General features: G+C 42.6%; 2 protein-coding genes and 1 long non-coding RNA gene across 3 annotated transcripts; 2 read left to right on the top strand and 1 right to left on the bottom strand.

Annotated features, from left to right (window-relative positions):
• The first annotated feature begins 12,471 nt into the window (after nucleotides 1–12,471).
• On the top strand, nucleotides 12,472–16,115 carry LOC121276877. Its single transcript, XR_005942744.1, has 2 exons — nucleotides 12,472–12,543; nucleotides 15,847–16,115. It is a non-coding gene; the product is annotated as an uncharacterized LOC121276877 (long non-coding RNA).
• Nucleotides 16,116–30,845: 14,730 nt separating this feature from the next.
• On the top strand, nucleotides 30,846–93,505 carry LOC121276787 (protein limb expression 1 homolog). Its single transcript, XM_041185333.1, has 9 exons — nucleotides 30,846–30,927; nucleotides 39,352–39,515; nucleotides 64,831–64,971; nucleotides 70,926–71,021; nucleotides 75,841–75,918; nucleotides 76,676–76,932; nucleotides 90,564–90,736; nucleotides 92,744–92,823; nucleotides 93,296–93,505. Exons 1-9 carry the CDS (start codon nucleotides 30,846–30,848, stop codon nucleotides 93,503–93,505), a joined length of 1,281 nt encoding a protein of 426 aa, XP_041041267.1.
• Nucleotides 93,506–93,709: 204 nt separating this feature from the next.
• Nucleotides 93,710–120,270, bottom strand: LOC121276788 (2'-5'-oligoadenylate synthase 2-like). The gene is made up of 8 exons (XM_041185334.1): nucleotides 120,164–120,270; nucleotides 116,171–116,369; nucleotides 113,767–113,959; nucleotides 112,002–112,192; nucleotides 103,825–103,985; nucleotides 102,788–102,912; nucleotides 99,939–100,078; nucleotides 93,710–93,838 (listed from the first exon to the last, which is right to left on the bottom strand). The coding sequence occupies exons 2-8, from the start codon at nucleotides 116,327–116,329 to the stop codon at nucleotides 93,710–93,712; spliced, it is 1,098 nt and encodes a 365-aa protein (XP_041041268.1). The 5' UTR covers nucleotides 116,330–116,369; nucleotides 120,164–120,270.
• Nucleotides 120,271–125,905: the final 5,635 nt, after the last annotated feature.

A 125,905-nucleotide genomic window follows, 5' to 3' on the forward strand; every position in this document is an offset into this window, starting at 1 on the left:
ACATACTACAGCTGCAACACATCATTTGCTCTGCCTTTATTATATGTTCAGTAATTTATTTTTCTTAATTTATTTTAGTTAATAAGCACTATTACACCTAATATGATTTCCTACTGCTAGTAAATCTTACTACTAATAAAACCTTACAATTACTAATATAACCTTAAAATTACTAATAAATTATCTGAATTTTGAAAGATAAGCAAGAAGAATACTCACCAACCAATCAATTGCCTGTTTTCCTGTGGTGTCACACTTTGATTTTCTTACATGTCAGCCCAGTAGTCAGAGTTTTATATCCTCACTGCAGTGACAATGGTGGGAACCACAGCACTCTCATTGGAAGCATGTACCCTGCTGAATGTCAAATAAAAACAAAATATGCCTGGAAATACTCTGCAAATTAGGCAGTATTCTTGGAGAGAAACAGAGTTGATGGATGGAATGGTCCCAGAAATTAGAAAAGTCCGATACTGGGCGGGGAAAGGGACATTCAACCTGCCGATGCCAGTGGCCGCTTTCTCCACTCTATCGTGCAGCACTTTGTTTCAAAAATGCAGAGGCATGGATTTCACATCAGATCACTGGCTGGCTGGCTGCTGATTTGCCCACCCTGCCATCACCTCAGGTCTTCAGTAATCCGGGTGCCATATTTAAAGGGACCCCCTGCACAGATCTAGCTTTCTCTAAGGGATCAAAAGCTGCTGAAAAGTCATGGCTCCCAAAAGGAGGAAACATGCTGCCCCCAAATTTAGCGATGCCTTCCTTGCGTACCTACTGGATGCAGTGGAGGCCTGCCGCAAAATCCTCTACTCCTGCTCTGGGTGAAGACCAGCAAGCAAGGTCGCCAATCTAGCATGGGAGGTGGTGGTAGCAGTGGTCAGCGCCAATGCCCCGCAAAAGAGGACAGCCACCCAGTGCTGAAAGAAGATGAATGATCTCCTCCATCCCACCAGGGTAAGTCACAATTCTCATCACTCTCAACTCACACACTCACAAACCCATTGCACATTCACAGGGATCTCACTCACTGCCAGTTCAAGGGACATCACAAATCACTCTCTCACACACACCATCTGCCCTGCGGATCATGGCCTCATCATATCCATGGCACCACTCAGCACCCACACATGCCAGGCATCCTTCTCATCTGGCCTGGTGGGCATCCTGCTTACACTCTCTCCATCTGTATTTATGCAGGGCAAGCTGGCACACAATGGGAGGTTGCAGGCTAGTGGGGGAATGTCTGACATCAAGATCCTAACAGACTTTAAAAATAGAGTCATGCAGCTGGCCAGCGATGATCTGGACCGGTCCTGTGCTGACAGTGAGGTCAGCAGTACTGTACCAAGTGAGGATCTAGCAGTGCAACATCCATCAGACAACCATTCTGTGAGTGAGGTCCCCTGTGCCGCAGTCCTGTGCCATGCACTAATTATATCTTCTTGCTTTCGCAGGCACAACTGGAAAGCAGCCGAGGGGGTCCACGCCATGTCCTCAACTCCAGCCTCAAGGACACCACAGAAACTGACATTGAAGACCCATTACAGAGCTCACCCACCCCCTCCATCAGTGCAGGGACACACACCTCGATGGGACCTAGTTCTAGAATACCCTCAGAGTCACAATCTGGTGAGCACAGCGCACTGTCTGATCCACAGTAGACAGAGGCAGGGACTTCACAGGTTTCCGGCACTCAGAGGATTGCTGGAGGCCAGAAATCTGCTGAGTCCAAGTCAGATAAGAAGCTTTTGGACTCAGTCATTCCTCAGTTGCTGGAGCTCCAAAGGCAAGCTTGGGAATGTCAGGAAGTGATGTCCGCAGCGCTCCTCAGATTGCAAGGCATGATGGAGGAGTCTGTCTGCCTTCAGTCTGAGGTAATCACGCCAGCATGACAATGCACCAAAGGCAATACTGGTAGGATGGAGACCTTGGTCCAGGACATTGATCCTGCACTGCTGCTGGAGCTGCACTCCATCGCTGAACCACTTGTACTTAATGTTGACCATTGTAAACACACTGCCAAGAATGTCTCCTTGTCTATGGCTCCTTGTTATGATGAGCATCGTTCATGTCAATCAGATGTGAAGCCTTATTTTCTGCACAAAATGTAGGCTACTAACGCAGTCCAGAGCCTCTCCCCTGTGCAGAGTGTAACCTTTTGAGCATAGTGATTGTCCAGCTTCAAAGTCATTGTCCAGGTTAGTGATGCCTGCACCTCCACGTGGCCTGCATTTGCCACAAAAATCATGTACCCAAGCGTCTCTGGGTTCCGTGATGTTCCCTCTGTGCTTTCAGCACCTTTGAGCTGGGGCTGCTCCCCCATTTCGTCACCATTCCTGACAGGTGAAGGTGTGGTGCTGAAGGGAACATGTGCTGAAGCCTGCCTAAGGAGCAAGTTGTCTTGAAGTCCATGTGGCCGCAGTTTCTCAGCAGCATCTTGATGATATGAGCCTCTTCACAGAGCGTATATAAGCTGCCCTCAGCCAGACGGTTGTCAGACATTCCCAGATGCAATGTGAAGATCTCAGGAGTGTCATCACTGCATCTCATCATCATCCTCCTGAAATCTTGTGGCAATGAGGGCCTCATAACTATACCTGCCTTGTCTGGCCAATGCAAAAGCTTCATTGCTTGCATCCTCGCCTTCCAGGACCTCATCACCCTAATCCCATTCTGCATAGGAGGAGACGTGCAGCTCCTGCATCTCTTCATCATCCAGGCCCTTCCCCATTGTATCGGCAGGTTGTGTGGTGCGCAGCAAACCATGATGATGCAGGACACCCCCTTGGGAGTGTACTGCAGTGCTCCACCAGACCTGTCCAGGCACTGGAGCATCATTTTCAGGATTCCAATTGTGTGCTCATCCAAACTGCAGATTGTGGCATGATCCTTATTGTCCCTTCTCTCATCAGGAGTCTGAGACCACCGCATGGGCGTCATCAGCCCCGGTCTTTATGGATAGCCCTTGTCCTTGAGGAGCCAACCCTGCATCCTGTGTGGTCCCTGGAAGATGTTAGGCATCTGATACCTGCTGAGGATGTAGGGATCGTGGACGCGTCTGGGGTATCAGGCATACACCTGCATGATCCGTTTGTTATGATCACAGACCAGCTGAATATTGAGAGAGTGGAAGACTTTGCGGTTCACATACTGGACTGTTTGTTGCCAGGGAGATTTAAGAGTCATGTGGGTGCAGTCAATGGCACCCTGCATTTGTGTGAATCTGAGCAAATCCCAGCGATCATGCTGCCTGGCTTGCCTAATCCCTGTCGAAATTGAGAAAGCTGCGTGTCTTGGTAAAAAGGGTGTCCGTTACCTCCCGGATACATTTGTGGGTGGAGGCTTGTGAGATTCTGCAAAGGTCCCCAGCGGAGCCCTTGAATGAGCCACTGTTGTAGAAATTGAGCACGGCGGTAACTTTAACTGCCAATGGCAGTGGATGCCCTCCGAGTCCCTGCGGTGCCAAATCCTACAGAAGGTGGCATATGTGCATGACCAGTTCCCTTAACATGGGCAGGCATTGGCGACAGTGGTTCTTGATTATCTGCAGGTAGTACATGCACTGTCTATAGACCCTGGGTCTAGTGTTGCAACTACATACAACCATTCTGTGGGGTTTATCCTCTGCGTGTGGAGGAGGCCACGCTGCCCCTTGGTCATCAGGGTTCTGCTCCTCCCTTTGGCGAGCAAGGCATTCCATCGGATTCTTCTCCTTCCCTCCTGCCTATAAGCAATCAAGAAGACAGAGATCACCAGACTGCATGTTCCTGAAGATCTCCTCATAGCAGTATCAAAGAGAGAGATGAAAGGGTCAGCAATTGTCTCCTAAGGACCACTCTTGGTCAAGTCATCGCCTGTGGCTGCCTCTCAAGGCCTCTTAACGCATGCCAGAGAGTCTAGGCCACCACATTGATGCCCAGTGTTTAGTGCGCATTCTGACTTACCATGCCCACACCCAGCACCGCCCCAGACCACATGACTGAGTGGCAGCAACTTCAGCTACTCAACTGCATCCTGAACCCTCCTCAGGGGCAAGCATTTCCCTAACCTGGACTCTAAGGCTTTGGGGTTTGTTTGTACCAATGTCATTGTTTCAATGTCAACTGAAACATAATGCAAGGGACTAGGAGCGCACCCCTCCATCAATGTTTGATGGCCAATTTTCCCTACAGGATCCTCAGGCGTGGCCAGTCATGTAATGGTTCTGCAGCACTCATTCAAGTTTGAAGTGTGCACACAAGGAGTTCACAGTAGAGGAGCCCTTGTCACTGTGAGGACTTTGTGCTGCTTGAGTGGGCATAATTGCTTGACTAGGCTGACTCCAAGCATGTCAATTGCTCTCTTCTTAACACTATCAGCTGCAGTGGAGTGCTCATCTTTGACATGTTTTGCCATTAGCCCTTCCATTTTCTTCCCCCCCCCACCCCCTGCATGTGTTTGTGCTCAAGCTTCGGTTGGTGCTGCCGTGACTGCTCCCCACCCCCACCAGCACTGTCACCCTTGCCCCGACATTCCCTTGTCTCCCTTCTCCCCTGCACTGTCACCTGTGCCCCAAGGTTGCCTTCTCCCATTCTCCCCTTTGCACAGTCACCCTTGCCTGAAGGTTGCCTCCTCCCATTCTCCCCAGCATTGTCGACCTTGCACTGGCACCACAAGTCAGATATGAAGAAGCCACTGCAGAGACTTGTCTGTATCCCCCGAATCCGCAGAGCCACTGGGATCATTGCGAGCGCTGCCTAAAGTTGTGTCACTCACTTCCAAGTGCTCCTTGAAGCTGAGGTTGCCAGGTTCACGCCCTTTAAAGACAGTTGTAAATCACGCCATTGTGAAATCACTCCGACATGAGATTTAAATTTGACACGGGGGTGATTCTGGCGTGTGGCCACAATAATGAGTTGCAAATTTTTAAAAATTAAGTTCCTGAAGCTCGATGGCAGGAAATGTGGCCCATCGTTGATGCAGAAAGCAGACAATCTGCATCCTGGATTTACGTTGTCAGGAAACGCAACTAGGGCCTTTGTGTGAGATTCTCTGATCTCGCCACCAAACAACGCCCGTTGTGAATGGGGTGGAAAATCCTGGCCCATGTTTCAGGTTGATGACCTTTCATCAGAACCATTCTGATGAAAGGTCACCACCCTGAAACTTTAGCCCTGTTTCTCTCAACAGACGCTGCCTGATTTGCTGAGCATTTCCGGAATTTTTTTGTTTTTATTTCAGACTTCTAGCTTTGCTTTTGAATTATTGCTGCAACCTAGTTTTTCAAACTGTAACTTGTCCCCTCTCACCAGGGCTGTCTAAAAGGGGGCTTGAACATAAAACTTTTTTAAATCAGATGGGAATGCTAGCTTAGGAAATAGGTGGAGTATGTTTTAGTGGGTCTCCAATGGGAAGCAAAGTGAGAGGCATCAGAAATACTTCATGCTGTTAATAGCACTTAATAAAGTTTAAGCATTTTATTCCTTTTTTGTGTTGACAATTGGAAAGGGCCAAATTAAACTTACAATTTGTGGTGAGATTATAATGAAATGAACAGCATGGTGCTTTGGGATATGCTGAGGTTTTATTTATTTGCGATGTTTGTGCTGGGGGCCAGATCTGGAAATTACTGGAAGCAGTTTAGTGACTGTTACATTAATTTTCCAGAGTGTACATCTGCTTTTTCCATTTCCTTCTTCTTTTCCTCATCCTTCTTACTATTGCAGCACCTGGGCCTCTTTATTCTGCTGCATACTTATTGAACTTTGTACGTATTGGAACATGACACATTCTGTAACGATTTTGGACACCTTGTCTGGGCAGCAGACTTCTTGCTTTAGTATTTGTGTTTTCTATGGTAATTCTCATTAAGTATATGCTACATTGTATCACCATTCCATTACTATTCGAGGGTTTCTCAATGGAATTTGCCATATTTAAAAAATGGACTTTCTGCTGAACCAAAAAGATGGCTGCCACAAGTCGCATGACCACAGGACTGGCCCTTTGTTCTGGGAGCTACCATGAGGAGTTACAAGAGAAAAATAATTCCTCTCTCAGCCTGCAAAAGCTTATACTTCATTGTACAGCCCCATTGTAAACAACACAAGCAGAGGAAGCGCAGACTAACTGCTCCCCAGCCGGAACTAACACCGGAACTAACAAAAGAGAGAAATAAACCTGTCATGCCTGCAGAGCTGTTAACAATCTCATTTCACACTTGGGACTTTCCAGGTCCATTTCAAAAAGACCTTTGAGGGAACAGTGAAATTCAGCCCAGAAGCACAGAAACTGATTGTTAAGCTGCAATTAACCATTAATAGGCCATGTCATGTGACCTATGCCTCTGGTCTTTTGGGCAGTTTTAACATTACATCTTTGGGCTCACAGGCAGACTGCTGTTTTAAGATCAACTGGAAAGGGCTCTAGCAGCCCAGTTGATCAAGCAGTCGGTTACCATCCCTCACTTCCATAAATCCTGCTTGATTTTAAAAGGTCCCTGATCAACATCTGCCAAGCAGTCTAAGCACAGAAAGCCCATCATGTTGCAGCACCATTCATTTCAAAGATTTTTGTGTGGTTGTCTCCAACCAGAAATTCATCAGGAATGAACTCAGCCATGAAGGAAACATCCTATGGACTTTGACTTCTTGGACTCTGGAAATCACGTGAACTAATTTTCATTTCTGTGGTTCTTGTACTGTTACTGTCCATAGTTGTAAAACTCCTTTTTCTATCCCCCCTTATTATGTGTCTGTGTCAAGTTGTGAACAATCCTCCCCAGGTTTTGAATGTGGAATAAACTCACCTTCTGAGTAAATCATAATGCGAGTTTGCTGTGAGTTATTAGTAAATTGGATCACATAAACTGAGGGTTTGGGAAAACATGCACAGCATACTTTAAAAATAATTCAAACACCTTCCGCTTACGGACATTTGGTGAGAGGAAAGATGTACACTCTATCTGTCTCTCTTTTTCAAAGCTGCGCGTGCCCCCAGTTTCATTTTATTCTTAGACTCATCCGACGCCTCAACAAGAAACTTTTTCTCTTTCTCTCAAGTGCTAAGGAACGCAAGCTCCAACAACTCATCGACACCAACACCCATCTAGGACCCTCCACCCCTGCCTGTCCCTCCGTCCCCACCCCATCTTCCAATCCCAGCCCCAGCCGTATATTCACTATACTCCCTGACCTTCCCCTCTCCGATACTGAACGTTCAGTGCTCAGCAAAGGACTTAGTTTCATACCCTTACGCCCTCACCTCAATGAATTTCGGGCTCGGCATGATGCTGAACTCTTCTTCCGCCGTCTTCATCTCCGGGCTCACTTCTTTGGGCAGGAGTCCTCTCCCCATTCAACGGATCCTTTCACCCACCTCCAATATTCTCCCTACACCTGGACCCCTCCCTCTGGATTCTTACCTTCTCTTGATCTTTTCATTGAGAACTGTCGGCGCGACATTAGTCGTCTCAATTTCTCTGCTCCTCTCACCCATTCTAATCTCTCTCTCTCTAAACTTACTGCACTCCATTCTCTCAGGTCCAACCCTGACATTGTCATCAAACCCGCTGACAAGGGTGGTGCTGTTGTTGTCTGGCGCACTGACCTCTACCTCGCGGAGGCTGAGCGTCAACTCTCAGACACTTCCTCCTACCTCTCCCTGGACCATGACCCCACCACTGAACATCAAGCCATTGTTTCCAAGACTGCCACTGACCTCATCTCCTCTGGGGATCTTCCTCCCACAGCTTCCAACCTGATAGTCGCCCAACCTCGGACGGCCCGCTTCTACCTCCTACCCAAAATCCACAAACAGAACTGCCCCGGTAGACTGATCGTCTCAGCTTGCTCCTGCCCCACAGAACTCATTTCTCGTTATCTTGACTCCCTTCTCTCTCCCCTTGTCCAGTCCCTTCCCACCTACATCCGTGATTCCTCTGACACCTTACGTCACATCAACAATTTCCAGTTCCCTGGCCCCAACCGCTTCCTCTTCACCATGGACGTCCAATCCCTCTACACCTCCATCCCCCACCAGGATGGTCTGAGGGCCCTTAGCTTCTTCCTCGAACAGAGGCCCGAACAATCCCCATCCACCACTGCTCTACTCCATCTGGCAGAACTTGTTCTCACACTGAACAATTTCTCCTTCAACTCCTCTCACTTCCTCCAAATAAAAGGTGTGGCTATGGGTACCCGCATGGGCCCCAGCTATGCCTGTCTCTTTATGGGGTATGTGGAACATTCCTTGTTCCAGTCCTACTCCGGCCCCCTTCCACAACTCTTTCTCCGGTACATCGATGATTACTTCGGTGCTGCTTCATGCTCTCGTCGGGACTTGGAAAAATTTATTAATTTTGCTTCCAATCTCCACCCCTTCATCATTTTCACGTGGTCCATCTCTGACACTTCCCTTCCCTTCCTTGACCTCTCTGTCTCAATCTCTGGTAATAGACTGTCCACCAATATCCATTACAAACCCACCGACTCCCACAGCTACCTCGACCACAGCTCTTCACACCCCGCTTCCTGTAAGGACTCCATCCCATTCTCTCAGTTCCTTCGCCTCTGTCGCATCTGTTCCGATGATGCTACCTTCAAAAACAGTTCCTCTGACATGTCCTCCTTCTTCCTTAACCGAGGTTTTCCACCCGCGGTCATTGACAGGGCCCTCAACCATGTCCGGCCCATCTCCCGCGCATCCGCCCTCACCCTTCTCCTCCCTCCCAGAAACATGATAGGGTCCCCCTTGTCCTCACTTATCACCCCACCAGCCTCCGCATTCAAAGGATCATCCTCCGCCATTTCCGCCAACTCCAACATGATGCCACTACCAAACACATCTTCCCTTCACCCCCCCTATTGGCATTCCGTAGGGATCGCTCCCTCCGGGACACCCTGGTCCACTCCTCCATCACCCCCTACTCCTCAACCCCCTCCTATGGCACCACCCCATGCCCACGCAAAAGATGCAACACCTGCCCCTTCACTTCCTCTCTCCTCACTGTCCAAGGACCCAAACACTCCTTTCAAGTGAAGCAGCATTTCACTTGCATTTCCCCCAACTTAGTCTACTGCATTCGTTGCTCCCAATGTGGTCCCCTCTACATTGGAGAGACCAAACGTAAACTGGGCGACCACTTTGCAGAACACCAGCGGTCTGTCCGCAAGAATGACCCTAACCTCCCTGTCGCTTGCCATTTTAACACTCCACCCTGCTCTCTTGGCCCACATGTCTGTCCTTGGCTTGCTGCATTGTTCCAGTGAAGCCCAACGCAAACTGGAGGAACAACACCTCATCTTCCGACTAGGCACTTTACAGCCTTCCGGACTGAATATTGAATTCAACAAATTTAGGTCCTGAGCTCCCTCCTCCATTCCCACCCGCTTTCTGTTTCCCCCTTCCTTTTGTTTTTCTCCAATAAATTATATAGATTTTTCTTTTCCCACCTATTTCCATTATTTTTAAATATTTTTAAATCTTTTATGCTCTCCCCACCCCCACTAGAGCTATACCTTGAGTGCCCTACCATCCATTCTTAATTAGCACATTCGTTTAGATAATATCACCAATTTAACACCTATGTGTTCTTTTGTTCTGTTGTTTGTGACATATTTTGATGATCTGCTTCTATCACTGCTTGTTTGTCCCTACAACCACACCAACCCCCTCCTCTCCCCACCCCACCCACATACCTTAAACCAGCTTATATTTCAAATCTTTCTTGGACTGTGGAAGGGTCATGAGGACTCGAAACGTCAACTCTTTTCTTCTCCGCCGATGCTGCCAGACCTGCTGAGTTTTTCCAGGTAATTCTGTTTTTGTTTTGAATTTCCAGCATCCGCAGTTTTTTTGTTTTTATCTACCTGTCTCTCTCCTCTCTGTACCACTATTTACCTTAACTTTTCTTCATTACTTTCCCTGTAACAAAGCTGATCAATAAAATTTCCTGAGCTCACCACTCCTTCAAAGTCTGCATTTCTAAATTTGATTGATTCTATTGTATTCATTTTCTTTTCTATGATAAGAATAATTAATGATAATGAAAAGAATTCACAATAAACCATACCACATTCAGGTCACTGTTGCTAAGGTTAATTAACGTTTAATCACATAATATTGGCTACCAGCACTTAGCATTTTTAAAAAGTAAATTGGATAGGAACTTTTGGAAACTACACATGTGCAGTTTAACATGGAGATCACACTGTTACTTTCTGAGTTGCCCTGCTCGTCCTGAAGCTTCGCTTTACCAGTATCTTGCCCAAAGACTCAACATTGAAATAAATGCAATGGTGTGAAGTTGGATACTGTACTTAATTGATAGAAACCCACTTAACATGCCAGAAAAGGTTAGGGTGTGTCTATCCAGCCTAAGTGAATTTTTAACAGTCTTACATTTCTTAATTCTGGGAAACAACTTCTCTGTCATTGAAAGGTAACTTTTATAAGTATGGAGTCTCATTACATCAGATTTCAATTATTGTTAGAGATTTTCTTTTAAATAAATGAAATGTATTTTTTAACTGTCTTATTTCTCTCTCAATCTCATCTTTCTTTGATTCTCTATTTAACTTTCTATACATGATTTGAAATTGAATTAATTATTCTACCCTACACTTTATAACTCAGACTCTATGTGGCTCAGTAAGGATTCTTCAATCTGATAGTTTAAGACAATACACAGTGGCTTGCACATGCCCTTTAGGGAAGGAAATCTGCTGTCCTTGCCTGGTCTGGCATACATGTGACTCCAGACCCACAGCAATGTAGTTGACTCTTAACTGCCCTCTGAACAAGGGCAATTAGGGATAGGTAATAAATGCTGGCCTAGCCAGCATCGCCCACATCCCATGAATGAATTAAAAGAAGGTCCCAGATCTGCTGCAGATTGCTCTTGGTTTCTAATTAGCACAATTTTCAGTACAAAAACCCAGAGAAAGTTTGTGAGCCGCTACTAGGTATAGTAATTGGCTAGTGCTGTTCATTTGCCATTGACTGCAAAATGTGGGCCAGCATTATGTTTCACTCCTTTTGCATATCCTTTTTCATATTTTTTTAGGTGTCAACCATGATTCAGTTGGTAGAACTATTGCCTGAGTCACACAGCTCTGAGTTCAAGTCCACTCTAGGACTTGGGCACAAAAATAAAGGCTGGCATTCCAGTGCAGTACTGAGGGAGCGCTGCACTGTCAGAGGTTCCACCCTTCAGATGGAATGTTAAACCAATGCCCCAACCGCCCTCTTAGATGGATGTAAAAGATCCCATGACACCATTTCGAAGAAGAGCAGGGGAGTTACCCCGATGCCCTGGCCAATGTTTACCCTTCAACCAACACCTCAAAAACAGACTATCTGGTCAGTATCACATTGGTGTTTGTGGGAGTTTGCTGTGTATAAATTGGCTGCCACATTTCCTACACTACAATAGTGACTACACTCAAAAGGACTTCACTGGCCGTGAAACACTTTGTGGTTTCCAGTGGTTATAGCAATGAATGCAAAACATTTTTTCTTTTTTTATAAGTTGAGCAATGTGTTAAAACATAGACATTTTTATAATTATATAATACACTGCACAATACACTGTACAATTACTGTTCTGCTGTCTCAGATTCAATTACCCAGGATTCTAAGCTAAACGATTGCCATTCTCCTCCCTTCTTTATAATCCTGATCAGTTTGGAAAATGGAGTATCAGCAAATTAGAAGTACAACACCACTGACAAATGCCAACAGTGACAACATTGGACTTGGACAAAGGTTGGGATCGAAGTGGTTCTGAGTGCATCATATATCCAGTAGTTGAGAGCTGGGTCTTTGAAAACAGTCCATATCAAATTGTTGAGTTGGCTGGGATACTGGTATGGATAACAAGCCTCCCTAGTTGGGCCACACTAGACTTAGCTCCCTACTCAGACCAGATTGGTGTAATCCCATTTTAATAAGGTTGTCTCACATTAAATCTAATCTCCCTCTCACTTAATCTTTACAATCTCTACAAAGTAATCCATATCATCTCAGCAGACTATTCAACTCTAAAGAGAAGAAAAACACCACCAAGCACATTCCTGCCATTACCTGCATTTCCAGCTAGTGCCATTAGATAGAAACTTGGAATGAGGATGCTGGCAACTAACCCAGGGGAATGAAAAATAGTTGTAGTAATCCACTATTGAATGGAAATAACTTGATCCGCAAAATTCTAGCAGATTCACCTGTACGGATGCAACTCCCTAAACATGGGCACAAATGTTACAGCATAACTCACTGTGTGGGATTTTAGGGCTATGTTTTTTCACAGAGAGTAAGCTCTCTATCAAAGCTTTCAACAAATTTGAATAAAAGTGATTCTTTACATTTCCATCTTCCTATTTAGAAACAAAATGACACACATCAATATGGAGAAAAGAAACTTTTTAAATGCTTTGTTCTAATATTTTTACTCTTTACAGACCACCCAGAATCATGTATTTTTGAGTCAAAAAGTTTTAATTGTATGACAGTCATCACCATTCTGTAGTCAGCTGATAGAAAATATGACGTGGAATGAGCCAGGTAATGTCAATTAATATTTTTTATTTTTTATTGGTGTCGCTGGCTAGGTCAGCATTTATTGCACATCCCTAATTGTCCTTGAGAAGGTGTTGGTGAGCCACCTTCCTGAACTGTTGCAGTCTATGTGGTGTAGGTACACCTACAGTGCTGTTAGGAAGGAGTTCCAAGATTTTGACCCAAGCAAAGGAATGGCGATACATTTCCAAGTCAGGATGTTGTGTGGCTTGCGGGGGGTGGGGGGGTGGGGGGGGGGGGGGGTGGGGGGGGTGGTGGTGCTGATGGGGGGGCTGGTGGTACTTGCAGGTGATGATGTTCCCAGGTGTCTGCTGCCCTTATCCTTATAGGTGGTAGAGCTTGCAAGTTTGGAAGGTGCTGTTGAAGGAGTCTTGGTGAATTGCTGCAGTGCATCTTGTATATGGTACACATTGCTGCCACTGTTCGTCAGTGGTGGAGGGAGCGAATTTTTAAGGTAGTGGGTGGGGTGCTGATCAAACGGACTGCTTAGAAATGGATTAGTATCGAACTTCTAAAGTGTTATTGCAGCTACACTCATCCAGGCAAGTGGAGAGTATTCCTTCACACTCCTAACTTGTGCCTTTTAGATGTGGACAGGCTTGGGGGGGGGTGGTCAGGAGATGAGTTAATCGCTGCAGAATTCCTAGTTTCTGACCTGCTCTTGTAGCCACAGTATTTATATGGCTGGTCCATTTCAGTTTCTGGGTCAATGATAACTCCCCCAAGATGATAATGCCATTGAATATCAAGGGGAGGTGGTTGGCTTCAATCTTGTTGGAGATGGTCATTGCCTGGCACTGACATGGTGTTGAATGTTACTTGCCACTTATCAGCCCAAGCTTTTGTCGCTAAGGAAAAACTCACTTCCATTTGGTATTCCCTTCCAGCAGCTCTGGCAAGAATTATTTTTTTTTAATTCATTCATGGGATGTGGGCTTCACTGGCTGGGCCATCATTTATTGCCCATCCCTAGTGGTCCTTCAGAAGGTGATGGTGAGCTGTATTCTTGAACTGCTGCAGTCCATGTGGTGTAGGTACATCCACAGTGCTGTTAGGAAGGGAGTTCCAGGATTTTGACCCAGTGGCAGTGAAGGAACGGTGATACATGATGAAATTTACAGTTGAGGAAGGCAAGTCCACAACTCATAAGCCTCTAGCTGGTGGTTAGCACACTCCATTGCATCAACTCCCTGTCTATCCAAATAATATAGTTATATTTGTTAAGCCTGTATTAAGACATAAAATTGTTTTGTCACCTCTATATACAATTTCTTAAATGCCCTTCTGACTGGCCTCTCAATTTCCACAAACTCATCCAAAATACAGCCACCCGTTTCCTATACTGCACTATGTTCTGCAATGTCTTCATCTATAATCGCCATATCCATTAACCTATATTTAAAATCCTCACCCTCATCTTCAAATCCTTCCATGGCTTTCATTCCTCCTATTTCAATAACTTTCTCCAGCCTTATGTCCTCTGCCACAACATTTGTTCATCCAGTTATGGTCTTTTTTTATTTGCTCTTCCTTCATGTCACTACGAGTGAAAGACCCTTAAGCTACCTCAACCTTCTGCAAATTTCTGCTTATTGCTCTTTCTTTAAAAACCTCAAAATCAAAACTGCTCTTAACTGTCCCATGATGGTTCAGCAACTGTTACTTTATTCTATTTTATTTAACTGCAGCCCCACTTGCTACCTATGCCCGCAGAATCTTTGAATGTTTTCTGCCTTAAAGGCATTCTATAAATAAAAATTATTGTTGTATTAGCAGAGAAAGGTCAGCAAAAGCAGGAAAAATGAGCCCACAAAAAAAGGTAGCATGCATATCATAACATCAAGTCCTGCTCCTCTGCAACACTGTGGGTGTCCCATATCAGGCACAGCTAACAGCTAGTGAAAATAGAGATGTGCTTAAGGAGACTGAAATTAAGCAGGAAAGCAGTGATAGAGATGTTCAATCTTTTTCAGGAAGATATCTGGATAACATCGATACAATCAGTATGGTTCTTAATTCTTATGTATTTGAATTTATTCCCTGATCAGTACACAAACTACACTTTAAGGGCTATAACAAAAACAGAATTACCTGGAAAAACTCAGCAGGTCTGGCAGCATCGGCGGAGAAGAAAAGAGTTGACGTTTCGAGTCCTCATGACCCTTCGACAGAACTTGAGTTCTGCTGCCAGACCTGCTGAGTTTTTCCAGGTAATTCTGTTTTTGTTTTGGATTTCCAGCATCCGCAGTTTTTTTGTTTTTAACTTTAAGGGCTATGTTTACTCTGACATAAGAAATCTCACAACTATTCATTCATTGTGCAAACATACTATCAGCAAATTCTTTTTTAGAGACTTTAGCTATTGAATGTAGGTAAATCAAAATAATCAAGCCTTGAACCACCATGTAACCTATTCAACAAATGTACTCTGTCTCACATACAAAACTATTTTAGATCTAAGCTGTATCGATGAGTTAATTTCATGTACATATAGTGCAATAATTGTTTCAAATAAAGTAAGATAGTGGTAGAATTGCTTTTAATAATACATCACATTTTTTGTTTTACTTCCACTATTGTATTATTATAAAGAATTATTTTAAAAGGCACAAAAAGACAGAAAAATAATGAGGAAAACAGAAAAGCAGCTTATAGATAATTGGGGATCTTCTGACCATCTAAAGAAAATGATGGATTAGAAATCTTTTACTTATATATGAAGTAGATAGAGCAAGAACAGATAGGTCATTCAAGGGATAAATTATGTAGAAATATGGTAGGGAATTAGGAAATAACAGATGTGCTAAATTAATTCTTCAGGTCAGTCTGTAGGAGTGAAGAATGTAAAATTCCAAACTCAGTTAAAATGGCTTGGGAATCTATAACAAATGCAGAATTCAATAAAGCATATGTTACAAAGAAGTTCAAAGCATTAAAGAGCTGACATGGCAACTGAATTACAGAACCCTCAACGAAAAGAGTGAGGAAATAAGCAAGGTTCTGTGGCTAATATTTTCAGCAGCTCCTAACCATGAAACGTGTTTACACAATCCTGATTTTACAGTAAAGGATGGGACATGAATCAGAAGATTACATACTTACATACTTTAACATGGACAGAAGAATAAATTGTGCCATTCTACTTTACAGGATTAATGCTCGTCTACATGGGATGGTGTATTAAGTGTGGCAAGCTTCAAAATCTAAGCACACTGGGCAACATGTTCCTGCTTGTTTAAAAACCAGAGTTTCAGATTGCTCGTTTCAACCTTTTGTTTCCATTTTCAGCAGAAACAGACATATAACAGGCAGCAGCACATGCAGACTGAAGGGGTTTCACTTCATCAAAGATCAATGACTCTATGAAGAGAAAGCACTGGAGAATCTGGACATAATGGAAATAGAGGGTGTTTAGGAATAGAAGGTCGGGGGCTCCCTGAAGGTCAAGGATAATATCATTCTTTGTTTTTAATGCTTTTTCTCTGTGCTCAGTGTCTCACACATAGGCCTTCACCTCAGCACTCCAGCAGAACAGAATAAAATACCTTGCCGTGTAAGCTCTGTTTAAAGGTCTGACTTACTGCCAGCATTGAAAAATATCTTCTTGTGCTTTTATAAGTGGACAACTGTCAGATGTAACAGAGCTCAATATCTGACTTCAACCCCTTAGCTTTCTAATTCACCGACTCCTACAGATACATCCACTTCAGAAGAGTCAGTTAATTGTGTTGCAGGAGAGAGAATCTAGTGAACCACTGAACTTAATTAAGGGGAATTAAGTGTAAGTGGCTGTGGAGGAGGTGCAACTTGCTGCCTGGAGGGTCAACTTGAGGCCACATTCAACTATCGAGCCAATTGAGACATCACCTGGCCTGCCTACAAATGCCGTTTCATATTTCATGATTAGTAGTTATTTGTGAATATGGGGAGTAAGCTGCAAAGTTTGGAGACTTTTGGGTGCGGAAGGATGGAGGAGCACAGACTTAAGGCTGTAACACAGTTCTTGAAATCACAATCTTGGAAGGAGACGTTCATAGAGTTGTTAAAAAAATGCTTATAGGATTCTTGAATTTATAAATAGGAGTTTTAGGGCATAAAAGCAAACAGGCAATGGTAAACTTTTGCGAATCATTGGTTAGGTGAAAGTTATTTTATGGTTTTGGCAATCAGATATTAGAAAGGGATCACAGGCTTTAGTTATAAGGACAGACGAGAGAAACTGAGGCTGATTTCATTAAGGTTGAGAGGCAATCCGATAGCAGTATTTAAAATTATGAGGGGTTTTAGCAAGATAAATCAACAAAAACTACTTCCACTGGTTATGAATCAGAAACTAGAGGACATAATTTTAAGATCATGTTCAAAAGAATGGGGGGAGGTGTTAAGGGAATCTCATTGAAATGAGCTTTGCTAAAGCTGTTTAACTCAGCGATGCCATTCACATATTCCACTTCTGGGTTCCTTCTCCAAAGACAGAGGGCAGACATGATCAAATGTCAAATCGGCCAAAGGAAGAATTTAAAGGAAGCAGGGGTCAGAATGGCTGAACTCTATATTGATTTCTGAGGCAGAAACAGAAAGTGCTAGAAATATTCAACAGGTCTGCAGGAGAGCAACAGAGTTAATGGGCAGAATCTTGTGCCCTCCCCTGGGGTGAGTTTGGTGGTGGGGGCATTTAATTGGGCACCTTCGCGCCACCACCCCAGTTAAGTCAGTGGTAGGAAGGCCCATGGACAGCATTCCCGTCCGCTGCCAATTGAAACCTAAGGGCCTCATCCCGCCGCTGTTGGTATCCTTGCATGGTTGCTGGCTGCCTCCTGGGGGGACTGGGGTTGTAGTGGGGGTGCAGGGGGAGGACCCTCATTCAAAGGCACTCAATGTCTGATCAAGGAACCCAGCATTGGGAAGGAGGAGCCACTGAGAACCATCCCTTTGCCCTCACTGCTGACCCCCTCCTTCCTAACCCTGACACCCTTCCTGCCATTGCTCACCTGTGCCTGCATCCCTCCTCAATTTGAGGTCTCATGTGGATGTAGTACCAGCAGCAGCCACCTCCTCCCTGATGGCACAGCTGAGTACAGAAGAGCTGCTGATCTCTGATTGGCTGGCAGCTCTTGGCAAGCGGGACTTCTTCTCACAAGGTCCTTGATCCTCTTTGTCTGTTAAGTGCCTGAGTGGCGCAAGGTGCAGTGGGGGTCTCGCAGGTTCTCTATAGCCAGTGCCAGAGACTCTGGTCACCTCCACAAGATTCCACACCAATGTTTCAGGTTGATGACCTTTCATCAGAACTCAGAACCCATTCCTGATGAAACATCATTGACCTAAAGTCACAAATCAAAAGGAGACCTGGGATAAAAGGTTACATCTGAAACGTTAACTCTGTTTCTCTCTCCACAGTGGTGCCTGATTTACTGAGTATTTCCACATTTTCTGTTTTTATCTCTGCCAATAGACACTGTGTTGGGGGGTCTTGCCTCCTCTAAGCTGGATCTTCATATCTATCCCATCTACCCTGCGGAGCAACATCTGGCTGAGGAGAAGGCAGCTGATGCTGCTGCAGCCCCTGATGCTGTTGGTATTGCTGCCTCTCTTGTTACGCATTAGATGTGCAAGTTGGTGCTGCATAAGCTCCCATACTACGATGAAGGCTGACAGCAGAGAAGCGCATATCCGAGTGAATAAAACCCAAGACAGGTAAAGTGACTTCCAAGAAGATGAAATCATCTGTCAAGCAGTGTGTTATAGATTTTTGTATTATCTGTAAATATTTGTAAATGGCTTGGAACTACTTAGCTAGGGACTAATGTGGCATGTGTAAGTGTTCCAGGGGGCCACATTTCACAACTTCACCAGAGTCTGGAGTGATGTGTTTGTAATCAGTTCAGTCTGGTTCCTCTTTTGAACCAGACAGCATGGCAAAAATTAAACATAAAGAGCAGAATTTTGCCATTGGCAAGCAGGGGGCGGGGCCCACTCGGCGACGAGTAAAATGATGTGGGATGACGTCTCCCATACCCCTGACGCCATCCCGCCCCATTTAAATTTTCAGCAAGGCGGCGCAGCAAAATCAGCTGCGGGCCCACCGACCTGTCAATGGCCAATTGAGGCCATTGACAGGCTCATTTAACGAATCGAAGGATCTGCCCATCCAACCTTAAGGTTGGCAGGCAGGCCAGGAGCCCGACGGCAAATAGAGAAAACAAGAAACCTCATCCAGCAGCGGGATGAGGTTTCATGCAGGGGTTTTAAAAATTTTAATAAAGTTATTCTGTAAATTATGAACATGTCCCAACTCATATGACATTGTCACATGAGGGGGATATGTGAGGGATTTTTTTTTTCTATTTTTAATATTTTTCAAAATCCAGGTGATCTTGCTGAGGCAGCACTTAGCCTCAGGGAGATGTGCGCTCTTTCGTGCGCATGCGCGAAAGTGCACACTCTCTCTTTTAGGGAATCACTCCCTGCCCACACAGGAAGCACGTAGCCCACCCACAAAAAGATGGCGGTGCGGCCCGCTTCCCTGGCAGGGATCGGCTCCACGCCCGCCAGAGATTGGGTTGGGCCCACCTGCCCGACAGGCAGAAAATTCTGCTCAAAGAGCTTCTGATCTTTACAAACTTAAAGTGTGATTATTAACAGCATCTGGGAACCAAAAGACAACAAGAACACCAAGCATGCTGGCAGTGTGCGTCTGTAATTCAACCTAAAGCATTTTAAGTTAATTTGGTGCTGATTTGGAAAATCAACCCACATTAGACCAGAAGAAAAACTTAGTGAATCATGCAAAGTTGAAAAACAAAATGTCGACTGGCACAGCAATGAGTATACAGCTATAGCCACAATGAATTGGAAAGCTAATAATGTCGTAGAAGTATTTGCAAAGTTTAAACAAATTGACATTCAGTAGTTTCCTCAAAGGCACTAGCAATGAAGAGAGGATCAGCTGCATACTTCTGTGGGCAGAGGATATAGGATTGAATTTATTTAACAGCTGGGAGTTTACTGAAGAGGACAGCAAAGACCTAGACAAATATTTTGTAAAATTCAGCACCCCTTTCCAGCCAAAACTGAATCATCAGAACTGCCAGTATGAATTTCAAGGCCTCAGACAGGATTTAGGCAAGTCTATTGATAACTTTGTAACACGATTTTAAAAATGCAACTAGAAAATGTAAATTTAATGACGCAGATGAAAGGCTGATAGATCAACTAATTTGGGGTTCTGCACATCCTGATTTGCAGAAAGTGCTAATCGGTAATGGCAAGCTCACAATATCACAGGCTGTAGACACTTCAGGGCACATGAAGCCACGAGCAGATAGTTGAAGACACTGACTACCCAAAAGGCTAGCCCATAGGTGAGTCAAGAGAAAGACAGCAGGTTTGAAGCAGTGCAGCAGCAACAAAAGAATGTACGCCAACCAGAGAGAAAGTTGTGCAGGGGATATGGACCACCACATGAATTCACAGACAGATGGAAATGTTCCACATATGGATCACCTGCAGAGCTTGTGGAAAGGCCAATCATTGCGAAAAGATATACAGAACAAAAGGAGAAGATGGTAAACGAGGCCCCAGAGCCAAAGCAACAGGATGAATGGACAGGAAAAGAAACAAAAACATCCAAACCTGGAAGATGACGGTGAGTATGAGAACACAATAGAGATGGGAACCATGCTACTAGATGAAATAGCTGGAGGTGACAGTTCCCACAGAAAAGAAGTTCACACTACCATTCAGATCAGGAAGAGGGTGAGACAAAAGCCTACAACAATAAACCTGAACGTGAAGATTGATATTGGAGCACAGAGTAACATCATCCTGCTCAGACTATACCAGAAGGTCTTTCCTGAAAATTTTGGAAGAAATTAGTTATCCAAAGAAAGGTGTTTTGAGACCGAGCAATGTCATGCAAATGGCATATGGCGGGGGGGGAACTGAGATTTGACAACTAGGAACAACCCAAATCAGAGGAACACATAAAGAAAAGATGTTAACTGTATGTTCTACATCACCAGAAAATGAGACGACATTAGCAACAGCAAACACAGTTCCTGCAACACCAGAGACATCATCTGTGCAGCTTGCCAACTCACCAATCAGATTAGCAAATGTCAGATCTACAATATGGAGGCACAACATCTTACTACCTAAGCGACACAGTAATTAGTATTTTTGGAAAAGAATACACACTATAAAATACTCTAAGAAGGGATTCAATTTATTTCTAAAAGTTGATTGATAATCTTTAGTTTATGAAAGTTAATGGCTGGAACGGCTGTATTGATAGGGGTATTACATGTATTATCTGTAAAAAGTTAGGAACTACTTAGCTAGGAGCTAATGTGTTATTTGTAAGTGTTCCGGGGGTCACATTTCACAGCTACACGAGAAACTGAAGTGATTTGTATATGACCAGTTCAATCTGGTTCTTCTTTTGAATCAGACAGCACAGCAAAATGAAACACACCGGGCAGAATTTTTCCCTTGTCGGGCAGGTGTGCATCTGATCCGAGCGAGAGTAAAATGGTGCACGATCACATCGGGCGAGCGTCCTGACGTCTTCATGCACTCTCGCGCTATTTTGCTTAGAAGGCACACATGATAGGTGACAGTGCACCCGCTGACAATTAAGAGGCCTGTTAAGGCCCTTAATCAATTAATTAAATCCGATTTTTCGTTGCCCGTCCAACCATTCGTCTGGTGGGCCTAGGTGGGCGAAAAGGCCAAGTGGCCTTTGGAATTTTTATGAAACCTCATCCACAGGTGGGATGAAGTTTCCAAACAGGAATTAAATATAAAATTAAAATGTTTAAATCTCATTTATAACATGTCCCTGCTCATGTGACAGGGTCACATGATGGGCCATGTTCAGCTTATTTTTGAAATCTTCAGTTGTACTGTTCTAAATCTTCAGCTCCCTGAGGCAGCTCTGTGCCTTCAGGGGGCATTCAGTGCGCACACCCATGAACATGCGCAAACTTCCACACTCACCCTCCTCCCGCCCCCAACTCAACAGCGCTCAGCGTTGCAACGCACAATTCACGCTGGCTAGCCGTTAGTTGGCCAGCCAGCATGAAATCGTGGCTGGGGCCTGATTATGGGCAGAGGTCGGTTTCAAGACCGCTCCCGGGCCTGCCTGACGAGGACAAAATTCAGCCTGAAAAGCTTCTGCATGATCTTTAGAAACTTAAAGTGTGGTTATTGGCAACATCTAGGAACCAAAACTCAATAACGACACATAGTACAGTGATAGCACTTTCTGAGAAGGAGTACTGTGGGTAGCAGCCTATCACCTAGGAATGGCTGTAGCTATTCAGTTTCATTGTTTGAAGGCTTCCCAGTCTCTCAGTCTCACAGAACAAGCACTCCCCACTGTCCACCCAGATAAGTTCCACTCAGCTTGGGAAATCTGTGTGCTTACTATTAAAACCAAAATTCAGTGTTTAATCCTGAATTAATTGAATATTTAAATACTTTAATTACTTATCCAATAATTCCACAGCAGTTTCCCACTCAGCTATGCAAACCCATCCAGGTTAAACACACAACAGGGTGGAATCATGATAGGTTTTCAACCCGAAGCCACTTTTTGGGGCTTAACCTCCAGTCTGCACACAAACCCCATGGCCACCCCAACCCCTCCCTGCCACACCACTACCCTGCCCCTTTACAATTAAAATTCTGTCCAATGATTCTACGGACTGGATTTTACGGGGTTCTACGGTTCCCACTCCCAGCTAAAAAGTCGGTGGGAAACCCATCCACAATCTTCACAGCTGCCCTGCAGGATATACTTGCCATAGAGGGAGTGCAGCGAAGGTTCACCAGGCTGATTCCTGAGATGACAGGGTTGTCTTATGAGGAGAATTTGGGCCGACTAGTCCTGTATTCACTGGGGTTTAGAAGAATGAGAGGGGATCTCATTGAAACGTATGAAATCCTGACAGGGATGGACAGACTGGATGCAGGAATGATGTTTCCTCTGGCTGGGGGGCCTAGAACGAGGGATCACAGTCTCAGGATATGGGGAAGGCCATTTAGGACTGAGATGAGGAGAAACTTCTTCACTCAGAGGGTGGTGAACCTCTGGAATTCTCTACCACAGAAGGCTGTGAAAGCCAAGTCACTGAATATATTTAAGAAGGAAATAGATAGGCTTCTAGACTCTAAAGGCATCAAGGGGGATGGGGAGAGAGTGGGAACATGGCTTTGAGATTGAAGAGCAGCCAATATCATATTGAATGGCGGAGCAGGCTCAAAGGGCCTAATGACCTACTCCTGCTACTATTTTTCTATGTTTCTATGTACTATGTTTCTAATTTAATGCTGGGAGCAGTGCCATTTGTTTTAAGGCAAGTCTTCCGTCCCTATCTTGGTTGGAAGTTCTGCTTTAGAGATCTGTAGTCCCAGTAGGGTCAGCCAGGAGTGGTGGCTACTGCTGGACTAAAGGCAATCCCACCAGGTCAAGAAGCCCTGATATGTCTGGGTAGGGGGTCTCAGTGAGGGGTAAGGGGAATAAGGAGGTAGGGGGGCTGAGTTCAAGATGACTGGGGTAGGGTTAAAAGGGGGGATGACCTTGGGGGTATTGCTTCTGGTAGGCATCTGCAAAGGAGGTCTCCCCTGCCCTTGACACCAACCTGAACAGCTAATGCTGCTGGGCTTCCTGCACGGCCTTGGCCCACCCCCACTATGAATAAATTATCAGCAGATGGGATGAAGCCCTTGTGGACATCAATTGGCTACTTAAGAGCCTCAATAGGCCCAAGAACATATGGCTCACCTGATGCCTCCCCAGTCTCTTGTAACATTTCAAACAGGTCAGGGGAGACAGGTAGGTGGTGGGAAGTCCACCCGCTGGATTTTACTTGCTCCCCACCTTGAAACCCACTGGCAGGGAGCATAAAATCTAGCCCTATGTATACACTGCTTTCATCAGGTGATGCAGGCAGGGAATCAAGAACTAGGATCTTGGCCAACCTTCCCCTCAATAACCCAGGAATAATGAACCAAATGAGATACATTATCTCAGCAGAAACCAAGGATTGAACATTCCTTTGCTTGTGTGACTCAGGTCCTATACCAAAGTAACTGACTAAGCTGTCAGAAAAGCCTCCAGAAAATCCATTCTGGCATTCTTAGAATTTTAGTGTTGTTTTGAAAGCAGTGATATATAGGGTGTAAGCTGATCTCCATCATTGGTGTCTGAGTGGGATAAATCTCTCCTATCAAAGCAGAGATATTAGAAAGATATCCAATTGTTCAGTTGTTTTTCTGCATGGATAATTTTAAACCAAGGACTTCACTCAGCACTGAGTGTAAAGTTCCTCCTGTTTGTTGGGCTTGTGATCTCTTGCTAGTGGGAACATGTGCAGTGCCAGTGAACTAAAAAACAATTCTATTACCTTTGTGTCACTACCAGTTGACTTAGCAAAATAGCAGATGGTGCTAATAAAATACGACGACAGCAGCAAAAATTGGTGATTCTGTATTCCTACTGTCAACCCACTTTTCTGTTGATATAGGAATTCAGTACCTGTAATCAGTGCATTGCTATTGGTGAAGGCTTTGGGACAAGAAAATCCACATAATAAAGCATGTTAAATGTTCAAATTCAACGCTGTCAACACCATCATTTTCATTTTCATGTTAACCATAGCTGTCTCTTGGCTGTTAAACATCACAACCATGTTGTAGGTTCACACCCAATTTCATGGGAAATCAGCTAACATGGATAAAATACTATAAAAATTTAACAGAAAAATATTAAATAAACTATTCCACTCCCCCAACTCCACATACACCCATGTTTTAGAAGAAAACCCATTTTTTGAGACAGGTTGAAATGAAGGTCAGGCACATTTTTGATGTAAGGCACAAGCCCTCAGAAAAGTCTATAAACTTTAGTGTTAAATAAGTTTTATACTTAGGAGCAAAAGCGTGTATTCTGGTCACATGTATGCTTTATCTCAGTCTTGTTTATATATATTAATGTTCATGTAGCATTCATATGTTCATATTTAATGCAGGGTAATCATCTTCAGTAGCTACAACTTAAAATAAAAAGGTAATCAGAAAGTTACTTCTTTAATACTAAGTCCATATTTGTCTTCCTTTCTTACATAATCGGTTAGCGAGTAACACTTTCCATAATAATTGTAAAATAAATATCAGCTGATTGAAAAAGCCTGTTAAAATAAAAAAGCTTCTTACATAGAGGTTCAAAGGTGAACCTTTGCTCATTTTTTGGCTCTATGTTTCAGCACAAACATAAACACATGCATGTTCAGGAAGGTATGTTTGTTTTAACTTTTGTGATATCGGCAATGGCAATGGACAATTTATTCTCAAATGCATCATTGACAGGATTCCAACCATATCTTGTGTCATCAGAGGTCATGAATGGGTTTATGTAGCAACTGCATTGGTAATTCCAAATTTACATTTTGAGTGCAGTCTTTTAAACATTCTACACTTTAACAGAATGTATACTTTAGATATTTGAAAGTTTATGTCAAGAAGGCCCACAACATCCCCAACCAAAGTGCCTTACTGGTATCAAATCTTATTAATTTGTTTATCAAATTGCACTTAAAAGTTTTTGCCAAAATTTAACGTTGATTTGTGCAAGAATTTGATGGCTTAAAATTACGTCAGTGCTCTTATGCATTATTAGTTTTCCACTGAGATTATAAGAAGTATTTGAGGGCCACTGCTCCAGGTGGTACTGCTTGGACTGCAGAGTTGCTGGCCATCTGATTAGCAGCTCTCTGAGTTGGGACTTCCTCCCAGATGGGACTGGTTGGCCAAGGGTCTCCTCATGACTGGGAAGCTGACTTGCCATGACCTTTCAGCCTGGCGTTTGGGGGAGTGGGTACACTGCCTCGTTGTAAAATTCCGGCCTATAGGAATTCTTTTTGTATATGGGGGCGTAGTTATGTGAAATGGACTCCCACAGAAAGTAATTAATACTGCATCAATGACTTTCAGTTTAAAAGGAGTTGGATAAAATCTGGTTAAACGTGGAATTGAAGATTATGGGGTATAATTTCCCCATTGTTACTGTACAAACACTAAGCACGTGCACAAATTTCATTTGTGTTTCTTTCAGCAGGTGTCAATTAATAGTATAGAAAAACATACAGAGAATTTTACTATGAGTTGGCTCTTTGTCCCTCCACTGCCTTTAAATTCTTAAAATCATTGAATAGTACAGTACAGAAGGAACCTATTCAACTCATCAGGTCTGCACCTGTTCTTTCGAAGAGCAATCCAGTTAGTTCCACTCCACCTGCTGTTTCCCCTATACCTACAATTCCTTTCTCCTTCGAGTATTTATCCAATTCCCTTTTGAAGGGAATTTTGTAAACACCACCCAATCAGGCAGCACATTCTAAATCATAACCATTCGTTGCTTAAAAAATGTTCTTCCTCATGACGCTTCTGGTTTTTTGCCTATCGTCTGTGCTCTCTGGTTAATGATCCTTCAGCCATTGGAAACAGTTTCACTTTATTTACTATAATTAAGGCATTCATGATTTTAAATATCTCTATCAAATCTCTTCTTAGCCTTCTCTGTAAGAAGGTAAACAAATCGAGCTTCTACACTCCATCCACATGAAAGTAACTACCTCATCCCTGTATCCTCTCCAAAGCCTACCTAAAATGTCATGTCCAGAATTGGACATGATTCTCCAGCTGGCGTCAAATTAAAGTGCCTCAACTTCCGACTAGGCATTTTACAGCCTGCCGGACTTAACATTGAGTTCAACAACTTCAGATCATGAACTCTCTCCTCCATCCTCACCCCCTTTCCGACCCCCCTTTTTCCAATAGTTTATATTTTTTAATCTATTTTTCTTTTCCCACCGATTTCCATTATTTTAAAATGTATTTTCATTCATTGTTTCATCTGCACCTTTTAGCCTATTTCAATCCATTCCCCCCACTCAACCCAACCAGGGCTATCTGTCACTTGCTCGTCCTGCTTTCTACCCTTAATGTCACCATTAGCACATTCCTTAGCTGATATCACCACCGTCAACACCCCTTTGTCCCTTTGGCAATCTCTTCTTTGCCTCAACCTATCATTGGCCCCCAATCCAGCTCCACCTGTCCCATCCCTCTCAACCAGCTTATATTTCACCTCATTTCTATATTTCCTCAGTTCTGATGAAGAGTCATAGGGACTCGAAACGTTAACTGTGTTCCTCTCTGCAGATGCTGTTAGACCTGCTGAGTTTTTCCAGCTATTTTTATTTTTGGTGCTAAATTAATGTCATGTACAAGTTTACCATAACTGCCTGACTTTTATACTATATGGGCTAAATTTTAACTTAGAAAAACGAATGGGTTTCAGTTGGGTGGAGAGTGGGGTGGGGTTGGGTCAAAGTCTCAAAATTCTGTTTCCCAACCTAAACCTGCTTCCAATCCTCCAATTTCCAGCTTTAAATGAGCAGTAGCCGGGTTTCCTGGTTGCCAGGTAACCCAGCTGCTTCCTCAATGAATCCTTCACATTTACTCCCTGGATCCATTTGCCTGCCCGTGAAGTTTCCATGATCGAGCTGCACACACCACCCCCCCAAACCTTCCAATCCCACCACTAGGACTCTAATTCAACCCCTCAGCCCACACATACTCTTGACCTCCCCCAATCCTCAGACACCAATCTCCCACCACCAGACCTCTGGATGCCCACCCCCAAGCCTCCAATGCCCCTCATCACCATGGGTCCTCTGCCCTCTCCTACCTTCAGACCCCGATTCCTCCCCACTCATCAGGCCTCCAAACCTGCCCCACTCATTCCACTCCTTCTGTCCTCCAATTTACAACCCCGGGGCTCCAAGCCCCCCCACATCAAGAGGTATCTGACCGCCATTCACCAGCTCCATTCTCCCCAATTACTAGGTCTCCAAACTCCACCACCCCCCAACAAGATCTCTAATCTCTCCCCTCAGCCTCCGATTACCCCTAACCCCCCTCCCCCAACGCCTCCAGTCCCTCAACATGGGGCCTCCAACTGGGTTCGGTAGCCTACCCAACTGAGTCCCCCTCCACTGATCAACCCCCCTATGCCCCCATTTGAACCCAGCCCTTCCAACCTTTCCCCTCTTCTAGTTGACATCGTCTCCCAATCATTCTCTTGTTTGATCAACCCCCCAGTTTGAACACACCCAGCCATTTCCCCCTGCTGATCAACCAACCCTCCCACTGTGTTCAACCCTTACCTTCGACCCCCTGCCCTCAGTGCAGATTTACCTGCTGAGGTGCCCAGCAATGTCTGGCTCCCCACCTGACTGAAGGTCCAGCTGTCAATCCAGCTGGTCTCTGACTGCGGAACTGATCAGTGACATTTTTTGGGGTTAGAGCTCCACAGTATATGGGGAATCCTGAATCGTGGGTTATCCGTGACCTTTTGACCTCTGTGGTTCTGGTCGTTTCAGTAAAAGTTCTGCCCTAAACCCCTGCAGAGCCCAGGATTCCATACACTTTATTAACTGCTTTGTGTTAAAAATAAAGAAAGTCACTGTAGTCCCAGAGAGATGGCTGGTGGTGAGTTTAACCTGAGGATCACCACACTTCAGGCAAGGGGCAAGGCTGCAAAGGCAGCACCTTCATGGATGACTTCAGCTGGTACAGGAATTGAACCTGCACTGTAAGCATCACAAACCAGCTGTCCAGCCAACTGAAATAACCAACACCACCCCCCCGCCTTTTCTATTAACCTGTCATGCCACCTTCAAAGGTCTGTGTCTCTTTGTTCTTGCATCTCTGTTAAAATTGGCAGATATCTTGTTTGATGCAGGGTTTCAGAAAAGCTGCACTTCTCTCTGTTAAATGCTTGGAGGACTGAAGCTATCATCTTTGGTCCTCACTACATTGTACCCTTGTTATTGATTGCATCCCTCACCCCAGCCATTGTCGAAGGCTGAACCAAACTGTTTTCAATCTTGCACCATATTCAATTCATAGACTCTCCATCTTAAAGACCACAGACTTTACCAAGGTTTTGGAGGATTGGAGGACTGCTAACGTTGTACCATTGGTTAAAAAGGGAGAAAGGAATAGTTCGAGTAATTGCAGGCCAGTCAGCCTAAACTCAGTGGTAAAAAATCCTGAGCGACTGTACCAATCATCATTTAGAAAGGCACAGATTAATCAAGGGCAGTCAGTATGAATTTTTTAAGGGAAGGTCATGTCTGATTAAGGATCTCAATTGGCCTTGATTGAGAACAAGTCCTCCACCCTTCCAAGCCTAGATTTAATTGAGGTGGGGGGGGGGAGTTGTGGGGGGTGCGCTAGTCAGGAAGAAGTTGAGGCCTCCATACCACACCTTCACGCCCAATTATACAGGGTCACCCCCGCCTCCACTCCACCTCCAGGGTGGGGGAAGCATTACATTTCACTCTCTGGCTCTATGGTCCTACAACAAGTAAGATGAGAATAAGTGGGCCTCACCAGAAAGATCCCAAAGGAGCAAATTTTCTTTGAAAAACCAGATCTAGGTAATTTCCCTCATACAGGGAACTGAAGGAACACACAGAGGCGCAGGGATGGATTTGAACAACCCCCTCAAAATGACAGCAGGCGCCTGTATTTCTGACAGTTTAGGGATTGTAGGCATTGGATATGCACCTGTACTGGTGTGGCTTTGCCAACCTCATTTAAATTAGATACCCTCCCACCCCAAGATCTCCAGTGAACATGATTTTGGTATAACCACCAGGACTGTGCTGATTTTTGGGGATATTGTTTTAATGGGAAGTAATTAGTCCCAATTTCCAGTGTCAGCATTGACAAGATCTTTGACTTCATGAATACCTATACTTTAGGTTCTTGAAAGTAAAAGGTAAGATTAAATCAAATAAATAAGGAAACCAAAGCACATCCTTACTAAAAAAGATAACATTAACTCAGACTTCATTTGCCTGTCACTGTTCTGCTCTGAAAGACTGGATTATAATCTTATCATGTTGTGCAACAGGGCATACTCTTTAGCGAGAGACAACTGCATTCCTACAGCAACATCAGTAATGCCTAATATTGCAAAGTTAATTCATGAGAGTAGTTATTGTAACTGCAGACATAAAATAAAAACAGAAAGTTCCGGAAACTTTCCAGTGGATCTAGTAGCATCTGCGGAGAATGAAACAGTTAAAGTTCAGGTTGAAGAATTCTCAAAGGAGAAGTATTATTTCATAATTAATCATCAACTTCAGCAACGCTAATTGCATTTTTACAATAAAGTAACTTGTATTTATGTGATCACTTGAGGATTGTCTGCAGTAGCATTTCTGCTTAGAATTTAAAAAAATAGATTATTGTAATTTATCTTATTCATACTAAACTATGAACTAAATATTGTGCTTTATTTCTATTTCTCTAAACTTGTTTCATACTGATCAATTTTAAAAATAGAGTAAGGCTTCTATGATTTAAAAAAATCCAACTATCTATTTAAAAATTACACAGAGCATATTTACTAATTTCAAAGTTTGATTCTGGCAATGATTGCGAGAATTCTAACTCCTCAGTCAGGCTGTGAAATTTCTAAGTTGATGTCTTGTTGTACTTTTGAGACATGGGTAGAAAGGCTTTAAAAACACCATTCATTCCAGACCTAGTGCAGGATGAAATGGAGGTGATCCATGCTGTCTTTGCTTTCATCCAGATCAGCAACAGCTTTCTCAAAAAGAAGACTCTATTGAAACAAAAGTCTTCCAAAGGATTCAACGTGTAGTTTTGATCTTACTGGTAGCTGAAAATTCACTGCACATTTATTGACTTAAAGTAACAGATCAGATTCAGTTATACTTCATACTTCTAGTAAACTCAGCTCATTTTCTTCCTGCAGACACAGAGGTTTGATGTTAACTTTCATGATAATTGTAATTAGGAGTTTGAGATGTTCGACTCCCACTAAGCAGACACATATCTGTGCTGCAGAACACCATAACAACTAAAGTATTTGACTGCTGGATCTGACAAGGATTTTTTTTTCACATGATTAGGTGGCTGTCAGTGTGTGTTTACATCAAATAGAAATGACGCTTGTCAGATAACCTTATAGCTAATCAGCTCACCATACTACAAGGTGAGCAAGCCAGGGGTAAGGACCCTGAGTGGGCTTTTCATACTACTCGATGTCTGATTGGCAGATGTATACAACAAGCCTTACTAGTCCATACTGCATCATTAGACTTCCACAGCACCTCAGTGCAAAGCAAAAGTAATTCAGGCATGAGGGAACTGTGTGTATGTAATCTGGAGAAGACAGACACAAGATGGATAATGAAATGAAATCTTTGCAAGATATAGTCTGTTCACTGCTGCCTGACAAAAATCCAGCATTTGTCTTTAAAGACTGTGAGTAAACTTTGTACAGAATTTGAAAAATCATTCTATTAATCTATTGTTGTATCTTCATATGCCACTAGAAAAATCTAAATTACTTCAGCAAGTCTACAGGCTCATGGTGTGCTTTAATGTGTCTGTTTGAAAATTGTATATTTACCATAATAATATTAAATATTTAAGAGAACTAGTAAATCAATTATGAGCTATCTCATAAAAAGATGTGATTATTATATATTTCTTGTCCCTTCTTGTTATTCCTTTTGCTATTTTGTAAACAAATTAATTCTTGTGAAATGGAGCTGTACACATTCCAGGAACAACATTTCACATTGATTTGTTTTACCTCTTAGATCTCATCAAAAGTGTTATTTCAATGGCTGACTCTGTGCGAGCAAGAAATAGACTTTTTGGAACCAAAAGTGCTTTGTTTCAAAGAAATCTGAATACTATTGTGTTGTATAAAGGTAGTTAGTTCTGCTGTGTGGCCTGGAGTGAATGTGTTCAATCAATTGAGGTGCAATTTCAAGCAATTTCTCATTTGAAGTGTAAAACGTATAACTGTCAGAGGCAAACAGGAGAAAATTATACTAATTTGTTAGTTTTATAATGACAGCTTCTGCCTCGTTGAAATGTTGTAGCTCTCTAGAATTCACAGAAATAATTGTTACATAATTATATGGATCTACACTTTGGCTAGCACCAAGGGGTACTCCATAAATTAAGTTAGTGGTATTTGACTGTGACTAGTCCTTATAGCACACACAATGAACTTCAGAAGTATGGCAGTTGTAATTTACTGAGTGCTGACAGATTTTTCCTAACTGCATTTTCATTGTAAGTGGCATCATGACTTGCAAATAATGCAGTGCTTTTTTAAAAGCCAAAATAAATTGAGCATTATAAATCAAACTTTTTATGTTAAACTGTATAGTTATCATTAATATTAAGTAGATATTAATATATATGCGATTTCAAAATATAAAACAGAATGAACAATTCTACCCTTATTTTTAATAAATAAATTATTGACGTTAAACAAAAACAACAGAATGCAGGCAAATACAGTCACAGAGAATGATGGTAAACAGGATGAAAGAGGCAAATAAAGATCATGAAGACTAGAACTTCTTCAAGGCCAACATGCCTGGAAGAAAAGTGTTAAATCAAACAGCACAAAAAAAGGAATAAAACTGCAAACTCAAGATCAGTAACAAACCAGAAAGTGTTAGAAATACATAGTAGGTCAGTCAGCAGTTTGTAAAGGGAAAGGGTAGCTTGGCATTTCAAGTATAAAATTCCTCTTCTTAACTAAGTATATTTAGACCTGCACAGTATTTCCAACTTTTTGTGCTTGTGTATCACTTTGCAATATCTGCATTTCTTTTCTTGTACAGATTAAAAATGTTTACATCTCATTTAGCTTTTGGAATCACTGCCATATTTAATATCTGATGGAAATATTTTTTAATAAATTACAGCAGAGAAAGGCTCAAATTGGATTTGTTTCATATTTTGTGATATTATTGTTTGGGTGGTACTTGATAAGATAAAAGATAGCAGATTTCTGATGTTGAAAAGCCTGTCATGTTGACGCAATCCATTCCCAAGATGTGTAAAGCTGTTTTGTAATCTCCAAGCATCAGTTCCAATCAGCACAGAAATTAAACATTCAGCTGACTGCAGAGGACTTTAATAGGATTTAATTGAAAAAGTTATTTGTTTTTCTAATTTTTCATTTTCCACTCAGTCTCAATGTTATCAGCATAGAGTTACTACTATAAGAAGAATTATCCTGAGCAACAACCATTCTATTCACTTTGCTAAATACCAAGAACCAATTTTCCTTTGTAATTAGCTTCACATGGTTATGTCAAAAGGCAGAACTCATTGCAGTTATAATAGATTACTTTTCAAGTTTCTTATGATTCTTATGGTTCAGGCAGATTCTAAGCTGAAATGAAAGTTATAAGCGGAGGCTTTAAGAATAGCATATTGTCAGATTTTCTTTTCATTGTATATTTAAGTTTGCACATTATGTTGATATCTAGTAATGCTAAACTTCAAGACTGAAGTTGCAATTTTCAATTAAAATTATTAATTGAATATCTGGCATTGATATTGCAGAGAATTTTCTATGAACACGAGCATAGTGTTAGCTGAGATTTACAATCCTACTGTCATCTATAATACTTGGTTACTGATTGAATGGCAAGATAAATAATGCAGGATGTTATTCAGATTTGATCTCCCAAAAGCTCCAAACCTAGCACACAGAGATTGACAAAGAAGTCTGTATGAATGAATTCCATATTTTTGAAACAAAAGCTAATTGTATTTTTAAAAATGACTACCATCTTTTTTTAACTATGTAACTAATATTCAATGATGATGAAGCCCATGGACTAGTGGGGCACCAATTTTATTAATCACAGAACACTTAAGATTTAAAATATAGAGCCTGCAATGGGAAACATATGCTGTGTATGTATTTATGACTTTCCATACATCAAGCTTAGAGCCTGATATACATAAGTACTGCTTTTCCAGCTGCCAGTGTCCTGTCTTAGACCTGACCTTTGCATTCGATGCATTCATTGACATGAACTGTGAGGAATTGCTTTGAATGTTTGAACACCTTTTTATTTTCAGAAAACTTGAAACTGAGTACAAGAGAAACAGAATCTGAAGAAAACCATTAAAAATCAATATACTAATTTCCTTTAAAGCTAGGCTTTGGAGACAGTCTGCAAAAAAACCAACTCATTTGCAAACTGCCAGGAAATAAGTAGAAAGGCTTTAAAAAGGTTGCACAAATGTAGGAAACTAGTTAATTTCTTTCCCACTCTTTGGGCATTTGTAAAATATTAATGAAAAATATTCTTGTAATATTTTGTTTTTTTTTATTCCATCTCTTACTTTAATTCATTTTTATTACTCTAGACATTCTTCATTTGTTTTACCTGGAGAAAAGTAGTGTTTGAATAAAAACAAAAAACTGCGAATGCTGGAAATCCAGAACAAAAACAGAATTACCTGGAAAAACTCAGCAGGTCTGGCAGCAACGGTGGAGAAGAAAAGAGTTGACGTTTCGAGTCCTCATGCCCCTTCCACAGAAATTACCTGATTACTGACCTGGGCCAATTAACGGCCAGCCAGCATAAAACGTGCACTGAAAATCTCAGCGCTGCCAAAGTTGGGGCGGGAGGAGCGTGAGTACTGAAGTCTGAGCATGTGTGGGGGAGCATGCACTGAAAACTCCCTAAGGCACAGAGCTGCCCCAGTCTAGTAGCTATTTCCTTTAGAACTTGGCCAGCTCGGTCAGTGGTGGTGCTAGCTAGCCACTCTTGGTGATGGACATTGAAGTCCCCCACCCAGAGTACATTCTTTACACTTGCCACCCTCAGTGCTTCCTCCAAGTGGTGTTCCCCATGATTCATGAGCTAACAGAGGATGATATGTGGTAATCTGTGGGAGGTTTCCTTGCCCATGTTTGATCTGATGCCATGAGACTTCATGGGGCCCGGAGGCAATGTTGAGAACTCCCAGGGCGACTCCCTCCTGACTGCGTACCACTGTATTGCCACCTCCGCCCTGCCAGTGAGACAGGACATGCTCAGGGATGGTGATGGTGGTGGTGGTGTCTAGGACATTACCTGTAAGGTATAATTCCATGAGGATGACTATATCAGGCTGGGTAGTCTGTTCAGTTTCATTCTTTTTTGTAGCAGTTTGTTACAACTGAATGGCTTGCTAGGCCATTTAAGAGTCTGTGGGTCTGTGGTCACAAGTAGGCCCGACCAGGTAAGGATGACAAATTTCCTTCCCTTCCGGGCATTAGTGAACCAGATGGGTTTTTACAACAATTGACAATGGTTCCAGGTCATCATTAGACTTTTAATTCCAGATTTTTATTGAATTCAAATTCCACCATCTGCCATGGCAGGATTCGAACGCAGGCCCCCAGAGCATTACCCTGCATCTCTGGATTACTAGTCCAGCGACAATATCACCACACCATCGCCTCCCCCAAATAAGGGAAACATTTCCCCAGATGTGACTCAGTCAATGAACAGGGACATAATAAAAATGTTTCAAAATATTAATTTTTTTAAGTTACTAATGGAAACCTCATCCTGCCTGTGGATGAGGTTTCCTCAAAAATGCAAAGGCCGCCTGGCCTATTCACAGCCCTCCCACCCCCGTCAACCATAAGGTTGGACAGGCAGCAAAAAATAGGATTTGATTAATTAAAGGCCTTAATAGGCCTCTTAATTGTCGACGGGCGCGCTGCCGGCTCTCATGCATGCCTGCCATCTGAAATATCGCACAAGTGCACAATGACGTTGAGACGTTTGCCCGATGTCATCACGCACTATTTTACTCCCGACCGGGTCAGGCGCGCGCATGCCCACAGGACGTAAAATTCTGTCCCTGGAGATCAGGGACATAACTCTTACAAAGGACACATAGCACAGGAACAGGCCATTCAGCCGAATCAGTCCATGCCTGTGTTTATGCTTCACTTGGGCCTTCTCCTATCTTTCCTCATTTAAATGCACCATTGTAAGCCCCTATTCCCTTCTCCCTCATATTCTTGTCCAGTTTCCCCTTACATACATCTATACTATCCATCTCAGCCACTCCTTGTTGCTCTGAATTCTGCCTTCTCACCACTCTTTGGGTAAAGAAGTTTGATTCCCTATTGGATTTCTTGGGGAATATCTTATATTGATAGCTCTAGTTATGTTCTTCCTCACAAGGGGAAACATCATCTCTGTATCCAAGCTATCAAAACCTTTCATAATTTTAAATACCTCTATTAGGCACAGAGGTTTCCTCACTTACAATTAACGGGAAAATGAAATGGGACTTGTCATGAATGTTGAATACATTTCATGCCAGGGTCAAAAACAGAAAATACAGGAAAAACTCAGCAGGTCTCACAGCATCTGTGGAGAGAAGAAAACAAAGTTAACTTTTCGAGTCCATATGACCCTTCTTCAGAGCTGAAGAGAAGTGGAAATGTGATTAAATCTATACTGTTTAAGGGGGTAGGGCATGTGGAGCTGGATAGAAGACCAGCGATCACATTTCCACTTCTCTTCAGCTCCGAAGGGTCATACAGAATCAAAACATTAACTTTGTTTTACTCCCTTCACAGATGCTGTCAGACCTGCTGAGTTTTTCCACCATTTCCTGTTTTTGTTCCAGATTTCCAGCATTCGCATGTATTTTGCTTTTATTTCATGCCAGAGTGTTCTTTTGCCTAGGAAAGCAATAAGCAGCTATTGGAGATATTTCTTTGTTCCCAAACATGCGGGTGTTATTTTTAATTCATTCATGGGATATGAAAATCACTGTAAGGCCAGAATTTATTGCCCAATCCCTAATTTCCCTTGATAAAATAGTGGTAAATCTTGAACCACTGAAGCTCATGTAGAGGAGGTAGATCCCCAGTGCTGCTAAGGAAGGATGTTGATCCAATGACAGTGAAGGATGGGTGATATAGTTCCAAGTCAGGATGGTGTATGACTTGGAAGGAAAGTACGGGTGGAGGAGGTGTTTCCATGCATCTGCTGCCCTTGTTGTTCTAGGTGGTAAAGGTTGTGGGTTTGGAAGATGCTTAGTGAGGCTGTTGCAGTACATCTTGTAGATGGTATACACGTTATCATTATGCATTTGTGGTAGAGGGATTGAGATTTAGTATGGTGGATGGGGTGTTGATCAAACAGCACTAGTTGTCCTGGATGGTGTTGAGCTTCTTGAATGTTGTTGGAGCTGCACTCACCTAGGAAAGTGAAACGTACTCCATCATACTCCTGACTTATCCTTATAGATGCTAGACAGGTTTTGGTAAGTCAGGGGGTGAGTTACTCATCGCACAATTCCCAGCCTCTGACCTGCTTTTGTAGTCACAGTATTTATATGGCTGGTTCTGTTCGGTTTCTGAGCAAGGACGTTGATGGGGGAGATTCAGCAATAGTAATGTCATTGAATGTCAAAAGGGAGATGGTTAGATTTTCTCTTATTGGAGATGGTCAATGCCTGACACTTGTGTGGCATGAATATTACTTGTCACTTATCAGCCCAGTTATGGGGATTGAGTGTCATTTAAGCATTACTGGTCATTTAGATATAAATTGTTTTTGATCCAATTTTTAATTTATTTTTTAAAGCCTTTGGAATATTTGTTGTTAAGAAACATTTTGTATTCATAAGTGAAAGTTTTGAAAATTTACAATTCTAGGTTCAGGGCTAAGTTCCATCATGCAAGTCCATTAACAACTTGCATTTATATGCCTGTCCTTAACAAAGAAAAAGCTAAAGAGCACAACCTGAATAGAAGCACTGAGGGACTGGGAGATTAGAAGCATCAATGCGCAATTTCAGAAATGGTGTAGTAGGGAGATATCATATTTAAATAGGTTTTGTGTTTTATTATAAAGGCAGGACTCTATCATCTTTTGGTGCTGTGCTTCATTTGCTAGAAAGGACATTTTTTATTCGATCATGGGATGTGGCAAGGCAAGCATTTATTTCCTATCCCTAATTGCCCTTCAGAAGGTGGTGGTGATCTGCCTTCTTGAACCACTGCAGTCCATGTGGTGTCGGTGCTCCCACAGTGTTGTTAGGGAGGGAGATCTAGGATTTTGACTCAGAGATGGTGAAGGAATGGCAATATACTTCCAAGTCAGGATGGTGAGTGGCTTGAAGGAGAACTTGCAGGTGGTGGTGTTCCCATCCATCTGCTGTCCTTGTACTTCTAGATGGTATGGCGATGGGTTTGGAAGGTGCTGTTTAAGGAGCCTTGGGTGAGTTTCTGCAGTACATCTTGTAGATGGTACTCACTGCTGCTACTGTGCTTTGGTGGTGGAGGGAATGTATGTTGTAGATGGGGTGCCAATCAAGTGGGCTGCTTTGTCCTGGATGGTGTGAAGCTTCTTGAGTGTTGTTTGAGCTGCATTCATCCAAGTAAGCAGAGAGTATTCCATCACACTCCTGACTTGTGCCTTGTAGATGGTGGACAGGCTTTGGGGAGTCAGGAGGTGAGTTACTTGCTGCAGAATTCCTAGCCTCTGACCTACTCTTGTAGCCACAGTATTTATATGACTAATCCAGTTCAGTTTGTGGTCAATGGTAACCCCCAGGATGTTGATAGTGGGGGATTCAGCGATGGTAATGCCATTGAATGTCAAGGGGCAATGGTTAGATTCTCTCTTGGTGGGATGGTCATTGCCTGGCGCTTGTGTGACGCGAATGTTACTTGTCACTTGTCAGTCCATGACTGGGTGTTGTCCAGGTCTTGCTGAATTTGTACTTTGAGAGATCCCAGGTTTGTAACAGGCACTAAATACAAGCAAGTCTTTCTTTTTTGACATATTTCCCCCCAGTTCCTTTTGTTTCATAAATGTTCACATTTTATGCATGCCTGAGAGAGTGATCATATGAACTGTTCAAAGGCCAATACCTTTCAGACCAACTATGGGGAACACATCAGTGTGGCATGAAACTGGCTCTGACTCCTATTTACCTACTCTTTATGGAATGCCTAACCTTTGCTGTAATAACTATGTTTGGTAACTCAGTGGTGCAGAAATTGGATCCCATTGCATCTACTTTACAAGCATAAAATGGGCACACAATGAAGGTCAATTTTGGGAGCCATTTGTCTTACACTTCAGTAACACCTGAAAGACATTTCACCAGACATGTGAATGAGTGACCTAACATCTAATTTAGGCATGCTTGCAGAAATTGGATTGGATTGTGAGCCAGGCTGTCACCGCTCAGCTTTCTTCAATGGCAGATATATTCGAAGCATCAGATGCCAACAAGAGGTCATTAAAAAAAACCCAAAAGCTTTGCTGTAGAGCCGAGAAGAGCTTATTCATCAATTTGAAGCTGTTGCATTGCCTGTGGAAGTGGGACTGGCGCCCAGATAATATAATTGAAGTCAAAAGGTGAAGTTGGGTTGGCCTCGAGCCTCCTGGTTCAGTGTGTGCTGATGATGTGCCGTTGGTTATGTGCCCAAAATTGAGCCCAAATAATTTTTACCCCACTATGTGGAGGAATCACAGGAATGAACCTTTACCCCCCAACTCTATGATGAACCAGTACATGAATTAATGGCTCATGTGAAAGTGCAACGGTGTTCATTGTTTAAAACTGGCACTGGACCATGTACTGTAAATGTTTGTCACTATATCCAACAGTCATTTTAAGCAGTTTTTCACATTTGGAAAGCATACGTAACACAAACTTCATTGTGCATTACTACTTGTTAAAATGTTATAGTCTAACTAATTCATATTAGTTCCTATTTGTTCCTGTTTAACTGGTCTACCAAAGAAAAAAATAATTGAAAGGCAATAATAAATGTATTGGATGAACTTTTCAAAACATTTTAAGATGCTCTGTTTTGTTTTCACACAGTGAACATAGTAGAAACATTGCAGGAGTTTTGGGAGAAGAAGAGAAAGCAAGGAGCTATCTTTAAGAATGGAAGCCTTGTGGTGTATGAATCAGTGCCATCTCCTCTTGCCCCATATGTATGTTATGTGACTCTACCAGGAGGCAGTTGCTTTGGCAGCTTCCAGGTAACACTCATTTACATTATATTTTGCATTGCACATGTACGTTGTATGTTATAGTTTCCACTTTAATAATGATACTGTTCTTTTTTTACAAAGTATTCCTGTTATTCTGTTCTTGGATTTATGCTCATTTCCAAAGTGCTGGCTGGATTCACCTGTAGAATGATACAGCCACAAGCCATGCAGCCCATAAAATCAAAAAATGTGTCTATCATTCAACGTTTTACTAACATCCGTGACATTTGACATACTGATAACATAGAGCAGGATTTTCCATTCTGGAAGCTAAAGCCAGGATTTTCTGCTCCCATTTGCGGCAGGCATCATAACGGGCAGGAGCAGAAAATATCGGGACATTGCAAAAATTGGCTTCACAGTGTTATAATATCAGCTTGTGATCATCAATGGTGGGCCACGTTTCTCAATGCAGAATGTTGGAAACTTAATTTAAATATTTCAGCATCTCATTAAAAGCTTCGCTCGCCAGAATCATCGGCCTATGTTAGATCATGATCTCATGTTGGCATGACTGCATGCAGACACGTTCCACAACAGAACATAAACGACGTGCACCTGGCGAGTTGCACTTCGCTCGGGACTTCGAGATTTGTTTGCCTACCCTGCTTCAGGAAGCACTCACAGTCATCAGCACCAGGCTTCGCAGACAGCACCACGTCACTTTTAGGGAGGCTCAGGGACAGGTCTCTACCTACCAGACCAGCATTAAGGCAAGGGAGTTATTCAATGGCTGCAGGGCTAGGGCTTGATTTGGGAAGGGGAATATCCCAGGGTGTTTTTGGGGGCACATGTTGATCTGTGCAAGTGGCCTTAAGATGGTGAGGGCTGAGGAGGCAGTCTCCAGAGGAGATGAGGCCAGATGGCAATGTGAGGGTGTGTGTGAGAGAGTGAGTGCTGATTTCACTGTGACTGGCAGTGAGTGAGATGCCAGTGAGTGTGTGAAGGCCTTGTGAGATTTTTGTTATTCATTCACGGGATGTGGGCGTTGCTGGCTAGGCCAGTATTTATTGCCTATCCCTAATTGCCCTTGGGAAGGAGGTGTTGAGCTGCCTTCTGGAACCGTTGCAGCCCATGTGGTGTAAGTACACACACAGTGCTGATAGGGAGTGAGTTGCAGGATTTTGACCCAGCAACAGTGAGGCAATGGTGATATATTTCCAAGTCACGATGGTGAATCACTTGGAGGGGAACTTCCAGGTTATGGTTTTCCCATGTGTCTGATGCCCTTGCCCTTCCAGATGGTAGTGGTTGTAGGTTTGGAAGGTGCTATCTAAGGAGGCTCGGTGAGTTCCTGCACTGCATCTTGTAGATAGTATATACTGTTGCTATTGTGCATCAGCGATAGAGGGAGTGAATGTTTGTAGATGGGGTGCCAATCAAGTGGGCTGCTTTGTCCTGAATGGTGTCAAGCTTCTTCAGTGTTGTGGGAGCTGCATTCATCCAGACAAATGGAGAGTATTCCATCACACTCCTGACTTGAGCCTTGTAGATGGTGAACAGACTTTGGGGAGTCAGGAGGTGAGTTACTCACCACAGGATTCCAAATCTCTGACCTGCTTTTGTAGCCACAGTATTTATATGGCTAGTCCAGTTCAGTTTCTGGTCAATGGTAAACCCCAGGAAGTTGATAGTGGGGAATTCAGAGATAGTAATGCCATTGAATGTCAAAGGGTGATGGTAAGATTGTCTCATTTGGATATGGTCATTGCCTGGCACTTGTGTGGTGCAAATGTTACTTGCCACTTGTCAGTCCAAGCCTGCAAATTGTCCAGTATTGCTGCATTTGGATTTGGACTGCTTCAGTGTCTGAGGAGCGAATGGTGCTGAACATTGTAGAATTATCAGCAAACATCTCAACTTCTGACCTTATGATGGAAGAGAGGTCATTGGTGAAGCAACTGAAGATGGTTGGGCCGAGGACACTACTCTGAGGAACATCTGCAGTGATGTCCTAGAACTGAGATGATTGACCACCAACAACAACAACCATCTTTCTTTGTGCTAGGTATGACTCCAACCTGATTCCCACTGGCTCCAGTTTTGCAAGCCCCCCTTGATGCCACACTCGGTCAAATGCAGCCTTGATGTCAATGGCAGACACTGTCACCTCACCTCGGGAGTTCAGCTCTTTAGTCAATGTTTGAACCAAGGCTGTAATGAGGTCAAGAGCTGAGTGGTCCTGGTGGAATCCAAACTGAACTGCCACTTGATAGCACTGTTAACAACGCCTTCCATCACTTTACTGAGTGTGTGAGTTCAGAGTGATGAGATGGTTGCCTTATCCTGGCGACATGGATGAGATCATTCATCTTCTTTCTGCACTGGATGACCAACCTCTACTGTGTGGTATTGGCACTGACCACCACTGCACCGTCTCCAAAGCAGGAGTGGTTAGATCGCTGGACCTCCAGCAGCCAGAAAGGGGGTAGAGGACATTGTGGTGGGCCTTCAAAAGGCATTCCAGGGACGGGTCTTGGCATTCAGGTCCATGTCTTCACTGGACCTGTCCTGGGCTACAAGCATTGAGAACTGTGTGCGCGGTTGCAGTTTAGATATGGCACCCAGAGTGTGGAAACGGTGAACTAACGGCAGGGCAGGTGATTCAGAGCTTGCCTGCCAGGGATATGGCATATTTCTTGTGGCTGCATAATTAATGAGGCGGGAAGCAGGTGATATGACGCAAAAACCTGCCCTTGTTGCTGGCAGGTAAAATGTGTTTTTTCACGTCCACCACTGCACTTATTGCAATTCATGGAAAATTTCAGCCCAAGTATGGTGGCTGGCAGGATAAGTGGCACGTTTCCCACTGGGTGGTGGGGCAGGTTCTTGTGCCAATTGAATGCTTGGAACCTCACTAATTATGCATCAGTGAGCTGCTGTCTGAATCACATGGCAGGGCGGGCATTGATTCATTTGTCCCACCATCACTTTATGAGGTCAAAGGTCCTGGCACCATATTTAAACAACAGCCAAATGCAAATATTCACTCTCTGCAGCCCAGCTGTGTGGTCTGGATTCTCTGAGATGGCCCCCAGAAGAAAGAAGCCATGTAGCCCCAGATTCAGCCATGACTCCCTGGTGACTCTCCTCAAAGCCATCCGCTTTGATCTTGATGTCCTCTTTCCCAGGTGTGAATCCAGGATGTCCATCAACCTCACCTCTCTGACCTGGAAAGGGGTAGCAGCAGGTGTCAGTGCCACTGGGAACCAAAAAAGACTTGCCCTGAAGTGCAGGAAGAGGATGAATGATTAAACCCGCTCTGTCAGGGTAAGCCAACCCTCTGCTCCCTTCAAACTCACACTCCCATAATGGCATCAGGCACTCCAAGGGTTACACTCCTCAGGGATCTCACATGCTAACAGTGAAGGAGACATCAGCACTGAATGTCTCACACACTTTACCATCACCAGCGTCTCTTCTATCATGCTGCACAAACAGCGCCTTCAGCCCTTACTGGGGTGGGCTCAGCACACACAGCAGACGTGCATGCTTCCCAACCTCTCCTCCGTCCCTTCTCATCACATTCCATCCATTTGTCTTCATGCAGGCCAAGCTGGCCCACAACAGGAGAGAAAGATCCCAGATGGGAGGAGGATGGCAGACATTCAGGAGCTCACTACTTTCAAGGAGGAGGCAGCCAAGTTGGCAGGGGGGAAACAGGGATCATTCCTGTGGGGAAGGCAGAATTGGCCTCCCCGAGCAACCCAATATGGATGAGTCCACCATGAGTTGATCATATCCTGACATTCACAGTGAGTGACATGCAATATTGTATTCAATTTGTTCATGAACTAAATCGCTGTTCTCTCTCTTACAGTCACTAGCAGGCCTAGGCAGAGGTCCAGCCAGCCCATCAGTCCTAGCTGGCCCACCTCAGATGAGGACCCTTTTACAGAAGACTTGACTGCATTCACCTGCATCCTCCAACAGAGCAGATCTACATTAGGCTTGGGATGACTTTCTGGAGAATACCTCACTGACATGCCTCCACAGCAGTCGGAGGCAGTGACAGCCCGGGTCTCTGGCACCTGGAGAACTGCTGAAGAACAGGCATCTGCTCAGTCCGTGTCTGATGATGAGCCTCTGGAAACAGCTGTACAGCACATGCTGGAGATGCAAAGACAGGTGGCAAAACATCAGAACACCCCTTTAGCAGAGTTGTTAATAACTAGGGAGCATAGATTTAAAGTAAGGGGCAGGAGGTTTAGAGGGGATTTGAGGAAAACATTTTTCAGCCAGAGGGTGATTGGAATCTGGAACACACTGCCTGAAACAGGAACCCTCAGAAGATTTGAAAAATATTTAGATGAGCACTTGAAACGCCATAGCATACAGGGCTACGGGCCAAGTGCTGGAAAATGGGATTAGAATAGGTGCTTGATGGCCGGCATGGACACGATGGGCTGAAGAGCCTGTTTCTGTGTTGTATAACTCTATGACTTTATCAGGTAGAGTTGCGAGAGGCAGTCAACAAACTAGAGCAAAGCATGGAGATTTCTGTCCATGCTCTGTCTGATGTTGTGTCTCCGTGATTGCCTCCCTTTGTGTGCCTCAGATTCATGTTGTGTTTAGCAGACATGTGCACATTGAAGTCACCATGGGAAGGGTGATGACTGTCTTGGAGACCCTGGTCTAGCAGGTTCTGCCAGGTTTGCGCTCAGACCTGCACTGCATCGCTCTAGACATTGGTATGATCCATCAGTGGCTAGACGAGAAGGGGGTGGGGCACCTCAACCTCACTCCAGTTGCCCCTTCTCCTCAAGAAGTCAGGCAGGGGCCCTCAGGCACCCAAAGGGAGGAGGAAGATGAGCTGGACAACCTGGGCCATCCACCCAGGAGACTCCGACAATGTTCAGCCGATCCCAGTCCCCTCTGCCTGTGAACCCATCAGCTCCAGCTCTACAGGCCGAGGAGGGTGCACCTGCTGACTGTAGGAGATTCAAAGCCGGCCGGAGCCCTCCAGGCCTCGGGCTACTAGAGGACACTTGCCAAGGTCATCACAAACAGCAGGGCGTCGCAGTCAGTAGGCTGCCTCCACCTCTGCTGCGGATGTCAGGGATACATCTAGATGTAGTGGCAGGGTAAGAAAAATTAAGAAATGCTAAGAGTACAATTGTGGCAAAGGTGCTCACTAATTGTAAATATCTTTCACCTTTGTAAATACATTTTGAGTTCATGATAATGGTCTCATGTGAATGCCTCTTGTATATGAGTCTATGTGCCCTCTTATTGCGAGGGTGTCTCAAACTCCCACTCTGTGATTGCCTCCCTTTGTGTGTCTCAGATACATGTGATGTTTAGCAGACTCATGTAAGTCACTTGCCCCCTGTGTCTTGTAAGGGAGGTGTGTCAAACCATATCCTGAAAGTGACTGCACATTGAAATTTGATCCTTTAAGCCTTGCAGCACACCATAGAATTATGTGTGCTCATGTGTATTGGAGGGTTAAAAATAATATATCATCAACACTAAGCTGTATTCATTGGGTGTGTGAAAGCACATGACCTGTATCCTTTATGGTCTCTACAACAATGTGCAAATCTCTGTGGCCACTGAAAGTGTCTCCTTCAGGTGGCAATGACTGCACAATATGCAGTTGACGCAGGCTGTGAGGTGGTGTGCTCCTTTTCACCTCAGAGACTGGCTGTATGCAGCTTTGGGCACTGACCTTTCCAAGAATGAGGTCTTCATGATCCTTAAGGGTTACAGGTCCAAGGCTGAACACTGATCTCCTTCCATGTCACTGCTTGGTGCCAAGGGTTAGGAAAAATGCCTTTGGCTCCGCTTACCTGGACCTTACTCTTACTGGAACCTCATGGCTATCAGTGTATCACGGGCACATCTCCCACCTCGTGCCACTGTGATGGCATCCTCATGTGGAAGCTGACTATCATCACCCTCCTCAGGTTCCGTCCCTTCCAAGTCCTCCTCATCTAAGGAAATCTCAGCTTCCTCCATGTCTCCCTCTGGCAAGTGATCTCCTCTGAAGTGCCAGCTTGTGCAGGGTGCAACAGACCATGATGATGCTGGACACCGTCTCTGGAGACTACTGCAGAGCCCCACCTGATGGGTCCAAACATCAGAAGCACATCTTTAGGATGCCAATGATTTGCTCAATGATGGACCTTGTCACAGAGATACATCTCGTGTTGTATCTCTCCTCTGAGGCACTTTGAGGATGATACACAGGTGTCATGAGCCATCTCTTCAGTGGGTATGCCTTATCACCCAGCAGCCAACCCTGTAAGTGCCAAGGCCCTTCGAATATCTGTGGCACCTGGGAATGACTCAGGATGTAGGAGTCGTGAGAACTCCCAGGGTACCTGGCACAAATGTGCATGATTTGCTTCTGGTGATTACAGACCAGCTGAATGTTGATGAAGAACAGGGGCTGCTGGTGGGGAGCTCTTAAAGCAACATGTGTGCAATCGATCACACCCTGTATTCTATGGAAGCCGGAGATCGCTGCAAATTCCAGAAATCTAGCAGCCTGGATAGCTTCATCCATTGTGAACCTTATATGATAATAAGCCTTACTGTAGAGGGCATCCATCACCACCTTTATACATTCATGTGTTGAGGCCTGGGAGATGGTGAATGGGTCTGCTGTGGATCCCTGGAATGAGCCGCTAGCAAAAAATTGATTGTGGTGGTGGCCTTCAGAGGCACTGGTATGGGATGGCCTCCCAAACCATGCAGTGACAGATCCTCTCACAGAATGTGCAGATATAAGCCACCATATCTCTTGACAAACGTAGACATGCATGGCACCGTCTCTCGCTGATCTCCAAATAGGACAAGTGTCTCCGGTATATGTTTGGCTGCGCCAGTCATCTCCATGGGATGAGTCTGACCTCCTCAGCCTCTGGTTCTTCCTGGGGCTTCTCTGGACCACGCAGTCAAGCTGGTGCTCTTCTCTAAGCTGCAGTAGACAGCACCAGGCCCTTTTCCTCCTGAATCTGAGCGCTGCCATCAAGAAGGCAGCATTGAGCACTGTCTCTATTCTGCAATCTTCCTTCTTCCTGTAGACAGATAGATCCAAGAGATGAATGTAGCTTACCTAACAATTACAGATCTCCCACACCAAGCTGGAAAGCTATCGTCATTCCCTTCGGCTGTGCTTGCATTATGTGCCTGTCCCTGTTCCATCCTTGGAGCTGAGGCGGTCCCTCACCAATCATAGGTGTCTAAGAAGCCACCCCAACAACCTGACATCTCTTTCCCATATAGGATGTAAAATGGTTTAGCACAGCCATGTGATTTTGAGCCTCACTAAAAGCAAATGCTACCTAATTTGGATTTGAGATTACTCCTGCCTTGGACCTTTGGGAATGATTGGATGTCTTGTGCCCTGTGACCCATGTCAAATGGACAATGCAGTTTGCAGGTTTGATAGATCTTCATGTATATATCCAACAGTTGCGCTCCCTTAATGGCTGGCTGCCTCTTCCCTTTTCTTAAATGCTCAATAAGACCACCTCTGATGTGACCCCAATGCCTAGTGTAGTGCCATGCAAAAGCGCAACATGAGTTCCTGGTGCCAACTCTAAATTTACAATAAAGTCTTCATGAGTTCTCTCAGCTGAACCTTTATCTCCATGTTGAAATGCTAATAAATACAAGGTTTCCCCTTGAAAGGTCTCCGGAGTCCAGCTATGGAATCCTCCCACACTGCCTCAGACCTCTCCCCTTGCAATTTTTTTCTAGTTTCATTTTTAAACTGCATCTTTGATTCAGGGTCACAACATGGTGGCGCTGCACTTCTACTTCCAGAACAGCTTCGACCCTCCCTGTCCCTCTGATCATGCTGGAATTCCACAATGTGCAGGTAGCTCCCCCTCCAGTCACTCTCCAGCCACGCCCCTCCCGCACCCACCACCACCCCCCCCCATAACCCTGGAGCCTGTAGTGATTGTTGTGGACATTTCTGCCCTTCCCCTGAACCCATCAGTGTGAATGTCCCCATGCCCCATGTAGACCTCACTCCACCCCATCTTGAAGCCATGTGTATGGCCATATACAGAAGCGCCCCTCCCCACCACGAGAGATTTAAGCACCACCCCCACTTTATTACTTTTTCCCCATTTATAGGCTGCAGGTACCTCACCATAACTATTCCATCTGCAGCCCAGTACGGAGCCAGGCACCCCGAGGAACACTGTGTGAGGCAGTGACCACACCCTGCACACCACGCTGTGCACAACCTCCATTGAACAGACAGGCCTTGCCCCTCCTTCAACCAGGACCACAACGTGCCCAAGGACTGCCTTTACTCTCTCAACTTAGCAATGTGGTCCACAGGGTCCCAGGACTGCCTTTAATCTCTCACCCCAATCATTTGGCCTCAACCTCAGGACTATGACTGTCCAACACTCATCTGTCCATTTCCTTCAGGACTCATGCCCCCCCCTCCCTCCAGTCATGAATCTCTGCGTACCCCTTCCCTCTTGTGCAACACTAATCCCCACTTACCCCAGTCATGTGTCTCTGTGCACCCTTCTCTCTCATGCCATACTAACGCCATCAACGGCCCTCCTGAGTCTGTGCGCACCACTTCCATGTCAGGCTCCAGCTCCCCACCCCAGATATCCCTCTGCCTGCCAAGCCACTCCGTTGCATTCAGCCTCATGTCTCAGCCTATTCCCTCCACCCCCTCACCCCACCCGCTGCATCATCCCCATGCTGGTCTCCGCTGGTAGAGTGCAGCCCTGTAACACCCAGTGCAAGGAGCCCTGCCTGCCAACCCCATATCTCACCTGAGCGATCAGCTTTGGCAGCAGTGACAATTCAGAGCAGCTCTGTTGCAGGTAGGCTTACAATATTGTAGGCACCAAAAAGTCAAGAGTGAAGTGAAGGTGGGAAGGTGCACACCACTCATATCCAGTTGTGAATCAGACCAGCCTAATTTCCTGCAAGGCTATGGGCCAAGTGCTGGTAAATGGAATTAGGTAGGAAGGTCAGGTGTTTCTCATGTGTCAATGCAGACTCAATGGGCTGAAGGGCCTCTTCTGCACTCTATGATTCTGGACTAGTATTCCAGAGATCCGAGCTAATGATCTAGGCACCAGGGTTCAAATCCCGTCTCGGCAAATGGTGAAATTTGAACTCACTAAAAATCTGGAATTAAAAGTATGATGATGACCATGAAACCATTGCTGATTGCTGCAAAAACCCATCCAGTTCACTAATGTCCTTTAGGGAAGGAAATCTGCCACTCTCACCTGGTCTGGTCTACATGTGAATTCAGACCCATAACAATGCGGTTGACTCTTAAAAAGCCCTCTCTATGAGGGCAATTAGGGATGGGCAATAAGTGCTGGCCTAGCCTGTAATGCCAAATCCCATGAACAAATATTTTTAAAATGTGCAGTAATTTAAAGGGGCCGGTTTGTGCACACCCTGCTCAAGTACTTTTGGCTACTGCACAGCCACATAGTTTAGATGAAACATATTATCTCCCATCTGGTTCTTTTGTCAATTACCTTCAGCTTGTGTTCTCTGGTCACCAACTCTGGGTAGATCCTGCCTATCCTCAACATACCCCCAAAGGCTTTGCAGGAAATAAAGGAATTGAGCTTAAGAAATGCCTTCCCCCATCAGGATTTGTGTCAGGATGTAGATGTAGCAGACCAAGGATCTTCTCCATACTGCAGTGGTTGATTTTTGACATACCCCAATCCAGGAATTTTGGGTCCATTCCCATCTGTACATTCTGGACGCTTTATCTATTTATATTTGCACAAATAAAAACATAGCAAGGGCAATGTGGAAGCAGTGAAATTGTGATTTCTTCTTTGTTAAACAGGAGTAAAATTAGCGCTACTTGGTTATGCTTGGCACATGCCAATGCAAAAATGCCAATTGTGTAAAAGGATGTGTGTATTGAGAATTTTAAACTTGATGCTGGTTTGGTTTTAGGGAGGATGTAAGTAACTCCTCAAGCATTTGAATATTCTACCTCTGTAGTGTTATACACACTCTCCCAGAGTTGCTCTCTCAGTACAGAAGACACTGGGCCTCCAGTACAGACCGTTAATTAACTGTTACTAGGATATGAGGACTCAACTGTCACCTCTCTTTATCCCAGTGGACCACAGCTTTATTCATTTTCCTGCAGATGACAGGAATTCCCATATATAGGGAACCATTGCTCCATAGAGTTGTATTATCTTCCATGTTATACAAATGTTCTTTTTTGCATTCAGGTTATAACTCACTCATCACTGTAACGGTTGAAGTATTTCTTCAGTTGACTTATGAAAAAAATATTCTTCCATCACAGGCTGTCATAGGTTATTCTCTATAGTCACAATAATTCATTTCATTTCAAAGCCAATATTTTCCAGGTGGTCTTTGCTGTGCTAATCTGATTGGTCATTTTTTAAAAACATCAAAACTATACATCCACAGGGCCTTCACTGTCTGTGCCATTGACCACAAACTTCATTCCAACTCGTGACCTGATCAGTGCTTCACTTTAACTTCTCCCTTCCTGCTCTATTGGCATATATAAATCTCCAAAATCAAATGTTTCTCATTATGAACCAAGGTGTTTTAGTTTAAATTCTGATTCATCCTTATTAACATCACCACCAAAAGTAACTTAACATCAGCTGACCACAGGAGACCGATTTCTTCTCCCCTCAGGTGAACCTTTTTGCCACCTAACTTTTCTGTCAATCACCATCACTGCAATAAACAGAGTAATTCATTAATAGGAAAGCGAAACTGCGGGTGGATCTCTGCTATACATTATTTGGGCTTGATATAGATCCAAAGAGTAAGTAAAGTGAGTGTTGGTCCTCCACAAGTGAAAATGGGGAGTTAATGGTAGATAATAAAGAAATGATGGATGAAATGAACAAATATTTTGCTCATGTCTTCACAACAGGGGATTCAAAAAACATCCCAGTAATAGCCATAATTCAAGAGGGGAACTTGGTGAAATTACAATCACTAGGGAAGCCTTCCTGACCAAACTGATGGAGCTGCGGGTAGACAAGTTTCCGGGTCCTGATGAACTTCATACTAGGATCTTAAAAGAGGTGGTTAATGAGGTCGTAGATGTGTTAATTTTTCAAAAATCGCTAGATTCTGAAAAGGTTCCATCAGACTGGAAAGTAGTAAATATGACACCTCTATTCAATAAGGGAGGGAGGGAGAAAAAAGGAAACTATAGGCCAGTTAGCCTGACATCTGTCGTGGGGAAGGTGCTAGAATCAATCATTAAGGAGGTTATAGTTGGGCACTTAGGAAAACTCAAGGTAATTGGGAAGAGTCAGCATGGTTTTGTGAAAGGGAATTCATGTTTAATCAATTTATTGGCATTCTTTGAAGGAATAACTTGCATAGTGAATAAAGGGGATCCTGTAGATGTGCTGTACTTGGATTTCCAGAAGGCACTCGATAAGGTGCCACATCAAAGGTTATTACGGAAAATAAAAGCTCGTGGTATTGGGGGTAACATATTAGCATTGATAGAAGATTGGCTGGATGGGAGAATACAGAGAGTATGCATAAATGGGTCTTTTTCTAATTGGCAGGATGTGACGAGTGGAGCCCTACAGGGATCTGTGTCTCAGTTTTTTACGATTTATATCAATGGCTTAGATGAGGGCAGCAAAGGCATGGTAGCTAAATTTGCAGATGACACAAAGATGGGTAGGAAAGTATATTGTGAAGAGAACATAAGGAGGCTGCAGACAGATACAGATAGGTTGAATGAGTGGGCAAAAATATGGTACATGGAGTACAATGTGGGAAAATGCGAAGTTGTTCACTTTGGCATGGAGAATAAAAATGCGGTGTATTACTTAAGTGGAGAACGGCTGCAGAATTCTGAGTCACAAAAGTTGGTACGCAGGTACAAGTAATTAAGAAGGCTAATGGAATGATATATTTCATTACAAGAGGAATTGAACATAAAGTAAAGAAGTTATGCTTCAGTCATACAGAGCATTGGTGAGACCACATTGCAAATATTGTGTGGAGTTTTGGTCTCCTTATTTAATGAAGGATGTTAATGTATTAGAGGCAGTTCAGGAGGTTTATTAGGTTGATACCTGGAATGGATGAGCGGTCTTATGAGGAAAGGTTGGATAGGCTGGGCTTGTTTCCACTGGAATTTAGAAGAGTGAGGGATGATTTGATTGAAGTATATAAGATCCTGAACATTTTTGATAAGGTGGATGCAGAAATGATGTTTCCTCTTGTGGGGAAGTCCAGAAGTAGGGGACACTGTTTTAAGATTAGGGGGTACTCTCTTAGGAGAGAGATGAGGAGACTTTTTTTCTCTCAGAGGATTGTGTGACTTTGGAACAGCGGTGAAGACAAGGTCATTGAATTTCTTTAAGACGGAGGTTAATATATTCTTGTTCCACAAAGGAATCAAAGGTTACCACAGGTAGATGGGAATGTGGGATTAGTAATACAAACAGATCAGCCATGATCTTATTGAGTGGCAGAGCAGGCTCGATGGGCCAAATGGCCTACTTCTGCTATTTCGTATGTTTATATGTTCATAACATAATTGCTTGTTAATGATTGTGCAAACAAAGGCTCATGATCTTCCCGTGCCAAAAAGCAGTGAACGCTGAGACATTTGCTGCTATTGAGGGTCGCAACAGCATCAGAAGTTCTGGATTTACACTGGAACCATGAACTACCAATACCTCAGAAATGGCTGCACGGGGGCATTTGCTGATGGTCCCCGGGACCTGTAACCACATAAACCTGGGCGGTTTGCCCTATACTTACCCTGGTTTTTACACTAATTTACTTAAAACAGTTCATAGCAGGTGTAACGCCTGCTCAGAAGTGCAGCTCTAAGTAAAATGGGTGGATTGTAAAAACTCCAGTACCCTCAGAAACCCCAACACTGGTCACCCACCCTCAACCAACAAAACAGCTCACCCACATCCCTCTCAAAACATCTCCACCCTCAGACTGCTCTCTCCCCTCTTGACATTGCTCACACAGCAACCCCCACAAACAATACTCACCTCCCCTGCACCCACCCCACACCATCCCCCCAACCCCAAACACCCTCGCCCAGCTCACTTTCCTGAGTTCCTTGCTCCATAGTCCAGCCAATGTTGGAACAGAGTCAACAGCATTGGTGGGAGGGGGGGATGAGCTTTGTTGAGTGGTGCGGTGGTGTTGAGCTGTGAGGGGTGGTGTGGGAGCGGTGGTGTTGGGTGCGGTGAGTTGTGTGAGGTGGTATTGGAGGTGGGGGTGAGCTTGTCAGGAGTGACAGGTTTAAAAACTCTGCAAGTCTTCAGTCCTTGACAAGAAAGGGGCATGGCTTCGCTGGAATTACGCTCACCACTAGGCCTCCCCACTCTGCTCATCCCTGGACCTAAGCTGAAGCCATGGCAAGAAGGTTCTAAGGCTCGAATGTAAAAATGTAAGGGGGCAGTGTTAAACAGGGTCAGCAGCATCCACCCCCACTCCACCATTGACTGGGAGATCTGGGCCAAATTTAGAATCAAACATGTTTACAATAGCAGTAACCTTACCATTATATAGAATACATAAAGATAAATAATCCCCTTTAATATTTGGTACATGTTGTGATATAATTAGTAATTTGTGACAGTAATTAACTATTTCCTTTGTACAGTTGAGAGCCTGAGTTTCCTTAAAATGTTTTTTCTCTAATCTCATTCTCTTGACACAGTGATTATTCTTTTAGTTCTTCTCTGTACCCTGTCCAATGCCTATACATTTTTGTTTATATGGAATGGTTACTAGAACTCCAGAGCATTGCAGAAGTCTTTGTATAAACTCTGCAGACATATAAACGTCTACATTATTGTGTATTTATTAACTTCCTGGGAGGAGTGGGAGAGGGTTCCTATTCTGTGGAGCACTGGTAGCGAGGTGCTGGTTGTCACCACGGTGGAAGAATGGGCTGGAGGTGTGTATGTCACAGCATGGGATCCTCTGGCAGTTTTGGAAAGGGGGAAATCACTGGATGTAAGAGGACTGCAGAGGGGATCTTGATGTTGAGACCAGTGGGAGCAGTGTGCAAGGTGCATTGATAAAAGAGTGTCATTAGCAATTTTCTCTGAAATCAACAGTAGCAACAGTCGATGCCAAGTACAGGTGGACAGAAACAGTAAGAAGCTAGAGAAGGAAGTAACAATTAGCTTAAAAGAATTAATTTCTTCCACATCCTAAAAATGTAGAAAAGGGTTCCCTAGCAGTGATCAGAGGAATCATGGATATTTAAAATAGGTACAGCTGAGACTTAAAACCCTTTTTAGATCTCTGCTCCCTGACACTGCCCTAGCTGTTCTCACACTATAGCCAGGGAACAAGACCATAATTTAACCCTTAAAGCCTGCTGTCATTCTAATAAGTCTACTATAGATACCCTCCAAGCTCAATGTATCTTTTTGAAAGGTTCATTGATTGCAGTATACAGATGGGGTCTGAATTTACAAGTTTGATCAAAACACAAACGAGTGACAGAAATATGGAATATTTTTGATAGATAATTGGCTTTCGGTGAAGAAGGGAGAGAACTAAAAGAGAAATTTAAAGGGTTACCACATTGCAATGCAAATGATATGTCCTATCATACTGGAAAAGATGTTTAGAGGTGGAACAAAGCAAAATTTCACCTCTGAAGTAAATGATGTGCCCTTGCATGCTTGTTTGTATATTACTCTTAAACTGTAGACAGAAGAATAAACACACACCATAATCAACACATTGGTTTGTGGATATAAGTTAAGATATTCTCAGTCAGAACTTCTCTTGTGAGCATTAACGCTTTTACTATGAAGTCACCAATTGTACAGGCAGCAAGTTTAACATGTGAAAGGTGTTTATCAAAACAGCTGCTTTAATCACTAATTCATGGGAAAACTATTGAAATATTTGTGCTGCAGTGCATATTGAATTTGCCATTGTGAACTTGCATTATCTTAACCAAAATTGTTGCTATGGAATTGAAGTTTAAATTTCTAACTCTTCTTGGAGTTTGAGCTGCCTGAAAAATCTTGAAAGGATGACAATCATTCTTTTAAAAGTGCTCATAATTGCACATGCCATAATGTTAGCAGCAATAATGAACTCTAGGCAGGATTTAATCTCATCTCCCCTGCTCTCATTGTCTGCTTTAGCATTCAGTTTTGTCTTAGCCAAAATAAACACTGGTATGACAACTCTCTTATGTGCTTCAGATTTCTCACCCATTATTACCTAAATGCTGAATGGCAAGCAGTGAAAAAGAATCTCTAAGCTAGACCCAATTTAATCCAGGTTTTATGAACACTCAGTAGCTTTGTTTTGACTATTACTTTTCATAAATGAGATGTGATATTTTAACTCAGATGTGATGATGGAGATTGCATGGATAATTTAACTGGATTTCAGTTCAAGAACAAACTCCGGAATAATTTGTCAGTTTTCCTAAAGGCACATTAACTTTAAACAGATGATAGTTTGAGGGTATCAAAGGTAGCAGCAGAATTTTATCCTAGCAACTTTTACAAAAGTCACTTTTTCACTTTTTCAAGGCTCTGTTTCATGATGGAGGTTATTTGGATATATGTAAACAAATATTACAATTGATACCTCACTTAATGCACAGCAATGTCTTGACAGCCCAGTAATAGTGAGTATATGGGAAATGAAGCAACCTTACTGCCTATTGTGAATCCAAGACCCACCAGAAAAGTACAGAAACGGATTTCTTTGGGAATTCTCTTGCTTATCCAATGTAACTTTGACAAACAAGCCAAGGAAACCCCAGGAAAACATCATTTATGCAAATTTTCTGGGGTTTCGTGGCTCTTCTGATGAAGTTAGGATGCAACAAGTGGGAGAACTGTCCCCTTCCCTGCAGAAATTCATTCCCATATTTCATTGATTCTTCTGTTGGCAGTCCTGCCGATGCAAAAGCTTTCTGCTAGAGGCACTGACTGCCATCTTTCCTCAGTGAGTTTAGTGATTGAAGATGCTTACTGGCTAGAATAGCCATCAACCCCTTTAGAAACTAGGACAATATAAGCAAAGCAATGAGATATCAGGCGGAATCATATGGTCCCATTGGCGGTGGGCGTCATGGTGAGCATGAGCTTACAGTCTCAGCTGCGGAAGAATGCTCACTTTTGACAAGCTTTACCAAGTGTGTGGCTGCTTCCCCCACCTGCTCCCCCTGGCCCTCTGGCACGTGCTTGTGTACTTTCTTCAGTCTGTGCTGCCTTGGCCCCCTCCCCCCCACCCCCAGCCTCACCCACACTAGAGCCCTTGCCTCAAGCACTGAACTGAAAGCCAGATGGGAAAAAGTGATTTGCCTTCCCCCCCACCCCCACCACACCCCCCGCGCAGTCCACCCCCTCAAATGTGTGGTGCCTCTTCCTTGATGATTGACATACTTGGATACGGGCCTCTGAAGCTTTTCTGTCCACTCAAGCAACACAAAAGCATGAAAGTGCCTCCAAATGCTTCAGAACTTTTCACCTCTCAGGTGCAGACTGCACATTACTGTGCATTATAGAGGGCTGCAGGACCATTGGCCGACATGGCAAGTTGTACAATTCCTTTGTGAAAGGTGGCCATGGTGCAGTCACTGGTGGAGACACTCAAAGCCCCTTGCAATGTCTTTATTAAGGTTTGGTCCAGCATCCCTCATGGTTGAAGCTAACAGGGGAATGCCTGTGTCTGAGCTGAGAGCACTACATGCAGTCCAATAGGTGAAACTTCTGCCAATTGGTCAGGTGGAGTGGGGCAGAGATGGGTGAGGTTTCGGTCAGCCATGAAGCGCACTAAATGCGTGAAGGAGCTTTCAGATTTAACCAAAAGAGGTTCTTAGGACACATATGCTCACCCACATGTCTCTCTCTTTGAGCCTGCAGGAGGAGAACATCAGCATCTTGGGGGCTGGTGATTTAGCGGTATGCCTCATGGTAACACTAGGTGGGTGTGCAGCAAAATTGGCAGCCTGCCTGCCATAAGTAATAATTAACTAAAGGTCAGTTAGGCTTGTTAGCAAGCTTATCGACCAGGATAATACACTGCCCACATCATAAAAGAGTGGGCAAGCAGATAGTAGTGGGAAGGCCTTGGTCCCACTGAGAGGCAGAGGCCCAACTTTTACTTCGTTTAGCTCATCCCGATGAAAATCTGCCTTTGCAGCTGCCGGGTAAAACATCTTTTCACGCCCACTCCCACACTTAGTGCAAATCTGGGATGATTCCGCCATCTTACTGTTGTTCTGATGGTGTACATTGCCACAACGTATATTCAATCATCCAGATACAATTGCAGGACATTTCTTTAAACAATTCCTCACTATAAGGAAGCAATAAAACAAACTGTTAAAAAGCGAAGTTGGGTAAGTAGCAGAATCCTAAGATGTCCACTCAAAATTCCCATTTTTCATATCCTTTGACTTAATGCTTTTTGCACACAGGGATCCCTTATTGTAACACCTTCTTAAATGTCAGCCATTCGAGGTTCCTATGGATACAGCATCTAACTTAACAAAAAGTGGCCCAAACCAAAATCTTCCCCTTTATCACTTATATTACCCACTGGTGCTAAGAGCTTGAAGTGAGTTCAAGTTTTTAAAGACTGCACCTGAGGTTTCCTTTACCTCTTCTCTGCCCCATATCCCTCTCAACCATACGTTACTCCCACCTTATTGTATATTAAAGCTAGTTAGTATGCAAAAGAGCTGACCTTGTGAATCATGATAGGGTCAACAAAGTGTTGGACCTGTAGGCATAAGTAAGAAAAGGCAAGAGAAACTGGAGCTACTTCACTTTGTTATGAGGTGACTGAGAGAAGGGATCTTAGAAAAGTGCACAATACTAAATGGTATCAATATAGGCCCAGATTTTACAGTAAATATATCACTGAGTCTAACAACATTCTGTTATTGTGGAGCAAAATGGAAAGCAATTTCTGATGACACATCCATACATAGTGAAATGCAGAAATCTTCTCCAGAAGTATCTCTCTAATAGTGCCTCGCTGATGGACTTGTAATTTAAATACATGTAAGGGCATGAAGTTGCATTACTTACCATTTCCTATTAAATATGCCAGAAAAAAAGTTAGGGTTTGTTCAATCAAGTGTAGGTGAATTTTTAATGGTGCGATTATTCGCAAATTGCCAAACAACCTCTTTGGCATTGAAAATTAACTTTTACAATTGCAGAGTCTTATTCCTTCAGATTTTAGGTACTGTTGGAGGTTTTAAATAAAAACAATACTGCCTGTCTCTTTTGTCTCCCTCACTCTCTTATTTCCATCTTTAAATGTGCAATTTGCTGCTTGGAAGTGGGTTGGTCACCAGCCCCAATACCACCACCTTTAAAACAGGGACTGGGCAGATTTGAGGTGGTTTGCATTTGGATTTGAGATTTCTTTTACATTTTAACATCCTATTCAATCCAAACATGTTTCTGGGAATTGTTCCTGTGTGAAATGGTAAGCCTTCTTCAATCTGATTCTAGGAGAGACATGGGCTAGATTGCTGGCACATTTTCAGTGGGGCGCACATAAAATATGATGGGTGCCCAACCCACCACATTCCCTGAGCTGTCCCCCAAAGTAACCCTAGGTGGTTGTGCACCAAAATTGGCTGCCTGCCTACCATAAGTAATAATTAATTAAAGGTCAGTTAGGCTTGTTAGCAAGCCTATTGACCAGGATAATACACTGCCCACATCATAGTACAGAGTGGACAAGTGGACAGTAGTGGGCAGGCCTTGCTCCCACTGAGAGGCAGAGGCCCAACTTTTACTTTGTTTAGCCCATCCCGAGCGTGTTATGGCTGTGGGATGGGCTTCTTTCCACCGTGTTGGCTGATGCTCGACTTTCCTTTGGGGGCGGGGGGGGGGGGGGGGGGGGGCGGTAAATAGTGCCCCCTCCCAGTAAAATGCAGCCCATGATGTTGCTTGCCCTACTCACATAGGTCCCAGATTCCCTATAGAGGGCACCATGCTACTTCACCATGCCTGATGATCATAAGTCATTCAAGTGCCCTTGTTTTTGCTATAATAATCATGAATGACAGATTCTATTTGTTCACCAATGACTGCAAAATCCAAGCCAAGGTAAACCTAGAGCACTACCTCAAAGTAAACCAAGACATTAAACTAATGTGGCATTGGCTAAAGTTATGAAAGAATAACCTAGAGTAGATTTGCTTTTGCACCTACAGCATGGTCAAGCTTGGCCTAAATAGCCAAGTGGTTATGGTACTGGGTTTGCAACCCCAAGATCAAGAGTTCAAATCTCACAATGGCAAACTATGAAACAATGTAACTTCATCTGAATAGGAACAGATAGAAACGTGTTTGTACTTGAAAGAGTTACATCAGCTGTCTCAATTATGTAGAAGAGTGGTGCAATGGAAGTGTGCTGGGCCCATAACCCAGAGGTTGATGGATCGAAACCATCTTCTGCTATTTATGTTCTCACTAAAAGAAACATTGGCTGCTAAGACAAACTCCTCTTATAGGCTTGGCCTAAATAGCCAAGTGGTTATGGTACTGGGTTTGTAACCCCAAGATCAAGAGTTCAAATCTCACAATGGCAAACTATGGAACAATGTGACTTCATCTGAAACAGATGGAAACAGGTTTGTACTCGAAAGAGTATCAAGAGTTCAAATCTCACAATGGCAAGCTATGGAACAATGTAACTTCATCTGAAACAGATCAAAAGAGTTACAGCATGGTCAACATTTAAAATGATTGTTTAGACAAGGTTGTTATGTGATGGGAAAATGTAAGTTTTAGAAAACATTCTAGATAGTGAGCTAAAATTGCCCTAACAGTCTCTATCATTTGCATTTATCCTGTGAGCCTTTTTCTTATTGTCAAACATGCAGCATCATGACAGAAATTATTGTTAAGCCTAACTTTGCATTGCCAAATCACAATGTGTTGTGGCAAAAATGACATGTGGCTCCACTTATAATTCTCCTTCCAATGAAGATTGCCCCTTTTAAGAAAAAGAGGACCTTAACAATTCATGAAACATTGGTTTTATTGATTGTGCCTTTCTACAAAGCCCTATTGACAGGACTCTGATGATAAAAGAGCTGCCCGAGCAGGTCAAAGTGTTTACATGCTTTGAGCCACAAATCATCCTTTGACACAAATGCTTCCTCTTTATTGTATTCTTTGATCAATATGCCTGGCTTAGTATTCCTGCTTTCAGTCATATACAATCAACTTCAAAACCTACAACATTCAAAGGGCAAATATTCCAATGTGTGCTAAATTCTACTGTGATTTGCTTTCAGAAGCTCCATTGCAGAAGTGAGGAAGATACTTTCACAAAAAATATACATCCTTTAATTTGCTACTTCTCCCCCTAAAACTGTGGAAAGATGCTAAATCTGTAGATTAAGGCTGTTACTCTCTTTTAAACCAACCACTGCTGCAGAAACAACTTGCAGAATGCAGCTAAAAGAGAATGTATTTATAGCGTTATGACATAAATATGGATAGTGCTACGTGTGATGGATGGTACTGTTGGCTGACTTTGATTAGTTGATGGGGTTAAAAAGTTCTTTTTGATTAATTTAGGTATCATTGTGCTTTGTTACTCTATGTTAGACTAAGCATCAAATCAGAGTACTCATTGGTATGTATCTGTTAGACAGTTGTATGAGATCATTGGTTACACTGGGGGTCATTTTTGTTTGCCAATCATGCTGAAAAATAGGTAATCAATTTTTTTTTAGGAATTTAGCAAACCTGAGTCTTGCCCAGCTCGTTAGAATCAGGTAGAAACCTTATTAAAATAATTAAACTGTGACCTACGCCTTTTGCAGGATTCCAAAACAATTTTATTCTTCCATTGAACTCTAAGCAGTTGAATCATTGGTTCTAAAGGGCACAATTGCAGACCATTCCAGAAAAGCTAAAATTAAAACTGCGGCACTCATTTTTCTAGATGCACCTCCTGACCCCAAAATAATCTTTCCACTTTCTGCCAGGCCCTTACTGCCAGGCAGCTTCTGAATTGCCACCAATCCCTTTCAATACCTATTTCTACCTCAGCTCCGTGGAGGAGCCCCTGATTTCTTGCCACCGGTCAGACCAGCAAGTTTGGCACTGGCATTTTAATGAAGCCCAGACATAAAATTGTTTCAGCCCCTCTGCTGGTGTCTTTGGGGAGCTGATAAGACCTGATGCGCACCCAACTTCAAAACTGGCTCCTTTAAACATTTCAAATATAGCACTTAGAGCAGAATGTTTTACTCTTGTATTCTGAGTTTTCCATTCCTCTATGTTGCCTTCTCTGAAAGGAATGGCAGGACACCAGGAGAAGGCTTTTACTTGGAAAATGCAAATTATGTATTCCATAGAACTTTACTCAGTGAATGTTTCAGTCAACATTCTGCAGAATTCTGTTTTGTCCACACCATCAGTTAAAGATAAAAGAAAACTCATTCCCATTTCTAGCTACTTAAATGTCCCTTCTACTGAGGAACTTGGCTGGTCTCTATAAACAGTGCTCCTGTATCTGGAAGATTTATTGAATTCTGCAGGAAAACATTTGACTTGGAGGCAGGAAGGGAAATGTCAAAATAGCCAATTAAAGTTTTTTAAGAAAGCTGCCTTGCGTTTCTTTCTTACTTTGAAAATAAATTCTGTGCAATCCTCCACTCCTCGCTTGAAGTGCTGGCTTCTTCAGTAATCGGGTTGCACTATGTCGGCATTCTGCTGGCATTTACCCAAGTGGGGCTGGCACAGTGGGTTTGGTAGTGGGAGGATCAAAGCTGAGCCCAACAGGTCCTCATTTTGCATATGTACACACAAACTTTGCAGGACGAATGGGATAAATATCAGGGCTGCAAGCCCTGGGTCACGTTTCTATTTTTGCTGTTCCCAATCTGAAGGCATTGAAGCTACTTGCAACATCCCAATGCCATATTGCATTTTGTACTTAATACTGTTTAAAGACTGACTTTATTTGAATATTATATTTAAAATTGAGCTAAGTCCATGGGGAGGCAGTGGTATACTGAAATTGTCATTGGACTGGTATTTCAGAGACCCAGGGTCATGCTCTGAGGACTTGGGTTCAAATCCTACTGTAGCAGATGGTGAAATTTAAACTCAATTAAGAGCCTGATTGTTTAGATAGGCACAAAACAAAACCGATTTACCATATTTTTATCTTGTCATGTTTCCACTAAAGTTATATTTGAATTTTAATTGTGGGCCAGATTTTACGAATCTAGGTTTGAAAGTGGAGAAAGCTCATAAAATGTAGCACATGGTCTTCTCACCTGACCCTGACCCTGACCTGAATCCCATTTTATAGTGGGCGGCTGCTCTTGGGCCTATTGAGGCCCTTAAGTGGCCAATTAGTGGCCACTTCAGCGCTTTGTTCTGCCTCTACCACTATTTTATCCATGGCAGTTGGGTAGCTCAGCAGCTTTTATTGCACAGATTGGCGTCAGGAAAGGAGGGGGAACCTACCTTGGGGGTCTACTGTGCCCATTGGAGACATCCTTTCCTCCAAGGTCACACCCCCTTTAACCCTCCCCACCCCTTGGCCTCTCAAACCTGACCCCCACCCTCCTCGTCCCCCACGCTGGGGTCTGCCAGCCAGGTCCCATCAATACCCCAGGCTTACTTTGAAATCGGATTCCATAATCTCCTCTTGTTTTGGGACTGCCTGGAGTCCTAGAAGTGGCCACCATTGAACCTGGCACTGCTAGGGCTACAGAGCTGCTGGCCCATGAAGTGATCACCATCATATGCCTCCGATTCTATAGACAAACCCTCTGAAACCTTTGTGAGTGTAACTGAGCTGCTGGAGGATGAGAATGAGGCAGATGACAGTGCATCCCCTAGATATTGTTGGTCTTCATCAGAGGTGGAACCGTTGGTTTCCATTTTGTGCTTTAGTCTGCTCTGCCTATGGCAGCGACCTGCAGTGGAGAACAACAAAAAATACATTAAGGAGAAGCTCAGTCTATCAGCCATCCACAGTTTCAAGTGTGCCCCTCGTGCGTTGGTCTCAACACCAAGCTGGAGACATTCTCACTCTTCTGCCTGGCTAGTCCAGCCTCACTGGCTGCAACAGACCAGTTGCCCCAGCTTGCCTGCAATCTCCAAGGCTTCGTCCTCACATGGCATTGGAACTTTCAATTCAGACACTACCCTGGCCTTGGCCCTCTTTATAGCATTGAAGGTCTCCTTATCCTGCATTACATAGTGGAGACTTAGTGGCATGACAAGAGACATCTAGCCCCCTTGTCCCCTTGCATCCCCATGCCACATACTGATGTAACATTTGACCTGATACCTAATCGCCTTATCATGCACAACCGTCACACAGTCTGGTCTCTTTTGCATGTGGTATTGATGATGGCCACCCATTTCCCAGCCTGGACTCTCCCCCACTTGCCAAATCCCTTGGCATGATACCCTCATGAGAGGCCCTTTGATGCAAAGCCACATTGCCACTTACCGTGGCTGATTGGAGGAGGCCTCTTTGTGGCATTGAACTCAAGTTTATGGCTGGATCTCACAGCTGCTCACATCCTCTGCAATCTCCTTCCAGGCTAGTAAGCGGGAGGGTCTCTTATTGCCATCCCTGGGGAAGAGCACCTCCACCCGTTCCCAGGTGTCCTGGAGGAAAACCTGCAGGGAAGCATTGCTGAACCATGAGGCTGCTCTTTGTCTGATACAGACATGTTGCTGAAGTGGGGGGTAGTGCTGGGTGTCCAATCCAAGAGGATGATTTTCCAAGTGAAAGGAGGTGTGAGGGGGGAGTAATTGATGGAAGGTGTCAAAGGGGATGGAGGCTGTGAGTAACAGAGAAAATATCTAACTGGCCCTGCAAGTGGAGGATCTGTAATCAAAGTTGGCACTAGTTCTCCATGCTGCAGAGTCTGGATGCTTGCAGAGCTGGACCTTTAAAAGCCTTCCTCAATCTGAAATTGAGTTGGGACTGGACACTTCCTGCATGCTTTGTTGCATAATTGTACGTGCAGTACATGCCCACCACACGGACTTACAATTTGCATCGTAATTGTGTGCGTTGTGGCTTTCGACACATGAGTAGAAGTGGTGCCCACTTTGGCTCCCGCCATCAGGGGTCACGCTCTTCTTATTAAATTTCTCCCACAGAGTCTTTTAAGGCTCAGAATGAGGCCTTTTGGCCCATCGAGTCTATGAAAGTCTCTGCAATGCAATCTAGTTAGTCCTACCCCCCCACTTAATCCCTGTAGTCCTGCAAATTTATTTCACTACCCTCGTGGGCCTCCAGGTCATTACCACTCGTAACATCAAAAAGTTCTTCCTTACAGTCCCCTCTGCATCTCTTTCCCAAAACTGTGAATCTGTGCCCCCAAGTTCTTGGACCATCACTTTATAAGAACAGTTTTTCCTTACCCAAAACTGTCATAATCTTGCACACCTTTATTAAATTTCCCCTCAATCCCCTTTGTTCCAGAGAGAACAATCCCAGCTTCTCCAACCTAACCTTGTAACTAAAATCCCCCATCTCTGGAACCATTCTGGATAGGGTGAAAGGCAGGAGAGATTAAATGACAAAAGGAGTTGTGGCGCAGACCAAAAGAAGTGATTATGGGACAAATAAAAAAAAAAGATGTGTCTAGAGAAAGTGTGAATGGCAGAATGCCGAACAGCTGCCATCAGAAAAAGGAAAGCAATGGGGTAAAACCAAAACCAGTAAAGAAGAAGGAAAATAAAGTGAGGGCAGAGGTTACTATCTAAAACTGTTGAACTCAATGTTGAGTCCAGAGATTGTGAAGTACCTAGTTGGAAGGTGAGATGCTGTTCCTCAGGCTTGTATTGGGCTTCACTGCAACACTGCAGGAGGCTGAGGACAGATAGGTCAGAGTGGGAGCAAGGTGGAGAATTAAATGACGGGTGACCAGAAGCTTGGGGTCAAGGTTGCAGACTAAATGGAGGTGTTCAGCAAAGCAATCACCCAACCTGTGCTTGATGTCCCCAGTATAGAGCAGACTACATTGTTAGCAGCAAATACAGTGAGCAAAATCAAAAGAAGTACATGTAAATCTCTGCTTCAGCTGGAAGGAATGTTTGTGGCCTTGGACAATGAGAAAGGAGGGGATAAAATGATAGTTGCTGCACCCCCTGTGCTTGAATGGAATGAGAGGGGATTGTCGGGGGGTGATTGAGGAATAGACCAGTGTGCCAAGAAGTAAATGGTCCCTTCAGAATGCTGGAATGGGAGGGGAATTATTTGCTAGCCTTCTTTCCTCTGGCATTTATATCTTCTTGTTAGTACTGTTAACTGGTATTACCATTCCTCTGTATAGTACTGTTCAACTAAGGCAGAAGCCAGACGAGATGCAGCCAGAGTAGCCCTCGTGAACTCTGTCTTCAATGAACAGCCATCACGTATAATCACAATGGAATTTATCAGAAACAGCATAGAAGAAGCAGTCACTTCAGTCAGTGTAAGTAAACTACGTTGGTTTGATTTCTCTTTAATTAGAACCACTGTTATGCATGGAAACCCAACTATCACTGTACATGCTGATTTACAAAACTGATAGTTTAAAATGCAGCCGTGTATCTAGGCCATGAATTTCCTTGGAACATCTCCCGTTCTGCTGTCATAACTGGCAGAAGCTCCATTTCCAACTCATTTCCAATGAAGTTACATGTCAGAGCTGGAGCAACTCCAAGGGAATTCCTAGCCAAGATGTTTAGAAAAGCAAAGCATTGAACTGCACATATGACTTCTGACTTGTGCAGATAAAAAATTACAAATGGTTGGACTGAAAGTGAAAGGTAGCAATACTCCATAACCCTTCTTCTCTGCACAAATCTCGACAGTCACTTCTAATCTCATGTGTGAGACGCTCATAGATTTCTTTTTCATCTCAAAGTGTGAAACCATCCCTATAACTTCTTGAACTAATAATGACCCTTTCTCATTTCCGTGTACCTTGCTCACCAAAACAACCACTGTATAGTCTGCAGCTGCTCTCTTATGTGCCTAGTCCTATTCAAGTGCAATTCTCCTTCATGTTATACCAACTGCAACTTTCCTAACTCAATGGGTTAGATTTTTCAGATGCTGGGTTTTCCTGCTCCACCACCAAAAGAGTCAGCGGGGAATGCAAACCGTTCCTGACAGCTGGCCCCCTGAAACTTAATGTTCCGAGGAGCATTAATTGGCTGGGGGCAGACCTTCCATCCCAAACTGGGGAGGAAGTCCCAGTTCAGAGAGCTGCCAGCCATCAGGGGGGCGATGTCCACTGCTGGGACTACATCCAGTCTCAGTGAAGAAGAGTCAGGAGCTGGACAGAAGGTGAGTTTTGGGTGGCTTTTTGCTGGGCCAGGTTAGGAAGCCCCAAGGAGAAGTGTTGAGGGACTGGGGGCCAGGTTCTAAAGGCTGATAGGGGAGGAGAAACATATGGGGGAAAACCTTAGGAGTGCCCAATCAGGAAAGGGGACTGTGAGTGAGGCAACACCTCGACCTCCTGCCCAAGGCCTGAGCAGGCTAATCTATTAGGCTTCTCCCTCCACCCCCACCCCACCCCATCTCATCCTGCATTCAGCTGGCAGCTTCCCCATACGGTGGGGGTCGACTGCCTGGTAAAATGTCTCTCAATAGTGCTATACATATTCAGATTGGCTTTCTGCCTCCTGATGGGCCAATTAATATCCACGTATGGGCAGCTTTCCGCCCAACTACAGTGTGAGCCAAATTTGATGCCTTGCCAGTTAGTGGCAGGAGTTACAGTGTGTGATTGTATGGGAAGGCCTAGGGTCACCCACCTGCTCTCACCCTAACTAACGTTCATACATGACCATTAATGTCCACTTAAGGGCCACTTCCAGCCCTACTCATACAATATACGAACAAGGAGCAGGAGTAGGCTATTTGGCCCCTCAAGCCTGCTCCGCCATTTAATAGGGTCACGGCTGATCTGATAGTAACTTCAAATCTGCATCTCGCCTACACCCGATAACTTATCACTGCCTTGCTTACCAAGAATCTATCCACCTCTGCCTTTAAAGTATTCAAAAAATATTCCACCGCCTTTTCAGGAAGAGAGCTCCAAAGACTCACAACCCTCTGAATGAAAAAAATTCACCTCATCTCAGTTTTAAATGGGCAATTATTTTAAAGAGTGACCCCTAGTTCTAGATTCTCCTACAAGAGGAAACATCCTCTCCACATCCATCCTGTCAAAACCCCACAGGATCTTATATGCTTCAATCAAGTCGTCTCTTACTCTTCTAAGTTCCAACAGATACAAGCCTAGCCTGTCCAACCTTTCCTCATAAGACAACTCACCCAGTCCAGGTATGAGTTTGGTAAACCTTCTCTGAACTGCTTCTGATGCATTTGATCCTTCCTTAAATTAGGTGACCAATACTGTACACAGTACTCCAGATGTGATCTCACTCGCACTCTGTATAACTGAAGCATAAAGTCCCTACTTTTGTATTCAATTCCCTTCACAATAAATGATAACATTGATTAGCTTTCCTAAGTACTTGCTGTATGTGTTTACTAGCCTTTTGTGATTCATGCACTAAGACACCCACCCAGATCCCTTGGCATCTCAAATCTCTGCAATCCCTTACCATTTAGATAATATGCTTCTCTTTTATTCTTCATGCCAACATGGACAAGTTCACATTTGCCCACATTATACTCCATTTGGCAGATCTTTGCCCAATCACTTAACCTATCTATATCTTTTCGTAGCCCCCGTATATCTTCCTCACAACTTACTTTCCTACCTATCTTTATGTCATCAGCAAATTTGGCAACCATCCCTTCATCCAATCATTTATATAAATTGTAAACAGTTGAGATCCCAGCACTGTTCTCTGTGGCACACCACTCATTACATCTTGCCAACTTGAAAAAGACCCATTTATGCCTACTCTCTGCCTTCTGATAGCCAGTCAATCTTTTCTATATGCCAATACATTACTTCCTATACCATGAGCTTTTATTTTCCGCAATAACCTTTGATGTGGTACTTTATCAAATACCTTCTAGAAATAGTACAGTACATTCACCCATTCCCCTTGTTATTTCCTCAAAGAACTCCAATAAGTTGGTTAAACATGATTTCCCTTGCACAAAACCACATTGACTCTGCCTAATACCTTGAACTTATCCAAATGCCCTGCTATAGTTTCTTTAATAAGAGCTTCTAACATTTCCCTATGATAGGTGTTAAGCCTACAGGCCTATAGTTTCCCATTTTCTGTCTCCTTCCATTTTTGAATAATGGAGTTACATTTGCTATCCTCCAATCTAAAGGGACCTTCCCTGAATCTAGGGAGTTTCAGAAAATTAAAAGCAATGCATGAACTATCTCACTAGCCACTTCTTTTAAGAACCTAGGATGAAGCCCATCAGGACCCGGGCACTTGTCAGCCCCCAGCTCCAACAATTTACTCAGTACCACTTCTCTGGTGATTGTAACTTTCCTGAGTTCTTCCCTCCCTTCAATTTCCTGATTTTTAGCTGTTTATGGGATGCTACGTGTATCCTTTATACTGAAGACTAATACAATATACCTGTTCAATTAACCTGCCATTTCCTTGCATTCCATTATCAATTCTCCAGACTCACTTTCTATAGTACATATGCTCACTTTGTTAACTCATTTCTTTTTAAAATATTTATAGAAACTCTTAGTATCTATTTTTATATTTCTGGCTAGCTTTCTCTTGTAATCTAATTGCTCTCACCTTATTAATCTTCTTGACATCCTTTGCTGTTCCTTATACTCTGTCCAATCTTCTGGCCTTCCACTTATCTTTGTAGAATTATATACTATTTCTTTAAGTTTGATACTATCTTTAACCTTTCTAGTTAACCATGGATAGTGTGTCTGCTCTTAGATTTTTTCTTACTCGTTGGAATGTATCTATTCTGTGCATTCTGAAATATCCTCTTAAATGTTTGCCGCTGCATCTCTATTGACCTATCCCTTAACCTAATTTGCCAATTCGCTTTAGCCAGCTCTGCTTTCATGCCCTCATAATTGCCCTTATTTAAATTTAAAAGCATAATCTCAGACTCACTTCTCTCTCCCTCAAACTGAATGTAAAATTCAATCATATTATGGTCGCTGCTACCTAGCCTGGAAGGGGATTGTATTTTTAGAACTATAGTAGGGGCACAAGGAAGGCAAATTTTTATGAGGATTGCTCAGTCTTCCACCATAAATTCAGTGGAAGATCATCAAAAACACTGGAATGCCAGCAGTGCCTACATCGGTCAATTAGTGGCCAGAAGGCATGCTCACTGTCGAATTAAAGATGGCAAGCAAGATCTATAAGCTGAAGGGCCAATATGATGCCCTTCAAGACAGCAGAAGCTGCAGCCTGTAGGTGAGAGAGAGAGGGTGCCTCCATCTTGAGACAACCTCTCAGCATTTTAAAAACTTTTGAAAAAAGATTAGCCTCAGCTGCCAGAATGCCATTTAGGAGGGGATTCCTCCCCTCAGCCTGACCTGTTGAGGTGGGTTGGGAGGGGAGGTGCTCAAAATCAGCTAGGTGGACTGGCCCACTGATTTGCTGCTGGAAGACGTCTCCAGACAGCTGCTGTGCTCCCAACCCTCTGAGGGACCCCACAGGGTGTCTGGAATATTCCAGTTGGCCTCTGAACCTTGGGCTTAACTTGGCCTTTAAAGTATCTTAACAAGCTACCCTCACTTGCATTCTTTCCCAATCTGGCCTGCAGGGAAATGGCACAGGGGAGCCAAATGATGATGACAAACCGGAATGATGGCTGGAGACACAAAATTATGCACCCAGCTGCCTCCATCCCCACCCCATATCAGAGGGAAAATTCTGCCTTAACTGATGAGGTAAAACTCCTTCCTACTGTGAACATATAGTGTTCTTAAAAGAGGATGGCATTATGGCTGCACTTAATCACATCTTTCCCCTGAGGGAAAGCTGTCATTCAATACAAATTCAGTTATCTCACACTGATACAGTCCGTGCATTGGGAAGATTATGAATTGAACTGTGTCAGCTATCAACATACTGGTGGTGAAAATCCAATTGGCTGATGTTTCTAACAACATTGCCTGGCAGTCTAGCCCGTCTGGTGCAGATGGCATGCATATATACGACAAACAGGTGGCACAACTCCTCTAATACCTTCTCCTGAGAGTGGTGCAGTTACCTTGAGCCATTAGTAATTGCTGAGGTTGAGCAATGAATCCTTTGGATTCTATATACAGAGGCATGGGTACATATTATTCAGTGCCAGATGCTCCCTTTAGTACCTGATCAGCCTAGCCTCCCTGTGACTGATATTTTCCAACCCACCTTTTCTTCCTTTTTGTAGAGTATTCATCAGAAGGAGTGACCAGTACAGAATCCTCAGAATATGATCTTTAGCAGTTGGAGCAGTCAGCAATCGTCTATCACCCAAAAGTACTTTTTATGTTGGTTTCATTTAAAGATGGGTCAATAAGAAAGGAAATTCCACACTACACATTAAAGTGATATTTAAGTATGATTTACATGTGGTGGACAATAATTCAGGGAACATATTGTGCGGTGAGGAAAATCTCAATAGGCCCTATTGTAATGGGCAGGGATTTTAACATTTTGATTCCCTAACCCTTTTCTCTCTTCCAGTCACCCCAAATCTGCCTGAAAATATAAACATAAGGAAAATCTAGGCCTATACCTCTATATTTTGTTAGTGACTCATTGGGTATATAATGGTTTGGATAAAGCAGGATGCTATATAAATGCAAGCTCTTTTCCTTCTGAGGGCAAAATTGGTCTTCAGGAATAGCCCAAACTAGGGTAGAGTGAATGAGCAACCTGTTTTGCACTCCTTCTGCATTTCTTTTCCATTGAAATCAAAAAAATAACTTGGTAATGCAGAAGGTTCCATGCCACAAAACCGATATATCTTGTTGACCAACATCAACTGCATTGTGGCCACAAAAGGAATGTACACACATATCATTATTCTCAAATGCCAAATGGAAAGGCAAACACAATGTACTAAATGCCTTAAGAACAGAAGAATATTAAAAAAAGAGCAAAAGTAGGCCATTTGGCCCTTCAAGCCTGTTCCAATGTTCAATACAATCATGGCTGACCTTCCATCTCAACACCACCTTCCTGTACTATCCCCATATCCCCTAATTCCCCTGTATCCAAAATTATATCACCATTTATAGTTAAAATAAACCATCTAGTTAGGTTACGTTTTTGAGACCACTTAAGTCTCAGGTTTTCGTACTGCTGCATACCTACATTTTTTTATTGCTTTCACTAAGAGCTATCTAGTATCCCTTACTCCCCTTGAAAATTCAGACTGGTTGGATATTTTCATTGTTGAAACATGAATAGGGCAGATACCAAAAACTCTTAACTCAACTTTTTTTGTTCGCATAAGGGTAGCACAAATGATGCAGATGATCCTACCACAAGCATTGGGGCTTATCACTATATGCTGGAGGCAAATAAAGGCAAAACAATGTTGGAGTTTCAGGTAATTCGATGTCTGTCTTTTCTGCCTCTCACTTTTTTAAAGCTCATTATGGCTGATTTTCGTTTGGTAGCACAGAACTTGAGTTTGCTGAATAAAGAGTCATGTCAAAGCTTTTCATCTTGCACTCATCAGGACACTACACAAGAATACCAATACAAGGGGAAAACAACAATTTATACTATATGTGAAGAAAATGCTGAATGGTTGGCAAATGGACTCTGATTGGTAGAGGTGTTGCCGCAGGGAATTGTCCTGATGAGTGCAAGAAGAAAACCTTCAACGTGTCTCTTTTTTCAGCAATTGCTGAGTTCCTTGACCTTTGCCATCCCCCAGAATACCTTTCCCAAGCATAAATACAAGAAAATGGGGAAAGAGGCCCATTACACTGGGTTTCTGTCCTCTTTTCATTACAATAAGATACTTGAAGATTGTGATTGATTACTACTGGCAACTCTCTCAGACCAGGGAGCCCCAAACCTATTGCAAAGTTACTCACCTGGTCATTTTCTCTTTCCCTATGAAATGTGTTATATTTCCATTTGGTGGTATACCTCCTGTTAATTGGTTCAGCTGGCATCAGACACTCACCATGTGAGGGGCTACAGATATAAGCCAGAATCACATTTCTTTCCTGTGTGAGTTGTTAATACATCTACCCACTACATCAGCAGGAACGCATGTTGTTCAGCGACACTGTCTATCCAAGGCTGACTGTGTCAGGCCACAGCTTTTAGTGCCCCAGCTCGTTAAATTATTCAAAATCTGCTTAACTGTTCATTAGTCAAACAGATGAGAAAGAATTCAGTGACATGTTTTAGAACAGAGGAGATTAAGGAATGATTTGAAGGATGTGTTTAAGATGATAATGGAATTGGAATGGAGTAAATAGAAACAGAAAAGACAGAGAGTAAATGCACACAGATACAAAATTAAACATAGCAGATTTAGGGTAGAAATCAGAAGAAGCCTTTTTCAAAGAGGGTTGCGAGGCTGTGGAATTTGTTATGAATGTAGGGTTTTGTAAGATAATTCTGTTTTGGAACTGTCTCTTTAAGTCAAGGTAAATTAGGGTAATGTAGAGAGTCATGTGATCTGTTCCAAATTCTGCCCAACAACAAATCTGGGTGACTTGGTTACTATGGGAACAGGGAGGCCCAGGGTGAGACTTACTGGGAGCAAAGTATAACATGGTGAACCTGAAAACAAAGGCAAGAGCAGCTATGCTGACTGTGGACAGATATTCAGTCTCTAAAGTTTGGCAGAAAAGAGAGAGAGAGTGAGGCCTCAGGGATAGGCAAAGGCTGGAGCTACAGTGGTCAGCAGAGAGGGTAAGGCTGTGAGTTCTCTGTGAGTTACCAAGCAGAAAAACAGGAGGAAAGGCAGTCTCTGGTCAAAGTGACGCATTGCATGGTAATCTAAGTAATCCGGAAGATTCATGCTGGCGTGGCCGGGGGGTTGGCTGGGGTGGGGGGCTGCGATGTGGGTTGGGAAAGAATTGCTGGAGTGCACTTTGCTGCTGGTAGTTGGTTCAGAACTTCTATGGAAGCTGAGAGAAGCCGCTTTTGACAGTCACTCGATGTTACGACTTGGCAAAATGAGGAGAAGCGAACTTGTTGGAAACTAGGCGTGATATTGGACTGATGCTTGTGAAAACTTTTTTTCTGCTGAGAATGAGACACAAAGTATAACTATGGTGTAGAATTTTCAGTCATGTTGAAAAGTTAAAGGGGGAATGTCCTTTCAGCAGTTTAGAGTACTAGTGGCCTAATAAGTAATGTTTAGCCACTGTTGCTTTTAATATGTTTGTTAAAGTAAAAGTCTTAAAACTTGAAATCTTGTTGTGTGATTCCTTTAAGTTGGTCACTGGGAAGTCAAATCTGTTGTTTAAAGTTGTCGCTTTCTACGGAGTAACAAATTGGAGCTCATTTGGAATGTGAATCTAGAGACTGCAACAAGTACACTGGAATTTGCCAGAGTTTGAAAAACAAAATTTTACAGTTGCTTTTGCTTTATTCACTGAGAAGGTAACTTGGCTATGTCAATTGCTGAAGAGTTTCACGAAAGAGAAGACCTATCTGTGAATGCCTTGCAACAGTTAACAAAGAATAATTTGATGGCAGAAAAGTTAGAAATCCATTTGAAAGTAGGCACTAAGAAGGTAGAGATTGTTGACAAATTGGCTTAACATCTGAATCTTGAGAAGGAGAAAAATAACCCAGATAACCTGTAGGTTGAGTTAGCTGGAATTCACTCCAGTGATTCCTTCTTCCCCCAGCCACACCAGGATGAATCTTCTGGATTCCCTAGATTGCCAAGAAATACAAATGAAATAACTGGAATTGAATTCAATAAAACAGAAGTTTGAAGAAGAAAGAGGAATAAAAAAACTTGAATTCCAAAGGGATAGAAAGGAAAGAGAGAAAAAGAAAGAGAAATTTGAAAACTTGACCTTGAGTTTCAAAGGGAAAGCGAAAAAGACAAATTAAAAACCTTCAATTCCAGACAGCAAAGGACACAAGAAAATTTGATCTTGACAAAGCGAATGGGAGCGACAGGGAAACTTGATGATGATTCATATTTAACTCCTGGTTTTGATTCACAAGGAATATTCACCTGGTGCTGGAATTCAGTGAGGAAGAAATTTGAGAGTGGACTAGCAAGAAGCATAAGAAAAATTGTAAACATTCTTATAGGTGTGTAAATAGAAAGAGGCTAGAAAAAGTAAACATGAGTCCATCAGAGGCAGAATTATAATGGGGAATAAGGAAACAGCAGAAATATTAAACAAATACTTTGTATCTGTCTTCACAGTGGAAGATACAAAACTCGTTCCAAAAATAATGGTGAACCAAGGAACTTAAAAAAATCAGTGTCAGTGAAGAATGTACTGGAGGAATTAATGGGATAAGGTTGAGACCAATACCCTGGCCTTGAAACTTGCATCCTATGGTTTTGATAAAGATCACTGTGGAGATAATGGATACATTGAATTTGAACCTCCAGAATTCCTTAAATTCTAGAACAGTTCCTCCTTTGAGAATTATTGGCCAGTTAACCTAACATCAGTGATATGCTATGATCTATTATGAGGGATGTGGTAACAGTCTACATAGAAAATCATAATGGGCTGTAACTTCCGATGGAGTGGCAATTGAGTTGGATTGCCACTCCGCTCGAAAATTCCTACCTTGAAATCCAGGCCATCCTATCACACCTGACATTCCAACTCAGGCTGGGCAAGATCTGTGTAGTGCAGAGTGTCCCCAGGGCCTAGCATCGAAGGCTGTAGAGTCACAGGTAAGGAAGCCATGCCCCATTTTTTTGCAGCACTAACTGCCATAAACCAGGTAAGTTTAAAGGTCCAGCCAGGATTAAAGGTCCTTCACAAGCCAGGGAGAAGGTAAGTATACAAGGTAAGTGGGTAGGATTGGAGTGGGGTTGGGGTGGGGGGATCCCTAGTGCATCTTTGGGGTACCCCTGCAAATATGACATCCTGAAGCTCGGATGCTATGGCCCAATATGATTAAGCAGAGCCAACATTTATTCATGAAAAGGAAATTATGTTTGGCAAATCTGCTAGCTTTTTGAGGATGTAACTAGTAAGATGGTTGAGGACGAACCGTTGGATGCAGTGTATCTGGAATTTCAAAAAAAGGTTGATAGGGTGTCATTCAAGAGGTTATTACACAAAATTACAGCTCCCGGAATTGTTGGTAATTCATTAACATGGATTGAGGATTGGTTAATGAAAAAAACAAAGATAGGGATAAACAGGACATTTTCAGGTTTGCAGGCTGTACCTAGCGGGGTATCATAACCATTACCTGGGCCTCAGCTATTTACAGTCCAAATCAATGACTTAGTTGAGAAGTGTAACGTATCCAAGCTTGCTGATAATACAAATTTAGGTGAGAAAATTAGTGGTGAGGAGGATGCATAGGGATAGAGATAGGTTGGGTGAGTGGGTATGAGCATGGCAGATGGAATACAATATGATGAAGTTGAAGCTATTCATTATGGTATGAAAAATGAAAAAGCTGAATGTTTTTGAATGGTGAGAGACAGGGAAATGTTTTCATTCAGAGGGACATGGGTGTCCTTGCAATGAATCACAGGAAATTAACACATAGATACAGTAAGCAATTGGAAAGGCAAATGGCATGTTAGCTTTTGTTAGAAAGGGATTGGAGTATAACAATAAAGAAATCTTACTACAATTTTACAGAGCATTGTTGAGGCCACACCTGGATTAGTCTAAAGTTAAAGACATACTTGTCCTAGTGGGAGTGAAAAGAAGGTTCAGGGGGACTGGTTCCTGGAATGAGGAGATTGTCCTATGAGGAGAAATTAAGTAGACTAGGCCAATGTCCCCTGGAGTTTAGAAAAATGAGAGGTAATCTAATTGAAACATTCAGCACTCTTAAGGGGCAGGGTAGATGCTAAGAAAGTATGTCACTGGACAAGAAATCTAGAAAATGGAGTCACAGTCTCAGAATAAGTGTTGGCCATTTAAGACTGAGATGAGGAGAAATTTCTTCACTCAAAGTTTTGTGAAGTTTTGGAATTCTCTTCCCCAGAGAGCTGTGGATGCTCAATCATTGTATATACTCAAGACCGAGGTTAATAGATTTTTGGTTACTAAGGGAATTAAGGGACATGGGGATAGTGCACAGGAAGATGGAATTAAAATCAAAGATCAGCCATGATCTTGTTGAATGGCAGCATAGGTTCAGAGGGCCAAATGACTTACTCTATCAAACATTTCTTATGTTCTTATTTTCTTATCTAAACAAAGCTTGTTCTCTTCCTCTTTTTGCAGGAATTGATGACAGTCTTTCAGTTGTTACATTGGAATGGAAGCTTGAAAGTTCTGAGAGAAAGAAAGTGTTCCCGTCAGGTAATGTTTCAGCTTCCAGACCAGGCATGAAGAAACGATTAGCAGCTGATGCTTATGCCAACAAACTGAACAAATTGGAGCTTAAATCGTCACTTCTTAAAACATTGGAATCTCAAAATCCATCCTGCAAATAATGGGCATGCTCAATGGCCGATAACTTTAAATCATCATTCCTTTGCTTCTGATTCACTCCCTCGCCAGTCTGCTGCTCTGACCTTTGCTCTTTTGCTGAGGCCTCTGTTCAATTTTCTTGACCCCTGATTCAGCCCTTCAACTTTTTGCTGCGGTATCTAATCCCTGGTTTCTATCATCACCCTTTAACTGCTGAACAGCTCAGAACAACACATATCCTTACCTTGCTGCTACATCCAGCAAAGGATATATCTAAGTGCAGCTCTCACATCTGTGCATACTTGTCACAATCCTCAGTACATAAAGTGTAGGTCAGTATCCTTTTGGCACAGAATGTCTTTTAAACTCAGCATGGTCACTCATAAAATATGATATAGTTGTTTATCAAAAATACACTCAATAGATCACAGTAAGAAATGCAAAAAGTGAAAAATGATGGAACAATAACCATTTCATAAATATGTACTGTGAAACTTATCATTTTACTTCAAATAGGAATCTATTATTATAAGCCGAAAAATTTTGAAACATTCTTAATTGATTTTTGTACCATGGGTGACAATGCCCACATTATATAACAAATACACCATTTGCTTAAAGGATCCTCTCCTTTTCATTTCCACAGGATGTCATTTCCTATTATTCTAAACAATCTTTGGATGACTGTATGAGAAGTCAGATGGCGCTTGATTGGATTTTGAAGGAGAAGAAGATATCCGGAATTATCGCTCAGGAGCTCCAATCGTCCCTAAAAGACCTAGAGAAGGCCAGGGAAACTGGCCGTGAGTTGCGTTTCTACAAAGAAAAGAAAGAAATTCTGACGCTTGCTCTCAGTCAGATTGGGTCAGGATCTGACAATGGTCAAATGCATGAACAGAACAGGTGTGATCCCAATTGGTTAGGATTGTGCACAAATTTAGAAACCTAGTGCCATTCATTGAGGGCAGGAATTATAGCTTTGATCAAGATAACACATGCTTTCCCTACATAATTGCCGCTCTCGATAGCACAAAGGTCAGGAACCAACACCTGGATCAACCAAGGAGACCATTATCTTCAGAAAACTTTGCAATTGCCATAGTGACATGTGAATGTCAGAAATATGTACAAGGCTGTGTAATAATTAATCTAGGAATAATCTACACAAAGAAACCATGTAAGACCTGGTACCCATAACGTAGCATTCTAATCATATTATTTGCTCATGCCATAATGTTTGTATTATCATTGTTATTGTTATTTATAACATAACTGTATATTGTATAAGCCTAGTTCAGCTGTTCTTATTGCACTAAGAGCAATTTTGCGAGATACACAAAGATTCATATCGCATACAAAATTACATTGAACTTACATAGAAATAGGTCATTTAAAACACCCAGTCTGTGTTTAACCTCTGCCTCAGCAACAGTTTCAACGCCTTATGTTCATCTTTTTAGAATTTCTCTTTCTCTTTTCCTTCAACCATCTATATCATCTATTCTTAAATATTAATGTGCCAGAAAAATCCTTGGGACCTCTCCTGCTCTACTGCCATAGCATTAGTTGGAGCTAAACAGCAGGCCTGGTTTTTAGGTCCTACCCAGGCCAGGAACAGAGGTGGCTGCCACGGAATTTTGCACCACTGGTCTGCCTGCAAGACCTCATGCTCCATCTTGCCTGTAGGTCATTTTCGTGGAGTTACCTGCCACATGCGGTGGGGAGCCGAGCAGGCCCATCAAGGGCCACTTAAGACCAATTAAAGAGGAAAACTGAGATTTTCCAGTCAGTCTCCAGTTCCCAAAAACGGAGGGGACCAGTTTAAATGGCTGGAGGTGGCCTCCCGGTGACGACGTTTCTAGTTGCAGCATGGCTGTCATTGTGAGACCACCATTCATGAATGGTCGGGTGGCGGAGGAGAATCTTTAACTGTGTGTGCAGCAGGCAGTCCTTAATGCCGAGCAATCATCCTCTTGTTCGATGTGGTGACTAGAAAATGGCTGAATTGGCAGATTGTCACAGGATGAAAGCAACATGACTGGATAACTGGAATTCACCCAACATGACGATCTGAGCGTTAAAATATACAACTGCACACTTATGGTTGCAGTAAATCTCCTCATTGAAATGTGGCACCTGCAAAGCCATGTACGTGCAGTTTATGGCTCCCTTCACAATTAGGGAAGCCCACTATCCTTAAAAATCCAAATATCTGTTCATTCTGTTTCTTGGTTCTTAGAGGGAAGACAATGAGACCTATCTTCTGGCATACAGGGCAGCGACCACCAAGGACAGCGATGAGTGTGAACTGTGATAATTTGACAATGTCACTGGCTCCAACCTGGAAAGACCCACAAGTGTAGAAATTGAGGGCCATGGTAACCTTGACAGCCACTGGTAATGTTGTCCTCACTCTGCTCTGAGGCTGCAGATCCAGTTCAAGAAGGTGCCACAGTTCTCTGACCACCTTCTTTGTGAAACGCGACCACCATAGACACTGCTCCTGGCTGAGGTGCAGGTAGGAGAAATATTCTCTGAAGACCCCATGTGGGTAGGGTCTCCTCCTGAGGGCTTTCCTCATCCTCTCTCTGCCAACAGCCTTTCTTAGCTGCAGCTTCTACTTTATCTCCTTCTGAGGTTGCAGCCCAAGAGGATCTGCAATTATAGCTTATATGACAGGGAGAAAAACCGCACAGTTCCTTTCAAAGTCCAGCAGCACTCCCTTCTGATTGAAAAGAACTTCTGTCAACCTTTTCAACAACACAGGACTTCCACCAACTCTACGCCAATAAATAGATAGCCAGAAGTATCTCACCTGCAAGTTGGATGATGATGCCTTTAAATCGTACTGGTAGGGACAGGAGCCCTCATGTAGCTGAAAGCATGTTCAGCGGTGTGCATTTAAGAGAGGGCAGTAAGAGTTGTGGTGAGATCCAAAATGGCAGGTCAAGCAACAATCAGCATCGGACGCTGACTTACTTCACAATCTACTCACTCTTCATGCCTCCAGCACATGCACAGGATGCCGTGCTATTGTGCCACACAAGGTGGTAATTGGTGCTGGTCATGCCAGATGTAGTTGAGAGCCAAATTTTTCCTGAATTGGTTCCTGCTGTGCTGTATCTAACAGTGTTAAGCACCCAGTGTTGTGACCAGAGTCTGTAAAGGACTATATAGGTTAAATGAGTGGGCAAGAAGGTGGGAGATAAAGTATGACATGTAGAAATGGAAGGTTATTCACTTTGGTAGGAAAAATAGAAAAACAGGTTATTTCTTAAATGGTGAGAACCTATTAAATGTTGGTGTTCAGAGGGATTTGAGTCTCCTTGTACACAAAACACAGGAAGTTAACATGCTGTTACAGCAAGCAATTAGGTTGACAAATTATATGTTGGCCTTTATTGAAAGGAGGCTGGAGTACAAGTGCTGCTGCAGTTGGCTTTGGTGAGATCATACCTGGAGTACTTTGTACAGTTTTGATCTCCTGGACATAAGGGAGTTATTAAATTACCCTAAAGGAGGTGTGACAAAGGTTCATTAGATTGATAAAAAAACAGAAAGTGCTGGAAAAACTCAGCAGGTCTGACAGCATTAATATTTTGAATCTGACTCCTCTTTGGCTGCTCTGAAGAAGAGTCCTGCAGACTCGAAACGTTAACTCTGTTTCTCTCTCCTTAGATGTTCTCAGTCCTGTTGGGTTTTCCAGCATTTTCTGTTTCTATTTCATATTTCCAGCATCCACAGCTTTTTGGTTTTATCACTAGATTGATCCCTGGGATGAAAGGATTGTCCTATGAGTAAAATTGTTCTATACTTTCTGGAGTTTAGAAGAATGAGAATGATCACATTGAAATATATAAGATTCTGAGTAGGCTCGACTGGGCAAATACTGTGAGGCTGGAGAGTGTAAGACTAGACCAAACAGTCTCAGGATGAGGAGTTGGCCATTTAGGAGAAATGTCTTCACTCAGGGTTGTGAATCTTTGGAATTCTGTACCCCAGAGGCCGTTGGATACTCAGTTGTTGAGTATATTCAAGAATGAGATTGATAGATTTTTGGACTCCAAGGGTATCAAGGGGACTGGGCTGGAAAATGGAGTTGTGATTGAAGATCAGCCCCGCTCTTAGTAAGTAGTGGAGCAGGCTCGAAGGGCCGTGTGGCCCACTCATGGTCTTATTTCTTATTTTCTATCACTAAGTATACAACTGACCTAAACAAGGATTGGGGAAAGCTGCAGTGATAGAAAATAATTCTTTGCCATATTATTTCAGTGGGACTGTTAACTCACTTATTTTATCATGGTAATATTGTTACTGTAATGGTGCAGGGAGGAATTTCACAGGAACATATTATGAGTTAAAAGCAAAAATCTTATCTCACAGTAACTATAAGACTCCAATGTGTATTCAGAAGAGGTTTTCAGTATTTAATCACTGTGCTTGTCTTATTTGTCTGTGAGCTGGCGAGAGCTGCTGGATCAGCTAGTGCAGTGCTAGCCAGCGAGATCACTCACAACCAATGAGCTGGGTCACAGCTCACCAGCCATGACTCTAATGATTCCTGTCAGCAGCTTTCACAGATCTCGGCAGTGGCACAGGCTTATAAATTCAATTTTCCAGCTGACAGACCTTTAACTCACGAGACCATGGAAATTTAATCTTTTAGAAAAAATAAGTTTTTGGCAGACATTTGATTTAAAGGGATTAAAAACAGGGTTTGGAATTTTTTAAAGAACATCCAACTTTCTAAGTATCTGGGTGGTCGAGCTAGTGGCAAAAATTGTGGCATTAATATTGATTTGAAAAAGGAAATGTGAAAAGATATCAAATTTACCAAGGAACTTCATGTGAAGATTTAGTTTAAGCTCCCTTTTAGCAATGAAGTTGGCTTTGATAACTTTCAAGTTATGGCCAAGCTTTAAGAGTGGTCAATTCCATTCCATTGCGTTCCATTCCATGCGCACTCCGCCCAAAGGCAGCTCTTTGTCTGCTGATGCTTTATCCTGAGCCATTTTCCTTGGCAGTTTTTGTCAGTGGTGGTTTGGCATTGCCTTCCACTGTCAGGGATAGGGTGAGGAGGCAAATGCCCAAGACTTCCTCAGCTGGAATGGGAATTGAACTCACACTGTTGGCATTATTCTGAACCACATGCTAGCAAATTAAGCAAACCAGCTCCTCTAGTGGTCAATTCTGTGGGTTCAATGAAGCTGAAGATGGTGTACTGGAAACCTGAAATGTTTGGTTTCAATTACTTCCAACAGAAGATCTGAAGTTGAGTCCTATTTTCCTTTCAGCACTAGAATGCCTTTACAATTTGAAAGCATGCACATAGCAGGGGCATCAGGCACAAGTACAAAGAATATACAAACTCCACATCAGTAATAGCTGGGCACAAACATGCTTCTACTACAGAATTAAGCACACAATGACTCGGTAACATGAGGGCAAGCTAACTTTGCAGAACTAAGCTGTCTCAGATGGACAGCTTCTTGTTGCTGCAATAACACATATTGTTGAGGGAAAGGAAGAGAATGCTATCCTGAACCTCCAATGTTAAATGGGGTCTAAGTCCACCACAGCAAATAATCTGCTCACCATCACGTTGCTGATTGTGGGAGTTTGCTATGCACAAATTCGTTACCACGTTTCCTACATTACAACATTGAAATTCAACAGTGCTTAACTGACTGTAATTCACTTCAAGATGTCCTTTCTTGTGGAAGGCACCCTATAAAAGTCTTTCTTTCTGAGAAAAAGTGTTGAATCTAACTTACAGAAAAACTGGGTTTAATCAAATTGCACCTAGTTCTGCTTTAAGTCAGGCAGATTGTTGGGGTGGTGGGATGTGTTGGGGGGGTTGGAGATGGTGGCTAACCTGCTCTTGAGAGGAGAATCTAAGATTTAAATATGCTAATTAAAGCTCCATGCCTCAGATTTTAATAGACTTTTATATTTAGTGGCAAACTTGGCTGCGCATTTTCAGCATTGTTTCTGGGCTGGGGGAGCAGGAGTGCTTCTCACATACTAACCTGCCATAATATTCTTTATTCATTCATGGGATGTGGTCATCATTGACCAGGCCAGCACTTATTGCCCATCCCTAATTACCCTTGAGAAGGTGGTGGTGAGCTGCCTTCTTGAACCGCTGCAGTCCATGTGGAGTCGGTACACCCACAGTGCAGTTAGGAAGGCAGTTCCAGAATTTAACCCAATGACAGTGAAGGAACAGTGATAATCTTCCAAGTCAGGATGGTGAGTGACTTGGAGGGGAACTTCCAGGTGGTGGTGTTCCCAAGCATCTGCTGCCGCTGCCCTTCTAGATGGTAGCAGTCATAGGTTTGGAAGGTGCTGTCTAAGAAGGCTTGGTGAGTTCCTGCAGTGCATCTTGTAGGTGGTACGTACTGCTGCTACTGAGTGTTGATGGTGGAGGGAATGGATGTTTGTGGATGGGGTGCCAACCAATCTTTGTCCTGCTTTGTCCTGGATGGTGTTGAGTTTCTTGAGTGTTGTTGGAGCTGCACTCATTCAGGCAAGTGGGGAGTATTCCATCACACTCCCAACTTGTGCCTTGACAGGCTTTTGGGAGTCAAGAGATGAGTTACTTGCCACAGGACTCCTAGCCCCTGACTTGCTCTTGCAGCCACAGTACTTATAAGGCTAGTCCAGTTCAATCACTGGTCACTGGTAACCACCAGGATGTTGATAGTGACCCACCATTTCCCCCTGACCACAACTCCCCATGATCTTCCTCCCCCCTAGCCTCTGCAAATTCTTTCCCCTACCCCACAATACTTGCCTCCCTCCCTCCTAAACAATTCCCACAAAGACATTTCTGTTCAACAGCCCTTTTGTATCTGACAAGAAAATGGAGAAAATAAATTCAAATGAGGTCCTGCTGCATTTCTGAGTTTTTTGGTTGTTACAGCCTTGCCACACCTAAACAATTGCCTGTAAATATCAGGGTCATAATGAATTTTTAAAAATCACCTCACTCAACCCAGGCAACATCCAATCTGCTGAAGCACAATAGCTATTAATCATGGGCATGGGTTAAATGACGTTTAGATAAATGCATCTATCAATCAACATGCTCAGTCTGCCGTAGTAATCGCTCCATCACAGGAACAAGAGTGTTTTCCTCAAAGTTCTGGCCTCTGTTTTATCACCTGGATTAGCAAATCTACGTGACAGGAAATTTAAAGTTAGACATTTCCTTTCTAAGGAATGTGTTTGTGTCCTTGTCTTACAGGAAATATGTGGAATGGTCAATGACCATTGCCTGAGGTTCTTTGGGTTACTATATAGGCCCAGATCTTCTGATCTCCAGATAGTCAGAGGCCGGACATACCCTGGAAGATGTGCTACGGGCTCCCCCCACCTTGGAAGTCCCAATGGAAAGATTCCGTAGGAATTGCCCAGGATGTTTGAACTTCTGCTGGGCAACTCCCCTGCCCCGCGACCCTCTGAGAAAGTCTCCAATTGAGTTAGAGTTGGACCAACTTCCGACTTACTTACCTAGGTAGCTACCCAGGAAATGTTAGACAGGAAAAAACCTAGTCTCACACCTGGGTAAATGTACAACTGACCTCCCAACCACTCACACTGACACGCGCCCCACCCAAGTACCTCCTAACTAACCCCTGCCCAACCTGATTCCCACCTAACCCAACTTGATTAGCCCCAATCCGAGCTGATTCCCCGTTGATCCACCTACCCACTCACCCACCTGCCACCCTACCTGTGTACCACCCTATCCACCTCACCCACTTCACCCAGCTACCATACCACCCACCTCACCCACCTACCACCCTACCCACCTGCCCCACTGCTACCTTATCAATCTGCCACCCCAGCTCCTTACCCACCCTACCCCTTATGCATTTACCATACACCTTACCTTCTCTTTGTAGCTATTTTCAAAGCAGCCTTGGGACATTTAAACTCTTTATTTAGAGAGTACGGCAGCTAGTGCCATAAAAGAGTGGTGGCGGGGGGTGGGGGGTGGGTGGTTTCTACATGGATTCTCTGCACTGTTCCCTATGAGGCTTGCTGCACTGGTTCGGAATTGAGGGATTCTCCATCGGAAGTCTGCCCTGAAATATCGGTGGAAGGTAAGTGTGCATATTTTTGTCTGATTAGGGCCGTCAAGGGTTTCCTATCCTGATTGGAAGATCTGCGCCATAGTTGAAGGGCCTACAGATCCAGATACAAGTGGAGCCCTAAGCGTGGACCTGATCATTTATCAGTACTTACCTATAGTCGAGTTGAGGCTTGTTTGAGGACCCTGGTTTAAAAAAAGATACTTAAAGGGATCTATACATTGACTTGTTGATCAGTATATATTCCTCAGGCGTTACTGAGTCACAGAAGATTAAGGCTTTAGGTACATCTCTGAATATCTTTTATGTGCAGAATAGGTGCTGCAAATCGCTCTGGCAGCAATGATTTGTCCTTCCTTTCTGAGACCCATCAATTACTTGTCATTGGTGTGGAATTTAAAAATACAATAATCAATCATGTCATTCTGAAGAGCTTACAGCCTTTTCCTTTCCAATTGTATTGTTCAACAGCTCTGGGAGTTAAGAATCTAAGGTAACACATACAGTTTTGGAAATAGGAAACCAAGAGTGGAATTTTCCAGAACCCCATCCCAAAGCAGGTTAAATGGCAGGCAGTGGGGGTGGGGGGCCGGCGGTGGGGGGGGGGGTGCAATGTGGCAGGAGCAGAAAGGTCAGTTTCCTGCCGACGTAAAATGATGGTCAAATGTGTGCTCCAAATGTGCTCCTTTGTGGGTCGCCATTCCTGCCAGAGGCCAGCCTGAAATTGGTTTGCATTCCCTTAATGGGATGTAGATGAAGGCCCGAATACAATCATTCACCTGCTGCCCAATCATCTGCGTCACAGTGGGTTTTCATGCTAGCCCAGAACACGTGCTGTGCTAATATCGGACTTAACTGCAAGAAGGCCTGGAGCAGCTTGTGAAGGTCGGTGGGAGGATGGAGGGCTCTAGTGACCGGACCCTGGAACACCACATGCAGCAGTGGGTGGGTGGAACATCTACAATATGGACCATCTATCTTCAGGAACTTCCAAGAGGTGGATCATCTATCTTCAACAGTGGGTCAGTTGATGTCCAGGCACCTTCAAAACATGGCACTCGGATATGATGACAGGGCGCAAGCCATCCAGCTCACCCTGCTGCGCAAAATGTCAGGAAATCCCTGCATAATTAATTAGGCTACTATAGTGCGGTCCAGCGCAAATTTCCAGCAGCCTCTGTTGTGGGAATCTCTCTTCATTCGTGCCCCAACCACAGGGCTTAGAGTTATAGAATCATAGAGTTTTACAGAACAGAATGAGGCCCATCGTGTCCATGCCAGTCATCAAGCCCCTATCTACTCTAATCCCATTTTCCAGCACTTGGCCCATAGCTTTGTATGCTATGGCATTTCAAGTGTTCATCTAATATTTCTTAAATGTTGTGAGGGTTCCCGCCTTTACACCCTTTCAGGCAGTGAATTTTGGATTCCCCCCACCCTCTGGTCCTAGAATGGATAATTCCTCCTCAAGTCAACACTCTGTGGCACTCAATAATCTGGATCAGGCATTTCTGCGGTTCTCCAATGCTCTGTTAATGATTCACCAGGTAGCCTGGCTCACTAATGAAACATGGAAGGGTGAACCTATCACATATGGAACCTGGGATTCTTCCCACTTCTCCCTTGATAAACCTTGCAGTGACTGTTTTATAAATAGGATGGTTGAACTTACTGCTTGGCCTGTTTTGCGTGGTTTTGGTTGGTTAAACTGCAGATGTACCCTGTCCCTAAGCCCCTATCTATCTATCCCCAGCTTTCTCTAGCTTCAGGTAAGTGGGTTATGCACCTGTGCCATGGAGGAGTGTCTATGCTGAATTAAGAATACAGAAATACTAACAGTGCAGATTTCTTAGTCATTTGCTTTGGAGGCTCTTAAACATGAAGATGGCTTTCTGCGCATGCCACACACCCAAAACACAATTTTCCTTTATAAGCTACAAGCATTTGTGAATTTCTAAAGATGGCAGCCATTAGGTAGAATTTGAGTAACACAAACACATCTATAGAGAATTTTAATTTTTTGTTTTTTTATATTAATTTTTAGAATGTGGGCATTAATTGCAAGGCTGGCATTTACTGCCAATCCATTCAGCAAGTAGTGGTGAGCCATATTCTTGAACCACTTATCACAACGGATCACAGCCTGAATTACTTATGGAAATATTGAACTTTTGAAGAAGACTTTTTTTCAAAAAGGACATACAAGTAAAAGCTGGATCAGATTGTAAAGCAATCACTTTCTGGAAAATTCCTATGTTGATTATACTTGACTGACTAATCCAGAAAGGCCCTGAAATGTTGCACCTAAAAAGGTGTCAAGGCCCACTTCAGACAGAGACACTTGAACAAAAGAGATGCACTGCAAAAGACTGAACTTTAATCTCCTGTGGTTGTGGGGGACAATGGAGACTGATTACCACATCTCAGCAGAAACCATCTCCTGTTGAGTTATATCTCTGAATGTGGAAATGGTCTGAGTTGAAAGAAAGTAAATTCTGGACGAAAAACATGTTTGTTTTCTCCCTTCCAGGAACAAACAAGAAAAGGAGTTAAAAAGCCAGCTGAAAATGTGACCTCTGTGTTCTAGTTCTGTGTGCTAGTGTGTGCTGTGAAGGTCACAGTGGAAGAACATCAACCAGACATCCCTGCAACTTGCAGGCAAAAGCCCATCTCTCTCCTTCTCTCTCTCTGGTTGGAGGCAAGTCAGCAAAGCCACAGTCAGAAAGGAAACAGGACAACTCCTTCAGCTAACCTGCAGAACCAAGTGTCTCCAAAGCAACTGCTCAACTTCCAATGTCAGATCTACCAGAATCACCCAACTTAACGGCTGTAAAGTTTCACCATCTACACCTCACGCACAAGTTAAAGGCTGATTCGTATATCTTTTTAACTTTTATTTTTAGACTCAACTTCTCATTGCTGATCTCTATGTATGTATGTTGCATTTTCATGATTTTTTCTTGGGTTTAGTAACTAATAAATTTACTCCTTCTTTGACTCAAGAAAGCCTGGTTAAATTGATTCCTTCTAAAACATAAATACATTTGGACTGGGAAAAAGTATCCAAAGAGAAGAGATCCCATTTAAATTAAACCTTGTTGTGACCAACCAAGAGGGTTGAATAAAGATGGGGAGCCAGCTCATTCCTCCTCACCTGGGAGCATAACAAAATTAGGGCCCCATTTGGGAAGTTAACAATTTGGGGTATCTTGTCCAGGATCATAACAAATTGGGGTCCTCTCCCGGGGATTGGTTTTAACACACTGCAGATAACAGTTTGATAATATACCATTAGATTTCTGAGCCATTGCAGAGGGCAGTTAAGAGTCAACCATGTTGGTGTGGGACTTAAATTATATATAGGCCAAATGAAGTAAGGATGGCACATTTCCCTCTCTATAGGACATAAATAAATCTCTTCAGTTTTTACATTAGTCTGACAACTTCATGATTAATTTTATTGATTTTATTTCCAGAATTTTTCAGCTGAGCTCAGATTACATGTGGAATAAATCAAGAATCTGAAACATTTGACTTCAGCTCTAGATCCAAGCCCATTACTCCTGTCTCTCTTTTTCCCTCCTTGGCCTCTCTACTTCCATGGTTTTGATTCCAGACAGGATCATGTTCTGCCAATTCCTCAAATTCCTCATTACCCACATACCTCCAACGCCTTAGAATTGCACCTCTACCCCAGAAAAATCACTCTTCAATTCCAATTGCTTAACCAATGGTCTTCCAATCACCATTATATTGCTGCATTTGTTGATTTGCTCAACCATCTTTTATACCTTTGACCGCATGCAGTAAAATCTTACTCTCCAGCTTTGTGCATCACTTTGTTGCCAGCTGTGCCTTGAGACGCCTAGGTCTCATGCTTTGAATTTAGACCCTCCTTAAAACCTACCTCTTTGGCCAAGCTTTTTGTCACCCTTTCTAATATTTCCTGCTTTGGGTGGCAACTGTTATTCTTAACTGCACTGCTGTGAAGCACTTTGAGATGTTTTTCTACGCTAAAGGTTCGACCATACAAAATGTAAGGTTTGTTGAAATAGATGGAGACAAATTCCAATTTCAGCTGCTGGGATTGAAAGGTGAGGATATGAATGCCAGCCTGAAGTGGGGAGAAGGGAAGAATATTGCAAGTTTTAACAAGGTGAGGGGGCAGAAGAATGCAGATTGAATTGGGAGAGGGGCAAAGTGAGAGAGTGCTGGATTGAATTGAGAATGAGTGGGAGAAGAATTCTGTGGGATTTGGAGGAAAAGTGTGCCTCTGTGAAGGGGTGGTGAGCTATATCACTTGATTCCCCGAGAGGACAAATATTTATCCATTTCATTCTTGAATATGTTCAACAAGGAGCATCCATAACCCTCTGAGTGAAGAAATTTCTCCTCATCTCAGTCCTAAGTGATCCCTATCCTAAGATTCTGCCACCGTGTTCTGCCTCCAGACAGTGGAAACAACCTCTTAGTGTCTACCTTGTCAACCTTATATTCCACGTACACGGTGCTGGATTCTTCACATTTGCAAAGACCATTCAGACTTACATATCGATAGAAATGCTGTGTCCATGTGCATATTTGACATTGTTAGCTTATTTACTAATGTTCCACTTAAGAAAACCATAAATATTTGTGCTGCAGCACTATGTCATGGCAATCTAGACCCGCCACCATTGCATGAATCAGTATTCATTGAGTTTATGAGCTTGGCAATTCACGCAGTTGAATTCAATTTTAACGACACCATGAGTGCTCAAATAGATGGTGTTGCCATGGGACCCCCCTCTAGTCCCAGCTCTCGTAAACATTTTGTTGGGTTCCATGATAAACGTGTCTTCGATGGAATGACACCCAACCACTTACCGCTTGCATATTTCTGATGTGTGGAGGATACATTTGCAATATTTTAATCCACAGCTGCAAGTAATAATTTTCTTGCATGTCTTAATGGGCTCTCTCCTGTGCACAAATTCACCTTTGAAATGGAGCAGTCAAATGAGCTCCCCTTCCTTGATGTACTAGTTGAGAAATCTGCCAGGGATTCTCTACCATGGTCTACCGCAAGCCTATGCTCACTGGTTATTATACGCATTGGGAGTCTTACAGTTCCACACATTATAAGATTGGCCTTATCAGCAATCTTGTAAACAGGGCCCGAGCCATTTGCTCACCATGCAAGTGTGATGCCGAAATAGGGTGCATCAAAGGCATTTTGCAGGATAATGGAAACCCTAATCAGATCACTTCACGCTGTATATCACACAAACTCATGAATGGGCCTCAGGCCGTCACTTTCAGCCCTGAAAAGTGCCCAGCCTACTTGTTTCAGCTAAATAAAATAAATGACAGCCATTCCCTGGTCCATTCCCCAGGGCAGTGTCTTGACCAATCAGAGTCAAGCTGCCTGCTTTAAATTTCAAACAATGCTTGGCAGTTAACGGTCAGCCAACATCAACTGATGCATTCTCTTTGGCAACACCCCTACCAGAGTCCATTTGTCAATAAGCGCTCTCTTCTCATACAGTATAAATATGTTGCTTCCCCTGACTTTGGTATTTTCTTGTGAATTATCCTGATGAGTACAAGATGAAAAGCTTTGACAATAAATGTCTCTTTTTCAGCAATACTCAGAATCTTATATGTTTTGATGAGATTGCTCCTCATTATTCTAAATTCTATAGAGCATGGGCCCAATTTACTCAGCCTCTCATCACAGGACAACTCTCCCGTCCCAGGAACCAATCTAGTGAACCTTTGCTGTAGCACCTCCACGGCAAGTGTATCCTTCCCTAGAAAGTGAGACCAAAACAGTACTCCCGATATGGTCTCATCAAAGCCCTAAACAAATGTAGCAAGTCTTCCTTATTCTTTTATTCCAATTCCCAACAGACCCCAGTTCGAGAACCATTGTTTTGGGAAGCAATGATCTACTTGGTTTGTTGAAAATCCAAATATCATCTTTATTTTTTTCATATTAAAATCTGTCAAATGCTTAAAATTAACCAGAATGCTTCATTTTTAATGTAATCACTCAATATTTAGTAGGGCAGCAATTTAGTGCCTTCGACATTTGGATTACATCCTTTAGACTTTCATTTACTAATGTTTTTCTCCAAATGCAAATAGATAAATGTTATGTATTTCTGCAACATTAGGTACAAATCCCATGAAGCTATTTGTTTTCACAAATCAAAGGCTTAAAATCGGGGACATTTTCTAGTCCTCATCTTTTTTGACACACTTGGTTAGATTTTGATAATTTGCTAAGTCAAAATGTATGTGACCAAAATTAAATCCTGCATTAGAAGCCAGGAGCTCAGGTCCCTGCTAACTTGCTTGCATGAAAATTAAGTAAAAAACTTTATTGGCTTACACATAATTGCGCATAGATGTTACATCTTCTTCTTTGTAACATTTTTCTTGGTTACCTAGGGAGTACTCTGATACATATGTTGCTCAGGTTAAAAAAAAACGAATGTCACCAATTATTGGTGAAAAGCCATGGAACCTTTGCTTGCACACCACTGAGAAGTGGCTTCAGAAGACTTTGACGGGCCACATGAGTTACTTCATCCCAAGAATTGCTATTTTCACCAATGTTAAAAGTGGGATTCGCTGGATCCAAAACAAAAGGCCTGGAATTGAAAACAAACTATATTATCATCTACATTTATTTAACAATTTGAATTGTTAAAATAAGGGCTCTGAAAATCCTCAGGCTAGCAATCTTGGCGCTTATACCAGGAATCTTCAATGTTGACCAGTGAACTTGTTCAGATCAAGGGAAGGTGCTAGATCACACACTATTAGATTTATTGAAGTCGCTTTTACAACTTGCCAAAGGGGAATTTGAATTCATGATAAGAACATAAGAAATAAATATGGCCCAGCAAGCCTGCTCTGCCATTCAATATGGTCATGGCTGCTCTTGGGCTTCAGCTCCACTTTCCTGCCTGCTCCCCATATCTCTTTATTCCCTGGGAGATCAAAAATCTGTCTATCTCAGCCTTGGCCCTCTGGGGTAGACAATTCCAAGGATTCACAATCCTTTCTGTAAAGAAATTTATCATCATCTCAAGCTTAAATGATTATCCCCTTATCCTGAAATTGTGCCCCCTTGTCCTAGATTTCTCAGCCAGAGGTCACAAGCTTCCTGTGTTTACTCTGTCAATCCTGATCACCTCTCATCCATCTAAACTCCAGAGAATATAGACCCAATTTACTCAGCCTCTCATTATAGTACAACCCTTCATCCCAGGGACAAATTTAGTGAATCGTTGCTGCACTGCATCCAATGTAAATATATCCTTCCATAAATATGGAGACCAAAATTCCACAACAGTATTGTGGATGTGATCTCACCAAAGCCCTGTACAATCATGGGAAGACTTCTTTATTCTTCCACTGCAATACCCTTGCAATAAAGCCCAACAATGTCATTTGCTTTCTTAATTGTTTGCTGTATTTGCATGCTAAAGTGCATGTTCCTTTTATGAGAACAGCCACATGTTTGTGAACACCAACATTTACAAGTTTCATGCCTTTTAAAAAACAAAATCTGCTTTTTTGTCCTTTTGACTAAGGGGAATAACATCATACTTCCACACCTTATACGCCATCTTCCATCTTGTTGGCCACTCACTTGACCTGTCTATATATCTTTGCAGCCTCTTTGTGTCCTCCCTACAACTTACCTTTCCACTTAGCTTTGTATTGTCAGCAAACTTAAACACATTACTCTCAATGTTGTCATCTAGGTCATTAATATAGATTGTAAATAGCTGATGCCCTAGCACTGATCCTTGCAGCACTCCACTATTCACTGCCTGAAAAAGCATTTATCCTTACTCTCTAGTTACCAGTGGTTTCTAATACACTCCCAATCCTCAGAATTACTACTATTCTTTGCAACATTATAATCTCTTCTTTTAATTTAATTGTAGTAATTATGGTTTTATTTAGTGTGTAATGTACCTTTAGGAATAATATTTGTTAAGGAGAGATCACATGATCCGTAGTAACCAATAGGAGAATAGTGTGGGCCACCTCAGCAGACAGTGTAGAGATAGAGTTGGAGTTGAAAGCGTACATGTAGTTGCTGCTGAGTATATTGTAAATAAACTTAATGTTTCCACCCAAGAAGTGTTTGCAAATCAACTCTATCATTTATAGCACAACTCGGCCACCCTACACTAATACTATCCTTAACCTTCTCAGTAAGGCTCAGATAGATCTTTTTCGCTGAGTTTTTGTTTTTTCATGGAATATATTTTTGTTGAACACTTGAATTGTTTATTTAAATGTTTCCCACTGTTTATTTACTGCCATACCTTATATCCATTTACCCAGTCAATCTTAGCCAGTTCTCCTCTCATAGCTATGTAATTAGCTGGGTTGCTAGTCCACTGCGATGACCACTTCATTATGGTCTCCTAAGGAACATTTGTTAAAACATCTGCCATTTGAACTTCAAAACACTATTGTTAGTGCAGGTGAAACTGTAGCAATTTGATCTATGTGAAGGAATTTGAGTAATGTTTTATGGACCAAAAGTAGTCTCACAAGACATTTATTTTTAAGTTTTTCTCCCTTTTTTTCAATCTCTGCTGAAGGTACTGGGTTCCTGCTCAGCAATGGATTCCTGGTTATCAGTAGCTCTCTGGTATCTTGCTCAATTGGCCATTCTTCACAGGTGAGCCTAGACAATGACTGTTGGTGGCCTATTTGATTGTGAGATTTTCACAGTCAAGCCCAATCTATTCTCACTCAATATTCATATACATATATTTCCCAACCAGAGTCTTTAAATAGTGACAAAGGGTAGGAATCCTCAGTGATATTCTTCTCTAGTCCAGGGTACTGGACTCCAATTTAATGCTCCAATTGCTGCAGTGGCTGAGATCAACTAACTCAGCACAGATCAAGAACCTAATGTGTAAATTTCTGGTCTATATAGTCCAGTGTCATTTTGGATAGTTTCTTTACCTGCAAGGCCTCTTGGGCCATACTTACTAAACTGGTCAGCTAAACACTGAGGGGAGAAGTATAACATAACAGAAGAAACTCATTGAAACCAATTGTATCAGCTCAATTAAGGCCACTGCAAATTCATGCTTTGGTTCTGTTAATTTATTCTTAGTTATTCACCTGCTTTGTTTCTGAAGGGCTTTCTTCACAATGTGAAAGTTTTTATCATAGTGATCATACCAGATGATGAAAATATCAGTACCATTTACCAGGAACTTGAGCACTGCTCGGAGGCCCTGGACAAAACTGAAAAATATGGGCTTTCCTGCCAACTGCCAGACATAGATGGTGATCAGTTCCATGGCATAGGAAGAAGGGAGCCTCCGGAATCTATAAAAGAATATTAAATTGATTCAGTAGTGGCTATTTTGTCAATGTCAGAATATGCAAGTCTTTATTTTATAGTCAAATCTATCTAATGCATCAGCACCTTAAGACCTTTAATACTTAATTCAGATTGATTGCCAGGAATACAATCCAGGTGAGCATCTCTTACCCAGTGATACATGTCAAGGCAGCCTTACTGACAGTGCCCTTTGTTGCTACAGCCATCATGTGCTTTCCCACACTGTCTTCTTAAGCTTCTCCACAAAGTACATCACAGTTGATGACTCCTTCCTACCCCATGATCTCTCATTTCCAATGTACTTTTGGGGCACTGTTTTCAACTGGTTCCGCTCCTACATGAACCAACAGAGCAGCATGTCTCTAACAACAGCTTGTCCTCCCACCCCTGCACAGTAATTTCTAAAATATCCAAAGTTTCCATCCTTTGGACATCCTTTTCCTCACTTATATGCTGTCCACTGAAAAAGCAGATATGGGCTTAGTTTCAAAATGCATGCTGATGACTCCCAGCTCTACATTTCCACCACTACCCATGATCTCACAATCGTCAGTGTTGTTTGACATCAAATATAGAAAATCAGAATTTCCTCCTGCTGAATATTCAGAAAACTGAAGTCATCTTATTTTGCTGCTGTCAAAAAATACATATGATCTTATTCCTGACTCTATTCCCTTATTTAATTTCTCATTCAAACTGAAGTAGAGAACACATAACCTTAGTGTGCTACTTGGTGTTGGGATGAGTTTAAAATCAGATTACCTATCTATTGCCAAGACAGGTTACTTCCACCTCCATAACACTGCCCAACTTCATTCATATTTCACCTCCCCAGTGATTACTTGAATCTCAATCGAGACTTCTTAGTGGCCTCCTGAACTGTTCTCTATGTAAGTACCAATTTGACCAGGATTCTACTGCCCACATCCTGACCTGCACTAGGGCTTGTTCACCCTATCCTTACTGGTCTCCACTATCTCTCTGCTTCTGAGTGCAAAGCCCTCTGTAATTTTACTTCATCCCACCTCCATCAACTCTACATCCAACTCCTACAGTTAACGGAAAGTGGACTAAGGCGTAAATAGAACCTTGCATCTTTAATATCTTCCAGGCATGTTTCAAGGCTCAGTGGAGTATATTTGTACTGGAAACAGTGCAAATCATCTTCATGCCTGGATGTGATAATTAAGTTATATTTCTCCCTATTACATTACCTCAAATAAGTTTCCTCTAATTAAATGATTGGAATAATTTATTAAACAGCTTTTTCTTGCCTCAGATTGTAACTGATCACTTCGTATTTAATTTCTGTGATATATGAGATGTAAAACAGTAACGCTAGAACTTCAAGAGTACTGAACTACCAGGAACTTAACCATGGTGTATTGGTGATGTTATTGTGGAGATGCTTAATTTTTTCATATCACATTGCTCTTTCTGCAACTTCTCTACATTACAACAATGAATAACCTTCAAAAGTGTTTCATTGGTTATGAAACCTTTGAGTTAAAGGTATTGTCCAGCCAGATATCTTATATATGTGTAGAAATAAATGTAGATAGATGTATATATAAAAACGACATATCCATGCCATCATTAAGTCTACTTATTTCCACACCTGTAACATCGCCCACCTCCAATATATCCACGCTCCTCTAATTTTGGCCTCTTGAGCATTCCCAATTTAAATGGCTCCACCAATAGAAATCATGCCTTCAGCTACCAAGGCCCAAGCTCTGAAATTCCCTCTTTAAGCCTCACCTCCTGTCTTTCTTCCTTTAGGATGCACTTTATAACCTACCTATTACACCAATCTTTTGATCATCTGCACTAACATCACTGTATAGCTCAGTGTCATGAAGCTATTAACGTATATAATATTTTGGAAAATATTTTTCTTTTAAAATAGTGGTTTAATCTGTGGGTATGTCTTAATTGGATTAAAGCCAATTAGTCTGGGTGCTTTGCTATGTACTAGTTTTGACATGTAAGTGAGATGGCATGCATTTGCATTTTTTGAATAGAGCATTCAAGAAGTGGGGTGAAAACTTGATGCCTATCTGGCAGATACCAAGCCATATGTTTATATTACTAATAAAATTGGTACTATGAAAGGGGTTTTATTGTTAAAAGATAAAGTTCAAAGAGGCTGGTGAGACAATGAGAACTTGAATTCAATCAGTGGTGGTAAGTATAACTTCAGTAGTTTTCTGGTGTGCAGAGCAGAGGCAGTGTGAGGTCATAAGGTAGCTGCAAGCCTCCAACTGGCTCCACAGTTGGACCTAATTTTGAATTTGTAAGCTGAAAATGCTTTGTCTGATGTTTGGTTAAGTCGATGGGTTGTTGTTGCCTTAATGGATATTAGTTTGGGAATTTGCTAAAAGTTATGATAGTAGTAGCTTGTCGCCATGTGAACATATATTTGACCAGTGTAAATTAATAAAATGTTTCACTTAGTTTACTGTAAAGCCTCGAGAACTGATGGTCTGATTCCGGAGTTTAGAGTCGCATCTCAAACACAACACATAAAAGTATCGGTAATGACAGTTGTTTAAAGTTTCCCTCTGGGAATTTTAATTCTGCTTTACCAATTGCATCGGTCATAACACTCAGTGGCAATTTTTGTTTGAAAACACTCCTGTGAAGTACATGTGGATGTTTCTCTATGTTGAAGGTGCTATATAAATGTAAGATTTTGTTGTGTATAAACGCAAGTTCTTTAAATAAATGATCACCTTAATCATTTATTTTTAGTACATTAATGCCTCTGCTAATATGGTATGGAGAGGATTCTGGCTTAGCACAATCAGCATTCACATTATTTGCAATGATGATTGTATCTTTTTAAACCAGTTACATTTCCAAGTTGATATCAATTTTCTAAAGCTAAATGGTCACAATATACTTGGTGTGTGATGTGCCTGCATGCCATTGTAATGTAAGAGTGCTCAGCAGAGCAGGGGATAATAGGAACTCAAGAATAGCACTACCCGCAGTATGGTGTATAGAGTCACATGGTAGTAGACTGAGAGATCAGTCTAGAAATAATACACTGGAACCAGCTTGCATGGAGGCACCATGCATGACAGCAACCTGGGATCTGCAAATAATTAAAAGTTAACAATAAACGGTTCATGTTTAAATATATAAGTCTCAAGGTCGCAACATTGAGACACCACTGCACACCAATAATACAAAATGGTTGGCATCAGTGGGATATCAATGCTATCAGCATATTACAACATGGCTGGCAGTGATGGGAACTACTACAAGCTATCACATCAAAGATGGTACCATATTCCAACATGATGATCCATGGTGATATGAAAGGTGGCAGCTAAATGCATGAACCCAGGACAGCATCCCAAGTTATGAAACACTAAAAGCAGCTGAAGCCAAGCTAGAGAGAGATGCACCCAAGAAGAAAACTTGAAGGAAAAATGAATGAAGCTTCACTACAGACTTGGACATGAGGAATCACCCTCAATGAGGGTGAGAAGTTCATTACAGAAAATTACAAGAACCTGAGTGATACAGTTCACAAGGTGGTGAGCAAAAATACAAAAATGTTAGCTGTACTTACATTTAAGAATAGGTAGTGATCTCAAGGGCTCAGCATCCATACGGCAGCTCAAAGATGGCTGCAGTAAAAAAAAAAGTTAGAAAGGCTGGTAGGGTTAAATAGAGAAGACTGCAGTGCACAGTAGGAACAAAAGAAGAAGCCTGCAGAGTTTAAGAAAATCAAAGAATTGCTGCTGTTCTGAAGATTTTTTTAAAAGTGGCAACTAGGCCAAAAAGAAATGCTGTCCCTTCAAGTTAAAAAAATGGCCCCGATCAGACATTGAGCCTGCTGAAATTCCCAAAGCATTCAAATAAACAGAACCTGCAGAGTTTGAAAGAAAGAAAATAAATCACTGCAGTAACCTTAAAAAAAAAAGAAAAAGTTTTCAAATTTTAAAAGTTTTTTAAAAATGAGGTGGCCAATTGCTGGAGAACCTGCCAAAAGCACAAAAGTACGGGAAACTGACAACAAAGAAAGCTGACAGCTGCCAACAGCCTGAGCATAAAAAAAAGTTACTGCGCTCATAGTCCTAAAGAGGCAATGCAATTTAAAGCAGTAACTACAAGAAAACAGCCATGGACAGAAAATTGAAAGAAACCCCCAAGAGGGCACAATTCTGCCAAGGGCAACAAGGGACCCTAGAGAGAGGGCAACAAAAGACTTCAGAGAGAAGACAACAAAAGACCCCAGAGCAAGGACAACAAAAGCCTCAAGAGTGAGGGTAACAGAGAACTCTAGAGAGAGGGAGCCAAATGACCCCAGAGTGAAGGACACAGATGGTAGTGCAGAGTGAGCAGATGACTGTGCATAAAGCAAAGCTATCTGAAATAACTCAAAAGAAACAAGACATGCAAAAAGTAAATGAAGCTGTTCTGCAAGAAGATGTCTGCATCAGAGCTGAACTGGAAGACTTGAGGTGCAAGATTCAAGCTCAGAGCATACATCTGAAAACACACTATAAACTGAAGTCTTCAATGAACCAAGCTGTTCGAGATCTGAACAAACAAATTTCAGAGATGACACAAAAATACCAGGAGGGGATAACGACTATTAATTCCACAGTTGGCAAATCAAAGCAGGAGTTGGGAAAACTTAACCAGATGTACAGCCAGGCAAAACAGCAGGCAGAAAAGCCATGAAAAGAAGTTGCGACCCTGAAAGACTCCTTGAAGAATCAATATGTAGTCATGGAAAAATATGAGGGGTTTCAAAGAACATTGATTATTACTTCAGAAAGAGCTGTGCTGGAACTATGAGTGGCAACAAAATGAGGCACTGAAGCCCAGAGTGAGTTGGCAAGAGGTCAACAAGAAAATAAATAGTTGAAAGAACAGTTGATTGTCCTTCAAGGTCAAATGCAAAAGGATTGCAATGTCCATTCAGCAACATGAAGCAACAAAGACTTTCTTAAACAATAGAATGGAGGCACGGCAGAAGAAACTCGAGGAGATGATGCAGAATTACAGAAAAGCACAAGATGAAGTAACCAGGCTTTGCAAAGAAAAGGAAAACCTACACATGTCACAAGAATCTCTTAGGTAAAAGTTTATTCCTCTGGAAAATTACAAAAGGAAGGAAAATGAATTTAATGTCATTCTGAACAAACTGATGAAGCAGTTGGCAGAGAAGATTCAACAATGTTCTATATCCAGGAGTAGGCTGAAAGCTACAGGAAACAGGCTGAAGAGCTGAAGAAGCATTTGAATGGAAAAGAGGAGCATTGAAAGGAAAAACTGTCGAACTTCCCAAACAGCGAGTGGATAATGAAGCCATGAGTAGCACAATTACAGAACTGAAACAAGTTAAAACTGCCCTAGAGACGGACCTGGCTAACAGTGAAACCAAAATGAAAGACAAGGACAATGTTCTGCTGCAGACAGAAAAAAAAAGACAGAACTAAGATCAGAAACCAGAAATCCAACTCTGAAGTGCAAGGCCCTAGAAGAAAAAAAAGCTGAGCTGAATGAAAATATTTATAAGCTTGCAAAATGGTTTGAAAATAAAAAAAAACAAACAAATGTTTGTCTGAAAGTGTGAAACAAGTGGAAATGAAGGTTCCATTTGCAAAACGTATACATTCAGCAAGAAGATGACAGACACCACAGAAAAAAGAAAATTCGAGTTTACTTTAGGAACGAATGGAGTGTAGCTTTCCCTGTGGAAGGAATAGAACAAATCCACAGTGTCTGAGAAAAGCAGACAATTTATTAATAAAGAGATATGCAACTCGAAGGAGCACAAAAAGCGAATCAATGGAGATAGCTAAGTAACAGAAACACAGAGTACTAATAACATTTTTCCAAACATGACAGACCAAGATGTGGAAGAAATGACAAGCCTCAAGACCATCTGAATTTATAAAGTCAGAGACTTGAGAGGGAGGAGCAGGAATAGCAAGTAAATATTGCATTACAAATAGTTACACTCCATTGGAAAGGAAAGTTTTCTTTGGTGAAGAAAGAGGAATGTTGTATGATGTGCTTGCGTGCCATTCTAATGTAAAGGTGCTCAGCAGAACAAGAGTTAACATGAGACTGGAGAATAGCACTGCTCATGGTTTGATGTATAGAGTCACATGGTAATAGACTGAGTGAATGGTCTAGAAAAGACACTCTGGAATCAGCCTACATGGAGGTAACAGCACCATGCATGACAGTAACCTGGGATCTATAAATAGTTAAAGGTTAACAATAAACAGCTCATGTTTAAATATACAAGTGTCAAGATCTCATCATTGAAACACCACTGCACACCAATATTACAATATTTTTATTAATAATTACAATATAAACAAAAACAATCTAGTACAAATAAATGCAAACCTATTGGCCTCAGTGGGCTGAGCGAGTGAGGTCCTAAACCAATGTTTAACCAGACGAATCAGATCCTTTACACCAACAATAGATGCCTTCACAAAATCCACTTGATACTGCAGCAGAGAGATTGAATAAAGCTGGATTTTTACATCATCCCCACAATTATATAATTGTCGGTATAAGTTCCTTTTAACATCTGTACAATAAAAAAATCTCACTTAAAGAGGACATTGTGTTAAAAACAAAATCAGCAAACTAACAATTGTAGTTATATAGCGCCTTATCAACAAATAGAAACATCTCAAAGAGCTGCACAATGATCTACTCTTTTATGCAGAAATTGTTTTTAATGCTGAGGCAAACAGAGCTGTTACTTTTCACACAACTTCCCACAGACAGCGGGGAAATAAGCAGTTCATGTACTTTTGGGCTGCCACTTGAGATAAAAGTGCTGGACAGAATACTGTATGAAATCCCAACCCTCTTATAAATAATGCCACGGGATCTTTCAAAAACATGTATATATGCATACTGGTAATGTTGCTAGATTAGTAAGCCAGAGTTCAGCACTAATGATCTGGAGATATGAGTTCAACTCCCAATATGGCAGTTAGGGAACTTCAATTCAGTTTATTAAATAAATCCTGAAAAAAAAACTAGTCTCAGGAATGGTGACCATGAAACTATTGCATTGTCATAAAAATCCATCTGGTTCACTAATGTCCATTGGGAAGGAAATCTGCCATCCTTACCAAATGGTTGACTCTTAACTGCCCCCGAAATGGCCCTGGAAGCTACTCACTTGCAGCTACTGCTGCAAAAAGCCTATAGGAATAAAACTGGATGGACAACCATGACACCAGACATGACAAAGGTACACCAGTTGACACCAGAAAATCTTCCTCAATATCATTTGGGGACTTGGAAAATTCGGAGAGCCATGCAAGCTGTCTGTGACATAGGCACATTGACAGAAACATAGGCCTGAATTTTACCTTTGGCGGGTGTGTGCGAACAGGAGCGGTCGGCAAATGGTCACCCGAACGCGATTGGCCCCACCGCGATTTCACACTAGCTGGCCAATTAACGGCCAGCCAGTGTGAAACACGCACTGAAAAGCTAAGCACTGCTGGGGTGGGGATGGGTGATGAAGTTTCTGTGGGCACGGGTGCGGGTGAGCACTGCGAGAAAGCTCCCTGAAGGCAGGCAGCTGCCTCACGGAGCTACAGACCTGAAAATGCTAAAATAAAGGTTTAAAAAGCTGCAGAAAATTGTCTATGCATCATAATCAATCACCTGAAAATGAAAATAAAGCTGATAAAAATGCTGTCCACAGATATTTATTTTAATTTTATTTCATTACGGGAATTTCATCCCATCCTTGGATGAGGTTTGATGAGAAATGCAAAGGCTCCCTGGCCAATTCACCCGTCCACCAACCATTCAGTTGGATGGGCCATGAAAAATCAGAGGCAATCGTGCCGTTAATGGGTTTAATTGCCCTCTTAATTGTTGGCAGGTGCGCTTCCGGCTTTTGTATGTGCCCGCCGACCGAAATATCACGCGAGTGCGTGATGATGTCGGGACGCTCGCTCGATGTCATCTCTTGCGATTTTATGCCCAATTGGGTCGGGCACATGCCCACCCACAGGACGTAAAATTCAGCCCATACTTTCCAACCAACATCCCGGTCTCCTCCATTACCATTCCTGGGTATGTCCTATCCCACCGGCAGGACAAACCCACCAGAGATGGCAGCATAGAGGTATAGAGTGGGAAGGAGTAGCCCTGAGAATTCTCATCATTGTCGCCAGACCCCATTAAGTCTCATGGCATCAGGTCAAACATGGGCAAAGAAACATCCTGCTGTGGAGAATCAGTGCTCCTTCATGTTGAACACCACTTGGAAAAAGCACTAAGGATAGGAAGGGCACAGAAAGTACTCTGGGTGGGGGACATCAACATTCATCACCAGTGGCTCGGTAGCACCACTACATACATAGCTGGACAAAACCTGAAGGACATAAGTTGCCACACTGGGCCTGCAGAAGTGGTGAGAGAACAACATGAGTTAAAAACCTATTTGACTTCATCCTCACCAATCTGTCTGTCATAGATACATCTGCCCATGATAGTATCAATAAGTGTAATCAGCGCACAGGCCTTGTGGACATGAAATCCCATCTTCACAGGGAGATCATACTCTATTGTGTTGTGAGCACTATGATCATAGTTTCAGAGCAGATCGGGCAGCAGAAAACTGCAAAAGGCAGCCACTGTCACCTCACCTCTGGAATTTAGCTCTTTGGTTTATGTTTAGACTAAGACTGCAATGAAGTCTGGAGTTGAATGTCATTGTTGTTGCCTAGGTAGATGCCGGAAAGCCTGACCAGTTTTATTCTTATTACACTTTGTCACAGTGAATTGATATAACTGAGTGCTTGCTAGGCCATTACAGAGAGCAGTTAAGAGTCAACAACATTGCTTTGGTCTAGAGCCAGAACGAGTAAGGATGGCAGATTTCCTTCCCTAAAGGATTTTAATGGACCAATCGAATTTTTACAACAATTTGGTAGTTTCATGTTCACCTTTATTGAGACCAAACTTTTCTTAAAAATTCCAGATTTATATAACTAATTGAATTTAAATTCCCATCTGCTGTGATTAGATTTGAACTCAGGTTTCCTGATCATTAGTCCAGGCCTCCGAAATGTTAACCAGTAAAATAACCACTATCTACCCAACTCAGGTATTATTAATTAATTTGCTACAAAGAGTAAAATATTTCCCAAAATTCTGGGTTTGAAAGCCATAATATGAAAGAAAACAAGGAATATTCTTTAAGTTTGCAAAAAATATGAAAACAAACAGATCTAAATAACATAGTGGAAAATAAAATGCAAACCTTGGGATGGAATGGGTCCTAATAAATCATGGCAGAGCATTACATCAAAGTGGTGAATATGTAAGTCTTTGAAACACTTGAACTGAAATCGAAGAGAAAGTGAAGCCTTCTTTTCCATCAATATCCTAAAATGACAAACAATTTGGATCATATATATGCACCATTAAGCACTGATAGTGCTGTGCCTTACTATATCCCACAATGCATTCACAACACAGCCGGAATTAACACAACTTTTAACATCGTGCAGAATGAACATAACCCGTGTTCTCAGGTGTGGTAATAGGGAAAGGGTATACATCCCCAGTGAAAAGATTTGGGAAGAAGCTTGCAAGAGATTGCCTCAGAGTGAGGTAAATTTTCCTTTTGATTGGAAAGTCAATTTTCATTACCTTCTGTAGAAAATCTTTTGGTACAAAAGGTGGACAGAAGGGAACTCTTCTTTGGGACTTGAAAAGAGGTCAACAACAGAAACTGTCCAATCACAGTAGAAGGATGCCACCTTAAAATTAGTCTCTGCTGTATTTTAGGCTGTAGACTAGCATGGGCTGCTTCAATAGCAAAAGGAGCAGTTGGTGTTGTAGATCTCCCGCATATCTGTCAAATCACCTGATTCACTCCTCTAGAGTGCCAATATTCTACTCTTAGAACCTCATTGTATCAGATCTCAACTGAGGCCCACAGAGCTGAAGATGGATCATAGATACTGCTCACAGAGGGTAGGCCTAATTTCTAAGAAGCCACCACAAACCCGGCTATCAGCTGCAAATAGTGACGAAATAGTAACAGGGATCGCGAGGATACCCTACAAAGCACAATACTATCAGAAATAGAGAATACTGGAGATATATAAATTAGCAGCAGAAAGAGAAATCGAGGTTAACTGATCAGACTGATGAAGGCTCCCACCTGAAACATTAACTTACCTTTCTGACACAAAAACGCAAATCTGTTTAGCATTACTCATAATTTTCTATTTGTATTTCAAATTTCCAGCATTAACTCTTTAATTTTTAATCAACATTCCTTTGTCTCACCTGTTGGTCATTACAGATAATTTCAAATTATTCTCCAGGCCACACAACATGGATGATATCTTCTCCTTGCAGTCATCAAGGCTCAAAAATGAGGAGCTGAATATCACAACATCAATATCAGACCAATCTCTGGTGTCTGTCCCTTTGAAATAAGAGCCACCCTGTGAAGATATATTACAAAAATTACAGTGCAGGACAGAAAGACTTGCATTTATATAGCACCTTTCACAACCTCAGGAGGTTGCAAAATGCTTTACAGCCAAAGGAGCACATTTGAAGTATAGTCACTGTTATCAGGCTGGAAATAGGACAGCCAATTTTCACACAACAAACTCCCACAACCAGCAATTAAATACGAGACTAGATTATCTACTTCTAGTCCTCATTGCGATATAAATATTGTCCAGGAGAACTTTCTAACAATCCGTGGGATCGTTATGTCCACCTAAGAGGACAGACAGGGCCTCAGTTTAACATCTCATCTGAAAGATGCACCTCCAGTAGTACAGCACTTCTTCAGCATTGCACAGATATACCAGCTGAGTGAGATCATGTGCTCAAATCGCTGCACTGGGACTTGAAGCAAAGGCCTTGCTGCACACTCACCGTAGCCATTTAAATAATTTGCAAAAAAATATTAGGGATATTTCACAGGTAGCATTAATTATTTATTTTATAAGACTAATAATTTACAAATCTTGACTTAAAAAGTTGTTAGAATTTAGGTAAAGGTGATAAATCAACAGAGCACTTAAATTGTTCCTGACACAAAACTCAATATGTATTAGTCGTAACTACAAATTCATCTATTAATATTGGCCTTTTTGACTTGAATTCACATTGATAACTAGGCTTTGGCACTTGAAGCAGTGTCGTGGTATTGTCACTGGACTAGTAATCCAGAGACCCAGGGTAATGTTCTTGGGACGCATGTTCGAATCCCACCATGGCAGATGGTAGAATTTGAATTCAATAATAATCTGGAGTCTAGTGATGACCATGAAAACAATGCCGACTGTTGTTAAAAACCCATCTAGTTCACTAATGTCCCTTTAGGGAAGGAAATCTATTGTCCTTACGTGTTTTGGCCTACATGTGACTCCAGACTCATAGTAATGTGGTTGACCCTGAAATGGCCTAGCAAGCCACACAGATGTCATACCACTAAAAAAGGAATGAAACTGGATGGGCCACCCAGCATCAATCTAGGCACTGGAAATGACAACAGCAATCTCAGCCCTGTCAACCCTGCAAAGTCCCCTTCACTAATGCGGGCTAGGGCCAAAATTGGGGGAGCTGACTCACAGACTAACATACCTTACGGACAATGTAGCAAATACATTCATCACCATTCCTGCCTATGTCCCGTCCCAATGGCAGGACGACCCAGTAGAGGTGGCGGCACAGTGGTATACAGTCCGGAGGGAGTTGCCCTGGGAGTCATCACCATCAACTCCAGACCTCATGAAGTTTCATGTCATCAAGTCAAACATGGCCAAGGAAAGGTCCTGCTGATTACCACGTACCGCCCCCCACCAACTCAGCTGATGAAACCATACTCTTCCATGCTGAACACCACTTGGAGGATGCACTGAGGGTGGCATGGGCAAAGGGTGTTCTTATAGTGGTGGGTGGGGGGAGGTAACTTCAATATCCATCACCAGGAGTGGCTCGGTAACACCACTCCACAGCGAGCTGGCCGAGTTCTAAAGGACATAGCTGTTAAACTGGCTCTGCAGCAGATGGTGAGGGAACCAACAAGAGGGAAAAACATACTTGACCTCATCCTCACCAACCTGCCTGCTACAGGTGCATCTGTCCATGACAGTATCGGTAGGAGTGACCACTGCACCGTTGTTGTGGAGACAAAGTCTTGTCTTCATATTAAGGATACCCTCCATCATGTTTTGTATGTTGTGTGGCACCACCACTGTGCTAAGTGGAATAGATTTTGAACAGATCTAGCAACTCAAGACTGGGCAACCCTGACGTGCTGTGGGCCATCAGCAGCAGCAGGATTGTGCTCAAACACAATCTGTAACTTCATGGCCTGGCATTATCCCCCACTCTACCATTACCATCAAGCTGGGGGATCAACCCTGGTTCAATGAAGAGTGCAGGAGGACATGCCAGGAGCAGCACCAGGCATACCTAAAAATGAGATGTCAACCTGGTGAAGCTACAACACAGGACTACTTGCATGCCAAACAGCATAAGCAGCAAGTGATAGACAGAGTTAAGCGATTTCACAACCAACGGATCAGCTCTAAGCTCTGCAGCCCTGACACATCCAGTCATGAATGCTGGTAGACAATTAAACAATTCACTGGAGGAGGAGGCTCCACTAATATCCCCATCCTCAATAATAGAAAAGCCCAGCACATCTGTGCAAAAGATAAGATTGAAGCATTTGCAACAATCTTCAGCCTGAAAAGCCGAAGAATGATCCATCCCGGCCTCCCCAGCATCACAAATGCCAGTCTTCAGCCAATTCAATTTGCTTCATGTGATATCAAGAAATGGATGAATGCATTGGATACTGCAAAGGCTATGAGTCCTGACCATAATCCGACAATAATACTGAAGACTTGTGCTCCAGATCTTGCTGTGCCCCTAGGCAAGCTGTTCCAGTACAGCTACAACACTGACATCTATCCAGCAAAGTGGAAAATTGCCCAGGTATGTCCTGTACACAAAAAGCAGGACAAATCCCACACAGCCAATTACCACCCCATCAGTCCACTCTTGATCATCACTAAAGTAATGGAAGGGGTCATCAACAGTGCTATCAAGCGGCACTAGCTTAGCAATAACCTGCTCATTGATGCCCAGTTTGGGTTCTGCCAAGGCCACTCAGCTCCTGACCTCATTCCTGCCTTGGTTCAAACATGGACAAAAGATCTGAACTCTAGACGTGAGGTGAGAGTGACTGCCTTTGATATTAAGGCAGCATTTGACCAAGTGTGGCATCAAGAAGCCCTAGCAAAACTGAAATTCATGGAAATCAGGGGGGAAACTCTCTGCTGGTTGGAATCATACCTAGCACAATGCAAGTTGGTTGTGGTTGTTGGAGGTCAATCCTAGACATCACTACAGAAGTTTCTCAGGGTAGTGTCCTAGGCCCAACCATCTTCAACTGCTACATCAATGACCTTCTGTCCACCATAAGTCAGAAGTGGAATATTCTCTGATGATTGCATGATGCTCAGCATGACTTCCCAGATACTGAAGCAGCCCGTGTCCAAATACAGCAAGACCTGGACAATTTCCAGGCTTGGGCTGACAAATGGCAAGTAACATTAACACCACACCAGTGCTAGGCAATGACCATCTCCAACAAGAGAGAATCTAACTATCGCCCATTTCTAATTGCCCTAACCTAACCTAAACTGAACTGGACTTGCCATATAAATACTATGGCTACAAGAGCAGATCAGAGGCTAGGAATCCTGTGGCGAGTGACTCACCTCTTGACTCCCCAAAGCCTGCCCACCATCTGCAAGGCACAAGTCAGAAGTGTGATGGAATACTGTCCATTTACCTGGGTGAGTGCAGCTCCAGCAACACTCAATAGCTTGACGCCACCCAGGACAAAGCAGCCCACTGGATTGGCACCCCATCCACAAACATTCACTCCCTCTACCAGCGATGCACAATAGCAGCAGTGTGTACCCGTTACATGAAGCACTGCAGAAACTCAGCATGGCCCCTTAGACAGCACCTTCCAAACTTATGACTGCAATCATCTAGAAGGACAAGATCAGCAGACACATGGGAACACCACCACCTGGAAGTTACCCTCCAAGTCACCCACCATCCTGACTTGGAAATACATTGCCGTTCCTCCACTGTCACTGGGTCAAAATCCTGGAACTCCCTCCCTAACAGCACTGTGGATGTACCTACAAGAAGGCAGCTCACCACCACCTCTCAAGGGCAATTAGGAATGGACAATAAATGCTGGCCCAGCCAGTGATGCCCGCATCCCATGAATGAATTAAAAAGACCTTTCAGCTAGGGTCTTACATTATTGGAGTGCCTCACTCTATGAGGAATCTCTAACCAACTTACTGACACCGGCCTGCTGCTGTTAATTGAGTACGTTGACTCTGCCTTATCAGAATTGGTGAAGTGGCGTTATTGATTTCCACTTTCTGATTGACTTGGGGGCAAAAGAGAGTCCTTTATGGATCATAACTTTCTTCTGTGAACTTATTTCAAAATTTGAAGCCCAATGCCAGTTAAGAAGGTTTAAGTAGATCATCGAATCACTTTCAATCTGCCAACTAATTCTGAAAACGTATATGTCAGAAATTCTGCATTATTAAATTTTGCAAATTCTGATGGGAGCAGTAAATCTGTCCATGTTTTTAACTTTTGACTTTAAAAGCACTTTAATCACAAGTGCAGCCATAGGGCTGTCTTCAATGTTTTGCAATTTCTGTAACTTACTAAACTAAATTATCTAAATATGAAGTTAGCGTTCCAGGTCATCTGGTGCTTTTCTGTGAGGATTGCCATTGGTTTTTCATGAAGTTGCTTTCCAGAATTCAGCTATAACCCTTCAGGTTTCCCAAAACCCCATCATGTGGTTCAGAAAGCCCACTAAGTTACAGTTTTCCAGAGGTCAATAGTATGATTTGGAGAATCCATGTTGTTACAACCTCTATCCAGCAGGCATATCTACAGCAAACCAGGGGTGCTTCCCGCCATATAGCAAAAAGCCAACACGCCCAGCATCAAGGCGCTAATCACTCAAAATCACCTTTGCTGGGTGCGACATTTCATTCACATGCCTGACGCCAAACGCCTGAAGCAACTGCTCTATTCATTACTCAGTCACAGCAGGAAACTCCCAGGAGGACAGTGTGTGGCCGGAGTACAACGGAATGCCACTCCAGCACCTTCGCCTTCAAGCGGACATGTAAACTTATTGTGGCCCGTCAAACCTGGATATTGAAGTGACTGATATATGTAAAATGCTGTAAAGCTACAGATACAATCACAGGCTGGTTCCTCCCTGCATTTTCTGCTGACAGGTTTATTAGTGAGTTTATCAGCAGCAAATCAGAGAGAAACCAGCCTGGGATTGGACGAACGGCAAAAAGTGGGAAGCAAAGTATTGAAGGTAGATTTCAGGGCCTGGAGTGCAAGACAGCTGGAACGATGATGCAGGGCCCAGGCGAGGCAGCCCAAGTCACAGTGCGAACCCCAGGCGAGGCAGCTGGACTGACATGGCCCAGGTGGGGCATCTGGAGTGGTGGTACAGGGCCTAAGCGAGGCAGCCTGCTCAGGTGAGGAAGCCAGAGCTGCGTTGTGGGGCCCAGGTGAGACTGGCGGAGCGGTCGAGCAGGGCCCAGGTGAGACAGGCGGAGCGGTGGTGCAGGGCCCAGATGAGACGGGCGGAGCGGGGCCCAGGTGAGACAGGCGGAGCGATGGTGCAGGGCCCAAGTGAGACAGGTGGAGCGAGGACCAGGTGAGACAGGTGGAGCAGTGGTGCAGGGCCCAGGTGAGACAGGTGGAGTGGGACCCAGGTGAGACAGGCGGAGCAGTGGTGCAGGGCCCAGGTGAGACAGGTGGAGTGGGGCCCAGGTGAGACAGGCGGAGCAGTGGTGCAGGGCCCAGGTGAGACAGGTGGAGTGGGGCCCAGGTGAGACAGGCGGAGCAGTGGTGCAGGGCCCAGGTGAGGCAAGTGGTGCTCACTGGAGTCTGAGTAAGTGAGTGACTGGAGTTTATGTGAGGGGATGGGGGAAGAAGAGTGATAAGGAATGCGGAATAGAGTTCTTGAGGGAATGGGGAAGAGAGAGTGTGAGGGGGTTAGGGGAGAGAAAATGTTGGGGAGTGGGTGAGAGAGAGTGAAGGAATGGAGGAAGAGAGAGACTGAGGCGGTGGGGGAAGGTAGAGAGTGACAGGGTGGGGGAGAGAGAGTATGGGGAGGGAGAAAGAATGTGGGGGTGGAGAGAGAGTGTGGGGAGGTGAGAGAGAGTCTGTGGGGTGGGGAGAGAGAGTGATTCATGTTAATTTCTTGGCTGTGACGGCCTGAGTATGTAAGACATGGTGCAGTGTTTGTATTCCCTGCTGGCAGCTTTACATGGAATTTACAACACAGAAACAGGCCATTTGGCCCACCTCATGTATGTTGGTGTTTATGTCCCACACAAGCCTCCTCCCACCCTTCTTGATCACACTATCAGGATAACCTTCAGTTTCCTTCTTCTTCGGGTGTAAATCAAGTTCCCTAAATGTATCTATACTAGAATCACAGAATGGTTACAACACAGGAGGCCATTCAGCACATTGTGTCTGTGTCAGTTCTCTGCAACAGCAGCTCAGCTAGTCCCACTCGTCCATCTTTTCCCTGTAAAATCTTTTCTCTTCAGATAACTATCCAGTTCCCTTTTGAAAACCACAATTGAATCTGTCTCCACCACACTTGCAGGCAGTGCATTCCAGATCTAAACCGTGTTTTGCATAAAGAGATTTTTCCTCATGTTGCTTCTGGTCCTCATGTTAATCGCCTTAGGGTTCTCGACCTCCTGCCAATGGGAACAGTGTCTCCCCATTTACACTATCCAGGTTCCTCAAGATTTTGAACACGACTAGCAAGTCTCCTCTCAACCTTCTCTTCTCCAAGGAGGACAGCCCCAGCTTCACCAATCTATTCACATAACCGAAGTCTCTCAGCCTCAGAAACATTCTTGTAAATATTTTCTGCATCCTTGTGGAAAACCTCACATCCTTCCCATTGAGCCAGTGTTTTATGAAGGTTGATAATTACTTGCTTTTGTACTCTGTGCCCCTCTGTATAAAACACAGGATTCAGTTTAATTTATTAAGTGCTTTCTCAAACTGCCGTGCCACCTTCAACAATTTATGCACATATACACCCAGGACCCTCTGCTCCTGCATTTCCTTTATTTTATGTCACCTCTTCTCGTTCTTCAGACCAAAATGTATCACTTCACACTTCACACTAGTAATCCAGAGACGCAGGGTAATGCTCTGGGGACCAGGGTTCCATTCCCGCCATGTCAGATGGCGGAATTTGAATCCATTAAAAATCTGGAATTAAGAGCCAAATGATGACCATGAAACCATTGTCGATTGTTGTAAAAACCCATCTGGTTCACTAATGTTCTTTAGGGAAGGAAATCTGCTTTCCTTACCTGGTCTGGCCTACATGTGAGTCCAGATCCACAGCAATGTGGTTGACTCTTAAGTGCCCTCTGAAATCACCTTCTCAATAAATGCTGGCCTAGCCAGTGATGCCTACATCCAGCATATGAATGGGAAAAAAAATCTTCTGCCACGTATCTGTTTATTCCACCAGCCTCTCTCTATCCCCTTAAAGTCTATCATTATCCTGCACACAGTTCACAATAGTTCCAAATCTTGCATCACCTACAAACTTTGAAACGCGAAGGAGTATTGACATGCAATTTAAAGAAGTGAAGGTAATAATTCCGCGAAGGAGTGCGAGCACATGTGCAGGGGAGCACACTCTGAAAGCTCCCTGAAGGCAGGGAGCTGAACAATTTTAAAATCAAAAATAAAGATTTTAAAAATCTGAAAAAAATATATGGACATGGGACTCACAATAACATAAACAGAATAAAAATTCTGCCCAAACATTTATATTTACTTTTTATTTAATTGTGGAAACCTCATCCCGCCCGTGGATGAGGTTTGCTAAAAAATCAAAAGGCTGCCTGGCTAATTCGCCCGCTCCCATCCAACCCACCCACCCACCCACCCACCCCCCTCCCCACAATGGGGAGAAAATTTTCCCCAGTGAAAGAATTCAGTCCAGCTGTAAAGGTAATTATTACCTTAACTTCTTTAAATTGCACATCAATATGTTTCAACTGTTATGATATCCAACCTCACCATATTTTTTCACCTAGCACACATTAAGAAATTAGGACCACTAATGGTATAGATGAGTTGGTGTATAGTAGGTCCCATTTGGTATGCGAATTTGCCTTTACGCAAAACATTACATGAGTAAATTCTGGGAATGGCTGAGCATAACTCTTCCAATCTTCAACTGAAAAGTCTGTTAAAATTGGCCAACCAAATCTTTTAAAAGTAAAATAAACCAATTGGTCCACAGAAAGCAACATATATTATTTCCATTAAAAAATTTACAAAACATTTGTAAAGATAGAACCCATTACCTTAATAAGTCGGGTCACAGATGTGGGGCAGCACTCTTTAATTAAGTCAATAAGTTTCTCTACTTCTCCAGCACAAGCCAATCTCACAAATCCCATTTCTGGTCGAAGGTATGTTTCCATAAATTTTTGTAATAGCTGTGGGTGTCTGAGGTCCAATACACAGTCTGGGGAGAATGCTGTTGACATTCTTGCTATAAAAATGTAGTCAAAAATGTCAATTTTTTTTAGAAGAACACACACAATTGGGAAATGAAAGCTATGTAAGTAGTTGGTTAATTGAAAATTCTTACTTATCTCCAGAATTTTTAAAAGTTCATACTACAGGACGTGAGCGTCCCTGGCTGGGCCAGCATTTATTGCCCATCCCTACTTGCCCTTGAGAAGGTGGTGATGAGCTGCCTTCCTGAACCACTGCAGACCATGTGGTGTAGGTACACTCACAGCTATTAGGAAGCGAGTTCCAGGATTTCTAATATTTAACAACATGAAATTTCCTTTTTTCATTGAGCTTTCAAATTTGAATAAAAATCTATTCTTGCAGCACTCAATTTGATGGAGAATTCAGCCTTCCACTTTTCCATTTCCAGTAGCTTCAATGGTTATTTTTCAAATGTCTTGATCTTAATGAAATTTTTTCTTTTTAAATAATGGCTTTTTTTGCAAATCCCAAACAGATGTGCAGTCATATTCGTTACAAAAAAAGTAAGAGATGCCGAAGGAAACTAAATGACATTTGTAAATCGTAAGAAGATAAGGGCCTAAACTTTTGCCCATGAGGTGGTCAGGAATTCTTGCCAGAAATGTGACAAGACAGCACTCTTGCTCACTGATATGACATTGCTCAGACCTCAATGTCATTCTCTTGGACCAGTTTAACTGTAATGTTTTGAAAGGTTCTCAGTGACATTCCCTCGATGAGGGGAGCTTTCTGATGGATGGGAGACAGGGGAAAATATGGGGCAGCATTTCATTGGCTGCTGTAGCTTCAAAGGAGAGGCCAGCCATTTTTTGGTGCAAGAAACTGTATATCCTGGACCCTGTGTAAGTGGATGGAACTATGCACAAGCAAACTGTGGAGCTCTGCCTTCATTTCAACAGCTTCCCCATCACAACATGGATGCACCACTCATCACTGTCACGCCCATTTCACAGTTCCCATCACAATGTCCTCTTGGCCAACATTCAACCATAAAAGCCACCAACAAAAACCTTCACAAAACATCTTTATAGAGTAACTCATCCAATTAGATAAACAGAAATTACTATTTACCATTTTGCATTTCCTTCGTGCCTCTATTGACATGCAAAGTCCAAGTACTTAAGGGCATGGACTGAGGCTCTCAGTTTAGAGTTGACACCTTCACATAACTGTCTAAACCAGAGTCCGTTGAGCTGGGAAGAGCAATGGGGCTTGTTAAAGGTGGCATCAATTTGGAGCCTGATTGCACTTTGTGTCATATAGGGATGATTTAGGCTGTTGTTACAGGGTGAATATAAGTGGCTAATATGATTACTACTAGTTACTTGTAAGATATTGAGGGATTCATAATGCCACCAGTTGCCTATGGACTATCAGCACTACAGCTTCTTCCAGTTTCGCTAAATCCACTCAAAAATAGATGGTAAGCACAAGGAAAAACTAGGTCTAACAGTTAGAACTACCTTGAAGACAGAAACATTTCATGTTAGTTTAGCCACCCCAAAAGGTCTAAGCTGGCACACAGCAACCATCTTTGAATAAGGAGATTTTTAGGATGTAGTTTACCTCTTTGGCTGGCTGTATAATGATGCTCTTGCCTCTCATGTTGCTCCCTGCAGTGGATGGTTCCAAACACCCTACCACACATCCGGCAAGACACACTCTTTTCTGATGCCACAAACTTGTCCTCTCGTTGCAATGGCTCATCCCAGTACAGATGCTCACATGACATATTGTATTTACCTTTGTAATGCACAGTCTACAGATGGGGACAATATATTTGCTATATATACTTTAAAAATATAACTTTCAGCAATCAATGTACTAAACAAAATAAAAAGTTAGCAATAAGCTTACTTACTGGTTGTGATATTGTACAGCAATGAACAATACTACTGTGTACATTACAAAACATGTTACCAATTATTTTGCCGAATTTTATTGAGATCATTATATTTCCATGACGATGTTGCAAAAATATCTTAACAAAATGCTCACATTTTGCATAAGTAACACTTACAAAAATAGATGGGTTTTTTTTGCCAGTCCTTTCAAGGCTATTTTTATTGCCTAACCGGAGTAGGCCATTTAGCCCCTCGAACATGTTCTGCCATTCATTGAAATCTTGGCTGATCTGTGACTAAACTTCATATACCTGCCTTTGTCCCATATCCAGTACTATCTCTGATTTACAAAAATCTATCAATCTCAGAATTAATGTTATTAATTGACATAGCATCAACTGCTGCTTGCGGAAGAGAGGTCCAAACTACTAACACCCTTTATGTGTAAAAGTGTTTCCTAATTTCATTCCTGAAAGGCCTGCTTTTAACTGTTAGGCTATTACCATTGTCCTAACTGGCTAACCAGCAGAAATAGTTTCTCTCCATCTACTTTATTATTTCCCCTTACTATTTTGAAACATCAGTCAAATCATGGCTTAATCTCCTAAATTCCAGGAATACAATCCCAGTTTGTGAAATTGTTCCTCGTAACTTAACCTGGAATCCAGGGTTCATTCTGGTATATGTATGCTGCACTCTCCCTGTGGGTGATAAATCCTTCTTAGGTGTCGTGCCCAAAACTGAACACAGTAATTCAGGTGTGGTCTGACTAAGGCTTTGCACAGTGAAACATAATTTCTACTCCCTTGGATTATACTCCTCTAGGTATAAAGGCCAGCATTTTTTGTACCTATCCCTGAAATTTTAATAGACCATGAACATGGATCCCCAAGTCTCTTTGTACCTCCAACGTTTCTAGCTATTTACCATCTCCAAAATACTCTGGTCTGAAGTGGATGACCTCAGATTTGCCTACATTGAAATCCATTTAACAATCTATTAACAACTCTTTATAATTTTATGCTTCCATCTACACTGCTTACAATGTTGCTTGTGTCATTGGCAAACCTGAATATGTGACTATCTACCTCATCATCCAGGTTGTTAATTAATAAGGTGAATAGTTGTGGCCCAAAAATAAATTCCTGTGGGAGACCATGAATAACATCCTGCCAATTAGAATACCAGCATATTGATATCACTCTGCCTCCTGCAGTCAGTCAGTTTTGTAACCAGGTCAATAATTTGCCTTCAGTTCCATAAGATTCAATTTTAACTAATAGTCTCTTATGAGGGACTTCATTGAATGCCTCCAAAGCATTGTACAGCTAATTAAGTGCTTTTGAGATGTAATCACTGTTGTCGTGTCAGAAACACGACACCCAATTTACACACAGAAAACTCCCACAACAGCAATCTGATGATGACCAGATAATGTTTTTGACTGAGATATAAATATTGGCCAGGATGCCAGCAGAAGTCCTCTGCTCTCCTTTGAAATATTACCATTGAATCATTTACATCCACCTCAGAGAACAGGCAGGGCCTTGGTTTAATGTCTCATCTGAAAGATAATACCTTCAACAGCTTACTTCAGTGCTCCACTGGCGCATTGGCCTAGGGCATTATGCTCAAGTCTCTTGGAGTGGCACCCGAACCCATAACCCCATCACTCAGAGGCGAGAGCGCTACCATTGTCCTAACACTAGAGACAGATATATAAATGATCCAGTTCCAGTTAGGTACTAAGGTAGGTAGGGACTCTACACTGCTGTGCTTACCCAACAAAAGCTGGAACCCAGAGATTTTTAGGGCAATAGGTTTATAGCATAAGAAAGTACTGAACTGAAAAAAAAACAGCTGTTTCCAATTTTAGCAATATTTTCCACAGTATTATCAGTCCAATGTAGAAGGACAGCTGAGATATTTAATGTTAAAATAGTGGTGTCACTATTCCAAAAAAAACCTATGCACAGGCCTCACAACCTTGAAAAATGACACGCTTTCTCACTCAATGATCTATGTTGATGAAATGCAGGAAATTAATTTTTCTCTTTTAATCTTCCCTTGTGGAGTTCCACTGTAAACTGGATGATAATTCATAAAGAATGCTTCTGGATACATACTTGTTCATGCTCCTTCAGTTTTTCCCGCAATACTTCAATCCCACACTTATCACAGTATACTTTCCCGATATGTTTTGCTTGAAAGTGATGTTTTAGGGCTGTTTGACTGGCAAAGTCATTGCCACATCGTACACAGTTATAGGATTTAATAGCCTGCATGATGACACACCCATCAGCTTCTGAAGACCATCTAGAAATTCTGTAAATATTCAGCAAATGTCAGAAAAAATGATTATGTGACATGCAAGAGAAATTGTAATTTGATTGAAAATAGCATAAAAGACAAATTAACTATGGTGGCTACTTAGGTACAGAAAAATCTAGGCGGCCTTTTTATGTATATTTTCAGTTAAAAAAATACATGCCCAAAGAACAAATTCAAAGGTGATGGTAAAATTAGAGCACTGGGCTGATTTCTGGGGTGAAGGGGTTGACTTATCAAGAATGGCTAAACAGGTTAGGCCTTTATTCAATAGAGTTTAGAAGAATGAGGGGTGATCTTATTGAAACGTACAAGATCCTGAGGGGTAAAAACAAAAAAACTGCGGATGCTGGAAATCCAAAACAAAAACAAAAACAGAATTACCTGGAAAAACTCAGCAGGTCTGGCAGCATCGGCGGAGAAGAAAAGAGTTGACGTTTCGAGTCCTCATGACCCTTCGACAGAACTGAGTTCTGTCGAAGGGTCATGAGGACTCGAAACGTCAACTCTTTTCTTCTCCGCTGATGCTGCCAGACCTGCTGAGTTTTTCCAAGATTCTGAGGGGGCTTGACAGAGTAGATGTTGAGAAGATGTTTCCACTAGTGGGGGAATCTTGAACTAGGGGACATAGTTACAGAATAATGGGACACTCATTTAAAACTGAGGTGCGAAAGACTTTCTTCTTAGAGGGCAGTGAATGTCTGGAATTCTCTATCCCAGAGAGTTGTAGCGACTAGATCGCTGAAAGTATTTAAAGAGGAGATAGATAGATTTTTGAAATATCGGGGAGTTGAGGGCTATGAGGAGCTGCCACAAAAGAGAGTTGAGGCCTCGGGGAGATCAGCCATGATCCTATTGAATGGCGGGGCAGGCTAAGGGCTGAATAGCCTATTCCTGCTCCTATTTCTTATGTTCTTATGTTGAATTTCTGTGATGATTCCCTTGATCACTTATTGTAACTTCAGAATAAGATTCACAGAAACCCCGGAGAAAAGAAAAGAAAAAGGTGGTGGTGGCATAGTGGTAATCCAGAAGCCCCAGCTCATGTTCTGGGGACGCATGTTCAAATCCCACCACAGCGTTGGAGGAAGTTAAATTCAATTAATAAGTCTGGAATTAAAAGCTAGTCTATTGATGACTACAAAGCCATTGCCAATTGTCGTAAAAACCTTTCTGGCTCACTAATTCACTTTAGGGAAGGAAATCTGCTGTCCTTCCCTGGTCTGGCCTACATGTGACTCCAGACCCATAGCAATGTGGTTGACTCATATGGTCTAGCAAGCCATTCAGTTGTATCCAACCATTGCAAAGCCTAAAAGGAATGAAACCGGGTGGATCGACCTAGGCACCGGAAACAATGGCAAACTCAGCCCTGTCATCGCTGCAAAGTCCTCCTTATTAACATCTGGGGGCTGTGCCAAAATTAGGAGAGCTGTCTCACAGACTAGTCAAACAATAGCCTGACAGTCATCCTCATGGAATCATACCTTATAGATAATGTCCCAGACACCACCATCACCATCCCTGGGTACGTCCTGTCCCACCAGCAGGACAGACCCAGCAGAGGTGGTGGCACGGTGGTATACAGTTGGGAGGGAGTTGCCCTGGGAGTTCTCAACATCGAGTCCAGCCACCCATGAAGTCTCTTGGCATCATGTTAAACATGGACAAAGAAAACTCCTGCTGGTTACCATCTACTGTTCTCCCCTCAGCTGATGAATTGGTGCTCCTCCATGTTGAATACTACTCAGAGGAAACACTGAGGATGGCAAGAGCACGGAATGTACCCTAGGTGGGGGACTTCAATGACCACAAAGAGTGGCTCGGTAGCATCACCCAGTCTAAAAGCTTAAATGACATAGCTGCTAGACTGGGCCTGTGGCAGGTGGTGAGGGAGCCAACAAGAGGGAAAAACATAATTGGCCTCATTCTGCCTGCCGCAGATGCATCTGTCTATGACAGTATTGGTAGGATTGACCACTGCACAGTCCTTCTTGAGACAAAGTCCCAACTTCACATTGAGGAAACGCTCCATCGTGTTGTGTAGCACTACCACCATGCTAAATGAGATAGATTTCGAACAGATCTAGCAAATCAGGACTGAGCATCCATGAGGCACTGTGGGCCATCAGCAGCAGCAGAATTGTATTCAACCACAATCTGTAACCTCATGGCCCAGAATCTCCCCCATTCTGTCATTACTATCAAGCTGGGGGATCAACTCTGGTTCAATGAAGATTGCAGGAGGGCATGCCAGGAGCAGCACCAGCACCTAAAAATGAGGTGTCAACCTGGTGAAGGTACAACACAGGATTATTTGCATGCTAACCAGCAGAAGCAGCATGCAATAGACAAGTGATCCAACAACCAACGGATCAGATCTGAGCCCTGCAGTTCTGCCACATCCAGTCGTGAATGGTGGTGGACAATTAAACAACTAACTGGAGGAGGAGGCTCCACAAAAATCTCCATCCTCAATGATGAGGGAGCTCAGCAGATCAGTGCAAAAGATAAAGCTGAAGCATTTGTGACAATCTTCAACCAGAAGTGCCAAGTGGATGGTCCATCTCGGCCTCCACAGTAGGTCCCCAGCATCACAAGTGCCAGTCTTCAGCCAATTCAATTCATTCCACGTGATTTCAAGAAACAGCTGAGTACTGCGAAAGCTATAGGCCCTGACAATAGTACTGAAGACTTGTGCTCCGGAACTAACTGCACGCAATCAAGCTGTTCCAGTACAGCTACAACTCTGGTAGCTACCGGGCAATGTGGAAAATTGCCCAGGTATGTCCTGTACACAAGAAGCAGCACAAATCCAACCCAGCCAATTACTGCCCCATCCATCTGCTTATCCGTATTCTTCTCCAAGGCTCTAGCAGGAAAGGAACTACTGTGTTCCATGGAGTGCTTGATAATCTGTCTATACTTATACCTGCAACCTTCAAAAATATTAACAAATTTGCAGAATGGGGTGGAAATAGCTAATGAATTTGAATATAGGTAATTGTGGGATGTTGCATTTTGTTGGAGGAATGAGGAGGCCATCTATTCCTTGGAAAACAGAAGTTCATAATTAGTGAATTGGTTGTGGACCACATGTATGATTGTTTCTTGAGCAAGATTGAAAGAAGAAGAAATAAAGAATTTGCATAATAAATAAATAACTTTAGATAGTGCCTTTGATGACCTCAGGAGGTCCCAAAAAACTTCAGCTGATTATGTATTTTTGAAGAGTAATCGCTGTAGTTATGCAGCCAATTTGTGCACAGCAAGGTCCCACAAACAGCGATGTGATAATAAACAAATAATCTGCTTTAGATCGAGAGAGATAAATATTAGCAAGGAGACGGGCTTTACTGGCTATCTACAGATTCCTGATCCGGAAAGGATAGTGGAAGCAGATTTAATAGTGACTTTCAAAGGAAATTGGATAAATATTGAAAGAGTAAAAATGAAGGGCTACGGGGAAGGAGCAGGAGAGTGGGACTAATTGCATAGCTCTACAATGAGTTGGCACAGGCACGATGGCCCAAATGGCCTCCTTCTGCACTTTATTATTCAATTATGAAAATATATATGCTTAGAACATTTTAAAAATTATAATCAAATGTCCTTGAGACACAACCCAGTGTCTTACTGTTTAGAGTTTCACATCCCATGAAAGTTCCTAATCATCATTTTCTTCACAATCCGTATTTCAAAATATTGTCAACACACTATAACATTTAGTTTAAGATTCTACACCAGCATAACATATGAGACTTATCCATATTCTTCATAAGAATACTCACTTGTATTTTTCATGCGAGCTCCAAGTTTGGTGGCAATTGGAATAGCAGAGGAGCTTTGCCTACTCTTTGTTTACTCTGGTAACCAACATCTGAAGCCTGAATCTGAGCAACGGCGTTCAAGAGGCACCTTTATACAAGCAACAGAACAAAACTACTGAAAGATAAGCAAAACAGTGGCCACTTAACTATAAATGCAGAATCAACAGTAACAATAAATATTGTCAATAACGCTGGGGTCTGGGGTCGAGTGAAAATGAGATACAACATAAATAGCACCCAGCAACCCAGCTGTAGCTAGTCTGCAAGTTTGGTTACCAGGGAGACCTAACCAAAGCGACGTCTTTGCTTCCCTCTCCTGGGGCCAGTGCAGAGAGCAGCTTCTCCTCAGCCTGTGCCACTGCTCCTACACTGGCACTGTCTCTTACACTAGCTGTAACTTACACCTTACCTTATACTGGCACCGTCTCTTACACTAACAGCACCTTACACCTTACCTTATACTGGCAGCGCCTCTTACACTGGCAGCTCCTCTTACAGTGACAGTTCATCCAACACTGACAGCACCAATTACCCTGGCAGTATTTCTACCCATATGCATTAGTCCATGTGTTTCATTGACGAATGGTTACAGCTCCACCATTAGGCTGTGTTTATCTTCAGGTTGGCACATAAACTGGATCACAATATCAACTCTGTTTAGGTGAAAATGTTGAGTTTAAATGCAACCATGCAATCGAGCAGTACAATAGCAGTATGACGTGGCTGGGCCCACATGGGAATTGGCTCCTAGCCACAAGAGGGCGATAACACATAATGGCGCTCAGTATTTACAAACCGTTTCTCCTGTTATATTCCAAGATTGCATTTACAATTCCCTCGGGGTGAATGTTATGCCCTGTATCTCTGCACCTCTTACCAGTTTTTCTGTGACACTCCACTGGCAGCTCATAGTAGCTGGGTTTACACAGTTCAACTATAGAACCTAGACAAGGATTGCCCTCTGCAGTGCTCCCTGGGCAGGATGAGGTTTCTGATGTTAATTAAATTTAAAATAAAAGTTTTTAGAATGCATTGCAACATGCCCCTGTTCATGTGACAGTCACATGAGGGAATATGTTTTCCTTTTTTAAAAAAAACTTTATTTTTCATGTGAAAAATCTCCAGCTCTGTGCCTTCAGGGAGCTATCAGTGAGCGCACCCGTGCACATGAGCTGGCTTCAGTGCTTGCCCTCCTCTCCAGGCAGCGCTGAGCGTTTCAGTGCAAGATTCACACTGCACTACAGCTCCCAGGTCTGCTCACTGCGGCTGCCTGACGAGGGGAAAATCCTCCCGCAAGAGAAGAAAAACACGGACCAATTTTTCCTAATTATTACATTTGAATAGGATAAAGCCATTCAATCCTTTAAGCCTATCCCACCATTTAGACTGTGTCAGGTCTATTCCTCAATTCCATTTACTCTATAAACTTTGATAACCTTTCCTATCAAAAATCTATTGAGTTCAGTCTTGAAAGTTTCAATTATCCACCTATTATCTCCGTATTCACGGCCTTTTGGGTTTCAAATTCCCACAGTGCTTTGCTGGAAAAAGCACTTTGCATTCCCAGTCCTCAATAGCTTAGTTCTAATTTTGAGGTAATGAATTCTTGCTAGCTGCAGTTTTTTTGCCTTACCTTATTGAATCCCTGGGTTTTCGAGTATCTTTATTTGATCACCCCTCAATCATCTAAACACAAAGGAATACAAGTCAATTTTCTGCAACCTATCTTCAGAACTTTAGCCTTTATTTGCTGCTATCATTCTACTGAATATGCACACTACCCTGTCAAGACCATTATACCCTTCCTGAAACATGGTGCTAAAAAACAGAACACAATGCTGCAGATGGGATCTAATAAGGCTCCACACATCTGAAACATTTCAATTCAATTCCTTGCAGATGAAGACCAACATTCCATTAGCCTGCCAAATTACTTTTTGCACCTGGACACCAACTTTTATTGAAGGGGCATGAGGACTCGAAACGTCAACTCTTTTCTTCTCTGCCGATGCTGCCAGACCTGCTGAGTTTTTCCAGGTAATTCTGTTTTTGTTTTGGATTTCCAGCATCCGCAGTTTTTTGTTTTTATCACCAACTTTTATTGACTTGTGTAGGTAGATACCCAAATCTCTTTGCTCCTCTACAAATCCAGGACTCTCAACATAAAGAAAGTGTTCTGATTTACCTTTTTCAGATCCAAAGTGGCCACACTCTTCCTCACATTGAAATCCATCTTCCATAATTTTGCCCATTCACTTACACATTTGAAATTCCAGCTAATGTGTATTTTTAAATAGCTATTTCCATTTTGGTACAACCTCACCCAGAGGTGTTAATTGATTTAAAGCTTTGTAACCCTGGTTCTCATCTAATTTCCGATATTTACAGTTTTCCCAGTAGTTCCAATTTTATGACTCTTCTACCTTCATACAACTTATTTAAATGGAATACACATATATCAGAATTATCTAAACAGATTACTCACAAAATACTTGTTCATGAATTCTAAACTACCGTGGCAGGCACCTAATATGTAATGGTGCTACCATTATTTGCAATGACAGGGGGACAAAAGGAGAAGCTGCCTGAGAACACAGTGACAGTAGCTGCGAGAACACAATGAGAGCAGGTGAGACTAAGCCATTGACAATACATCAGGTGGAAAATGTAAGATTAAATCGGGACCGCCATCATATACAATATCACAATATCTATCCATACGCTGTAATTTTGGGAAATTATGTATTTCCTGCAAGGGTGTAACAAATGGAGAGAAGAGATTGTGTGCCCAGACGAGACAAGGAGCCATCCCAAAGCAGCATGTAGGTTTAATCAGACACAAGTAAATTACAGCCATGAAAGAGTTGACCTGAAACCGACACAAACTGTACATGTAGGAGAAAGGGAATGCTGTGTTACCACCATAAAAAAAGGAATGTAATTATGGACATGAAAAATTAGGCCCTGTTCCTGAAGCAACCTTTTGTTTTACCCCAGAGACACCTGTCAGAATTGGTGACCAAGAACAGATGAATATTTACCATCATAATATTACAGAAATCAGTGTCAAATATAGAATGAAAGGACAATTACAGGAGTAAGTGGAAAGATATTAATATTAATAAAATGATTGATGGTATCAAGATTACCACATATTGGGAGGATTTATGGATTTGGGGCATGAATGTAAATATTCATCCATGTCTTAGTCTTTCTTAGTTCAGTTCCTGATAATTCTGTCTCTGTTAGTCAATTGCTGTATACAATGGCTCATAAGTAAAATGCATCAACAACTGCCCTCATGAGTAACAGAACTCGAACTGCGGCCTTTATGAGCTCTGAAATCCCAATGGGATAGAAACAAGATCACTTCAACTGGATAAATTACGAAAATTAGTTATCTTGATTATAAAATACAGCTGTAATTTGTATTTTAAAGGGGGGAGGCTGTAAGCCTGAGGTGTGCAGCCACTAATTTTTGCAAAAATCATTGCATTTTATTTCTGCTTTGCTTTTGATTTTAAGCTTGTATTGAATATTTGTAAAGTTACTTTGTAGACCTCCATTTAAAACTAAGTGTTATTGTGCTTTTATTAAGTGAAATAATTAATCAATGGTAATAGGTAGTGATATTATTAACTGTAGACATGTTTTCCCAATACTTTGTTTTTCATACTCACAGCTGGTATTTGGTCTACATCATTGTTTTCCCTTTTCAAGCTAGACTTAGTAAAATAAAAATTGTCTTTGTTTAGCAGAAATCGTTTTTCTTACTGTATTCAATGACCCTTGAACTACAAGCCAGGAAAATTAACAAATTGAATGTGGGGTGGTCAACTATGGTATGAAGTCAGGAGATGGAGTTTGATTGATGGACACACAACTTGATTGATGGCAGATGGGAGAAACCATAAAAGATGCATAAACAATTGAATATTGCGAAGTTTGCAAAGCCTTACAGTGGCTATGAGAAGAATTTGATAAGAAACTCATGTTTACCAGATCCTTGTTTTGAGAAAGTCTGAGTAAAGCCTTGAAAGGTTGAAATGGAGCCAGGAACTGGACTTGAAGGGGCACAGCCTCCAACATTCGGGGTTGCAGCCAAGTGAATTAGTCAACCACTCAAGACTACAGGAGACCAAGGATCGTTGACAGAGTGACAGACTGGAGCGTCCAACCCTATGTAAGATTACTCAGAGACTTGGTGATGTATGAACAAATTTCACCATTTTGGGGAGCTGTCTTGAACAGACCAATTTGGGGTTAACATTTGTAACATAGTATGTGTAGTATATATTTGGAATATAGCACGCGTAGTGTGTTTGTAAACTTGTCTCTCTTCCTTTCTTTTAATATATATATATTGTGTTTTCTCCTTCCTTTCTTTTTAAATTATCCATTTTTGTTGTATACCTGACATAAAGTTATTTTTCTTTCATTTTTAAAAATAATTAATAATTGTTTAATAGCTGTCTAATAAAAGATTGTTGTTGTCATACATTGCTTGGTACTGACTCATTCATTCCTATTCGTCCAGAGTATGGCTTCGAACCTAAGAGAGACTCCGCAAGGGACCCTCAGGCCCCCTTACACTCTCCTCCTTTGCCATTCTGTTGTTTTTTCCAAAATATTGTGTACCCTGGAATGTTTATTTTTCAACCTTGATCACTGTGTAACCAATTCTCTCTAATGGCGATTAAATCTAAAAAAATTTACCTCTATGCGTTCCACTAGTTCATCTGTCTTATCTCATGCATTCAGATAAAGAACCCTTAATTTCAATTCTTTACTTCTATTCCCTACAATGTCCTTAATCACTGAAGTACAATTTATTGTTAAATACTCTGTCCCTTCCTGTCCCATTCTACTTGTCATTACCCACATTGCCATATTGTTCTGATGCCTTGACATTTCTCTTTGGATTTCTAAATCTCCCTTCACTTCCAACCCACCACCAGCACCCCCCACTCCTGTTAGTTTAAAGCCCCGTACACAGCTCTAGTTATATGATTGGCCAGGACCCTGGCCCCAACCCAGTTCAAGTGGATCCCATCCCAATGGAATAGCTCACTCTTCCCTGAATACAGATGCCAGTGCCCCATGAATCGAAACTACTTTCCACACTGCTCTTTGAGGTATGTGTTTAATTCTCTGATCTGTTTAACCCTATGCCAAATGGCGCGTACGGTCTGGTAACAATCCAGAGATGATTGATGTTCTGTGTTTTAATTTGGTCCCTAACTCCCAAATTCTCCTAGCAGAACATCATTCCTGGTTCTACCTATGTCGTTGGCTTCCACATGGATCACGCCAACTGGATCCTCCCCTTCCTCTCCAAGTTCCTCTACAGTGGCGAGAAGACGTCCTTAACCCTGGCACCAGCAACACAACCTTTGGAGCTTCCTGTTGCGACTGCAGCGAACAGTATCTATCCTCCTGACTATACTGCCTCCTATCACCACCACATTCCTCTTTGGTCCCCACAGTTGAATAGCATCTGTCACTATGGCCACCCACTCATCCACATTGCAGTCCTTCTGCTCATCCATACAAGTAGCAAGCACTTCATATGTATTGGACAGAGTCGGGGCTGAGGCTCCTCCATCACTACATGCTGGTTCCCCATGCCTACATGACTCGCAGTTACACCCTCCTGTCCCTGACCATTGACCAACCCTAAGGTTCTGCAGGTCAAGATAACCT

This window comes from Carcharodon carcharias, chromosome 4, assembly GCF_017639515.1.
Source record: "Carcharodon carcharias isolate sCarCar2 chromosome 4, sCarCar2.pri, whole genome shotgun sequence".
Classification (NCBI taxonomy): Eukaryota; Metazoa; Chordata; class Chondrichthyes; order Lamniformes; family Lamnidae; genus Carcharodon; species Carcharodon carcharias.

Bases quoted from the DNA above. Each gene is read 5' to 3' on its own strand.
- LOC121276788 (XM_041185334.1), bottom strand. From the start codon at position 116,329: ATGCAGGCTATTAAATCCTATAACTGTGTACGATGTGGCAATGACTTT. The intron at 102,913-103,824 runs GTGAGACAAAGG...TTGTCATTTTAG, and splicing joins TTATCTGTAATGACCAACAG to GATATTGATGGAAAAGAAGG. The intron at 93,839-99,938 runs GTTAAACATTGG...TGGTTCATGTAG, and splicing joins TAAAGGATCTGATTCGTCTG to GAGCGGAACCAGTTGAAAAC.
- LOC121276787 (XM_041185333.1), top strand. From the start codon at position 30,846: ATGGATAATGAAATGAAATCTTTGCAAGATATAGTCTGTTCACTGCTG. The intron at 30,928-39,351 runs GTGAGTAAACTT...GTTTTCACACAG, and splicing joins AGCATTTGTCTTTAAAGACT to TGAACATAGTAGAAACATTG. The intron at 92,824-93,295 runs GTGAGCCTAGAC...TTGTTTCTGAAG, and splicing joins CAATTGGCCATTCTTCACAG to GGCTTTCTTCACAATGTGAA.